The sequence below is a fragment of the Acanthochromis polyacanthus genome, chromosome 20 (genome assembly GCF_021347895.1).
Source record: "Acanthochromis polyacanthus isolate Apoly-LR-REF ecotype Palm Island chromosome 20, KAUST_Apoly_ChrSc, whole genome shotgun sequence".
NCBI classification, from domain to species: Eukaryota; Metazoa; Chordata; class Actinopteri; family Pomacentridae; genus Acanthochromis; species Acanthochromis polyacanthus.
This window is the reverse complement of record NC_067132.1, coordinates 9,011,272-9,155,450: the sequence shown is the minus strand read 5'-3', so window position 1 is coordinate 9,155,450 and position 144,179 is coordinate 9,011,272. Positions and strand designations below refer to the sequence as shown.

At 42.0% G+C, this 144,179-nt stretch overlaps 2 protein-coding genes across 9 annotated transcripts; both read left to right on the top strand.

Annotated features, from left to right (window-relative positions):
- The first annotated feature begins 41,750 nt into the window (after positions 1 to 41,750).
- On the top strand, positions 41,751 to 104,173 carry nrp1a (neuropilin 1a). 7 transcript variants are annotated; one of them, XM_051940293.1, is made up of 18 exons: positions 41,751 to 42,393; positions 43,629 to 44,064; positions 45,432 to 45,630; positions 62,224 to 62,405; positions 70,566 to 70,793; positions 74,965 to 75,120; positions 77,652 to 77,818; positions 87,053 to 87,208; positions 89,319 to 89,463; positions 93,137 to 93,468; positions 94,726 to 94,870; positions 97,017 to 97,106; positions 97,875 to 97,925; positions 99,861 to 100,004; positions 100,124 to 100,401; positions 100,540 to 100,636; positions 100,764 to 100,817; positions 100,930 to 104,173. In XM_051940293.1, the coding sequence occupies exons 2-18, from the start codon at positions 43,998 to 44,000 to the stop codon at positions 101,214 to 101,216; spliced, it is 2,778 nt and encodes a 925-aa protein (XP_051796253.1). In that variant the 5' UTR covers positions 41,751 to 42,393; positions 43,629 to 43,997; the 3' UTR covers positions 101,217 to 104,173. The 7 variants fall into 7 exon arrangements, with proteins under 7 accessions (XP_051796253.1, XP_051796252.1, XP_051796251.1 ...); XM_051940292.1 differs by having other exon boundaries at positions 99,855 to 100,004; XM_051940291.1 differs by having other exon boundaries at positions 97,017 to 97,127.
- Positions 104,174 to 111,351: 7,178 nt separating this feature from the next.
- Positions 111,352 to 143,862, top strand: itgb1a (integrin, beta 1a). 2 transcript variants are annotated; one of them, XM_051940410.1, is made up of 16 exons: positions 111,352 to 111,656; positions 129,543 to 129,609; positions 130,009 to 130,094; positions 130,232 to 130,451; positions 130,545 to 130,715; positions 131,956 to 132,194; positions 132,526 to 132,681; positions 132,776 to 132,871; positions 133,297 to 133,386; positions 133,624 to 133,764; positions 135,183 to 135,385; positions 135,926 to 136,164; positions 136,333 to 136,555; positions 138,859 to 139,094; positions 139,307 to 139,473; positions 142,000 to 142,503. In XM_051940410.1, the coding sequence occupies exons 2-16, from the start codon at positions 129,543 to 129,545 to the stop codon at positions 142,075 to 142,077; spliced, it is 2,412 nt and encodes an 803-aa protein (XP_051796370.1). In that variant the 5' UTR covers positions 111,352 to 111,656; the 3' UTR covers positions 142,078 to 142,503. The 2 variants fall into 2 exon arrangements, with proteins under 2 accessions (XP_051796370.1, XP_051796369.1); XM_051940409.1 differs by lacking the exon at positions 142,000 to 142,503 and adding an exon at positions 142,583 to 143,862 and having other exon boundaries at positions 111,353 to 111,656.
- The last annotated feature ends 317 nt before the right edge of the window (positions 143,863 to 144,179 follow it).

The following is a 144,179-nucleotide window of genomic DNA, read 5'->3' as shown; positions in this document are numbered from 1 at the left end:
ACAAACAAACCACTTGATTCATCACGCCACTGGCGTCTGTGCTTCCGAGCTCTTGAGTCTGAGTTAAAATGGAATCTTGGTAAAGTTTGGATGGTGTTTCGATCACTGAGAAAACACTCAACCAACTTGTTAATGTGGAACAGTCAGGGTGAATTACAGATTTTGCAGATGAGGAAGTTGTTAAAAGTCTGATCAGGTTTAGCTGCCTAAGATGGAGATGTTTGAAAGTTCAGATCACTTTACTTCATGTGAGGAGTGTGATAAAATATTTGATTTGCAGCTTCAGTTGAACGCCACCACAGTGTGGACAAGGTTAAAACTGTTTTTCCCACTTTCGTTCATTTTTATCCCCCGCCGGCCATAGGCACGGAGGGAGATATTGGCGTGGGCACATCCGTCCGTATGTCCGTCCGTATGTCCGTCCGTCCGTCCGTCCGTATGTACGTCCACATTTCGTTTCCAGAGCATATCTCAGAAACTACTTGAGGGATTACATTCATATTGCACCCAGGCCATCTCTATATAGTATAGATGTGCCTTTTGGGGTGCATGACGTTGACTTGATTTTCAAGGTCATAGTGAGGCACTTCAAATATTTTTTTGTTTCCGGATCATATCTCAGAAACTAATTGAGGGATTTCAGTCATATTGCACACACTAAGCCTGTTGGTAATGTAGATATGGTTTTTGGGGTGCATGACCTTGACCTGATTTTCAAGGTCATTGTGAGGCACTTCAAATATTTTTGGGTTTCCGGATCATAGCTCAGAAACTACTTGAGGGATTTCATTCATATTGCGCACACTAAGCCTGTTGGTAATGTAGATGTGCCTTTTGGGGTGTATGACCTTGACCTGACTGTTTTTTTTTTTTTATTGTAGTGAAGATGTATCATTTTGTAGGTGTATCGTCCAGTATATGTATTATTATTTCTTGCACTTAGAGGTACTATATATAAGGCGGGGGATGTTATAAGCGGAGCGTGTTTATTGGAAATGTCAGACAAAGAAAAAAAATAATGACTAAATGGACAAACTTAAGCAATCATACAGTGTAGTGAGGAAGTGGCAGGTGTTTTCCTGTGTTCACTAACAGCTGATTTATTACTCTCTTAAAAAAAAGTTCTCAAGACAAAATCTGAAGGAAACAAACACAAAGCAGAGGTTTGTGTTGTCCAAAAGCTTCATGAATCACGCTGACACAGAGCCCACCCCAACCTCCCACAGCCCCATGGGTAGTTTATTGAGCGTTCGGCTATTACACACAGTGGACACGGTGAAGGGCAGCATTTTTGCAAGTCGGCCAAGTTGTTATCTTATCAAATGTGATTTGTGTGTTTGTGTCTGGTGGAACTTATTAAAAGCTGTGAGATCTTAATTAAAAGTGAGGAGCAAAAACTGGACACAGACTGCAGGTGTTCACATGAGTAAATGCTTTTTTTTATTATTTTAAACTTTTCTTTTTTCCCATATAGATTACAGATGATGATAAAATATAGACACCAGCAACCTTGTGATATGTTTTAATAACAGCATTGCAATTATGTGGACCATTCACTAAGTATGCTGCTCTAGTGGACTGTGTCCATGCTGAAGGGGACACATGAATAATTGTGTTTATGTCATCTAGGCCTTTTTATTATAGTGGGAAAAAAATATGATAAAATGTTTAATTTCACTCTACGCCAATAATTATCGACCAATTTTAATAAAGACCAGGAGAACAAAATGGCTAATAATCAAAGTACATATGCAACAATATCAATCTTAACATAGCAATGAAAAGCTTCCAAAGACAGAAATGAATAGGAATAAATGGATGTTCTTACCTCGACACATAGTACATAAAGAAAGCAAATAAATACCAGAGATGCATAGAGGACAAACAGGGCAACATCTGAGATAAAAATTGCAACTAACTGGATTGTACGAGGTATCGCTGGACTGGGATCCTAAACTGTTAGCCCATGAGCAGGCAGCCGCGAACATTTTGCCAAGGTGGAGGTGGTGAGGAAACTGGGTTGTGGGTGTTTTTAGACCAACATCCTACCTCACTAAGACAGCTACCAGTATTCAGTATCTAGTGAGAAGAAGCCGAGGTGGCCTCTGACTGGCATGCCTAAAGCGACCTGCATGAAAGCTACAGGGGGAGAGACAGATGGTGAATATGCTCCATTATCAAAGTACGATAGACTTTTTATGAAATAAGGAGGAAGAACTCTTGTGTTTGTATGGTTTGCAGCTTATCCATCTAGTCAAAACAATAGTCCTAGTTACCTTAATCTGACATTTAAAGGTTGAAAAACTGGAAATGCCTTTATGAACCATTTTTATCGCAATAAACAAGCCTTTTTGCTGAGCATCCTTGTTCCAGCTGTTTCCTGTGTTCCTGGAGTTGTTGCAAAATAAATAAATTCTCTTGGAACTAACCTCCTTAATTCCACTCTCGTACACCAGCCTCATAGTTTTTGCACAGATCCCATCCTTCTGACAACCAAAAATGCATGAAAACAAATCTTCTGAAAAAATATTGAGTACTGATAGGCAAACTACTGTTATCTTCAATAGAGCCAGACAGTCTGCAGTCTTTAGGCTAAGCTAACAACCTCTGGCAGCACCTTCATAACTACCATCTATCTAAAGCTATCAAAACCTTTTTTTAAACCAGACTTGAATTTGTTGACTTTGTGATGGACCTTTGTTTCATTTTCTGATACCATATAGACCAACAGATAAATATGATTATTTATTTATGTACCTTTACTCAACCATTGACATTCCTCCATCACTGTATTCTTTATAATACTCTAACTCATTAATTTATATGAATGTTTCTCGTTGAAGAGTTTTTTTTGAAGATTATTCCATGATGGTGCATGATAGGAGAACACTGTTTTCCCCAGGTCTGTTAGAGTCCAGGGAACATTCAAAAGCAACCACCAATTTGCCAGGTCTGTAAAAAAAAAAAACATGTATGTCACCTAAAGTTTAGTTTACATTTATTCCAGGGGTTTGTCAGACTTCTGTATTTGCAGCCCTCCCTGCAGCAGGCTCTCTTGACTGTGAATGAATGAAATCTCACCTTGATCCCTGTCTGTGATTAATGGAGAGGATTACAGCCAATGTTCTCGGTGTATTTGTTTTAGAAGTCTGTGCTTGGTTTTGTGTGCTTCCCATTCCAAGTCATTTGCAGTGTCAGCTGACAAAGAAATATAGAACCAACTGAAAATCTCTGGCTTGTGTGACAGAAAGAAAATAGCATTTTACTACTGATTATTGCTCTGGGGTTTAGAAGTAGATTTGTATCTATGTTAAATAAATGTACTGCTCGTTCTCGTTGTGCTCACTTTGACCTGTGATGCAGAGTACAGTACATCACGCTAGAATAAGACATAGAAAGTGATGCTTTTTTTCCGTCTACCTTCAACTCTAAGATTATGTCCTCCACCTGCTTTTTGTTTTGCTTCACATTATGTCCAGAAATGCAGTGAAATACTGTCAGGCACTGACCACTGACCAGATAACCACATTAATACTCTAGACTCCCCCATATATCCTGCTGCATGGTCAGACATATTTTACATTTTTTAGGAGGTCAGCATTATTCATGTGCACAGCTGGAAATTCCACAGGAAGCTTTCATGTGAGCAGTGTAAGTATAAAGAACAAAACCATGTCAGTAAGAACACTAAATGATCATAAAGGTTTAAAAGATTTAATGATTCAAACCCAACTTAACACACTAATTGAGATCCTTACACAGTACACCAAATCACGATGCAATTACTTTTCAAATCTATTTAAAATGGAATCATTAGAAACAAAAAAAATCTACCTAGGAACACTAGAGCAACAAGAAGAAACAATTTAACACCAGTCAGTGAAAGTTGAGACAGAGGAATGGCCAGTAGAGTCAAAGAAATTATGTGACACTTTACCTTATACACTTACAATCATGCTGGCAGGATTTAAGTGAAAAGATTGCTACTTCTCCCATGAATGTACTTTAGTCTTCACTGGTTGCCTGGCAACTTCATGATAACAACAAGACTCAAGGATGTCATTGGGTCTGGCTGTGAAATAGTCCAACCTATGAGCCTATAAAAGTAAAAACTTCATCATTCAGATTCTTACTTTTTGACAAATTCAGGAGAAGCCAAAGAAACTGACTTTGGGTCATTTGGACATCACCTAGCTGTGCATTTATATTCATGAGATGGATATGAGAGCGGTATTTTCAGATCTATGAAAAGAAAAGCGTGTATTTCCCAACATGCAGATATATTCTTGGAATATTACTTTATAAAACTAGAGTTCTGCTTCATTTTAGTCAACATCAAAAAACACTAAACAATTGTCAAGACTAACAGACAAAAAGCTTGCTATGAATGTAAGCACTGTGGGTGGCCTGTTTAGGTACTTGGCAATGCAACCTGCAAAATCTACCAGTTGAATCCTGCGGACTTGGTGAGGAGAGGCTAGACATCCATCCATTCTCTATACAACGCTTTATCCTCATTAGGGCCGCGGGGGGTGCTGGAGTCTATCCCAGCTGACTCGGGCGAAGGCAGGGGACACCCTGGACAGGTCACCAGTCTGTCACAGGGCTACATACACAGACGAACAATCACACTCACATTCACACCTGTGGACAATTTAGAGTAACCAATTCACCTCAGCATATTTTTGGACTATGGGAGGAAGCCGGAGTACCCGGAGAAAACCCACGCATGCACAGGGAGAACATGCAAACTCCATGCAGAAAGATCCCAGGCCCACCCTGGAATTTGAACTGGGGATCTTCTTGCTGCAAGGCGAACGTGCTAACAACTGCACCACTGTGCAGCCCGGCTGTAAACCAGTGAGCCTCAAAAGATTTAGATGGTAGCCATAGGGAGAATGAGAGACAACAAGGGACTCCATCATCAATGGACATGGTGGCTGGTATGAGCCAGGTAGGGAACGTACATGGAACATCAATCATGTAAACATGGCATTTTACTTATGTGCTTCTATGTCGCTTTGCGTCCGATGTATTCAAGTAAGATTGCTGAATGTTCTCTTGAGCTGTTTTTCTTTATTGCTATTGATGAAATGCCTGTCACCACTGTATGGCTACTGTTTCATTATTCAGGCCTATGTGAAACCACTAGGAATGTAGATTTTTGTGTCCCAAACAGTGTTTTCTGTTCTGGCACCTCTGTGGTTAGTGTTTCCTAAAACAATGTGGATAATGTTAGGGAGCAATAGCGGTCATGGTTAACCACTGTTGACTAGTGGAAGAACATGGGATGTAAACTGCTTTGTTCGACCAGTTATCTGCCCCAACACTGACATTCCTGGCAGGTTTTGCAGGAGTTTAACAATTCCAGTGACTTCTGCCCTCTTTGTCTCCCAACACAAAGAAGGTGGACAGTGTGAACATCTAACCCTGTTTTAGTCACACAAAGGATGCTAAGAAAAATAAGAATAGTGATAGACAGTATATAGAAGACAAACATAGCTGTCAAGTCTTAATGTGAAATTAGCACAGCAGTGACTGAAACCTACATTATTTATAATGGCTGATAGGTGGCGATCCTCTGATTTTAATAAGCAACTTGACTGTATAAAAGTCTATGAGAAAATAACCCTAGTTCTTCTTTGATTTGCTACCAAAATAAACATTGTCCTAATGAATTTATGGTCTCAATCACTAATTTCAAGTCTTCCTCAGTACAGCATTGTGTTCATTTTGTAAGTTATGGTCCCATTTAGAGGAAATTAGGTCATAAAGCTATATTTTAGGGAGGGGCTACCTTATGACTGACAATCCACCACCCTATACGGATACACAGCATCCTTGAGGATACCGTTTAAGCTCATCTTACATATTACATCTTTCCCCAGTTGGGAAAGATAGTGATACCAAATTTCCAAATTTAAGGCCTCTGAATGTTAGTCCACAAGGCAGTGAGTGACTTGACAGTGACCATGTCTTTTACATACAGTCTTGTTGGTCTTTTTGGAAATCCTGGACTACTGCTGTTGTTCTGGCAGAGACAGCCCTGTCTTTCCACAGGCATACTTTGAATGTATTTCTTTCTTCTTTTGTTTTTTCAAATTACCATAAATGAGAAATTCAAAAAAAATGTTTGTGCGTAGGTCCCTGGCAGTTTGGATCAGGGGGTGTAACAGCAATCAACTAAGAGTCTGCTGAGTGTTGTGTTCTTCAAAATCAGCTAGCCTATCACTTAGAATCCCTTTCATCCCTTTGGATGACAAACAACATCTGCAGAAAACACACTCAGCAATCAGCTTTTTATAGCTTGATGTCTTAAATTGCCAATTTGGTCTTTGTTTTGCCTCCGCAGTAGATCAGCTGAGACAGGAGTCATCTTGGTTTTGCATTTTGATCATGAGCAGCAGTCAAGAACACTTGATTGAGCCTGATGAATCATGATATTATACTCGCATATTGCATGAATAAACATCAGTAGTAAACACAAAGAGGGTGGTCTCTGCTCTGGCTGGGTTTTGCCTGGTGTTGTTTTAATTCTCACCTATTAAAACGCATAATCTCCTTTACCTCTTCACAATTGCAGAGAACAATTGCAGCCTGAGAGTCGTGTATTGTATCAACAGTATGATAGTGAGTAACAAAGGCCTAATTACTACCTGCTGGATATGATGAGGAATAATTAGCTCGATCACGGAGAGCCACCGATGACAAGTTTGCAAGGAGCTCACTCGTGCCTGTTAATGGAGGGAAATGCAAGTATTACCTCTGATTTTTTTACATGAACAGTCAGTTGGATGTAATAAAAGCAAATGTTATCAGTGTAATTTGTTTATTTCTCAAGTGTTGCACCATTTGAGTCACTTGGAAGACAGTTAGATTCCCACCTAAGTTGTTAGTGGAAAGAGAAGCAAGCCAAAACAGATGCAATAATGGGAGAAAAAACAAATAGACAGCCAAATAATTACCAGAGCACATGGTAAGTCCATCTGAGAGTTGACACTGCCCCACTAACAATTCTGCTTCTTTACACAGAGTCAATACGCAACTATATACACCTCCTTAATCTGTACCTACGACCTTAGAGCTTTCAGGGCTTCACACTCTGGGTCAAACTTTAATCCATTGCAGGGTTGAGTAAAAGAAATCCCTGCTCCTCCAGACCCTCCCTGCTGCTGGGGTTAACTCCCCTCCCTGCTGATCAGTGCAACATTCCTGCTTCTGAGGATGACCAGAGGTTGTATCGAACAAAGGAACCAGACAAAAGAGGGCGACGGGGAGAGGGGGGCAGAGTGGAGTCAGGTGCATTTTAATGACTATGTCTGTCTGCATGTTTCTGTGTATTCAAACATGTACAGTCCCAGAAATACTCTGTTAACAACTCTGGTGTAGAGGTGCCGCCACTCAGGAAAAGCCTCTTCTGTCTCTGTGCAGTTTCTCTTCCCAGATTCTGTCATACTCTCACAGGCGCGTTTGACAGATGCTGTGTGGTTTTATGTCAGTGTGTGGCCAACTATTTGCTTTCCCTCTGTGCATGTGTGTGGCCACCTCTGTCTTTTCACTGTTACCCAAAACATTACAAATAGCTCCATAATTCAGCGGGAGCTTTAACTTCTTTTTTTTCTTCTCCACAGTGTAATTATATGCTAAAATGCTTGCCTCTGTTCCTAATGGGAAACAATGATTATTTCACTTGAATTTCCAAAATAAGTTATTGTAACTTATAACATGCACATTACCACAAGAAAAATAAGAGGCAGTAGTGCTTGCAGATGAAATATGTTAATAAGCTGCCAAGGCATGAGCACGACTTCTGTTTAATGGCACAACACGGCAATTTGGCCCTCCAGAGGAGAGAGAGATGAGCATCTTCATCACCACAAGTCCCCTGTCTGGGAGACGAAGGAGTCAAGCAGACAGGCAGCATTAAACTGCCAACGAGGAAGACAGAGAGCGGCTGCATGTTCCCACCTCCTATGCACATTATCCCTTCAACCAGAGGAGAGGGAATCAGTAAAGAGGGGATAATTTCCTTGAAATACCATAATAAAGAGCACATGAAAGAATGAAATAAATTGGGGAATTGTAATAAAAGCGGACAAAAAAAAAAAGCAAGACAGAAAGGATTTGCGGCATGAAGCAAAGAATAACTGAAGGATGCAGAACGTTGGCGGGAGCAGCAGGGGGTCAGCATGAAAGTGGCACATCGACTCATCGCAGGGACCCCGGTCGACAGATCCCATCCCTCTCAGCGCTGCATGTTGCATCGCACGCACGCACAAATGTTATGCTGTTTGAAACCCATCAGCAGTTTGAAACCCAGCAGCCGACACCTCAAAGACATCGCCTCGCTTCCTCTCATGTCTCTTTCAAGGGTCCAAAGCAAGAAGATGTTTCGCTCTTTCTCCTCTTCCCTTCAAACACATTACCGATACTGGAGCTATGTGAGTGGGCGTGACAGACATCCGACATCAATATCCCAACACCGTTGTGGAATGATATCACACAAGTGGGTGGGCTGATTGGGCCCCTCAAGGGTGAATCCCGACGACGGGGCACGGCAAGGTCACGATGACAGCTCCAAGCTTGATGCAAATAAAGGGGCCGACGCTTCATGGCAGAATTGCAATCAGCCAGGCAGTGTTGATTAAAACGACACGTTTGTTTTGTATAGGGGCTCCGGCAAATGAAATGGCCTCATTATACTGGGGTCTGTGTCGAGCTATCAGGGAGAGGGAGTGATAGAAAAAAGGGAAGCGAGAGACAAATTGGCTACCATTTTGTAATGAAACATCTCAGAACAGTGCGAGTGATTTGAGTGGCAGGTTGTTTGTCTATTCAAACATTCACACTGTTCTAGTGGGGTGAATGAATGGGCAGCAGTTTGCCTTTAAATATATTGTTGCAGTATTCTGGATCTAAACCAATAATGAGTCTCACTACTTACAAGTAGCATCTGTGTACCAAAGCATTGTATGAATTGTTCCTTTGTGCCATTGTTGTCCAAAACTATTAAGTTACTGAACCACACAGTTTCTTCATTAGTCTCAGTCCCACATATACTTTCCCACTGCTTGAAATATTCACTAGGCACATAGTGTGTATAAATCCACCACTGAAAATACTCTCCAGCAAATGCATTCTTTGCTAACTGATAAAGGCTTTAAAATGAAATATAGGGATCAGTCCAATATGATTTTTTTTTAAAGAAATGTTTAACTCAACAACATTTTCATTTGTGTTCTGAAAGAAATGTAATCTAATTTACAAAAAATGCATTTTCCTTCTGGCTGTGAGTAGTAGGAACGTTCCATGTTAAAGGAGCCACACAGATTGCGTATGATTATGGGAAACAGCAACAACAATTGATGAATTATGCATTTTAATGAGAGTGTTTGTCTCCCTGCACGCAAAGGTTCCACTAAAATACTTCCACCTGTCACTTTCGGTTTCCCCACGCTGTTTGGTTGGTTTTAGGTCCCAAAGCTATGTGACTGCTACATGGTTAGGTTCCCAGGCTGATGAGTCTGTCTAATATATGATTGGTTTACTCAAAAGAGTGACACTAAAGCAATAAAATAAATGGCAAAGATATGTTGATTAGAAACTTAATTGTAATGCGCCACAAATTAATTCCGTATTCCAGTAGAAAATACATTTCGATCATATTTTCCCTAAATTGAGAATGCAGTTTGGTTGTGTATGAATGCAATTTTTGAGTAAATGTAAGTTGAAGTGGTTTAATATTTTGCTCTCTGAAAGTGGACATTTAAAACTATTAAATACATTGTACTGTATGTCTGCATCTACTACTGTGATAGGAGTTTATATAATTATGTGCATTTTAATTCCTTTACAGGATTACTTCTGCAATTAAGTGGGAAATATGTCAACAAATCTGAGTATCTGCATCTTTAGTGAAGCCTGTACATTTGTCATCAGGATTCTTGTCCTTTAGTAATGTGTCTTTGCCCTGTTTTTGGCATCCTGAAAGACAAGTAGAATGCTGCATTTTGTTGTTTCAAAGTGTAAAATAGCAAATTACACAGTGGAAATAACAATATGAAAAATGTACAGATCTGGAATTACTATGCCGGTCCTTTTCTGAAAACAATAAACATTGACAACTGCCACATTAAAATACTTGTGAAGCTTTTCAAAAAAATGTAACCAACTGGTTGTGGACTCACTTATGTGTCTGTGATGACATAAAATCTGATACTGAATTGAATTGTTGGTTTTGGATTTTGCTTTCTTTTGATGGCTCCTCTTGTTAAAACTCTCTTATCTCCAAAGGCTCAGTTTTTTGCACCCCAACAACTAAAGAATTCTCTTTATAAAGAGCACATATGTTCAGTATTTCTAGCTAAAATAAAGACTAAACAAAAAAAGATTACCAGAATGTCTTTATAAATTGCCATCTGCTACATAAATTGACAACAACAAAGAAAAATTGGTGCTATCATTACGCCACCTTTTTAATGTTGGTGTTTCCTTCGTGTGTGCTTTACTTATTACACCCTACAATGGCTTTCACTTCACATTGAAGTGTGTGCCTGCCTTTTTGGCTCATGTGCACATGTCCCAGGGTGTGCCATGACAAAAACGGGTAATGTCTGTCTTTGTATTAGAGGTGGGTGATCACTTTGTCTTCTTCCTCCTCAAGACAGAAGAGGCGTACAAAATGACGATACACATCAAAGATTACAATCGCCCCGTGGATGCCTCTTCCTTCCTCCATGCTTGATTGATAAAAGATGTCACCTGTGTGTGTTTGAGTGTGTGTTTGTGTGTGAGAGAGGCAGAAAATTGAAGCCAAGACAGTAAAATGTTCGGGCAAAGCTGGCGTGACTACTTAGCAGCTATTTGCAGCATAATTATGTCGCAAATGCGTTTTATGTACTTAAAAGTTGGCATCATGGACAGATTTCCCCTTCATTTGCACTCAGGCGACCACGCACGCACACATGCACACACGCATGATAACAGCATTTGTTAGCAGGCCGGGTAGAAAGCTCCAGTGTTGACAAGAAAATGTTTCTCAAGAGGGTTTCGAAACCAGCCTTTATCACTTGTCTTTAGAATGTTGCAGGGAAATGTGAAATCTGCACAGTCTTTTCTCCCTAATAACATTTCATGTACGTGTTCTGCTACAAGGCACATGGTTGGGAAAGATGAAGGCAGTGCACCACCGCAAACCCTGGCCGCCTAATCAAAAGATTTAGCAGAGCACTGGAGTTGGATACTCACCATGTTGCACTAGGTGGAATGGGGAAATCTAATTATGTCCTGAGGGCCGAGAGGGGCTTCCATCTCACTCCCGCACTCTCACACACTTATTCCCTCACTAACATAGACACACATGAACTTTTTCTGTCTCACACAGAGAGGAGTGAACTGAGCTTTAGCTTGTTTACCACCTCCCGCTGCCCTGACAGCTCCACTCTTAACTCTTCACACAGGAGCCTGTTTGACCATCGAGACCAGGTGACAGATAAGCCGGTGGACACTCCACGTCCAGGCCTGTAACGACGCTGACCTTTGTAAACACAGATAATGGCTGACTCATTCGGCCCTGAGTCCCAGGACCTCTGTCGTTGAGGAAGGTTATCTCCAGCTGAAAGTGGAGTCTGGACCCTGCAGGCATGTGGACAGGATGGCAAGCTTGTGTGACCTTGTTAGCCTTTGTGTGCGCAGAAAACCTCAAAGCTGGCCCTGGTTAAAGGTTAACACTCGGCTTAATAAAAGGGTTTTTGTAGTTGTTGACCTTTGCGAGCATGGATCTCATCACCCATGTAAGAGTACAAGTATGTAAAGCTATACACTCTATTTCCAAGTAACACAGGGTGAAACAAAATGCTTTTTTTTTTACTGCCGCCTGGGCCTCTGACACCCTGCAAAGTTCACAGTAGTTTAGATTGTAATCAAATATAAATGCATGTATAACACAGACAATCAAGTTACACAAGAAATCACACTGTAAAACTCATTAATCAGATTCCTCTGTACTGATCTAATATCGAAGCCATTAACCCTTAGAGCCCAATGGATACACTTTCTGTCACATTCCTACTACTCATATGAATTGCTTTTAAAGGTTTTATTCCAGTTGAATAGAGTGCATCTAAATAAAACTACACAGTGTGACCATTCCAACACTTCTAGTTGCTTGCGTGTACGGCAGAGTTTTACCAAGAAAAAAATTTAGATTTCATATTAAATTTATCCATGGTTACAGTCTGCTCACCGCCGTGTGTTCATCCCGACACTCATTACTCCTGTTTGAATTACTCATAAACTCCTCACTATAGCCACCATGTCAAGATATGTTCATATATATGCACTGCAATCATATCCCAAGATAGAGCGAAACTGAAGATTTGTAATCGTGCCATATATGTGTACCGAAGTAACCATGCAATGAAGACACATCAGACCTCAGCAAACTAATTTCTTTACCCATTTTTACACTCCTGCTTCTCGGTTGAACAACTCATGCAATCCCTGTGGTTTCATAAAGAAGGCCTACTGCATATCAACGTAAATAGCAGACATTTCTTTTTTTGATGTTACTCGGTGTTTCTCTGCATGCCAAAGAGGTTTTGAAATGACAGCTAATGTACACATTTTCTCCAACACAGGACTGATTATATGTGGTTTTCTTGCAATGATTCACAAAGTTGTGGTCAAGGAGGCCACCTGTGCACAAGTGGACTAGACTCAGGGGGACCCTTGTTTGGGGGTGGGAGCGGATTTGCTACCTGTGCAAGTTAGATTACTCAGTTATTCAGAATCCCATCATCACAGTTCTGATGTTGCAAGATTTCAGACAATCTCTCCCACACATTTCTGAAAAAAAGATTTCTACTTTCAGCATTTTATGGTAAGATGTATTGTATGTAAAAACTAAATTTCACAATACAGCATATTTTTTCCCTTCATATAAAACTAATGCGAAAATAGTGTGTATTATTACATCAACAGAAGATACGTCTCAAAACTTTTGACAGGGGGTGTATGTACTGAAAAGACAGATGCAAAGACAGATATACAGATAGATAGATAGATAGATAGATAGATAGATAGATAGATAGATAGATAGATAGATAGATAGATAGACAGTAATCATCCCTCATGTTCTTTCTACTACCCATCCAATGTAAGATATGGCGGGATGATGTGGGAATGCATTTGCAAGCTTAGCTCAAGCTAATATGAGACCATGAGTGTCTTCCATAGTTGGGTCCATTTTACTACTCAATTGCCTCTTTGTGGTAGTATCTCTTTTGTGGCAGCTCAGCAAGAAACACAAGGAGGGACTTTCATACTGAAAAATCTGTCTGCGTAAATCTAAAGTGAAAAACATTGGCTTTTTCTGGGAGAATTCCAGCTGGATAAATCTGGTTTCTCTAGTTCATTACCCCAGTTACCAGACATAGCTTCTCGGGATGATGCTGAAGAAATGAGGAAGCTCACAGCAACCTGGTAGAGTGCATGTAAACCCACAGACTTATAATTGACAAATCTCAGTAGGCAGCTTTTGCACTTGTGTCTGTGACCTGCTGACATTTCAGCATGTTGCCCAACTCCTCTGACTTAGTTTGTCTGCAACGTTTCCATATTTGCTGGGCCCCACAAGCCAGCCAAGCACTCTTTCCAGAGCTCTGAGTGAAATCAAGCACTCTAGATCCTATCTATTTGATTTCTCACAGTCCTAATATAACCTCTTCCACATGAGGCCTTTTATTACCGCTCAGGGAGACAAGCTTTATTTGCAAGCTGTTTGCTGTAGCAAATTGTTACTGCACCATAGCATTTCAATTGAATAAGATATCAACTTATTGTGTCATTCACTGGGCCCAAGATGTGACTCCAATAAGCAAATAAGATATTAGAACAAGGATTTTAATAAAAAGAGCTGAAGATATGATTTTACCTGAAATATTGAACAATAGCGTTAGAAGAATAGTATTTCCAAACAATCTTAAACACTCAAAACATCCAAATACAGAGATAGAGATTTTGTTAACAGCTCACACAAAAGCACTTTCTCAAAAAAAAGCGCTGTGAAAAGGTTCAACTCGCAGAAATTGAGAAGGGTCCCACAGAAATAAATGTCTAAAAGCTACACAGGTCCACAGCACATTTTCGGGAGGTATTCTTGGAGAAAACAATCAGAGCTTTGTTGTTAGCATTTGCATTGGTGTATTTGAACCCAAACCGTTATGTTTTACTAAAACTAAACAAGTAGTTTTGGTGCCTAAACTTAACAAAGGAGAAAAAAGTGACTAATTATGTCAGAAAACAGTGGCTAAAAATGGAAGTAAACAAGTGAAGTAAAGACAAAAGAAACATTCCACACAGGACTCAAAGCTCAGTCTGTTGGATGGAAGTCCTGTGGTTCATACTGCCTCCACACTTTTAGCCTCCTTATGCAGATTTTGTTGTTCTTTTTATATGTAAAGTGACATGATGTGAAACAAGCCTGTCACATGACATTGTCCCAAGCCAAGAGAAAGACCGGGCCTAAATAATGTCTCACAATTTTGCTGTCTTTATTGGAAATTGAATGTTTTTTTGTGCTGTAGACCAACATAGCTAAATTTCTTCCATACCCATTGTAAAACTTATCTTGGCTGGTCAACTGGTTTGGACATTTGACTCCATATCAGTAAAATAAAGGTCAGAAATTTTCATTTACGCTGCTCAAAGCATCAAAATTTGGCATGAAAATTAAAATAGCTGCATATCTTTCCATGCTCAAGGCATTTTATAACACATGCATCACTCTACCAAAGAAATGCCTCCCCTTTTAAAGGCAAAGTCGTAAAAGTAAAGTCAAGTAATATAGTTAGCTTTTCTTTTGTTTGACTTACTCATTAAGATCTAAATCTTTTTGCTCTTCAAAGGCTTTTTGAGACATATTCATAGAGCACAACAGGTAGCCTTAAAGTAGCCCAGTTGTTCCGTTTCATAGCCATTTGGGGCATCATAGGAGGAGCTGGAGAAAGACATGTAACTTAGATCTGCCCTTTGGTTGTCTCTCAGTTGGATGCAACTAGAATATCTCCCTTGGGACGTGTCAAGGTGGCATCATGGTCAAAAGGCTGAAGCAACTCAGGATGCGACAACGTCTGTTTACTTCTATTGGAGTGGAATCCCAGGATAAGATCTTCACTGCATGGCTCACTAGTGCTGCTGTGGAAGCATGTTTTCTGTGATTTGGTTGAAATGACCCGTTACAGCAATCTGGTTGACGTGATCTGGGAATTGAGCTGTCGCTGAACCCTTGCAAAGAGAAGCTACAGGCCTTTAAACCACAGAGCTCATCTTTGCCAGCCTGCCTACGCTGCTGCAGAGGAAAAACTTCACCAAACTTCACCCAAATGTGTCCACACTGGTCGGTCTGTGTGCGGCTAAAATGCTTGGACAAACACAGACACTTTTCTTTATCTGCTTTTTGTCTAAATTGTTGTGAGACACCCGGCGTGACAACACACACAAGCTCACATTGAGCAAACGCAGACAAACAGACAGACTCTTTGCTATCCAGCTGACAAACATGCACACACCTGCACACGCACACACCTTATCACAGCGGTGGGACGGGGTTTTGAAGCTGTGACAAACTGTCCGGCCAGCTGAGGCTATCCATGGAGAGCTTTTCTGTTCTCCTGTTTGATGCTGTTTTAGTAATTAACTCAGACAAAAGCTCCAGCAGCTCCCTTCTGATGTAAAATCCACACACAGTCGCACAGAAAGACATACAGTGTTCCACATCTAGCCTGCTTGATAAACAGGGAGTCTGGGGACATGCAGAATGTGTCAACAGCCTGAACAGCATCATTCACAAATGGTTTGAAAATAAGTCAGTGAGAATCAGGCACAGACTGTCTGTGAGAGTACTGAAGAGTATGTGAATTTTTGATTGTATTTATGATATCAACACTAATAATTTGCCCAATATCCTTTTACAGTTCCTAAATGTGGACCACACAGCAATATGTGGACTTCCCAGCGTTGTCAATATGTTCCCTAAAAGTTTTCTTTAAGCAGCAGATGATTTGCACAGACAAATGTCACTATCAATAAATCTGATTTGATCTGTTTCTGTGTTTGTTTAATCTAAAAACATGACAAAAGACTAAATCCTCATCTCTGTGTATCAAAATTATATATTTACCCATTTTTTCCACATAAATACAGTCTCCTACTGCTAGCTTAGAATGGCTTAGATGTTACTCGGCATCATTAATTTCCTTTGAATGGGCAGATCTATGCTGTCCTTACCGTTCCCTTACCCCTGCTGCTGGAGCACACCAGCTCACCTACAGCTAAACTACTTTGCACTAAGGTAGGTTTTGAAGTTGGAGTAATTTAGCCTTAACTGTTTGAACCACAAGTCGATTCCAAAGAAGAATAAGGACATGGAAGGTCCAAACCTGCAAGTTAAGATTCATTACATATGAAGCCCTGCTAGTCTGAGTCGGTTATTAGTACACAGTGGTTTTAAGGTGAAAACGCTCAGCCATGGCACTGACTGCTTATTTCACTCATCACATGTCTTTCAGCATATAGAAAACACTATAAGGACATATTAACAAGGTATAACAAAGTTGATTCTCCCCAGAGGGGGTCTTTAAAAGCATCACTGATAAAGAGACAAATGGCAAAAAAAGAAAAATTTGAATATAAAAATATTTACAGAATGCTTTTGGGTGGGAATGAAAAATTCACACGAACCGTACCAAAACATTGTTTGATTTAATGAACATCTTGAAGATTGCAACCTTGAGTCAGCTTGGATGTGAAGTGACGGACTTGGAAAATTCCTTTTAACAATGTGATAAAGTTGCAGAACATCAACTAAAGGAAATTGTAGTGAGTTTGTCTGGTCAACTAGATGTTCCTCTTTGAAACCACAAACTCCCTGCTAATTTCTAAGGAAGTTTATATATGCATATTAGCATACAGCTAGATACTGGTCTTTTCTTTTTGAAAACAAATGGCACCAATGACAGTTTTTTTTATCTTAAATTGAACCATAACTGTAATTACCGTTGCCACCATGGAGCAGAGTTGTACTTTTCAAACTTCAAACCCATGCAGAGCACTGTATTTGTTTGAGTCTGTTTCCCCCCCTCTTGTCTCAAGGCTTTGGGGAAATAGGAGCTATGTTTTCATATTTGGAGAGAGGCTTTCCTTGGTACATAAATATATATGCCTCTCAACTGGTAATGCTGCATTTAAGGAAGGTGAACCGTGATCCTTGGTTTAACTTGTGGAATGTTTATTTTGTACGCTTGGAAATCTTACCTTCTACATTTATAGAAACTAAAATGTTTATATTCTAAGTTATTTTTTGAAAAATTAACTATCTCTTGTTCACAATAAAGATTACCTTTTGTGGGCAGCTCAACCGTGAAATCTTGTTACTGGTCTGAATGTGAGCAGCAGGAATGAGGGCAGTTAAACAAGCAATAAAAGATCCAAGTATGTGCAAGTTTCCACAAGCGTCTTATTGAATCATCCAATTTCCGAGCTTAAACCCTCAAAGCCCACCTAGCGCTCTCAGCTGAGCTTCAAGCTGCCCTCACTCACAAAACCCTCACCCACATTGAAAACCCAAATAAATTCTGAGCATTGCATTGTGCAGCTGAGCCAAGTGAAACATTCCACATGTACTGATATCAGAGGAGCTTTGGGAGAGCAGTGGGTTCGGCATCACAGACTGTGAGAGCCATTCCCAAAGCAGCATCATATCTAAGTGAGGTCATTTTGTTGAATCACCCCCAAAGTGAATTGCCTATGAGCCACCAAATAACTTTATTACCACATATATCAAGGCTTTGGTCTTTTGCTTGAATTTGTGGGAGACTTGGAAGCCATCTGTGAGCCGCCGCGCTGCTCTTCTACTCGCTTCTCATTCATTTGACCTACAGTCATTGCCAACTTTGTTTTTTTTCTCTCCCTCCTCTTTGTTTCCCTGCCTGTCTTCATTAAACTTGTCAAGTTCCTGCAGCAGCTATGCCAACCCTGTATTGTGCTCTGCTGTTCTCGTCAGCAGTACAGTTTCCTTTATTAGAACTAAAGGGTCCAGACCAAACCATGAGAAACAGCAGAGATGAAAAGAATGTAAAAGTATGCAGACCTACTTTTGGCTATAAAGTGTGTCTTCATTGACAGCATGGTACTAAACTTGAAAGTAAACTGAAAGGGTGTTTACTCCGCTGATCGGCCACAACAATAAAACCACCCTAATATTGTGTAGCTGTCACTTGTGTCACCAAAACATTTCTGATTCATCAAGGGTGTCCCGTGGCGTCTGGCACCGTGGGTACTATATTGTTCAGGGTGGGGCTTCCATGGAAAAGACTTGGAGTCTCTGCAGCTTAGAGGCTCAGTTGACAATTTGGGCCCTTTATGTTTCTCAAGATGTTCCTGAGCAGGTTTGTGGTATGTCAGGGCACAATGTCCTGCTGGGAGTTGCTACTGGCATTAAGGAGTGCTGCTGCATTGGTCAGAGGGGTACTTAGTCTGCAACAATGTTCAGGTGGGTGGTACTTGCCAGCTGAAGTGTTGAACTGTTAATGCCAACTGTCTGGTTTTATTCTTGTTGCTGATTGTGGTGAAGTCTTACATTCTTGCCTAGTTTTATGCAAAAAGAGAAGATGTAGGACTGTTCAATTTTTCTCTCAATTTTTCTTTGAAATATGAGTTTCTTCATGATGCTGACAAATGCATTTTCTGGACATCACACAGTGTCATCAGAGGCAGATAAAAGTGTCTGGTGGTTAGGGGGGAGCACAAGTATAGTGCAAGCAACAACAATAAATATGAAAAAAGGGAATACAAAGTCAATTAAACAGCTATAGAATTAGATTCTATATTTTTTATTCTAAGGCAAGAAACCACAATCCAATATTAAACTATAAGCATTTGTATTGAGCTCAGAACCAGTGGGGTATTTATATCTTACTCATAATGACCTTCAGTTGCCTGGAAACTGACTTTAATGAAGACATGTAAAGAGGCATAGAATACCTTCTATTACAAAGTATGCATCCAGCCTTCCTAAATGAAGTCTATGGACATTTTCAGAGTGAAAGAGAAGACCAGCTGGAGTGTTGGATAAACTAACATTTCTTTCACTATATGCATTGCTTTGTTTGTCTTCTGTGTTGTGATCTGTAGTTGATGTGATTTCACAGGATAAAGAACTTAAAGTCTGGTTCACTCCTATTGTGACTTATTTAATGAAAATGAACATGAAATCCAAACATACACCAATCAGGCATAAAATTGTGACCACCTGCCTAACACTGTGTTGGTCCCCCTTGTGTCATCAAAAATGCTCTGAACTAAGAGGACCTCTTAGGGTGTCCTATGGGGTCTGGCATCAGGGCATTGGCAGCGGATCCTTTGGGTACTTGGGGCTGTGCGGTGGGGCCTCTGGGAATCCAACTTGTTCCACTGCATCTTGTTGATGCTTGATCAGAATGGGGTCTAGGACGTTTGGACATCAAATCAGCATCTTGGGTGACTGTCATGTTCCTCAACATGTTTCTGCTTGTTTGATGTTTTTGTGATGGGGTGGGGTACATTTTCCTGCAGGTAGGCCAGTCATATTCAGGATTTCCATTTGCATGAGGGAGTGTGCTTGTCCTTGGACTATGTTTATTCGGGCATCGAAGTCTCCTCAGCACAGATGCGAAAATCCAAGGTTTTCTAGCAGAACATTACATAGTACCAATATGATCAATGTTATTCACTTCACCTGTCAGTGGTCATAATGTAGTGGCTGATCAGTGTGCATCACATCTTGCTAGTGCTCTAAGTAATAATCTACGTGCTCAATACAGAAAATCCCCCAAAATAATCAAAGCAATCATGTCATTGTTAACTGCTTATTAGGCTGACCAAGAAGGGTTTTCTGATGTGACACCAACGCATATTGTCAAAACACTATTGTTTTTCTGTGACTTGCATACGATTACAATTCACAACAACAAAATATACCCATTTTTGGAATCTGACAACTACATGGTTATGATTTCGGTTTAAGCAGAAAAACAATTTGATTAGATTAAGAGAAAGAAAAGTATCTATGTTCCGGTTAACTAATGGCTTTTATTGAGGACATAGGATCTTTGTTGTCATGGTCGCAATACCAACCATGTCGTTAGGGCTAGGCAACAATCCTGATAAAGCTTATAAAACAGAGTTCACTTGACATTGGAGAAAGGATATAAACAGTAGTCTTCCTAAGCTAAAGATGCTGTCCAACCTATCCATCCACCCCAACCTCATCTTTATGCTAATTTTATTGCTTCATAACACAGTTACTTTACCTCTTCCTTTGCTCATGCCATGATGAGTAAGACTTCTAGAGGGCTTTGTCTTTTGAATGTAAACATACATTATTTCGAAACCGTTGCTGAATTGATGCACTCTCATCTGCAGGTATATATATTTTTTAAAGTATGCTAAAATTTGAGAACTTAACCCAAATATCAATATCTCATTCTGAAGCTATGAAACCATTAATCTGCTACAGTATCAACCTCCACTCTTCTGAGACCATAGCTGCTCGAATTTGTCCTGTTCAACCTCCTGATATTGGGTGTTGATGCTGGATGATGAGGTGTGGTTCATAGCCGTGATCCAGTTCATTCCATGCTTGTTGGATGGGGTGGATATTAGGTCATCCCTAACTGGGAAAACTATTTAATTGTCAAGCTTGCTTTGTACACAAGAGCAGTGTTTCATTGAAACAGGAAAGGGTCTTCCCCAAATTGTTGCCACATAGTTGGAGTGAACCATTGTCTCAGTGTGTTTTCAAATCTGCTTTGTTTAGTCTGGTTGAATCAGTCTCTAGTTCACTTTTCCCCTTTGACACAATTTGTTTAGGCAGATCTGAAGACAGCCTTCACACTTTTGGGTGTGGACCAAAACAAGCACATCAAAACGCTTCAGAGGAAGCAAGGAAGGGAGTGAAACTTGGAGTGGTAGTGGTGGGAAAATAAAAAGCTATAAAATATGATCCAATGCTGTAGATGCAGTGTAGTGTTCTTTCATTAGAACTAAGAAGTCTAAACCAAGCCATGAAAAGTATACAAAAGCAAGCAGACCTGCTGTTGGCTAGAAAGCAAGGGCCTCCATTGACTGCTTCATTCTGAACTTTTCCTAAACTGGAAAGTTGTTTAATAATGTTTTACATTCTTGATAATTTTTTTGGCTTCAGGCCAGAGAACATTTGGGGAACTGACCTTTTGAATTTAGTTTTGCTTGATATTCTAAGAAAAATTCTTTATGATCCTGTCAAGAACAGTTTCTGGCTATCACAAAATGGTAGCAGAAGCAGATAACTGTGTCTGGGGGATAGAAGAGAGATCATAAGTGAAGCACCAGCAAATGCAGCTGTATTTTATTCTCTAAAATTGCAATATGATCCCAATCCATCCATCCACCCATCCAAGCGAAAAAGTTCTAAACGTTGCCTATGGTCATGAGCTCTAAGTAATGACCAAAAGAATGACAGATGACTGAAGCAACCGCTGATGAACCAACCAATGGATGGATGGATTACAATATTACATAATGCTGTAAAATGAGGTTCTCGTATTTTCATTTTGAGTCCACAGATGTCCAATTCCAGTGCAGATTTTTGACGTGCCACTGAGCTGAGGATTGATTTTATATTTATACCTTAGTTTCAGATTTTTATAATCCATACATCACAAAGCCCAGTTAGAGACTGTGCAGCTGTGGAAGTTATTGTGATTCAATATGTCAGAATCTTCACAAAGCATTTACAAATATGCTATCAGGCAAGATGTAATGTAATGTTATGTTCATGACATTAATACAGTATGTTTCTGAGATGAATGGATATGAACAAACATGAACAAACACATTCGTCCATCCAATGTGCTGTAAAATGTCTGCAGGACTGAACAGCTAAAGTAGCTACGTTATTAGTGCTGCACTGACTTACTGCCTAATTGAATTACTCTTACAAAAAGTAAGCAGTTCTGGGGAAATGAGATAGCAGTAAACACTAAGTATCACACAACATGACATAAATGAATGCAACACGAATAAAAAAAAAGGGACTCAACAACAAAAACAGGCTTATTGTTGCTGCCGATTGCTAACAGTCACTTGAAATCAATTTTAAAAAAAAAATGTGATCCCATTAGTCACAGTAGAAGGATCCGCCTACTTCTGGGCTTCACAACAAAGCAGTCAGTCACTGTGTCAGTGTCCAGCCCAGAGGAATGACAGATCAATCCATTTGGGCACATTACATCTGCTGGCACTTAACTAATGGAGCCAAACTTCCACAGTCCAGCATAGGAGTTTTGGACAACTAATCCGAAAGACAAACCAAAACAAAAAAGATTTCTTTGATAAGAAAATGACCCCTTTAATTACACAAATTAGGCATGTTATATTTACTTTCTGTTTTAAAAGTCGAATTGTAGAATTAAAATATTTTTTCCTAAAAAAGTTTCAAGACGTTCTTAGGACTGACTTCATCCATTTCCTTGAGCTCCCCAAATTGCAGAAAGATGTAGATTTTAGCAGATGGAGTTTAGTGGTCATGGAAATATTAATCATAACTGTTACATAAATTTAAAGGATTTACGATTTTTAGAAGACTGCGTAAAAAACTATATATATATACATATATATATATATATATATATATATATACATATATATATATATATATATATATATATATATATATATATATATATATATAAAATTGTAATATCCTCCATCTAATTTATAGGTTTAACAGACAGGAAACGTGTCTGATGAGCAGCAGAAGCAGCAGACAGACAGGATTTCCTGCCCTTCATAAATTCAGGCAGCCCTCCATTAGTTCATCATCGCAGACAGCCAGCCCACTGTATGTGTTGGCTTTTCAAAGCAGTGAAAGAACACTATATCAAATGCCATCAGTCCTGCTTGTCACCCCGCTGCCCATTGTGTCTTGTCAATGTGTGACATACATTATAATGCGATATCCCATCAGTTTTTCTAAAACCAAAACAAGGGCGGCCGATTCGTGCATCACTGCCATGCAGCAGCTGACATTAAATCGATACGGGGGGCATGTATTTGTGGGTTGCTCTGTGGCCACAGAGCTAATGACAAAACAAGACAAATTAAGTGTCTGCTTAGGCACACTTCCTCAGCTTGACAAGATGATGGGGGCGGTGTAATGGGAAAAGAGAGGACGAGCAGACAAGAAACCATAAAGCTGAGAAGAACACTTCATTTTATAGGCCTCATTTGAAGAGTTGTTGGATATACTTGCACACAATGTGATGTGACACTGATTGCTGCTGGCATGTCAAGGCAAGATAACCTCTGTACATATGTGTCATGCTGGGTGAATATATGTGCTTGTGTGTGCAGTTTGCCTTTAAGGCCCATTGTGAGACTGTGAAGGTGCAGAGTTTGAGAGGCACAGACCAGCACTGATAAAACAGACTGAGGCACATCACTACATCAGACGCTGGCAGTGGAACAAATGGGGTCAAAGGTCAATAACATCACAATGTCAGTCTCAGTCTGCTGCTGGTAAGACTGTCAGTCTAGCAGAAAAAAGGGAAACTGATAAACTACAGTCTGAGCTGGCACACTATTACAAAACAGCAACAGAATAGTAGCTCACAGTCTGGCATTTGATTCATATCAGTGAAGCGTAAGAGGGAGGGGGTGTGTATTGGAAAAGTCAACAGAGCCTGAAATGATTGTGTATCCAATTGCAAATTAACAGTTAACAAGAATGCAATGCGTTGGGAACAAGTGTGTTGTTTGTGTTATTGTGTTCTCACGCCAGGCCTCCGTTTTTTAAAGCGTGTGCTGAAACCTTGTGGCGATTACACCCAGCCATATGTCTAGTCTGTGAACACTGTAGCTTCACAGCCATGCGATCCATTTGGCCTTTTAAAAGCAGCCACTCTCATCAAACGCTTTATAATTAACCATAAAATATGACTGGAGGAACTGTGGTGAGCTGTCGCTTTTGTCTGCTGTCCAAAAAACGGGCCTGGCTTCCTCTAGGAGATGATTTCATGAGTCTTTATAGAAAATTAAAACAGAGAAGGGGGGCTGTCTGCAGCTCTGTGTGTCTCCATCCATCTACTGTATCTGTCGTGACAGAAATTCAAATGTTATGAAGACAGTGAAAAATGGAATTGGTGGACCACGTACTGAATTCTACAGTTTACCACCAGACTGTAGTGTTTAAAGTGTGTGTGCAATAAGTCACAGCGGCCATTCCTCTTGTTAACCTAAGAAAAGTGAAAAGACCATAGTGGAACTACTTAGTAACCACCATGGCATGTGTTGGAGCCTATACCAATAAACATGTACTTCTGCCGGCTCTGCTTCACAGTGCTGATGTTCACCAGGGACCGAGTTGGTTTTCTTTTTGATAACAGTCTTCTCTGTTTAAAAAGCCACTAAATCTGAGGCAGCAGTGGAACTGGAAGTTTCAGTATTCCCAAGTTTCTCACTGTCTACTCCTCTGTGTTTGTATTTCTGCCTCAGTTTCTGCCCCTCTCTGGGTCTGATTCCTTTTGTATATATTGGAGCTGACAAGTGATTAAAAATTGAATCGTGATTAATCACATGATTCTGTGTAGTTAATCACAATTATTCGCAAATTAATCCGAAATCACAGCTGTCTCACATTTGCTTTTATTTTGTTTTCGATGTTCCACAGCTTTGCTAAATCCATAAAATGTTCAGCGCACACTTCAGCATGATGTCTCTTCTCTCATGTAAATGTAGTTTCTACTGTTCAATATAATCAACTTTAACCACACAGCAGTGATGTAGTCAAGACAACCTTAACCAAGAAGAAGTCATGACAAGGACCAGTGAGGACCAAGACAAAGACCTTAAGGAGTTGAGACCAAGTCAAGACCAAGGCCAATGTGGGGAAAGAGCGAGTCAAGATCAGGACCAGACCAAACAAGTCCCAAACTGTCTGACATACTCACAATGAAATATGGAACATGTAAACCATTGTGGTGGAACTAGTGTTTCCAGTAAGTGTTGCACTGCTAAATTTACATACTGCTGTGTGTTTTCTCTAGGATGTTGTTTAGCAAATGAGATCTTTGTGGTTTACGTAGCAGAATTTCATTACATAGAATTAGATAGATTTCACCTCTCAGACGGCCACAGCTTCTTCTCCTGTCTCCAGCAGTCACTTTCTTGGAGTGCGCATGAAGGAAACAGGAAGGGGGGACAGCTGGTAACAGTCAAAAATTTCAGATCGGAAATTAGTCAAGTTATTTGTGCATTTGATGCAAGACGTTTTACATCCAGTCACAAAAATTATGTTAACAAATAACCTAAAACAGACAGTGCCAAGGTAACTTAGCAATACTCCTGCAGCTGTCAACAATCTCAAGCTGTTTTCGTGTTAGACCAAGACAAGGCCAAATGAAAGCGCTGTTGGTTTTGATACAAGACAGAGACTTTCCAAAACTTTATCAATCATGGCCACTCTTGAGAACTATAACACAACACCGAGGTAGCTACGATTCCCTACATATCCTCAGTAGTCACCAGTAAATGCAACCATCACTCTAAGCTCCAATTTCTTTGCTAGTTTGATACAGATGACCCAAAGATGTTTTCTATGTAGGCATAGTTCAAGGGGACACTTGGGGTTTTTGTAACCTTGCCAGCAAGTTGATTTCTCACGATATTTGTGAGTTCACAAATCTCTCCAGAAACCATCTTGCTCCGCTCCCGCCTTCACTTTTCGTACAGCACCAAGTTGGTTTGCGGCCAATCACGCAGCAGTATTCGTGTGTGGGGCGGGATAATGGGCGGGATATCCGGGTGTGACGACAACACCAACCCACTGGCTTGCGGCGCGACACAAGAAAGTTGAAAAATGTTCAACTTTTGTCACTGTCACCTGGAGCTTCAACCAATCAGCAAGGGTTTCACTCACTGACCAATGAGCTTACAGCATGTTACACAGTACAGTCCGCTCCTATACATTCATGGTCCACTCGGGTTTTCAACCATTGTTTTCAGTCCTTTTTCAACATGGAGGAGCAAATCATTTTAGCAGTGATTGACTTCCCGAGTCTTTATGTTCCTTCTCTTAATGACTATCGCTATATAAATAAAAAAAGCTGCCGCATGGGAGTTGGTTGGCGCAAGGGTAAACTTTTTTAAGCCAATGCCAATAGTAAAATTTCGGCTAAATCAAGCAATATCTTCTGGCTCATCATCGTCATGCTTTTCTGTCATGAAAATCTTTGAAAACGTAAAAAAATCCCTCCAATTTCACTGCCAATCAGAAGTGAGGGAGACAAGCGATCTGTGCTTTTGCACAGCGCGCCGTGCGTCGCCGTCGCCTGCCGCTGCCAAGTATCGCGCACCGTGTGTTGAATTTATCTCCTGTTGCGATGACTTTCGCATTCCCCCCTCAACTGTCGCTTCCCGTGTGTCGAGCCCCTTAGCCGTTTTGATGACTGTATTTGTCATCAGCATAAAACAAAACCATTCCCTTGTGGCACTATTTTACAGGGACACATCTCTGCATCCTGGGCTGAGCTCTGTCCAAGATGTTCGTGATTGGGTTTAAGAAATACAAACACTTCAGAGCTCCCCCGCTTCCCCCCACCCCCACCCCCCCACCCCACCCCAATACTAGAATTATAATGAGCTGCTGCCAGACCATTCTCTAGTACTGACACCATACTGTGTAGACAGGCCTGGCTATGGAAGAAGAAGCTTTTTGCAGATACTGTTAGTAAGCAACTTTGTGTAATTTCTACTGGACAGGATCACCCTTCACTGTCTGTTCTATTCAGCCTCGTGTCCATTCTGTCCTTCCAAAAACTACTTTTATGAAAACAGCTCACAAACATATAGCTTTGTTTTTAAATAAGGCTCATTTGTGGCCTAAAGCAGATGAGAAGTAAAGGACTTCAAAGCAAATGTAACTGAAATCAAGACTAGACAGTGCATTTCTTGGAAACTATTTTTAGCTGTGGATTATTAAAAAATTGGAGCTTCAGTGAGTATTTGGGGCAGTAGGATGGTGTGTGTGGGATTGTCAAAATAACCTACAGGGTGTGTGTACTCATGATAATGAAAGAGCATGTTCCCCAGTACAACAGTGTGGTTCATTAATGGTTTTTAATAGTTTCTGAACAATAATGGAACTTTGTGGCACAGAGGAATAAGATTCATTGTTGTTTATTGTCTTTTTTGGGGATTTGTTAACAGTGAGTATCACCACTCTTGTGTATAAAATTTTAACAGCAAGCATATTCTTCAAGACGATTTTATTTAATTAACATGCACCTTCTACATCACAGTATACACCAAATGTGATTAGTATAGTCCTCTGATTCACTTCCTCATTCTCTCTACTCTACTCCCTTGCTCTATTTCTGTGTCTGCATCCAATTACATTTTTCTTTCTCCCTGTCAACCTCCATTTCTCTCTCCCTTGCTTTCTGTCTGCATCCAACTCCAAATCTCTCTATTTCACCCTCTCTCACTCCTGCCTTCCTAGTTTTCTCTCTGTTCACAATTTCTTGTCCATCTCTCTCTCTCTCTCTCTACATCCAGCTCCATTTCTCACTCTTGATGTATATATATTTCTCACTCACTGTCCCTCTTGCTGCATCTGACTACAGATATTTCTATTCCTTTCTCTTTGTACTCCTGCCTCTATTTGTCTATTCCTGTCTCCTCTCCCTCCGAGTCTGTGTCCTGCTGCATCTCTTTCTCTCGCTGTCTGTCTCTATTTGTCTCAGTGGACAGGTTGGTTTCTCTGAGGGCTGCACTCTGACACGGTGAAATGGAGTTAGTTTGTTCCTGCAGCGACGGCGGCACTTTGCAGTCTGGATAACAACTCCAGATATTGACAGAGAAGAGGAGGAGGACTTCAGAGGTCACCAGGAGCAGGCGGGAAAAGGAGATGAAGCTCCAAACTACTGCAGACATTAGCTGTAGGTACAGTTTGAGGAATGCACAGATGTCACAACTATGCGTTCTCAGATTATAATAGGATGACTTCTAGAAGGATAATTGTGGACTGGAGCATTATTGGCACAAGTGAAATGTCACAGTAGAAACAGTAGGTTAAAGACTGTGCACTGTGATGACAGTTTGGGTAATAATTTTATCATTTGCCTTGTTTTTTCTCTCTCTTTGAAATAAGTTTGAATAGCCTGAAGGTTTCTTCACAGCCTGTCTGATCATCTGACTGATCATGTTTCATGCCCCGTTGGACTTTTTAAAAATAATGCCATGTGCTCACATTATGGCGTGGTGAATGAGTAATGGTGAAAGCTAGACTAAAGTTTTATTTACCGTGCTGTGGAAACAGTTTAGACACTAAAGACAAAGTGAGGACAATGTAAACAATAATGTCATGCATATTTTATTTTTCAGTTAACTTTAAGCAGTCAAAACTTCCTCTCCCTTCTTGAATCGGTGAAGTGGTGCTCGGTTTTTCGAAGTACTTGGCAGGTAGCGTGTTTCATGCAGCAGCACTGGAGAAGCTGCCACCATTCTTCTGTGGTTTTCAGCTGTCTCACTGTCTGCTGTGCCTTCATAATGTTGACTCAGTGATGCTGAGATCAGGACTCTGTGGGAGACACAACCCTCCGTTGCAGTTCTTTATGACTCTGGCTGAATGTTTGGGCTTGTTGTCATGCTGCAGAATGAATGTGGATCTGATCAGAGGACACTTTGGTGGTGTTGCATGTTGGGTAAGAATCTAGGCATTTTAAACCTTTGCACAGTCGCGTATACTTCTGTGTTAAGGGGTTAACAGAAACTACGTCTGAGCTGACAGCGAGAACTATAATCAGTCGTGCAGGGTTTGATTGGCCACGTTTACATGAAGTTTTTTAATTCGGAATTAACTCATTTGGAACTAAAGTTTTGTGCTTCGCGTTTACATGGAAATATTAATTCCGAATTAAGGTTTACATGGACCGCATTTTTATTCCCCTTCCATTTCGGTTTAACGCTTGGAAAGGATTCTGATTGGACAGGGAGTGGATGTGAAGTATCCCTGTTTACCGGACAAAAACAAACTCCATTTGCCGCAGCATTTCTTTTCCCCAACAACATGGAGTAACAACTAATCAGCACGCTTTTCGCTTTGCTTTTTATTTTCGTTTTTTTTTGGAACTTAATTTTTATTTTCTTTTACCAATGCAAATGCTCATACAAGGACATCTGAATAATCATCCAAGTTACATGGAAACAAACAGAAAGAGAGAATATACACATACATTCACATACTTTCACTCCTGAAATAACAGGGCATTTAAAGGGCTCCATCTCTTAATAAACAGTTCTCGTTGTACTCTCAATGAGAAGGTAATTTCTTCCATCCTATAAATTTCTTTAACTTTGTCAAGCCACATTGAATAGGTGGGTGGGTCCACTTCCAGCCACATAATAGTGATGCACTTCAAAGCAGCAGTCAGTAGTATTCGCAGAAGATATTTCCTACTGTTTCCATTAAAGTCCTTGGGCATTACACCCAAGATTGCAAGATGAAGGTCCTTAGTGAATGTCCGCTCAAAAACCTTGCCGACGGCGGTAAGAATGCTGTCCCAAAAATTTTTTAGATTTGGACATGCCCAGAATATGTGGGCATTTATTTTCGTTTTGAAACAGCAACTCGACAATGTCGTGCCAGTAAGGTCGCAGAACGTGTACGGCGCTACGTCATCGCTATGTGAGGAGCCAAGCATGTGATGAATGACCGGAATTAACTAAAGTGGAATTAACTGTATACATGAATAGAATGTATACAGGAATTAGTTTATTTGGAATTAACATCGGAATAAACCAGGTAGTTTATTCGGAATTAAGTTTATTCAGAATTAACTTTTTATTTCGGAATTAAATGTTTACAAGGAGATTTTAAAGCGGAATTAACTTTAATTCCGAATTAAAGAGGAATTACAGGTCTCATGTAAACATGCTGATTGTGTTTTAATGTCATTGGAGACTGTAGCAAGTAAGGACATGGAGAAAAAAAATATTGTTCAATTCCTTTCAGTAGCACACATCTAACAAAGCCATGTACACTGCAAACTTTCCCCTCACAGCAGCAATCACTTACTATCACAGTGAATGAAACACTGTAAATATGACAGCTGCACCACAGTAGTCTCTTATTCAGTCATAAGACATCCATCCATCCATTATCTTTACACTGCTTAATCCTCATTGGGGGTCGCAGCAGAGGGGTTGGAGTCTATCCCAGCTGACGAAGGCAGGGGACACCTGGACAGATCACCAGTATATCACAGGACTACACATAGAGAAAACAATCACATTCACACCTACAGACAATTTAGAATCACTAACTAACCTCAGCATGTTTATGGACTGTGGAAGGAAGCCAGAGTACCCAGAGAAAACCCACGCATGCACACTCCATGCAGAAAGATTCCAGGAAGGCCGAGACGCTAACCAGGCATCTTCTAGCTGCAAGGCGAAAGTGCTAACCACCAAACCACTGTGTAGCCCAGTCACAGGACAAGGCAGAATATTAAATAACTTCAGTTATGTAAGTAGATACATGGCCCATAATTTCACATTGCACAAACTGGATGAATGTTAAAGTAAGAATATAAAAATAGCTACTGTTGGGAATGTACTTAAAAGAACTCAGCACACGTATGCCACTGATACCTTCAATTGCAGTGGAACAGGTGCTCACTTGATCTAATCTGTATTTTTCATTTTGTATCAAAGTCTAGTAATGTACAACAGTCATCTAACATTGCTTTGCAATTGCAAGTGTATAAGGTGTGATCAGAAAGTTATGATTTAGTTCCTGTTGTTCATGAACACTGCATGGTCACTCACATGCAACAGCCGTGAGCGGTAACTCTGGAGAGTCAGGATTCTACATGACGTCATGCAGCCACCTTCGAGATCTGGGTAAAATGCACTTTTTTTGTCCACTTACTGGTGTTCATTTGCAATTTCACCATGGACCTGCAGGTCAAAGATCTCCCTCAACAGGACAGGGATGTTTCAACCTTTATTAAAAAGATCACCACTGGTGGCGACAGTTGTGTCTACAGCTACAATTCAAAGACCAAACAGCAGCTTTCAGTGGAAAAGCCTGAAATATCCAAGAATGAAGAAAGCTCATCAGGTCAGGAGCGCACTAAGAGTATCCTCATCATTTTCTTGACCATTTACAGGGTTTTGTACCATGAATTCAGCCCTCAGAGTCAATCTATCAGTTCTGAGTTCTACTGTAACATAGAGGGAGAACATTTGGTACAAATGACAGGATTTGTGGTGCGAGGGCTAGTCTTCTTCTTCTTCTTTTCCTTTCAGCTTTTCCCTTCAGGGGTCGCCACAGCGAATCAATTGCCTCCATCTAACCCTGTCTTCTGCATCTTCTTCTCTCACACCAACTACCTTCATGTCCTCCCTAACCACATCCATAAACCTCCTCTTTGGTCTTCCTCTAGGCCTCCTGCCTGGCAGTGGGAAACTCAGCATCCTTCTACCAATATATTCACTCTCTCTCCTCTGGACATGTCCGAACCATCTCAGTCTGGCCTCTCTGACTTTATCTCCAAAGCCTCTAACATGTGCTGTCCCTCTGATGTACTCATTCCTGATCCTATCCATCCTGGTCACTCCCAAAGAGAACCTGAGCATCTTCAGTTCTGCTACCTCCAGCTCTGCTTCTTGTCTTTTTTGGTTTGTCTATAATGTAAGCATTACTGAGGTTTTTGGCCACACAATAGTCACACAATAGTCGCTTCCTTCCCATTGTACTTGCCAGATTTTGCTAGCTGAAATGCTTCACTCTTCCCTAAAATGAAATTCAAGATGAAGGGTTGCCATTCTGACACAGTGGAGACAACAGCATCGCAGATGGTGATTGATGCGTTTATACAACTGAACGTCCAGGGAGGGTTCCAAGTGTGGCAGGAACAATGGGAGCAGTGTACTGGTGCACCAGAGGGCTACTTGGCCAAATTTCAATTAGGTAACTTTTTCACTTTTTACAGGTGTTGACTCTGAAGTTTTTGACTGCACCTTGTACATCTAGTTAACTTCACATATCTGCTTATATTTCTGTAGACACTGTACTTGTAACTAGGTTTATGCAGAAGCTTGTAGAAATATAGTAAAGAAATACCAAAGTGGACATTTTCCATCCACATAGTGAGGAAGGCTAATTCAGTCAATGTACTGTTGTAGCTGCTCTCAGGCCAGCTTTGGACCAATGTCTGCATCTGGAACCAGTCCACTGTACTGGGATTCATAATGGAGCATCGTGAGTCTGGAAACCAGGCATGTTGGATTTAGGCTATTGTGCCGAATCAATGAAAAAAAAAATGAAACTCTGAACCAAGAAGGCCGAAAAACCACAATAAGACATGATGGCCATTTTAAAGAGGAAAAAAAAAGCCTCAGCTCATAGATGAGTTTCTTTGTTAAGTGCTATTACCAGTCTATGAAGTGGATAGAACGTTATCCGTAACTGAACAATATATTCCTCTCTTTTGCTACACCTTAAAATCCCATTAAGCTGTGATGAGGAGACTGGAGAGCCTATTAGCTTTTTAGGGTGAAAGCCAGATTCATTTAGAAAATTTAATTTCAACAAGTCCTGCCCGTTCACAGCCTGAGGATGATGATATATTCTGAGCAGCAAGCGATGTAAAATGTTGTGCATCAGTTTGCTGCCAGAGGAATTTCAGTCTTATTGACGAGTTAATCCTTCACTCTGATTGCATTTTTGTGGCATTTTAATTTCGTACCTTCATGTTGGATTGAAAATAATTGTATGACTTTGACAGAAAAGTGCATTTAGGTGACTGTTTGTCCCATGGTCACATGGTTTCTGATACAAATACATTTGATGTGAAAAGTCCCCTCAGTTGTTCTGCTTCTGAGGAAAATCTTTATTTAGGAAAAATAGGGTAATTCAGCATGAACCAAAACCTAACTCCATGTGACCATCTTTGGTCATGTGGGGAAATGCAGTCTTGTGATGTGTGTGTTTGTATGCATGAGATATCATAGTGCAACCACTATTTCCCAACCAAGTTGGCCCTGAATCAAACATCAGCTTTTTTTTCTCTAATCTCAGTGGCTCAGCTTCTTTAGTCATATCCCGTCAGTCTTCAGTAAATAATCCAGGACTAAATCACCAGTCCTGTCACATGATACAGTGTTATGTCAACAGCAGCTTCATGACAACAATCAGGCCTTGTGACAATGACAAAAACAGAAAGGACACGCACAATAAGATGTTTAAATAGCCACATAAAATATATAAGGATGACAGCACAGATACTGTACAACTGCTCCATCTCCACTCACACAAGCACTGATGGAGGTTCCTCCCACCCCTCCAGCAACACACACACACACTCACTCATGTACAAAGGCAAGCGTCTCATCTTCCTCAGCAGCCCGTCTCACTGTTTCAGCTAATCTTTTCCATCACAGGCTAGGCTGCCATTGTTGGGATTTCCTCTTCTTAATTACTAGGACGCTGTGCTTTGTTCTTGCTGTGCTGCTGTTTCAGGCTCCATTTCTAACCCTGTTGTGTGTGTCTTTAACCCTCCTGTGAGGTTGGAGGGCCAGAGGGGCATCTAGGTTTACCACCTGTTGAGGCAATTACTAACTGAACAAAGCATGGACAGCAGGGAGGGGCTGGAGTTCACCTGTCAGCACTTCCAACATCTTCAAGGTAAAAGTTTTAGAATCAAAAGTCACACTACGACTGTTTCATTTCTCTATTAGCATCACAGCTGCCTTGGATTTCTACCTGATCAGACCATTACCTCTAACTGAGGGAAAATAGTTTAAAAATAGTTCTACTGACAAGTAAATTTCTTTACTCCTAACAGGTCAAAACAAACTGCATGAATACCAAGAAGAGAGTTCTTGACAAAACAGAATAATGACTGAATCAATCCGATACCTCCACCCTCTTCAGGCACAAAGAAGAGAAGCATTCTAGAGTTATAAGTGCAGTTTAATGGTGTCATGTTGCAGGATTCCTTAACTGAAGCTGTTTATGTTATGATAAAAAGCCTCTTCTAGCTACAAACAAATGACAGCTTTTTTATTAGCCATGTTCATGTGGCAGTTTTGAATATACAGTTTCAGCCTTGGTTCTGGTGCTTCTTCAGTGACACTTGAAGAATTTATAACAGTCAGAGTGATGTGTTTTTCCTTGATATGAACCTTGATGAAGACCCAGTGCCTTTGGAAGGTCTTAAAGGTTAATTACCCATGTTAGATAAAAGTCTTTTTTAATTTGTAGTCTGCTTGGATTCCACATATCCATATAAAATAATGGCACTAGATATTACACAAACATGCACACTATTGCCATTGGAGCATCATAGCTGTGTGGATGGAAACATGGTGTTGCATGCAAACATCTGCAGAAAGATCCATACAGAGTCTAGGGTTCTTGGACAGATGACAAAATTCAGACTCAGATGGACTATGGCATACTCACAAATGTGAATGTTACTTGCCGTTCAGGGGCTGCACAGTGGGGTAGTGGTTAGCACTCTCGCCTTGCAGCAAGAAGATCCCAGGGTGGGCCTGGGATCTCTCTGCATGGAGTTTGCATGTTCTCCCTGTGCATGCATGGGTTTTCTCTGGGCACTCTGGCTTCCTCCCACAGTCCAAAAATATGCTGAGGTTATTTGGTTACTCTAAATTGTCCGTAGGTGTGAGTGTGATTGTCTATCTCTGTAGCCCTGCGACAGACTGGCAACCTGTCCAGGGTGTTCCCTGCCTTCGCCCGAGTCAGCTGAGATGGGCTCCAGCACTCCCCACAACCCTAGTGTGGATAAAGCGGTGTATAGATGATGGATGGATGGATTGACTTGCCGTTCACGCCTTCCTTTTCATGTGGATGTTACCGCTTGAGCTAGTGTCAGAGAGCAAATAGATTAACTCAATTACTGTACTTAAGTACAATTTTGAGGTTCCTTTACTTTGAGTATTTCCATTTTTGGCTACTTTACACTTCCACATCGTCACACTTCAGAGGTTGATTTTGTATTTTGTGCTCTACTGCATTTATTTTACAGCTTATACAATGGATAATATAACAAGCTTTATAAAACAACACTCTGTTAAAGATCAAACCAGTGGTTTTTCTAGGTCACATCTAAGATGTCTGGGAGTTGCTCCACTAAATAGTGATTTTTCCTCTCAAAACTTCTCACAAGGTTTCATGTCAAAGAATGTTTCAGTTATTCAATATTTCACCAAACATCAAAGATTGCAGAAAAACTGAAAACAGGCTTGTGTATCAGAATATTTTTCGTCTTTCCTTTTCAGTAATCACTTTATGAGTCATTGGATTTATCTGCTTTTTACACCACTGTTCAAAAGTTTGGGGTCAAGGGATTTCTAATCATCAATTAGCCTTTCAACACCATTAGCTAACACAATGTAGCATTAGAACACAGGAGTGATGGTTGCTGGAAATGTTCCTCTGTACCCCTATGGAGATATTCCAGTAAAAATCAGCCGTTTCCAGCTAGAATAGTCATTTACCACATTAACAATGTCTACACTGGATTTATGATTAATTTAGTGTTATCTTCATTGAAAAAAAAAATGTTTTTCTTTCAAAAATAAGAACATTTCTAAGTGACCCCAAACTTTTGAACTGTAGTGTGTGTCGTAAGACTTTCCATGCTGGATTTGTAACAGAGTATTTATACATTGCTGTATTGGTACTGTTGCTTCACTGAAGGATCTTAGTACTACTGCCTTGAACTCACCACTTTCCTTGATTCTTGACTTTTTGGTCTTGAGTTGACTTGAAGGTGATTGCTGTTCCCTCATACTCCACATCTTCCTAGATCCTGCCTGTTTAGAAATCATGTTTGTATTGGACGACTGTTGTGCAACTAACTGTTTGCAGAAAATAGTGTGTCCTTGATGCAAGAGAATCATCAAGAAAGGATGTATTGTTTAGGCCGGGGGTGGTTTGGATGCACGCAGTGCATGAGATATGCAGGAGACCAAAGTTTGTTTTTCCAGTCACAGATGTGCTATGTCTTTTTTTATCCATAACAACAACCTTTCCCTAACCTTCACCACACATTAGTTGACTTGAGCAGAATACTTGTATTGACTGTTTAAAATTCTGTTACTGAATATTGTCTGAGTTTATTTAGAATTCTTCAATATCAACATTCCTGTCAGATGACAGGTTGCTCTCGCTGTAAGCTGCTATTTAATACACACAGAGTAGTAACTTCTGCTGCCAGCCTTAACAGTGCGGATAAAAGGAGTGAAATATATTTTCCTCTCAGTACATGCAAGCTTATATCTGAAGGAGACACCTTCACAGTATTGAAGCTGTGTGACTCAGGTTTCTTTGGAGAACTTGGACAGACTTAAAGTATATGCTGTATAGATCTCTATGTATAGATCCCCCTGAGAGCAGAGGGTTTCTCCGGCAGTCACCAAGGTGATTTTAGGGAGAGTAATCTCTCATAATTCAAGTCGGATGGATTCACCGGAAATCAAATCAGCTTCCCAGACTGTGAGCTGAGGAGGCAATATCCCAGTGCAATTCTTCATTGACCTACATAGCATTTCTTCCTGACAGTTCCCTCCCGCTCCACACCTCCCTCCCTCCCTCCATTGCCCTGATCTCTGGGGCTTCTCCCTGTGCGTTTGATGATGAGCAGCACAATATTCATCATCTCAGCCCCCAAAGTGGAGAAATTTTTTTTTTAAAAACAAGTGGAGAATAGAAATTAACCCACCCCAAAAAGAATTATATATATATATATATATATATATATATATATATATATATATATATATATACATATATATATATATATATATATATATATATATGTACACCAAAAATTGGAATTTGCCATGCGGTTTGCTCCTTGGCTTTCCAGAAATGTAATTAAGCATCAGAGAAAATCGCAAGTCTGTGTGTCTCCCAAAAAAATGATCACTTGATTAGGTATCTAGGATTGGGTAATTTCCATCAGTGATGATGTGAAATTGGGGTGCTGCTAGAGCAACTTGGATGTGTGTATGTGTGTGTGTGTGTGTGTGCCCTAAGTTCACACACACACGCCCACATCCATTTGCAGCTAAACACTGTCGCATGTGCAGACACTCATGCAGGCCCACATGCACACCAAGACAGACAGTAGGCTCCCTCATCATTAATTCAGGAGCCATCACTCTCACCCTCCTTCTGCCCCTGAGAAGCTCTCGATGCTTCCCGGCAACATTATGCATATTTATTCATACATCCTCCCCGCTTTACTAAATGTCACTATAAATGTTTCTACTTCTAATGAAGCCATTTCTTTATGTTCTTGCTCGATTCCCTCAACCACACCCTCCACCTCTCTTTCCTCCTCCCTGTCTTCCTCTGTGTTTCCCCCATGCCTCCGTTTGAAAGAGGAATATCCCTGAAAATGTTTCAGCTTCGTTATTCTTTCTCCATTACCATAATGTCTCTAAACTTCAGAAGCGCTTTATTCAGCCCTCTGCTAATTCCGTTCACACTTAGTTTCACCTCGACCAAACGCCTCCGAGGAGAAACGCTGCCTTTGTAGCAATTACTCCAGACCTTGATCTGACTGAGCCGGCACCCCCACCACCGCCAACCCGCCCCTCAAAAGTCAGTGGTGCAGGGATTTTTCAGGGTCTCCTCTGTTTTCCATGTCTTCACCCATAGCCTCAGAAAGTAAATATAAGAGATTCAGCTCACTTCGGCTTCTGTTTGTCTCTCTGTGCTTTGGTTTTGAATCCCCTCTCCTCTCTTTCCTTTCCCTTCTGCCTCACACAAACATGTGCATTCCACATTCCACAGAACAAAAAAATCCCACAATAACGACTCTTTGACAGAGCTCGAAGGTGTGTCATTGGTAACAGCAAGCCTGCTCAAGAGTGTGTGAAACATTCTTTTGCTAGTAATTATCAACAGCTGCCAAAATGGTGAAACTGGTACAGCAACTTCTATACTGTGAGAGCTGTATAGCCCCTATTCACCTGCACAATAACCTTTCAGCCCGTGGCTGTCTTTTACAGCGGTTGTCATGGAGGAGAACCTGGAACACTGTGTGATTAGTAGATAACAAGGTCTTTTATAAAGTTCACAGTCACCGTCTCTAATTTAACCTTGTAGTGCAGTGGAACAGGAACATGCATTTAAATATTCCTACTGGTGGAAGAAATACCGCATCTGTCATCTCCTACTAACCTAAAAGTCCAGAATATACATTGCAGAGCTGTCCCTAATGCACTCCCTGACAGTCAGAGTACTTGTTCTTTGAACAGAGGAAACACTGCCAAGATGGATATGGTGTAGGACATATCAAAGGTTGGGCCTTTAAGCGTATAAATCCAAGAGATTAAATGGTCCATATGACAGCAGCAAGCAAGATCCAGCGTTTGGCTGAGATTGGTGCAACATACGTTGGATGATATGACATCAGGACTGGCATCCTGCAACCAGTCATTTGAGGCAGTAAGGCTGAAAATATCAGGCCTGGCTGTGCAGCTGCAATCGGAAAATGGACAAACTCTCTGAATGGGTGGCCCCGCTTATTCCCCCTGAGGCTGCTAGCTGGTTTGATTTTCCTCAGCAGAAAACAGTTTTGGGTACAGATATGTACTTTCAGCCTGTAGGGGTAACTAGGGTAGGGATCAGCAATGATGGGAGCTAATATAACTTTAAGGCATTTCCAGTGGATGAGGTGGTCAATTTGTGCATTTTATGCTTGGTTTGGTTTCTTTTCACACAAAGGAAGCGAGTGAGGTCAAAATGTTCACTTTAGTCAATTGTTGAAAGTGTCTGGGGCAGGTGTGAACACAGGAGAAAAGTTTTAAAAATGTCATGTACCCAAATATGAAGTAGGCACCTGGCTATGGGAGCTTTTCAGCACAAGCTTGCAGAATACGCCTTGCAGTTTGGTCAGATTGAGGTTGGATCGGGTCCAACCACAAACGAGTATGATTGCTGTGTTCAGATCTGCCAAAACAAATTATACCACTGGGAAAACCAAACCAGTGTCCAAATCAATCAGTCTAACCAGCACAGGTTTGAAAACGCCTATAGGGGGGAGTGTTGAAGAGATGCCAAAATGTCCCACCAGATTTTACTTAAAGATCACAGCTCATAGATCATATTGATTTTCTCTTTTTTATGAAATCTCCAAATTTTTATTCACTATTTCAACATGCAGGTGAGTGACAACTCAACATAAAGTGTCATAACACAGCTTAGTATCCCTGAGAATTTCATCCATACCACAGGTTTCTGCTCCTCACAGACTATGCACAGTGTCAATGTTCAGTGTTAAGACATGAAGAGATGTAGGTATGGGGTGTGGAGGCATTTGGGGTAGCAGATGTCAGTGTTATGCAGGATACCAATAGCTTTATAAAGACCTGTAAATAAAAATGTCTACTTTATAATGTGTAATCATGATGCTTATGTGTCCTAGTTTTTAGTTGCTATTCCTTACCCCATTCCTGTTAATGATAATCACACATTTATTGTTTTAATCGTGGCTACCAATGTTATCAAGGTTACTTTATGTTTATGGATGATCAGAATGGCCTACTTGAAGGTAGAGGAGATTCCTACTCCATCATGTATGGTAATGATGTGCAATTATGATGCTCGTTTAATGGGCTGATGAGGTCGGAATCAGGTGCATAATCTCCCATGGGTGTTGAACAGGTTTGGCATCTTACTGCTCGGGCCATATTATTCACTTACCTCACCATCCAGTGTGGCCTTGTTCCCCATATGGGAGCATCACTTATTAATTTCTTTTCTTTAATTTGTTGCCTGTCACCCAGAAATAGCAGAGTGTTAAATCATGTCCCAGTTCTTAGCAGGTGAGTCCAAAGATAGACTTTTCAATCAAGAATCGGAGGTGAAATGCTCTCTCTGACTTTGTGCCAGATGCTTTGAGCCTGTACATTTCACTCTGACTCACTCACTTTGGTGAATAAAGGGCAGGCTAATGAAATCAAGTCCACTGCTCACAGGAACTATAAAATGTGTGCTTTTGTACCGAAGCTAATTATTCATCAGGGCTGTACTAAAGATTACTGTGGATATATATGAAGAAGCAAATCCTTTAAATGGTTCTTTTATTGTTCCTCTACAATCCCCCCCTCATTTTAGATACGGCACTGGCAGGCACCCTTGTGAAATGACTCTAAGCCATTGTTCCTGTGTTATCCTGAAGACACGAAAGGCTAGTTAGTGCAGCCTTTGATAGAGATGCCCGGCACCATTTTAACATTTGTGTTATCAGCAAGACAGAGAATTACTGAGGCTGGAATGGGAATAAAGCCACTCGATCCTCTGTCGCTGTTTCTGTCTAGGAATAAAAAATAATAAAGTGCAGGATTGCCAGCTTATCTTTCTCTATTGTGGCACAAAAACTTTTCAAACAGGGGACATCTCAATACTCTGTGCATAAAGCTTGTCAGCCTCCTGCATTGACTAAGTGCTGCTTGTGTTTCCCATAGGGCAACACAGCAATTTACTTTTTTTTTCCAAGAACAAGCAGATTAGAATACAAAGTACATCAGGATTATTGCTTCACTACTACTGCAAAGAAGGATGAGAGAGCAGCCTTAATGCTGTGGCATGCAAAGTCTGAATAAGATGCACACTGAATACAGTGACTGAGTGTGCAAAAACCTCGAATCAGTGCGTTTGTTTGTGAAGCCAGCTATGCAATCTCCAAAGCATTGCAGCAAGGTGAGCCTGAGAGAGCAATGGGTGGCTCCCTGAGTTGCTCACCGGCTCTGATGCCCCCTACAGGGCAGAAGAATCCTATAACCACAGAGACCTGCAGCCGGAAGCCTCCGCTTATTGCAGTCAATTGAGCTAAAACAGCAGAGAACTGAAGCAGCAGGTTTAACCCTTAAGGCCCAGTGAGAGTGCTTGGAGAAGTTGGGTCAGGAAAGTTTGAGCTGTATGAGGCTGAATCCTGTTTTAGTTTCACTTCTGCTTTCTGGAGTGTTGCACAACGAGATAAAGTATGAATGGATGTTTTGAACAGAGTCTCTCCACTGTTTATGCACTGTACAGCAACATTCTCGGAAGAAAATGTCCTCAAACTAGACAGGATTATTCATAATTAAAAGTTTGGGGACTGCTACCCAAAGAGAATTAGCTGTCCTGTTTTTTATACCACCAAACTCTTTCCCAGCTGAAGTGGGTGACAGACAGATTGTTCACACATAGCAGAGAACAGCTTCTTTGTTCACATGTAGGAACAACGCTGCACTGAGTCCCAGGAGCGTCTATATGTTCCCAAAAACCTACATAAAACCATATAGTGTCTCTGTAATATTAATATGTTATCACGATAGGGATTAACATGCATATGTTGCACTATAGTGGCCTTAATACATGTCATTGCATTTTTCTTATCTCTTGTGAAGTCACTTCAATGATTCAACAGGGCTCCTAGGGAGTCACAAATGGAATCTGATGTTTGTGTAATAACCTTATTAAAGCATTTCTTGTTGCTTATTATGAGGGGATGTAAAGCCAGAAAAGATTTTCGGTGAGTGATACGAAATAAAAATTAAATTTCATCCAAGATCACTCACATGCGCAGAGACGCCATCAGGTTAGCGCATTTCCTGTTTAATGTGACATTCTGATGCGTCCAATAAAGGCTACAGGCGGGTGGAGGGAGAGAGGCAGCTGGGTGAAATCTGCATATCGATTGCTGAGACGCACACATCAACACACGCACGAAAACAATCGCGCGCACCCGCGTACTCATCCCTCGTAAAGGGGCGTGTGGAGCTGGCAGGGACTCAAACCTTTCGCATTTGCATCAGTGGAGGAGCCGAGAGCGGTGGCGCACGGAGAAACGGACGAGTAAAAACTTATATTAGATCAAAAAAGGACTTTTATTTTCAGTCTACTCTGATCTTTCTCTCCTTGAGACATTTTGGGACTGTCGGTTCTCCCTCGGATTTCAGTTGTGAATGAGAGCCAAACACGCAGAGAGAAGCGGAGAGATCAGCGGTGAAGAGGCTCATCTGTACGCGGAGAGGAGAGAGCGTCTCCGGGCATCGGCTGTGCGTCTTTGCGCGGACTGGACTGGACTGCGCTGTGGTTCTTCCTCTGCTTATAGAGGAGGGGTTTTGGGGGGTTACCAAGTTGACTTGCTTTTGTGGAGCTCTGGAGAAGATCTGGTGCCGTCTTAACAGAATCGGAGGAAGCCTGTCGGATCGTACACTGTGCTCCACGCATGTTGGAAGTGGAGAGAGCAGGGCTGGATGCCTGCGGGTTTGCGAGTCTCCTAGACGCAGGTGAATGCAGCTGTTTTTATTTGACTTGGGTTAAAAGGGGAAAAAAGAATAAATTAATAATAATAATAGGCATTTCCCTAATGATTGCAATGATTTTACGCACAACATCACAAATCTGGCTCATATGATTCCATTGTTGTTTAGCTATCTTTTGTTATTTTTTGTTCTAAAACAAAAAAAAAAGCACAATATGCAGATTATTAAAATACTTTTTTTGCAATCACGTATTGCCTTGTGTTGTGTTTATACAGGAGTTTACAGTGCAATACACTGATTGAGGTTACTGAGAACAAGCCGGCTCCGTTCCTTTCTGCGCGGTGTGACCCACTAAGGGCAGCCTTGAGTAAACGACTCGAGGCTACTATAATTTACGCTTTAATTGATTTCCTCTAAATTTTAGAGTGCCAGTGTAATGGTGTCACCGTTGTGGGGCAGGCTTTAACAATCGGCGCATCTGGACAGCTTCTGGTTCTTAAGAGACATTCACCAGAACTAAGGAGAAAGATTACTTTCTGCCATTTAGCTCCGGAGCAAAAACTGGGCCTGTAAACAGCACTGGACTACAGATGTGCTCCCATTAGTGTGCTGTGTGTTTTGAAAGATTGGAAGAATCAAAGGGGGAGCTGCGATGATTAGATGTCAAATAAAGTGATCAGATAGAAGTGAACGAAAGCCACCCGAGGAGATACCCAACAATAATCATTGAAATCCAGAATAAAGATAGTTTAAAGTTGCCTGTTTTCATCAAGTAGAGTATTTAATAAATGGCAGTATCTCAGAGTGTTTTTAAACGTTCCTGCGGGAAGTCCTGTTGTGTCACTACATCTTCCAATAATGTCAAGCTCCTTTATGTAAAAGAAGAAAGAGGGAGGGAGGGCAGGAGAGGGTGAGTGAGTGAGTAAAAGAGAGAGAGAGGGAGGAAGAAAGAGAGAGAGTCGTGTCACTTAACGGACTGCTGGTGCTCCATGACTCAGTGCGCTTACATATAAAGACGCGGGGCTTTTCAGACATAGGTTGGCTATTTGTAATCAAGCCAATCATCAACCTCTCCAATCCCTTCTCTGAGCCTATAGAAGCAAAGCGGTCACAATTTGGGGAAGGGGTGTACCCGTGTCTTCAGAGTCTTATTTGTATCCTCGCTTTTTGACTGGCTGGGGAATGTCCAGAGCGCACGGCCGCGGCACGCATCCATAACCTGCTCACATCTCCGTCTATGTTTCTTTTGCACTCCACAGCCAAGGATTACATCCTGCCCAGGCATCAACTGAAGGAGTAAAGGACGCAAAGTGAGTGCGGAGTGGGTCATTTCTTCATATATCTTGCGCCTTGGCTTCTTTTGAGAGGATATGGCACGGTCGGCGCTGGAGAGAGGAGAGCAGCCGGCACAGGCGAGAGGAAACAGGAGCTGAATGACAGGATGCCAGCGACCTGAGCCCGCTCTCAGATCACTTCCACCTTCGTCAAAAGAGACACTTCTGCTTTATTTGTTGAGTTCAGAAGAGGGAAGAAGAATACTTGCCAAAAAGCTTTTGGAGGAGTTATATTTTTGGAGGAGTTTTTCTTTTTTGTATGCGTAATTTTATTTTTTTGTCGATAAAACAAGGATGCATTGTGGATTAGTCTTTATCCTGTTCATGGGAATCCTCTTGGTGGTCAAGGCTTTCAAAAACGGTAAGTGTGACATCTGATATTTATATAAATAAAGCTTTTATGTACCCTGTAAAGCTACTAATCCCAATATTTTTTTAAAAGATTAGCCCTCTCTGATCTCCGCTGATCTTTGTATAAACTCGCAAGGCGCTCACCTGCCCCTTAAGAAACCCCCCTAATAATATTTCTACAGAGACTTAGTGCTGCTCCGTAGTGACTTTATAAATACTTTATTATAGTCCTCTTAAACAGTGCTCTGCTGTTTTATTGTTTAACTTGTATTTTTCATTAATATTCCTGCCTGTTCATTTTACTTAAATTAATACTCTTAATACTTACAGATCAACCCATATAATACAATTAAATGTTTTAAAATATTTGTTTTATTCATACAACTACGGTTTATTGTAGGACGTGCCAGGAACAGCAAATTAGTTTTATTAAATAAATTGAAGCTCTTTTCGCAGAAGTAAAGTTTAGGTTCCGATTAGGAGCGTCTGTTTGTGATAAAGTTCAAAAAGTCGCTCCAAATACTCGACTTACACAACTTCCCATTTTCTATTCTTACAGCTTCCCTTCCGTTTCTACTTTCATTTATTTCGATTCAATAGATTTGCAAGAGTCAAATTACTAGATAGCGCGTGTTTTTATAATAAAAAAATAAATAAATGCAAATGAAAATAAAGATGAGAGGCAGTAGTAAGCTTCTGAAAAATAAATGAATGTTCACTTAATTAGGTTTTATATAGAGTTTTAAAGAAACAGGCAATAGACAAAGTGACCTCGGGCTTTTGGCAAAACCAAACTTTTCTTAAAGCTGGTACCCTGCTGTCAGACTTTGCTGTTATATGGATCACAAACTAAAAGCTGCTCCTTTCCTTCTTTTAATGTGAATCAGAAGTAGCTTCCTCTTCTGTCTGTAACAGTATGACTTCAGCTCCTGCATGTCACAGCATGAAATTAACAACTGTCTAAGTGCAATTTATGAGCTCATTATGAGTAATTGTCTGTTGCTACTCTAATTTTCTGTTTTCACTCTGCTCTGTTGTTGACTAAACCTCAAACTGCAGCTTTGTTACACAGCTAAAAATCTGTGAAAGAATCAAACACTCTTTACTGTGTAGATTTATGGGTGGAAATGTCTGATAGAAGCTCATTTCACAATAGAAATGTTCACCTTCATACTGTCTTGTTGCTGAAAATCCAATATTGTACTCTGTGTTACCTAAAGGAATTAAATGATTAGTTCAAAGTGTAAATGTTGTGTAAACTCATCAGCCTGAAGTATCCCTGAGCAAAGATTAGCTCATTTAGTCCAACTGTTCTCTCTCTGTAAGCTGCCGTGGATAAGGTCATCAGCCAAGTTTTCTTTGTCTCTGTCCCTCAAGAACTCTTGTCACTCCCCTCTGCAGATAAATGTGGAGGCAACATCAGAATCTCAACCGCCAACTACCTCACTTCGCCCGGATACCCCATGTCTTACCCCCCTTCTCAGAGATGTGTGTGGGTGATCTCGGCGCCTGGTCCTCACCAGCGGATCCTCATCAACTTCAATCCGCATTTTGATCTGGAGGACCGTGAGTGCAAGTAAGTACAGCATGAGTTAGCGACCTCCTCTATGAAGACCAGATGTGCTCTTGGCCCCGGATAACTCATTCATTCAATCTGATTTTGTCTGTGGGGTGATTTAAAGTTAGTAGAGGGAGGCAGTAAAACCTCTGTCAAAACACAAAATCTGCTTGTCCTAAGTCTATAGCAGTGATGGGAAGCTTCTCAAGGTGCCTGTTTAACCCCCAGACTTTACTTTGAGAAGCTGCGTTGAAGCTGTTCACACAAACACCTCCAGATTTCTGTTTATTTTCAACCTAAAATATATATACATGTGTCCTACTCATAACTATTGTTGCGCTCCTGCATGTGTGTGTGACACTCATTCCTCCTTCTCCCTCATGCCTATTGCACATGAAACTGCGCCATCTAGTGTCAGCCTTCTCACTGGAGCTGTGTTAATGTAATCCTGCTCTGTGAATACATAGGGCGGCAGGAATGTCTCACCCCTGCCATTTGGTTTTGGAATGTCCTTGATTTTCGTCTTTGTGGCATGAAGTCACCGGGGTATAATATTGATTTGAACTGCTGTAATTTTGCAGAAGGGGGAGAGCTATAAGGCCAAAACCTCACAAGAGGCCGTTAAATGTGGCTGCATGCTATACTGCATGAAAACAATGTCTATTTTAATAAACCATTTGCTTTCATATTCACTCTTAAAACGCAATTACTCTGAAAAAGAAGAGAGAAATTCCAAGAAACAAGTCTAAGCTTATTTAATTAGGCTTTATTAACGTCAGAGTAGGAGCCAAGTGAAATTATGTGAGACACATGGTGTTTCTTCACTTAGATTTCCCCCTGAAACTCAGTGAAAATACCCTTTTAAGGTGGATTTCTCAGTGACAGTTAGTTACTGATGCTTATTTGACTTGTAAGCCACGAGCTGCTGCATCCAGCGAAAGGCTAAGCGGCTAACCTGTTGTCTGATAGATAGTTTAAGCCGATGAAACCAGAGACAGACAGTAATGTGATGAGCCCGTGTCAGTGTTAGTGCCCTGAGGTGAGCCTTTGCCTGGGCAGACTGCCTCGCTCTGATTGCCTGTCTTTCTCTGGGTGTGTGTGTGAGTGTGTGTGTGTGGTTTTGTGCGTGTGTCGGTGCCTCTGCCCTGCTCTGTCTCAGCTGTTTGTTTACGCTGCAGGGCTCAGGAGAGTACAGGGCTTTGCTGGATCCTGTTACTGTATCCCCACTCCACCCAAAACCTGGACCCTGCGCTTCTTTTGTGCTCCTTGAATGGCCCCCGTATACGCTTGCAGGGTTTGTGTCTTTTTTTAATCCCGGATTTAAATCCCACTTTAACCCATCCTTACTGCTGCCAGAGATTTATGGCAGGCTGGATGCTGCTGTCTTTTAGAGGCTGGATGCTCCTTGACACTTCTTCTGGGTCCGATTTCAGCACCAGAGGGACTATTAAACTGTTCAAGCTGGAAACAGAGAGCGAGGAAGGGACAGGAGGAGGTGGGGGCAGCAGTAACAATGCTTGTGTTAATCAAATTAGTCAGGAATGAGTTTCCTGTGTCTAAACACATGCAGCAAGAAGAATTTAGTCCCCTGCAGGCTCAAGGAGGGCAGTTTTTTTAATTGAAAAGAGGGAGGTCTTTGAGTTTACTGATCCATCAATGTATCATTTAAAAATTAGCGCCGCTCTTTCATTTAGCAGCCACACTGAATCTGCAGATTGCGGTTCACCAGTTAATTGGCTGTTCATAAATTTGTTAGCAGAGGACGTTTCAGTAGTGGATGTGCTTGCTTGCTGTTATCGTTCGCCTCTATCCTCCATGCGTATTCATTACATGTGGAACAGACACAACCTACCAGTACTGTGGTCAGAAGGTAATAAACCACTTGTATTGAGGATACGTTAACAAACAACCCAGACAGACGGCTGTGAAACTCAAGTCAGTCTCTCATGTGGGCCACACAGATTGCACAGGAAAACAGGGTCGTCCTGACCTACAATGTTTTCCTATTTTTAACTTGGTGTACCGTTTCATTTTTAATGTTGTTAATGGAGTGGTTTTCATGGGACTTTAGTTCCACTTCACGATATGCTCCAACTTGCGCAGCTTCATGTTGGCTTTAGTCAGAAAAGACGAGCCGTGGAGGGCAATCCATTTTACTATTCCTCCTTAATTTCAAATTATGGCTCTGTGTAACATGAGGGTGGATTATTGCGGTAATCGCTGACAAGGCATGTCATGGGTAACTTAGTTAAAAGCAAAGGAATAGTAATTTCTATATCTGCAGACAGTAGTTCGGTGTGATTTGTGTAGGACCCATCAGACTTTCTGTCGCAGCTCCACTCACCAAATCAGTCCTTACATAATGGAAACTGATGAGAGCCAGAATGGCTTCCTTATCTGATGGACTGGCAGAGTGGGTGGAGGTGGAGGCGGTGGGGGTTACAATGCATGCTTCAGTGCGCTGCCTTGCAATCTAATTAGAGGGCAAATGGAACACACATGCACCACATGTTCTCCAACATGGCTCTTATCAGCAAACCAAACAAGAAGCACTCAAAGTGGCGCTCGTAAAAAGAAAAACAGTCTTTACTGAGTGGAGTCTGGCTGCGGTGGTGTTGTTGCACGTGTGCGCTACCCTTGACAGGTTTGTTTGGGGAAGTGCAGAGGCCTGTATCCTGAGAGCTGGAGGAGGAAAACACTTCATCACAGAGATAAGGGCACTAAGTGAGCCTTGCGATTCTGAATGCAGAACGTGTTTACCTTTCACGCACCGTTGTAGACTTTCACAGAGTGGAGTTTGAGGGGCCGCCCTCACTGCCTCTCACAGCTAATGAAGTTTGAGGGAGAGGCGCAGCCTGCATCAAGGCAAATATTTGAAGTCAATTTGCTCAGAAAATCGGTGGAATGAACAAGCTAAGCTCAAGTGAAAAACTGAAGTAAATAGATATGCTTCTTCTGCACTCCCTTACCATGCAGCCATTCTCCTTTTGTCTGCAATCTGATAAGGGCTGTCAGGCTTGTCTGACTGCAGTAGCTCTGCCATCTCAACAAAAAATGGAGGTTTCAGTAGATTTGAATCTAAACAAGTGACAGGCAGGTTTCACATAAGGCAGACTGAAGGGCAATTTATCTAATTTAAAAGACATACTACAGTTCTTATTGTTAAAGCAAGATTCACTGATCAGAAGTGCGATAAAGTTTCTAGTCTTGAACCTAAACCAGATCTAGAAATCTTTCATCGTGAGCTGCAGGCTGATCTCTCCCACCACCTCCTCGCTTGCTGACTCAAAGAGGAGAGGCAACTTTCGATAGATACGATGTACTCCTGACAACGTTATGAATCATTGATAGCATCGGATTTGCTGACCAGACCAAAAAAGTGTTCTTTCTCCAGCACACTGAAATCTCCTGCAGTCAGCCAGTCAAGGCTGCTCTGTTTGTTTTGGAGGAGCAGAGGAGAGGGGTTAAAAACAGGAGGCAGAGAGAGAATCTGTCTGCTTTCTCTCAGCCGTTCCTCATTTCTTTGCTTTTCTCTCTGTCTGGATGGTATTTTTGTGGACCTCACAGAAATTCCACTGTGACAATGTGTGCAGTAGATGGGTGGAGGGCTGTGGGAGGGGGAGACGTTGGGATGAGATGTATGGCAGGGTGGTACTATAGGCAGCGGAGATATTTGAGGAATGCCTTCTCAAGCAGCTCTTTGTGGGGGAGACCAAGGGGAGACTCAGCGAAGGTCTCCCGCCTCACCACGCTTCAGAAGTCTGTGAGAGCCCCCCTGCCTTCAGGTGTCTGTAACTCAAAGCTTGGAAAAGCACTCTTTTCCTCTTTTTAATTGTAGATCTTTCCTTTCTCTGTCCCTCTGCCCCTTCACTCCCCCGCTGAGCTGCCCCCGTGGAGCTGCTTGGCCTGCTGGGAAGGCAAACATTCTCCGCTGTGTACCTTCTACAATAGACATCCTGCCCTTCCTGGCATTTTGTGACCAGGCCTGGACTCCAGAGATGACTAAGAAGAGCAGGGAAGGGGGGAAGAGGGTGGTATTAACCTACACAGTATCTATAGCTGGCTCTTTCTTTGTCATGTGGAATCCCACTAACCCCACTCGTATGTGCCCCACAAAGAGTGCCACCTGTTTCGAGGAAGTGAAAAGGGAGGACAGAAGGGGCTTTAGGGAGAGGATCCGCTCGGCCACTTTTCTTAATTCTCTTGTTATGCTTCTGCCCTGATAGCATACAGCAGCTTCATGATAAAGAGCAGCGGATCTTCACAGCTGGGCAGCGAAGAGCAAGAACTCCTCCCTTGGTCTCCTTTCACCCTCCTCTGCAAGGCGACCATGAGTAAATAAGAGCTGTGTGATTGTTTATTAGCCGTTGTCATGGAGTAAAATAAATAAGCCAGGAACGCAATAAGAGACTTTTTTTTGTTAACAGGCCTGTGGCGGTGGCAGCTTTTAAAGAAGGGAAGTGCTGTGACCTCCAGGGCTGAGGAGATGGGGCTTTGGATTGACGTGGATTGTTTGAGATACTTATGGCCTGTTAGAGGACATTTATTTCTGCTGTCAGTGTGTTCTTTTCTTTCAAGTGCATGTCACAGAAGCATCCATGCTGGGGGCGTTCAAAGTGGCAACACAAAATAGGCACAGCAAAATAGAGTGCGTAGGGCGACACCGCTTCTTTTAACTACCAGGTTCGACAAAAACAGCTGAAATTGTGCACCTGGTATTTTCTGCAACGATAGACTCCCACAGTTCATAACAATGGAAATCAAATTAGACCTAAAATTACAATGAAGCGGTGCGCCTTGAAAAAAGCTTGTCAGCGGCACCTCAAAGAGCAAACCGCTTTGAATATATCTTGTTTGCACTTTGCAGCAATTATACCAAAGCTAACGAGTATTTTGACAGCATGGTAAAACTTCCCGAGACAAGCTCTCTGTGTCTTAAATTCGCCCTGTTTGCTACCTGCAAAATGTAACTGTTAATGAAGCAGGAGAGGTTTCAAAGCTACCAGCAAATGAGAGTCACCGTGCTGCTGATGAATTTCAAAAGTGTTCACCTTGTTAGTTAACCAGAGGGCAGAAAAGACCGGACAGCAGACAGAGATGTTGCATCAGAAAGCCGTTGACCTTCACTCTCATTCTTCTTTCTTCTTCACCGTCTCTTTTAAACATAGAGGGGTGACTCCTGGCTAATGAGCAGGATTAAAGTAGGTCTGTGCTCCTGTGTGCTTGCATGCATGCAGTACATGCATGTGTGTGCGAGTGACCGTGGGGTTGAGGGTCTTTTTTTTTTTTCATCTGCCGTTGAAGTGTTTCACCTTGGCCGCAGCTTGGAAGGGCAGCCTGATTGAAAAGCTTTCTAGCCGTGGCATCTGCCATCCTCCCCGCTGCTCTGTCACCACTTTGATTCATGCACAACCTGACCACAACCGGGAGGCGAGCCACTCTACCTCGCAGCGGGAGGCAGGTCCACTTCACAGCGGAGGAATCGGAAAAGGAGGAACGAGGGAGGGAGAGGAAGAGACTCTGCTCATAAATAACCCACTGAATTTCAAGTCTCTTATCTGCAGCAGCACAAAAGCATCATAGTCTCACGTGTCTGCCTGTTTTGTTTTTCATCTCGATGTGGGAGTTAGCAAGTTGTGTTTGCCAGGGACTACTGTCCCTAAGCTGTTTCTGGCACATGGCTGGTGATGCCGTTTTTCTTCTTCTTCTTTGCAGCCCCAAACCAATGCAAGCTTCCCTATATAGAAGGGTTTTGTGGAGCAGAGCTGCAGCCCACACAGCTTAGAAATGTCAGTCGTATGCTCTTTTACTTTTTATCCAAAACAGATTGTTAGAAAAGGAGCCGTATGGAGGGACTCATGATTAGAGGACAACATTTGGTAATCTCAGCTGTCTATCTGGACTCACATCTATTTACTGTAAGAAAATTCATACTCATTTTCCTTCCAGCACCGATGAAAAAGCATTAAACACTGAGGCTATAATTCAATTATGCGTTTCTGTTTCCAAAGGACAGTTGGCAATAAATACCGTCTCCCCCTTGCTCTGCTTCATATAATATAATTAGCAACAGGTTTTCCTCTCCTGCCTTTTTTCTTTCCATCAAATGCTGATTTCTCAGTTTATGAGGCGGTATGGAAAACAGCAAAAACAGCGTGAATAAATGAGTTCAAGATATAATAATTGGAGTTCAAGATATACGTGGGTGGCAGAGCAGTAGTCAGGGAAGGACTGCCTTAAAACAGTACCTCCCAATGTCTTACTTATCCCCCCGTCCCAGAGGGGAAAGGAGAGAGAAGAAGCTCTTTAGTTGAATTGATGAGAGAGTTCTGGACACTTTAATACAGCGTGTCCAGGCTTGTCAGACATGTTTCGTTCAGTGGTCTAACCTTGAATGGAGCCTATGATTTTGATTGATGTTGCTGTGGTCCTATGCAGCTTGTTTGTTGCCCTAACGCCCCGGTGCTTACAGATCCACAAGGGGTGGCAGGTGGGAGGGGGAGCTCAGCGACCACAGGGCTCTTTATTCAAACAATCAAGCAAGTCTCCAGAGGGGCTCTGGGTGAACCAAAGTTTGTTTGCAGTGGTTAAGAGGGCAGGTAGTTAGGAAGTAGGAAGCCAAGGACCATCCTGTTTCAGCCCCAGATCCCCGGGGTCATTTTCGGTCACTGTTTTTTGCGCACAGCGGGCCGTTGACTTGCTTGTGTTTCTCCACCACTTTACTCTTCGTGATTCAGCCAGGGCAGCAAGCAGACAGTGATTGATGGGGCGGTACCCCGCTGCTCTCTGATTGAGTTAGAGCCACTCACAATCGCTGGCTTTGTTTGCTCTTTGCTTGATCTCTCCTCACTAAATTGGCAACATTAGTTGTGGTCTTTTTTTTTTCATTGCAGCAACCGTTGCAATTCTTTTCTCACGGTCTTATTTGCTTTGTTAGATGGCAGTGATTGTAAAAAAAAAGGACTGTAAATTCTGCTTAACAGCAACCTTTTCTGGTATTATCTCAGTAGGGTAGTGCTGAAAGTATTATTAGTTGCCTATATCTCTGGCTCCTGCTGAGCTGTTCCAGGATGACCCCTGTCTACATGGGAATAAGTGACAAGAAGGCCCTTCCCCATCATGCATAATTACGCAATCTCCCAGAGGGCTTCACCGGCAAGCAAAAGGAAATGATACCACTGGACAGACAGCCTCCAAGTTGACAGGAAAGTTTGATTGTCCAGCCAGTAAAAGGAGGAGTCACCTTGCCCTCCAAATGCTGGCAATGGCTGGCTGGCCATCAGCACTTAAATCAGCCCTGTAATGCCAAGTATTCAGCTTCTCTGCCCAACACCACGGAAGAGATGCACGGCTTGGCATGTGGCCCTCACAGCACGGCCTATTTGGCTTTCAAAGTGCTGCATCATTGGAAAATCTTTGCATGTAGTGGAAACAATGCAGCCGTCAAAATGAAATAAAGGATGAGGTTTTAAACATTAGATATTGCATCTGAGAGCTGATCAAAGGAAATTGTCTGACTCTGGCAGCAACTGATTGCCTGGCCCTGTCCTGAAATATGTCCCTGTTGTGAAAACGCTTTATTTATCACCATCTTTTTTCTTCTCCCTGTTAAGAACTAGAAATATAGCTTGTCTTGTCTCAGGTTTATTGTGTGGTTTAAGGTCAGGTGTGATTGATTCCGTGTGTTGCATACACTGAAGAGGACAATAGTGCTCCACATCACTCCCACGGGGTCTGTTCACAGTATTCCCTGCTCTCAGCCAAGTGACTGAATGTCCAGCCAGATGACCGGGTCACGAAGCACCCAGCTCAGACTGCTCTCTGACCCCCTCCCCGACTCCTCCACAGGCTCTGGGGAGGACACAGAAGAGACAGAGGAGGGAGAACGCCAGCGGGGACGGATGGGGCGTTTAATTGAATAATTCCCAGTGCAGTTATTATTACCATTGCCCTCGAGCTGCCTCTGCAGAGCCATGTAAAAGAATCTCAAAGAAAGGCAGCATGCTTCAGGCCACTGAACCTTTAACTGGATTCCTGTTGGCACCTGTTTCCCAACCACTGCTATCAGCTATTTGCTCTATTTTCTCTTTTGTTAAAGTTCCTTCACTGTCTCTATCAACAGCTCCACTCATATGCCTTCTCTATCTCCCTCTGCAGTTTCCCTTTCACGCTCCGGCACCGCTATCCCACCCACACCACACTCTTTCTCTCTTCCTGCCCATTGTGGAGAGGCGAGAGAGTTTTGAACAGCACCCAAAGGCTTTACCTCTAGTTGACCTCGTCCTCATCTCCCCTCCTCCCTTCCATACTCTCCTCCTCTGCTCCTCTTGCCTTTTTGAATGCGGCGTGCTCCTTGCACAGCTCGTTACCCGGCGGGGAGCACCGCTACCTTCTCGCAGCATCACAAACAGATAGATGATTGCCTCTATATGCTGCTCGGTTTTCTGGGAGTGCATATTGATGCTGTTGTTGTTTTTTGCTCGTCGGCTCATAAAATGTGAAGTCACAAAGAGCGTACATGACTAGTTTTCGTCCCATTTTAAGTTCAGTGGGTCACTCGCTCAAGGTAGTACACAATTATCTGCGTGTTTCTTTATGTTTCTTCTTGTCACACGGTTCCAGTGAGCCTGACCTCAATCATGTACATCCTACACATGTACCCATAGACAGGATATCCAGTAATAGTTTGTGCCCTAACAAGCACCCTCCTTTTGTGATATACCCAAAATAAATGGGACGCTGTTAATGGCGTCAGGATTCTGTATGGATCTGCATCCTGGTCTCCTTTATTAGAAAGTTGGGCAGAGGAATAGTGAACCAAGTTACTGGAGGTACAGACAGGACTTTCTCAAAAATTCTTTTTAATAAAAATTGTATGAAAGTGTCTGTTCCCAAGAGCATTAAAATGTCATATCAACAAGACAACAAATTAATTTCCAACTGTGCCAAATGTGATAATGAAAGCTCTAAAACGGAGCACTCTGCGTAGTTTTCTTCTTCTTTTTTCCTTTTTTAAAATTTGAACCATGAGGCTTTGTGCTCTCAGGAGATGCTAGTTGGACGATGATTCAAGCAGGTGCCAGACCAAATAATGTAACAACCCCCCCACTGTCTGCGCATATTGGACCCCTGCTTAAGGGACTGTAGTGCACTGAGATATTTTACCAATTCACGCCCTGAGCTGAGGGTTATGGATTTTCCAGTCTTCATTATACAGTAGGCTGAGATCAAGTAGCCATTTGCGTCCTCCCTCCCAGCAGGGTGTGCATGTATTCATGCCGCCGACGTGTTTCATGGGGTGAGGAGGCAACGACAGCAGGGCGGGGACAGTGTGTTTAAAAAGAGACAGTATATAAGTCGACCCTGCTGTGGCACATCACCCCTTTCTCCCCGTGCCCTGTTATTTTTACCCTTGACTTCTCATTGTTGTGACGACGCCGTATCATCTGTGCCGTGCCACAGACCCCTGTGGAGGACTATCTCTTCACTCACCTCTGCCTGCCCCTCTCTCCTGTGTAATCAGAGATCCTCTCAAATGTCAAGGTGGGACAAATGGGAGCCATTCCCTTCTGTAATGGCCCCAGAAATGGACTGAAGTGCTTCTTTTCCCCTCTCCTCTCTTTGAGAAAACACATGTGGCTTTTCATCCTTTCTGTCTTTTTGGCTTGGTTTCGTTCCTTGTGTTTTTCAGAATTTCATACCAGTTTCCCACCTTTCTTTTTTTTGGATCCTTTGTAAATCGTATCACAGAGTTTCTGGTTGTGTTCTGTTAACATGTTGAACCTTTACCAGAGAGGGTGTTTAACTGATACATTGCATAATAGCCCTCTGTGAAAATGGCTATATAATAAGGCCATTACAACACTTCTGTTTTACTTCTGTGAAGTGTTTCTTCGAAAAATCACCCAAAGGGCTGGTCGCTTCATTTGCAAAAGCACACTTTCAGACTGGAAATACTCCTATCTGCACACTAAGATGAATGTGTGCTGTATTTGCTGTATGCAAAGCAGTTTTGTTTCTGAGGCTCACTTAGGAGGGAAAAAAAGTGCTAAATGTGTATTTCCATTTTGCCATGAGCAGCTCCCTAATTGATTATACTTACTCATTCTGACTGCGTTCACGATAACTAGAAGTATGATAGAAAAAGAGATGCTGAAAAATTCTTAGCCCGACTTACTCTGTATTAAAAAAAAACAGGAATTTATCACTTTTCATTTCAAAATTTTAAGAAAACTATTGAAATCTAGGTGATATCCAGAATAATAGAAACTATTTATTATTGTTTTGCTGAAGGAATAATCAACGCTTATATGTGTTTTGTCCACATTTTCTCTTGTTTTGTTTTTTATTTAAAGGATTTTTTGAGCACAGTGATAACTCTGAAAAATATGTTGAACATCATGCTTTTGAAACAAGAATCAATTTTTGGAGGCATTAGAGCCAAAAACTCTTAGAAATATAGTAGCTTTTGATTGATAGTCTCTGTAAATGCTGACACCTTCAGTTGCTTTATTGTCAAATCAGCAGTGGTGAACCACATCAGGAAAAATACCTCAGTAACAGAGAGTAAATGTGCTAAATGTTTTGCTGAAGCTACTGACATACATTCACATTAGTGTAATGATGTTATTGTGACCTACTTATCATGCTTCATGATTTTAAAAAGGGAATAAAGTCCAGGCAGGATGGGTGAAAATATGCACAGCGCTGCTTTGACCCTGTAGGCATGTAGCCGTTCATGGGAACTGAAAGCAAGTCAGCTGAACGTACTTTTGCATCCCCAGGGTTCAAAGTGCAGTAGGCCCTACATGTGAGGTGAGCCCAGGCGATTTAGACAGTCTGCTAACAGTGGGAGCTTTTGTGATCACTTTTATCCCTCCCCCGCTTGTTATTTAGCTCCACCCCACACAGCAGTGTGAGCCTGCTCTGTGCGGAGCAGAAAGGATCCCCCCCTTGGGGCAGAAATCTCCCTCTGTCAGTCCGTGCTCATATTTCTGAATAAAGGATTATTGTGCATGTTGCAGAGGGAGGGGGATGCAATAATTGAGTCTAAACAGCCAAATTCATTAATTTGATTGTTGGCGACAGCAGATCTCTCGACAGTGTAATTAGGGAAGCTAATGGATGGAGGCATGCTAAATCCATCAATGCTAATGATAATTGCAGTTTAGGAAAGCGAATATGCTTTACAAACGTGTGGCCGAGGCCGCTGCAAAATCAGAAACAGCTACGGCGACTAAAAATATGACGAAGCCGAGTGTAACCGTATGGGGGTGACACCCAAAGAGGCCCTTTAGACGGTTGCAGCTGGGCCATCTGGGCGGGCAATATCCATCTTTTCATCCATCTTTTTTATCTCCATCCATCTATGTGGAAACATGGTGGTGAGCAAAGCAATCATGCCCTTCTTCCCTCGCCGACAAGGAACCACTTCTGAAACCATCAGCTCTGATTGGTTTGAGGTTTATCCCGCTGGGTGAGTTGCCACATTCGGAGGACTTCAACTCCTGCAATAATTTCCTGCAAAGTGAAGGTACATCAGTGGAGACGGTGATCGCTGAAAAAAAACTGCTGTTTTTTTATGCTTCATGGCCGAGCTTCTATTTAAACGATTAGGTCTTTCCCTTCAATAAAAACCTTAATGCCAGCAAGTCAATTAGGGTTAATGTTTTTTAGCTGAGGACATTAAGATGTAGACCTGGTTTACTGCCCCATTTTTTTCTTATTTCCTTGTCTGTCCAGGCAAGATGACATGGGGGTCATTTCAGCTGGACTGGTGCCCAAGGAAAAAGGGGACCTGTTTTTTTAGTCCAGGTTAGTGAATGTCATATGCAATGGGGATGCAGTATGCGACTGAAAGTAAAAGACAGACACAGTTTATTTCAGCAAGGTATGTCCCCTCCAGGCTCGGAAAAAGTAACTCAGAGATCAACTTGTCTTGGGGCCCCTTGTACAAACATTAATGATGTTTTGCTGGAGCCCCAAGTGACAGTTTGTTAGACGAGACTCGTTAATACGTGGAGTGTCTGGGCCGGAGTTTCCTGACAGCTGAAAACAAGGTCCTTTTTCCTGCTAAGTCTCCCTGGGCCCCACAGTGCTGTCCCCTAGTCCGTTGTTTAGGCATTTCCACTTGTGCTACCCAGAGACATTTTGACATGTTGTAGGTGACATGTTTTCATGCAGCGGTAAGCTGTACACCGACAGTCGCAGAAAGAGAAATGCAAGAGAAAGGGTCAGGCATTTGTTCTGTACACAGCTGAACCATAGGGCAGTAGTGAAGAAAGAGCTCTTGTTCCGGGGTTTTCCGCAGCATGCTTGAGCTTATAAATGGTCTGATTAAGAAATCCAACCAATTGTCTGCGGCTTATACAGTCTGTCATAGCGTTAGTACATTGCCTCAGATTGTATTGCTTTTGTAGAACCATATCAAGCAGACATTTATAGAGGGAGGACAGATTATTTCCATGGGAAAGCTTCAGGCAATATAACTGTTATATTGTTAGGCCGGTGGTTTGTCGCCTTCTCTTTGGCTGTGTAAGGAGGGCTAATGTTCTCGTTTGACACTAGCGGATTGCTTTCTCTCTGTGCCTGAAGAAAGAAGGCAGGCTAATACATTTGAGTCGGTGAAGCGAAGGTCGTTGAGAATTACATTCGCCCCCTCCCTCACCCTCCTACCCCTCTCTTTTTTCCCTTTAATTTCCCCACTGGATTGGCAAACCGTTTTTACTATTAGCACTGTGGTGGGCAGCTCATTGTGTGTGTGTAATTGTGTGTGTGTGTGTAATTGTGCATCTGTGTGTCTGTGTGTGTTGTGGCGTGCTGGCTGGCCCACCCAGACCCAAAGCAGAGCAGACAGATAAATAGGTGCGTGGCTCAACTGGATTGTACTGTCAGGAGGAATAACAGCAACATCAACGGCGGTGATACAACATAAAAGGTCACCACACAGAGGAGGAATCGAAGTCTAACATGACGGCTCTAGGAGGACAAAGATGAGCTACCAACTGTAGCTGGTTTTTAAGTAGGCCATGTTCACGTGCTTCTTCTCTGGTGCTGATAGAGGTTGTTAAGTGTCCTCTGTCTTCCCTGAGGACAGCCCCACAAGTGACTGCCCACAGGTGTTTAGAGCACTAGATTAGAGCTACATTGAACACAGCTGGCAACAGGAGAGACTTTCGAAGGCGTCAAACTGCCCAGCCAAGCGTTTCTCATAATGTCTTCCAGATGATAAGGGCCTGGATGGATCTGTGTTAACAGAGCAGAGTGTGTGGACCTACTGGCGCAGAACCGCTGCAGTTCTGGCTGACACACTAGTCATTTAGGCACAAATAGAGACATTCTGGAGAAGGAGGTCTCTTCTTTCTATCTTTCACAGCGAGGACCCCCAGGGTGTCTTCTCGCTTCCATCTGCATTCTCTCTCCCGCTGCGCCGCCTTGACGAGGGCCATCCGAGCTGATGATGTGCCAGGATACAAATGAAATAAACAGCTTTTCTGGAGGTGCAAAGAATTGAAATAGAAGCAAAAATAAGCAAGTTTTTTTCTTTCCTCTTGTTTGAATGGTGAAAAACATGAGTTGTCTTGCTTCTATTCCTGTGCACACACACCACTACTTGCAATACTGTACACAGTATTGGCAATGCTTTTCACTGCCACACATTTGTTTGCACATGTATTGGGGCGTACAGACCACGCACACACACACAAACACTTGCTCAGCTCCTTCAGCTGTACTGCAGCTCACTCTTCCCTCCTTCTTCATCTCAGTGATGCATCTCAGCATCAATTTTTTAGACGTCTGGCAGCGCTCAGCTTTTGGGAGTTGTGGGACGGTGGGGGTGGAGGTGTGTGAGGAGAGAAGGAGGGTGAGGCAGAGACAGAGGCTCTGGGGTGAATTATAGGCCTGCTGATAGTACAGAGCAGGGCCACGGAAAGATAGATGCCCTCAGTTGAGATGATGGGAACCGAAAGATGGAGAGGAGAGGAGAGGAGAGGAGAGGAGAGGAGAGGAGAGGAGAGGAGAGGAGAGGAGAGGAGAGGAGAGGAGAGGAGAGGAGAGGAGAGGAGAGGAGAGGAGAAACTTCAACAAAAATTTTAAATGATATTAAGAAAACGCCTACACCAGTATGTTTACCGTCCTTTCAGTAACTAAAACAACCTCAGGACTTTTGAAAGTATTTGCTCTGGTGACTCAACTAGACTATATAACATCATTATAACAGAAATCCGGATGCCGGGGGAGCTCTTTAAACTAACTAATGAGGAACTCCCTGGCTGTTTCACCACAACGCAGCGGAGGATAACACAGTAAACACCATGTGAAACTAGTCTTTTTTACTGAGCTTCTGCTGATAAATCAGCTAAAACATGGTGGTATTTGTGTAAGCTGATGTTGCTACAGCTGGTGGTCTGATGAGGGAAGAGGAAGAAAACCTGGTCTGAAATCACAGCACAGTTATGAGCAAAATGAGAAGAAGCCAAAAACCCTGGTAGAGACTAGAAAAGAAACAGAAAAGAATGAGCTCCCAACAGATTTCAGAGCACATTAAGACGTCAAGTGGAAGAAAAGCAAATCTTTCCAGTCAGTTTTTGATGAGAGTTGTAATGCAGTTATAATCCCTGTATAAAAGTGACCCTGAATAGAGGTTTCAGAATTGTAGGACTGGCTATCAGAGACTGCTGGCAGTCCCTGGTTTTAAGACAGACAGCTGCTTTCTTGCTATCAAACCTTTAACCTAAGACACTAAAAAATTACATGAGAGACGAAAAGGAAGAAGAGCTGCTTGATGCAGCTTGACAGCTTCATATCACCTCAGATCACCCCACATGAGCAGAAATACAAGTGAAGTCATCCATCCGCCACACTTCTGTGCCATTTCTTTCCAGCTCTGCCTTTAGTTACATTCTTTCCCTCTCACTAGCTGACTCTCTCTACTTGCCTTATTATTTTGCATATTGAAACCCGGTGGACACCGTTCTGCACCTCTACCAAATCAACCCCAGTAATTCAGTTTCTCTTTTACAAATACATTTTTTAAAACTCTTGAGGCAGATGAAGGAAATCATTAACTAGAAAAAGGTGGCAAAGGGTGCATGTTGATACATGTCAAGTCCCACCTGAGGGATTTATTCCACCCTAGCCTTCATTCAAAGTGTAAATCGCCTTTTTGTGCAAAACCCTATGCATTAAGTGAGTTCAGGATCGCTAAGGAGGTCTGATGTTTTGACAGTAATTTGGGAATCAAGGAAAATTATGAAAGTAGGCCCCTTTGCCCACAGGGCACATATTTTCTGAGGACACAGAAAGAACATGTGTGTGATTGAATGTGACCACACACCTGCTGAACATACACGCATTAAAATTCATCTCTGTATGTAGTGTGTGTGAATTGCGTTTTTTTTGTTTGTTCCGGTTTCTGATGAAGACGGACGAGCAGTGCCACAGGCCGTCAGAGTTTGGGCAGGAATCTACTCGATAAGTGGCCTGCAGAGCTGAAAATAACACGGGAATTCACGTTATGGGCAATTAGGAACAGTAGAAACCTGAACCAAAATCTGCTTTTGGAGCAGCACTCGCCCCGTCATTCACAGTCAAAACACAGCACGGAAAAGTCATCTCTACCCATCATTCAAACTCATACACGCACACACATGCAGGCACTGGAGTGAAAACCACAACTCAAATGCATTAAATGTACACTTTTAACAAGTGCCTGAAAGCGCACACGCTCACACTGATAACCAGGGGCTGTTTAGACCACCCTCGTTGGCCAGGCGCTCTGATTTCTCCTCTACCAGCTTAAGTTTCGCTTGCCAGATTCCGTGTGTGTGTGTGCGTGTATGTGTGTGTGTCACGGCTCTTGTTCCCAGTCCTATTTCAAAGCTGTTTTCCTTCTCTGCTCCTAAACTCTGCGCCGACTCAATTAAGCTGCTGCTCCTTTCAATAGCCGTGGGTCTGAAATTCCATTTGAATGTGATGTTTGAGAGTGTGTGTGTGTGTTTTTAATAGCTTTAACACCTGCCCTTTCTATACACCAACCTAAGCCAAAGGCCAAAATATAATTACGTTCTAGTCCCTTATTCTCTTATAGAACAGGCACACACACACACACACACTGAGGGCGTTATCCTGTGGTTAAACAGGAGAGAGACAACTGTTCGGCTGAAGTTCAGTAGTTAAAGCAGTTACATAAACCTGACCTCAGTGCTGCTGGGAGCACAAAACCTCTGCAGAGCGTGTGTGTGTGTGTGTGTGTGTGTGTGTGTGTGTGTGTGTGTGTGTGTGTGTGTGTGTGTGTGTGTGTGTGTGTGTCAGGTCGATATAATGAAAGCATAGCCTGCCCACCTGTTCTCTGAGTTTTAACCTGAGACCTCATTAGTACACAGTGTTTTATTTCCACTACATTACCTGCACAATATGCTGTGTTGCTCTGTGTTTGTGGCCCTCTGAGAATGTGTCTGTACTGTTTGTCTTGTTACATGCGCAGTATAGTCTGAGTAGCAGTAATATTCTAATCGCCAACTTATTTAGAAAGAAAATGAACACCAGAGTTCAGAAGGAAATGATTTATACTTCACTGTGGGACTGACACTGGCTCTCTTATTTGTTCAGGTACGACTACGTGGAGGTGAGAGATGGTGTGGATGAGAGCGGTCAGCTGGTGGGGAAGTACTGTGGGAAGATCGCCCCCTCTCCGGTCGTCTCCTCCGGAAACCAGCTCTTCATCAAGTTCGTGTCTGACTATGAGACCCACGGAGCAGGTTTCTCCATCCGATATGAGATCTTCAAGACAGGTGGGTGAACAATTACAGTTGTCAATTAACTTAATTCCAGTTATTTAAAACAAGGCAGACACTGAAACCATTCATGATAGACCCTAAACCAGAGCTGTGTTCCATATTATGCTTTTAAAACGGAAATCTTGAACATTTTTTGTTATTGATATAGTTTGTATGAACTCTAGTAATAATTCTACATTACTTGTTAAGAACATTTTTGTCTTTTGTGACAAAACAGCTCCAAAGGTCATAGTATTCTGCCAAGGCTGTTCATTCTCCCACATGGCATTGTCAGAAATGCACATTTTTTTCTTTTTTTTTCAGAAATGCAGAATTTGTGTTAGTGATGATCAGAAATCAGGGCAACATAGAATGCGACCATTTAATATAGATGTACCCACATACAAAATGACTTTGCACTGAGCACAGGTGTGTGATATGCATGTGTACATTATGTATGGATATGTACGAATCACGTGACCTAAATATGTAGCAGGCGGCGTTAATCGATGGGACTCAGAAACACCCCCACAATTTAATCAGTTGTTCCTTGTATCATTTCCAGTGGATAAGTCCTGATAAGTCCGCTGCATCATGTGACCATCAGCAGGCTGACGTAGTGTTCACTTGTTGTCATAGTTACAGTGGCACCGTGCCGCTGTCTTGCAATGACACAGAAATCTTTAACAAATCTGTGGATCCAGAGCTATAAATTGCATCACTGTCAAAATCTAATCAGTTGGTCTTTGCGTCATTTCTGACCTTTCCTGAAAATTTCATCCAAATCCGTTCATCTGTTTTTCAGTAATGCAAACGGACAGACAGACAAACAGACGGACAAACAGACGCCGATGGTTATATAACTCCACCGCATTCCTTGGCGGAGTCACAAGAAAAGTGACTGACAAAACTTACAACAGAGTCAACTTAGTAGCTGTTCTGGAGCGTTCCAGCTGTTATGGAATTTACAGCATTTCCATTTATTACCTTAAAACTTCAGTGTTTTCAAAAACACTTCAATTCAGTGAAAACTAAGCAAACTGCTGCTGTGTTATTTGATTTGTGTCCTCAAGAATTTTAATTCTGTAACATTTCAATTTTTTTCATGATTTTTCGTTCAATATAAAACAAGCTGTGTATTTTACAAACTAGTTACTGTGAAGACATTGACTCTTCACCGACATCTGCTCAGTTTTTGCTCTGCTACATGTGCTGCAGAGTGAGCTCAGAGTATTTGATTATTATGTGAACCAAAGCATCTTTTTCTTTATGTCCTATTAAAAAAATGAATCAGATAACATATACGCCAACACTGATAGACCAGCTGACCAATATATTAGCTCTAACGTAAATTGTCCTCTTCCTGTTCAGAGCAATCCTGCAGGTTTCCCACAATATGAAAGTGAATATCACAAGACAGTCCTTGTGTTATGATCTAATTTGTTAACTTGACTAATATTCACTTAAAAAGGATTCATGTGACCTCTTGTTGCAGTTGCTGACGTCTTGATTTTAGCTTAGTAACACTGGTACGAATGCTTCATTTATCTGTAGTCAGATCTATCAAACACACAGAGTCCGATACGTTTTGAAAACTGGAGGAATATTTCTGATAATGAAGCAAGAAAGAGCCTCTCCATCTAATTTCATGGTTTGTTTGTGATTCAGTCAAGGCATCAGAGCATCAAATTATGCAACTGCAATATGGCAGGCAATATGCTTCATTCAAAACCAATGAATCATACTCCCATATGTTCCATAATTGTAGCAGTTTTTATCTGGTGTGAATTATTATACAATAAGCAGGGGCATAATTCGCTAAGCACTGATTTAACAAATGTTGTTCAAGTGTTGGTTTTATTGTCAGATGGCAATCCACAGCTCAAGTATGAAGCAGCCATTATAACTGCCGACAAGCTGATTGTGGAGAAAGTGAATTCAATCCACTTAATAGGGTTCAGGCTCAGGAGGTGCCTTCGGTGCTGCAGCGGTGTGCAATCAGTGTGAGGTTCCTTCCTCAATGTTCCACCTAAAAATAGGACCTCTGTGTAATTATAGCTGGGAATCAGGTATGTTCCACCACAACATCTCAGGATGTCTATCTTATCAGAACACAGCATAACAAGTAGGAGAATTTCCTGTTGGTTTACTGCCTTCCTTTGTTTGGACTGGAGGAAGGAGGAGGAGGACAGCATATCTGGAGGATGACTAGTCGGCAGACAGGTGCTACAGACTCCACTTTCATTAATTAACCTTAGCAGCAGTCTATGGGACAGCCCCCCCCATGACCTCGGAGACATGATGAATAGCCCGGCAAGGTCCCTCCTTCCTTTTAATCTGGGCTAGTGTGTGTTTGTGCTTGTGTTTGTGCGTGTCACCATCACGACAGGGCAGCTGGTGGAGTGTGGGTCCATTTACGAGATCAAAGCGACACTCCACCCCGACATACGCAAACCCGTCCGCACATACTGCCTCATTCCCCTTGATAGGCCGGTTAAATCTACATTCTTTCCATGATTAGCTTGGTATTTCCCAGTCTCATCTATTAGCCAGGACTGATTATAAATGAGGCGTGTTAGGGCCCCTTTGGCAGTCGGGGAGGAACTGCTGAACATGCTCATAGGCCTCTGAGATATGAGGAAATACAGATCTAACTAGAAACATGGCTGTAAGCGTGGACAGAGACAAAGTCAGGGCTACAGAGTTTTAGTGAGATGGCAATCTCTGCTGTTTTGCTGATTGAATCCAAAGAGAAATCAGGACTCTGAGGGGGAAAAGTGGCCAGGGACCAGAACTTTTTTTCATCTGAATGCTTTACCCAGTGCTGTGGCCCTGCGGTGAAGATCACCGTGGGTGTGCCATTGCTTCCTTAGTGGATCCAGACCATCGTTATGCTTTGAATTCGCTTTGTGTTTTGACTACTGCGGCGCCAGCTCCCGCCAAGAACAGGGCTCTGAGATCAATTAACAGCTCTGTTTGTTAGAGCGAGGGAGAGAACCAAGCAGAAAGAGAGATACAAAGCTAGCTGATTAGCACAGCTTATCAACAAGCAGGGTATTAGCTGGGAAAACATTGTGTTGGCTAACACATGTAACGTTAATGATGATACACAGATGCTCTGATAACGGATGGAGGAACGGGAGGGTCGTGCTTGTGCATGTCAATGAAGGGAAATGCAAAGAATGCAGGCTGTTTATCACTGTGATTATAGGCCTGGATCACTGAAGTCAACCTCGGGGACTGGTACCGCCTTTCATCCCGGGTTCAACACAAGCAGAGGTCACATGGCAGATAAATATACTCCCAAAACAAACATACCTAAGCACATATTCCCTTTTGGGACCACAAGCCAACTTATACAAGTGTTTATATGTACAGGTTTACCCACTTAGGCTGTAAACTATGTAAACACACTTTCACACACACTTGAAAATGCTGGCATCCGTAGCCCTGGCTTTTATCAGTGGTAGCCTGCAAAGTGTCTAATTGGAAGAGAACAGGTTGTTTTGCGGCTCTCTGTGGCTGCTTCCACATCAGTCTCTACCGCTCTGCACTCCTCAATCCCATCCAACCATCTTAATTAGCATGGGCTATTTATTTTATGGCCTGCAAATTGGCAGCCTCGCTCCGCTGGCTGAAGTCTGGCAAGAGACAGGAGGAGCGAGATGGTGGGGAAGAAAGAGATAGAGAGGAGAAGTCAGAGAGGGAGAAATATTTGAGCTGAAGGGAGCAGATTAGCAAGCTGGTAGTGTTTGACTCTACAGAGGCCTTCCAGACAAAAATAAAATAGCGAATAAAAAAGGCAAACTGTGACCTTGACTTGGAAAAACAACCACCAGCGTGAATAAAAATCAGAAATGTCAATCCTGAATCGTTGAGTAAACTGAGTTGACGTCGCGTTGCCCTCCATCAAAATTTCGCCGCTCTTACAGACAACGGAAAGCTGTGTTTATCCCGTCATCTGACAGACTCTGACTTAAAATCCTCAAATGATTCTGGAAAGAGCCATCCTCTTAAGTATACGCATGCACGCACATGCACAGCATATGTTTTCTTTTAGCAGCTCTGCAGTTTGCTTAGAGCCACATCAAGGCTGGCCGAGGGCCCATTGAAGTGGGCGAGGAGGCAGAGATAGTGCCGCCGGTAGCCCCCCTCCCTCCCATTCATACGCACACATACTAACACACACACGCGCACACATACAAGCTCATTGCTGTCTCGGTTACTCAGCAGAATGACTAAGCCTGCTGGAGGGAGGCCTACCATGTTACGCTGTAAACATCTTTTCATGCAGAGCCTCTGTTTATCAAGTCAACGTGATGCGGGCGCTTTGACTCTCAGGACACCTGTGAAAACACCGTAAAGGTGCGTGTGTTCGTGCTGGGTAGGGCCTAACAGGGGGCACATTGTGGACGGCACGCCCTGATGGCAAAGGTCACATCTGGCATGGAGACGCAGTGTCATCGCACGCACGCTCAGCCCTCATGGAAACTTGAGACAACAAATCTCTTTAAGGGGAGCCAGAGGGAGACTGCTAACCCCCCTCCTGTCCCCCGTCCCATCCGCGCTGTGTCATCCCCCTTTAAATGGGGAGGCGGGGTGACGTCATGGTCGGCATGCTAAATGGCATGTCAGTAGCGTGGCGCCTCAGGATGTGTGTGTGTGTATAGCTAAATGTAAGCCTGCCTTCCCATCTGTTTTCAACACTCCACAGGCTCCAGGTTAATGTTTGGTTTAGTGTTGAAAGAGTTAATTTTCCACCGGCGATTAACCCTTCTGTCGGTGTGGCATAAGGACAAAATGGAGGGGAGGAGGTGGTGGTGGTGGTAGAGGGGGCAGTGATGGAGGTGGAAGCGGGCGAACTGGGCTAATGATCAGCCACAGAGCAACATAAACAGTGGTGATTTACCTCTCCATCCAAGAACAACACCTTCAGCTCCTATGGCTCCAGCCACTAATAACCCTGACTTGGGGGGAGAGAGTGATGATTAGATGGGGAAAAATAGAAAGATTATGCGCAAGAGAGAGAGAGAGAGAGAGAGAGATTTAGAAATGGCGATAGGTTTTCACATTTATAACACCCGTTCCCTGGCGCGATGTTGTTCCAATGATTAACGCCTAGCCTCTGGTCCGCTTTCAGCACTTTGAACAACAGCTTAATAGAGACACGGAGGACAAGTCATCAGGGGGAGACTAACAGCTGAAAGGCACCCTGCTCCCGTAATGCTGAAACCATATTTATTTAAGATTTATTATAAATCTCAAACACTTGCAAAGATTGAAATCAAATATCCATTAAATATCATTTCGCCGGCTGCAACTTGTCCTGTTAAACAAATTCCAATCACTTACAAAGCGAGTCGTCAGTGACATTTGTTTACTCCCCCATCCAGAGGAGAAGGACTCAGTATAAACGGGAGTAAAAGAAGCCACTACAGCCAGCAGTAAACACTGGAGTGCCTGGTTGGAGGCTGACGGTAAACGTTCAAGGTTACTTCTCTTTCCTGCCGTAAATTCGTCAGTTTAAAAGCAGCGGTTGGACTGCTGGGTGGACTGTGGTCAGACTGTCTGTTTTATCTCAGATGAAATGGAACAGTGTCTGTGTGTGTTTCCTGTGGGTCAAACCTTTCATATTTACAAAACCCTTTTTGTTTTCTGTTTCAACACTTTCTCCCATCGAGGCGATGAATCCGCCAGGACAGACACCAACAACTGCGGCGATAAAACAATAGGGGGAGAGATAGAGAGTGAGGAAAGGGCAGGGAGTTAGCATTTGGCTGACAGCTGGATATATTTGTCTCCTGAAGCTCCTTGTCAACACAGATGCATGCACACACGCTGTATGTACGGACGCTGCCACAGAAAAGCACGACTGCTATCAATGAATGCCTCTCACACAGACATCAGTACAAAGCGTCCCGGGTGTAGTGAGGGGACGAAAGCCCTCCCATGTGGAGGCACTAGATAAAAGAGATCTGTTGGATGATTATCTCGCCGGTGGGAGCGACCAGAGTGCTCGGTCTTTCTCGCCACTCTATTTTTTTGTTGTATGCAGCCAGGCACACAGCAGCTGACAATAGGAACAATTTGTCCTTGGCTCGGCCTCAGTCATGACCATTTAGAAAGAACACAGGAACAAGGAGACTTAATGGTGATGGTGAGGCAGGTAGAGTAAACTGTACACTAGTGTGTTTTCGTTGGAAGTGAAAGACAAGTGACTGACATGAAGACAAAAAAAACAACAAAAACAGACAGACTGACATATTTGAGTGAAGGTATAAAGTAGAACAGAGTAAATAGAGTCAGATTTTCTTACTGTGTTACGCAATTAAGTGAGTACTTGAGTGTATGGAAGAAAATTTAAAGACAAACACATAATATAAAAAGAACAAATAAAAACCACAAATAGCAGAAAATATTAACTAAGTTAAAAGGGGGGCATTACAAGCAGTGACAGCTATGATGACAAAAAGCAAAAGTGCCAGTCTAGTGCTTGGATTTCGACAGGTTTTCAGAGTGAACCATTTCCAACCACCAAATCTGTTCTGGTCAACTGCTGAGCTGAGATAAGGGTCATGGTAGAGGCTGATGAAATGGATGGAGAGTGGAATTCTGAGCCAATATCCACAGGAAATTCAACACACTGACCTGAATTGCACTTTGGATGCTGCAGCTGTCTAGAGCACTCAGGCACCACAGCCACCTTTTTTCAAAGAAGTGGCTTGCATCTGTAGATTTTTTTCCTCCACCAAAAAAAAAAAAAACTGTCTGACATTTCTCCCAAAGTGCAGAACTGCAGCATCCAGCAACCCTCTCATCCTGGGAAACACTCTCTCTCTATCTCTGTCTCTCTCTCTCCTCTGACAAAATCTCTCCATTTTCCGGAGGTAAATACGAGGGGAAGCTGTGAAATTAATGGCGCCTACTGTTCTCAAAAACCACACTTTAGCTGCCGCACTAAATGTCAACTCTGTTTCGAGGCAAATCGCCGCTCACCATGGCTTTCAACTTGGGGAGAAAGGAAATCCACATGGCTCTTGGTCCCTTCGCTCAGTCCGCTGGTGGACAGGCTCAAGTGGGCCTGATGGTCTTCAATTAGGGGCCCAGCAAGATGCCTGAGTGACGATAGAAAAAAGCAGTTTGCCACATTCGTTTAAGTGATCTAGCTTATCTAGCGATAACTCCCTGCAATTTTGGTTTCGATTGGCCCCATCTGCACCCATCATGCCAGCTGCCAGCCTAGCATGAAAATGATGTTATCCTGGGTACATTTCTGCCACTAATGGCTGCAAATAATTGCCCTGAATGACAGTAGTTCTCTTTTTTCCTGATAGTATGTTTGTGTGAAGCCCACTCTGGACCGGTGCTTGTGGCTGCATAGTGAATACGTCTTACTGTCTTTCTCTCTGTCGTGCTCTTTAAAGTTTTCCGGCAGCTGCTAACATCATTTTTTATCTCATGTCAATCATTCTCAAATCTTAATCTCGTGCTCTTGATGCTGTGTGAAGTAGCTAACTTGGGAAATGTGTTAATGCTCCTCATCAGCTGAAAGGCAGCTCCTCGGGGAGCTGTGCATAAATATTTTGACTTTCCCCTGTGTAAAACTGTGTGTTTAAGTGTGCCTGTAAGTGCTGATGTATGCGCAGTCATTGCCCTCGCCTTCCATCACTGATGCTGTAATTTCGGCTGAGCACCTCTCATATGTTTCCCAGACATGTCCTGATGAGGACGTGTGTGAGAGGTTTTTGCAGCGCGAATCAAGCTGTTTATTCATCGCTCCCCGATTCTGGTGATTGAAGCCTTTCACTAATGTTTACTATTCTCGGTCCAGATGTCTCAGGAGTCTCATATGTAACACACACACAGTGATGGAGTGTGATGTTTGTTCCCATAAGGGGGAAAAAGCAACATAGAGGAGAGCTGAGGGATCCAGATGTAGCTTCTATTGAAGACAAGAACTATCAAGGTGGTCTCTCAGCTGCAGGCCGTAAATTGTCCTCCTGTCAATGGAGCAGCTGGGTAGCAGAGGATCTCAATACCCAGCACATAAAGAAACCCAAAACAGATCACTTAAGCAGCGGCCATTCAAATGAGATATCTCCACCCTTTCTTTTGTTCCCTTTGCATCTCATCTTCTCACTTCCATCTCGTTTCCTCTTTTTGTTCTTCCTGCAGGACCCGAGTGCTCCAGGAACTTCACCTCAAACAGCGGTGTCATAAAGTCACCCGGGTTCCCAGAGAAATATCCAAACAACCTGGACTGCACTTTCATGATCTTTGCCCCGAAGATGTCTGAAATCATTTTGGAGTTTGAGAGTTTTGAACTGGAGCCTGACACGACGCCTCCCACTGGTGTGTTCTGTCGCTATGACCGGCTGGAGATCTGGGACGGCTTCCCTGGAGGTGAGCAGAAAGCAAACATTGCAACTTAAGATTGACCTGTGTGTTCTCTCTTTTACATGTGATGTAAAGTGAAAATATGCAACACATAGTAAAGACCTCCTGAGATGAAAAGCTTCTTACCTTGTTAACATGTCCATATGGTGTTTTTTTATATGCTAGAAGACATGTTAACAAAACAGACAGTCAGTACAGTGACCGAGCATTTCCATCTTGAAAGTGTAACCTACCAATGACCGTCTCAAAAACACAGAGTCAGACTTTCAGAGTTTCAGACCTAACAAACCCTAAAGAACTTATCCTGTCAACTTGCAAGGTCAGGCTCAAACACGTATGGGTAAATTAATTCAAATTTGCAACTTGTTGTTGTGTAGACCAGAGTAGTTTTACAGAGTTTAAGCAGAGTTGTATAGCAGAGAGGTATGCTCAACCTCCTGAGATGTATGGAGAAAGAGGTCAATTTGCATAATTATAGATCTGTGAATACTAAAGGAAACAAAGGTGTACACTTGCATTTAAGCCATTTCAAAGCATCATGGGATGTTTTCACCGACAAAAAACCTTTGAATATGCAAATTTGATGAACAGAGATGAGGTTTAAGGAGTTTAATCAATGCCAGGAGAGGAACTTTAACAACCTTTCTCCTGCTAATGAAAAGTTCATTAACAATAAAGTGGGCCATTCTTTATTGAGTACACTCATGGGTTTCTCCTGCTACCTAATGTAATATTAGTAGTAATATTTGATGTTAAACTGAAATTAGCAAATTTAAAGTCATTGATTTAACTTCAAAAACTGAAATCCATGTTGCAAAGTTACATATTAGAAGTTTTTACCAAAAAAAAAAATCAAGTTCTGTCCTAAAATTGCACATATGTAACTCTACACTGTTTTCTTTTACTAGATTGTGTGGATCTATAAAGTTCCTGCCTCTCTCTCATCTCCCTTCCTCTGTAACTGTCAGAACTACTTTAAACCAAACAATGTCAAATTATTAATAACCAAAGGTACAGAAAGTCCCATCCTGCAAGTTAACAGCGCTGATTCTTTAGGTTTGTTGCATATGAAACAGCAGAAGTCTGAATCTGTATTTTTGAGACTGTCATCTGTAAACTGCAGTTTTTTGGTGGAACTACTCAACCTTGGCTTTGACTGAAAAAAACATTATATGAACATGTTAACAAGGTAAAAAGTTGAAGAGAGAGCTGTGTTCCTGCTAATTCTGAGTTAATCTGCACTTTGTGACTCTTTTTTTTTTACTTGTATACTTGTGTTACTTTCAGTTATACATTTTTCTGGTTTTATCACTAATCTTATTTAGCCACTCTAATATAATCATTAACTACTTTTCTCTGCTAGAATTAGTACTGTGTGTTTTTTTTTTCATTTCAGAAAAGACTAAAAGAATATTGCTGTTATTAAAAGATAATTGTTAAAAAGACTAGCAGTGTAGAACACAAAAGACTGACTGTTTCAAAACCAGCACAACAAAGATGGGAAAATGCGTAATATCTCACTGCTTAAAGATCTGTTATCCTGGCATGGGAAAAGGAGAAGGTGGGTAGGGGGAGTGGTGGGTTTCAACTTCACTTCTCACTGCTTCTTCCAGAGGAAATGAGCAGTTTTACACAATATGATGACATTATCCGGGCCAGTGGGCTAACTGCCTTAACCAGACTTGGCAGGGGTTTCTAACACTCATCATGAGTGTAATGCTTCATCATCACTCAATGCCAAACATTTCCTGATCAGAAGAGCCTCCCACCCTTCACTTCCCAGTCCCAGGCTGCATTGCGTGGGACAATTGGTTGGTGCCCATACATTTGGGAGTTCAAGGTCTAATCTCGGCTGCGGTATTTAAGTTGGTGCTTCTCCGTGCCCTGACGCATAAAGAACACATTCCGGTCTTGCAGGAAATTTCTATAAAAGGAATTTCCTCTCTAAGTTTCTCGTGTTTCCCACTCAAGAGAAAAACTTGCTCATTACACTTGAACTGAACCAGTTTCTCCCAATAGAAGCCAGCATCTCCTGGTTCCAGGGTTTGGCGAAGGTGTAAATTCAGACAGAGATTCAAATATTGCCTTAGAATGGCGTCCTCAAAATCCATCCATCTAAAAAATCAGCAGGTGAGCGACAGAGTGAGAGAGGGTGAGCAGTGTTCAAAGCAATGCTTCCATAGCCTGAGATGAGGCTTTGAACTCAGTGAGCAAAATCATCTCTTGAAGTTTTCAGTTTTTCTCCTGGCTATTCCAACACGGGGTGCAGACAAGATGAAAGCGTTTCTCACCCATCAGCGGCTGACAATTGAAAGAATTTTATCTGGTAGCGTTCAAACTGGTGCGCATCGGTATTCTCTGCTGTTGCGTTCCAGGTGATAAGGTTGAAGTGTAAATCACAGCGCCTTTTCAAGTGAGTTTACTTAAAGTTCAGTTTTCTCTGAGCTCAACTCTCTGAAGATGTTAACTTTTCTGAGTTGACCTTTGATTCCACAAAGTATTTTTGTCGCTAATTTGTATGCTTTCCCCTTGAGGTGAAACATGTTTAATTTTCAAGATTTGTGTTGATTAAGGAGACTCGCAAAGACTTGGAGAGCTGAGAATATGTCACATTATTATCACCTTTTAATTCTTCTTTTTTTTTCTTATAAAAGACCTCAGGTGTTTCAAAAGCACAGATTTCCTGTGTTATTTCCAACTTATTAGGATTCAGAGATATGTCAGTTCACTCAGCTGGAAGTGTGGCACAAAAGAAGCAGAATGAGATGCGCAACACTTTCTTTTGTCTAACACTGAGCCTGTTCAGGGCAGAAACTGGACGCTGCCACTTTGGACTCATGTGGCATCAAACCGTTCAAGTGTTGTTGTGTGTGACAGACGGTCCAGTGTAAAAATAAGCCACAGGAAGAAAATAGTGTGTCGTCTCTTGCCAGGCGGTTCCTGTGGTGCCTGCTGGATCGATAGTGCATTAGCACAGAAGGCTGGAGGCATGCTAGCCGGTGGGGTGTGCAGAGGTGGGAGATGTCCAGGCAAATGCTGGCCTCCGTAAAGCAGCGGGGGAGTCGCACCTCCCAGTACCCCTCACCTCTTAGAGTACACCTCACTGGACAAGCGCTGTAGAAGAAGAACCTCCACTCTTTTGCCTGTCTTCCCCGTGGAACAAGGAGGCAGGAGTTCATAGCGCAGTTCTTTAAAATTTCATAGCGCTGGGGAGTCATGCAGATAATGCAAGAGATGGCATTTTTTTGTTCACCTCTGGACTTAGTAAGTTTAAAAGCACACATAGATTCATACAGCAGGCACCTGGTTTATGAAGATTAATCTGAGCCGTCACACCGCTGCCCCATAAGTCCCTGTGGCCTGGCCTTTGCCTTTCATGTAGGAGCTGCACTGGAAGTGGCATGTTTTGGATGACAGGAGGCCGCAGGGAGGCAGGACTGTCACTCGCCGCTGATCACAGCATTACTAATGACAGATAAGCTGCAGCTCCCCACACACCAACAGGAACACACACTCACGAATGTGCATGGATCATAGCACACATCAGAGACGTAGGGCAAGGTCATTGTGCTCCCTTGCTCTCCTGCACCCTCCCTCGTTACCCCATCGCTCTTTCCCCACGCCTCTCTGTCTCCCCCTAACGTCCCTCCTCCCTCCACCTTATTCCCATTTCCCCATTTGACTCAGTCTGCTCAGTGGAACGTGTCCCTCTTGTTCTTTTATTGCTTTCTGTCTTTTAATGCTCCCCTTTTGTCTGTGCCCAGTCTTTACTTGTTTGGTCTCCTTCACAAGACCCACTGGGCCGTGCCTGTGTCCGCTTCAAGCCTAAGAAAATGAGTGTGGATACAGAAAGTTTGAGGTATTTACAGTCAGCAAATAGACAGAGACAGTGACCTGCCCCACACTACAGGTCCCTCTTCCGCTTTGTGTCGACCAGACGAACAGGCATGGAATGTTGGGAGTCTTTTCTCACACATCTTTATGGGGTCGAAGGGGAAAATGAAATGCAGCCGGTGCCATACCTCACTGACACACTAGTTTTCACACCTCCACAGGGAGGGAGTTGGTAGTTAAACCCATGTGTGACACGGCTGTGGCAAACAAACAAATATTGAATTAACCCAAGTCTAACCAGAGGAACAATATTTGTGTTTTTTCTCTCCTTTCTCATCACCAGTGGGCCCATATATCGGGAGGTACTGTGGACAGAACACCCCAGGCCGAATCATCTCCTACACGGGCATCCTGGCACTGACAATCAACACGGACAGCGCCATCGCAAAAGAAGGCTTTTCTGCCAACTTCACTGTCATCGAAAGGACTGTTCCAGAGGGTGAGCCGTCATTAAAATGCTAAAAATTAAACAGATGGGGATTTTAGGGAGGAAGAATTACAGGTAGCCAAAGAACCTCGGTACAAAAGTGTTCTAAATAAGGTGGAAATCAACAATCTGGAGAGATTTGTTCAGTGAAAGACCACTGTAAAAGAATTAAAGGCCATGAAAGTAACCACCAGAGGAGTATTAGTAAGAGTAAAAGGCAGATCCTGTCTGCTCCTGAAGCTACACATGGTCCTATTAAGACAAATTCCCACTTGTTAAACAGAGCTTAGGAGTTATTAAATAAACACCTCCTGCTTCTTCACTTGGGAAATGTGTAACAGGGTACAAGTCTACCTCCCGTGGTTTACAAGACCTAAGTTTACACACGGTGGGCCCTGAGAGGTTCCAAAAACCTGCCTCCCCACCAGTAACCACCCTGGACACACACTTACACACACCCCCAGGGCTTTTACATGCTCCGTGGTTGTCACGGGGCTCGACCCCCCTGACCCCATTTTGCAAAACGCTCCATCTAAACATTTCATTAAAGAAGACGAGCTCTGGTTGAAGTCATAAATCTGTCCAGCGGCTAGACCACCCCATACACACACACACACACACGCAGTCTTTGAATAGAGATGGATGACATTCAGCCAAATCTACTAATCATCTCCAAAAAGGATTTTGTCTTGCCCAAAGGGAAGACAGACACTGTGTACACACACATGTACACACGCAACAAACGAAACCACCCCGCCTCGCAGTAATGAGCACAGCGATGAGTGCTGATGTCATTTCTCCTTAGATTCCTCCGAGTTACTTGAGTCGTTTTAATCACACATCTAAGATCAGATTACATAAATCAACTTTTCACGTTTGCCATTAAGAGGCATGGTGAAATATCTGACCTGTGATCAGTAAATACCCTCATTTAGAAGTGAATTTCTTGGTCTTACATCACCAACTGAGATGCATCGAAGATTTTTTTTTTAAATCTCCAAACTTTGTCTTTGCTTTTCCAGGCTTGTACCACTTAAATCATTCATAATCCCCTTATGCATAATACACAGCGGATTTTCTCGCTTCTACATGGCAAGGGGAAAGGGAAGGGTACACTCTGGCTGAAAGCTACTGATGAGAGGTGATAAGGTGCTGAAAAGACGCCTTGTCTTTTGTTCTTTGCCAGTTTCTTTTGCTCCCTTTCCCTCAGTCCACCCTCACTATTTTCTCTGCTATCAACCCTGCTTTGTTCAGTAACCCACATGATCAGATAGCATGCTTAGCAGCGAATAAACGCCTCTTTTGTTGATCATGGTCACTAATCTAGATAATGTGGGTCTGAGTACAAAAGTTTGACAAGAACAGGCAGTCTCCTCAAAGAGAGCCGAGAATGAGAGTGGAGAGGTGCCAGACAGTTTTCTCAGCCTCACGCAGAGACTCCGACGTACTTGTGTGTGCGAGCACACGCATATGCGACTGCACGTTGACACTGTAAAGCACAAACACACACTCTGACCCAGTGACTGAGGTGTGTTAGCAGTGTGGCAGATGGGGAGACCATCTGTGTTAGCTCTTAGGCAGCAGCCACATAGCAGTTCCACACTGCTCCACGTCCTGAGCCCTCTGTGTGTGTGAACGTACACATAAGCACATGACTGCATTTTTGGGCAAAGGGTTTCATATTTTTGGCAGTGGTAACCTTGCTCGTAAAGAAGCACACTTACCAACTTCACCGAAAAATAGTAATAAGAAGAACTGTTTACATGAATGTGTGAAAGTGTGCCTTTGCATACCTTCATGTTGTGGTGACGTTGTACAGCCCCTGCGTGGATCAAAAGGTCATTTTCTTCATTCCAACGGTTGCTCCACAGCGGTGTCAGCATGTCTGACCTATGTGGGTTAGAGAGGCCGACCCCAAACTGACCCAGCAGAGTCTTTAGCCGCGGAGCCCCGGATGCCTCAAAACGGCTGCCCCATGTCAACACAAACAAGGGAAGCCACCTCCTGCCATTGATGGTTTGGCCCCGAGTGTGATATATAGGCCCTAAATACAGATCCTAAAGACACCTAAACTCCCCCAAGAGACCAAGGAGAGGAAAATAGTTACTGTGTGCAAAAAAGATAAACAGCCCACAGGGAGGTGAGGGAAATGGATCCAGTCAGTGGAAAAAAGAACTGGAGTGAAAGTCACTCTAATGCCTGATACGAGCGTAAACTTAGCCCACGCTGAATGTTTTATGAAGACATTTTTACGTCTTAATGTGGAAGACTTCCATCCTGCTTCCATTAGAAACTAGGGAGAGAGAGAGAAACAGAAAGGATTTACTGAGGCATTGCTGATGTGCTGTTCTTTTCCGGCCAGCAGCGCTGAGTGCCTGTCGTGTGGTGGCCTCCTCCTCAGAGATGAACTCTGATTCTGGGGGACACTGAAAGCACATGCTGGGTACATTGTGCCTGCTCTGAATTCAACTAAATATCTTTTACTTTTTCCCTTTTCATCCTCCTCCTGTCTGTCTTCTTTCCCCTTCTTCCTCCCTGTTCAGACTTTGACTGTAGCGACCCTTTGGGAATGGAATCAGGAGAGATAACATCAGACCAAATCATGGCTTCATCCCAGTACAACCCCAGCTGGTCCCCAGAGCGCTCCAGACTCAACTACTATGAAAATGCATGGACGCCGGCAGAGGACTCAAACAAGGAGTGGATACAGGTACGTTTTTCATGTCATCCAGAGCAAATTATTTATATACCACAGATAATTGCTACCTGAAAGAGTAGAGGTAAATAATGTCTGAAAAGTCAAACACGGCAGTGCAGAAGAATTCCCCAACTGTCTGCAGTATGTTTTTGGAGGTGAGTCACCGTCTGAGGGTGTATGTAGTATTAGAAGTGACTCCTGCCTGCTTGAACACAGTAGGTGTGTTCTGTGTTTGTCCTTCAGTCTCTGGAGGTGCAGTTTCTCTATAACACCCAACAATTTCGATGATGAATGTCAGCCGTCCTGATGGACCTCCGGGTGGTGGAGTCCACACCTCACCAAAATTGCCTGTGTCCACTCTCTCTGTCACTGTCTACCTATCTGTCTCTGTCTCTCTCTCCTTCTGTCTTCCTGTCTACCTGATAACTTTCCTTTTCCTTGATAACAGAGACTGCCTCCAGGGATGCTGGGATTTAGTCCAGGCATCCTGCCTAGCTTCACACACACACACACACACACACACACACACACACACACACACACACACACACACACACACACACACACACACACACACACACAAACAGGCTCTGTCATATATTTCTGTCTGTCGGCTTATCTGCACAAAGCGATCATCACCCACCAAGGGAACTTTATGTGGGAAGATTAAGGATTTAGTTCCTCCATCCCTAGATGGGGATAAGTCACATATCCCAAGTCCACTCACAGCACAAACCCCACAGTGACACACCTGCCACAGCACTACCTAGATGCTTTTGGAACATGTTTGATTTATTAACCGAAAGCCTCCAGGCCTTGTAAATGCCCAGACTGTTTTTCTTTTTCTACTCTTTTTCTACAGTCTTTGCTTCATTGCTGAAAAGTTTGGCCCCAGCATATTCCTCAGGGGATGAATAATAGAGCTGACCCAAAGCCAAATATTTGCTTGGGGAGGGCCATAAGCAAGCTTTTCCTTTATTATTGCAATGAAAATATTGTCCCGGGGGCCCCTGTTGCTCCTTCAGACTAATTTAATCAGTATGTGACTGAGTGTGTGTGCAGGTTTATGTGTGTTCTCCCATGCTTGTGTGTGTCCATGTGTTTGTTCTTGGCTTTGTGGGTGAGTAGGAGGGTCTGGCAGGGTCCATATTGTCCTGCAGAGGACCCCAGCATGTGCCTGAGTGGATCAGGAAGAATCGTGGCCTGCCTTAACGCTTCCTCCAGCAGTTCCACAGTCTGTTGTATGAAAATATTTGTCTCCTGCAAAGGACAATCCATTGTTCATAGTCTGATGTGTGGGTTAAGTGTAACGGCATTGATGTGAAGCCTGCCCTGCCCCGCTTTGCCTTTTTGTCAGCGGAAATTACAAGTGATCACAATGATTTGTTGCCACTCTAGAGTCTCTCTGTTATATTATTGATCATATTGAGGATTTGATTCGGCAGTAAAAATCTGGATTTGAAAGGGGATGTGCTCTAATGGGTGTGCTGATTTCCCAATACTAATCAGATGAAAACACTGAATGAGACTCTTCTAATTTCTAATTTCAAATGCAGTAAATGAGCCAAGTCTGTGGTTGCCACGTAATTTATGTTTTCTAAGGAGTGCGATGCACTTGTGCCGAGCACTCTGAGCAGAAGTCCAATTATCACAAGTGGTATTAAAAGAGCAGAATTCTTCATTCCTCTTTCATTAAGCCTGTCCATGGTGTTGCAACAAGCTCAGGCCCCCTCGCGGCACGTACAAATCATCTCAGTGTGCAGTCAGATGCATAGTAATCAATTCATTATTTATTTCATTTATCATTCCCTGACTGCAGTTTGAGGCAGACAGTTTTATTATTCATGACAGGCGGCCTTTGATTCCTGGGCATTTTCCTTCGCTCTGCTTTCCTTCTTCTTTACCGAACATAATCCAGATTTGTCATCCATTTTAATGCTGCCTCATTCTGATGCATGAAGGGAAGGAGGGCAAGATGCTCGAGTCTGTGCGCTCTTCACCGGGTAATTAGATTGGTGTGGTGTGGTTCAGCGTTGAGTGTTGGGTTAGCCAGGTCATTAATCAGCCTTTTGGTCTACACAGAGATGGACAGATGTCCTTTGAGGGGGTTTGCGGCTGGAGGAGGGAGTAAAGAAAGAGGCGATAATCCCTCAAAACAGGCCTTCATTTCATTTTTTCTTTGCTCCTTTCAGATCTATTCCTATTCACTCCACTCTTTCTCCGTCCTCCCTCCTCTCCAGGTTTACAGATCTACATCAAGGTAGAGGGAGATTTGTGAATATTATCTGCCAGTGTGAGCCATGTCTTTCTCTGAAGCTTAACAGTATGAACAACGGCAGGTTGCAGCAAAAATTAATGAGTGTAAACCAGCAGACTACCCAGTCAATGGGCTGCTCCTTGCTTTATGAACTCACACAACAGTGGCGAGGAAATGCCTGCATCTGTGCAACACATTTGTCTCGTAGGGGAAGGTGTAGCATGTTTATGGAGCAGTGTCACGGAAATTGTTAAGAATTTCATATAGTGTGTCTTTGTCAAATAGGAAGGATCTGATGGCCACCAGGAGCCACTACAACATCCAAATGACACAATAAAAGACTGACTGCATCTATGTCAGGCAGCTGCCATTGATTGCACGTACACACAGCATGAATAATTTACACAGTCTTGGAAAGAACCCAACTGTCAATACCTGAAAGCCTCTCTGTTGAGCATCTCATAATGGCAATATACAGTACATGTCATCCCATAGAGCTGGTTGGAGTTTGTCATCCTCATGAGTTTGAGCTTGCTCTCCATATCTATAATTTAGCTGCATCAGCTCTTGACGTTATCCTCAGTCTTCTTGCCAGGATGCATTATCCATGACTGCTTCATCAGTATTTATGTATTTATTAGCCTTTATGTGTCTCTGATCACCTAAATTGTTTAATCATAACAGGAGATAATGAGTCTCTTAACTCTTGTTTTGTGAGAAATGCTTTAATCTCACCTTTCTGACAGATGAAAGCACTGTCCTTGAGGAGCGTATCTGTGTTTGTTGCCACAGTATGCATCTTTATCTCCAATATATGATAGTAATTTCGAGGTAAAGTCAACCATTTACAGAGTAACTTGACGTGGGAGGTTTAAACATGAGGGCACGACCTGTGTTGGCTCTATGTCTTGCAAATCTGTAAGAGAGACAGTTCTGTGAGTCCTGGCTGGATCACAGGTTGAGCTCCACCACTTGACCAACCAAACAACCACTAATTGCACTCTTCCTTGATGAAACTACAGTTCTGGCCACCATGTCAGATGCTAAACCGGCACGTTCTTCCATATCCTGTTTTCCTTCTCATCCAAATGTGCTTTCAATTACCTCAGGTCAATGATTTCCCAAAAATGCCCCCTTCGTTGCTTTCGTCTCTCTCTCTCTCTTCGCTTCTGTCCCGGTTCCAGGGCTTACCACCGCGCCGGGTGATGAGTAATTAGAATATGGACTAGTAATTAACAGCAGCTTCTCAGTTGATGAAGTCTAGCGAGAGCATAGGAGCGTAGGCTGGCATGCGGCTGCCGGTGAGATCATCATCATGCCGTACAAATGGAAACAATGGATGCTGTCTGAGCCTCGCTGCTTCTGGGCCTCACTCTCAATTGGAAAATCAATGAGAGGATAGAGACCCACACTCGTTTCAAGTAGCCCAAAAGTGGGACTAGAAATCGAAACATGAGGGATGGCATGATGTAATGAAATGAAACAGCGCGGCATAAGTACCGAGATACAAAAACTCAGCTCAGCCGTAATCAGTGTCATTTTCAGTGTCTGCCTTACAGAGCAGAGAAATGCCTGAAAGCCCTGCAGTCAGTCGTCATCACTAAACGATCATGTGCAGCTGTATATCCTGGGATAGGATCATCAGGCGGATTCCAGACGTGACATACCTTCAGGTCGCCTTCCTTTCCGTCCCTATCAGCGTGTCTTGGTTTCATAATCATTACTCAGAGCGTTAGTCATGTGTGTGGGGCACGGATGGGAATGACCCTGGAGTGAGATTCTTAAAGATGATTCACAAACTTTAAAACCAGACTTCCTCTAACAGCTGAGACCGAAACCTTTAATCAACAGCAGTACACATGTGGCTGAGCACAACACCACAAATCACACAACCTTTGATTTTATTCTCGCTGTTGTCTTACCTATACATCCCTCTTTGTCAGGAAAACAGATGATCGGTGCATGGGAAGACATGCATAATTTAATGCCACCAAAGAGGTGTTGAGGTGCTAAAAATAAACTGTAATTCCTGTCAGGTGAATATTGTGATAAATGGAAGGTCGTAAGTGGAGCCCACAGGTCCTGGAGCATTTGAGTAATACAATTTTCATGAAAAGAGAATTAATTACACTTTCAGGTAATGGAGCTATTCCTAAAAGCTTCCGCTACCAACACCAAAGTAACTGTGGGTGAAATTAGGAAGCAAATTGCTGAAAGCTGCTTTATATACAACATCTGGGGATAGAAGCGCATCTCTTTAGCTGCATGTCAAAGTAGGTGTGTGTTTGTCAGTTCACAAAAATGTCAGCTTTCTGTCATTACCATACAAAGAAAAGCCTTGTCAGAATTTGAATGCATGCAAAAAACAAAAAAAAGCAGGTGACTTAAGGCTTTGCATCTACTTTATGACTTCTGACGATACCATCCTTTGAGATCCATAAAGCATTTCCAGAGATTGTTTCCTGGACCAGAGCCTCTGTCTATGTCTACCAGCTGCTCTTTGACTTTGGAACAAAGAGGAGTTCTCCCTTCCTTCTCACCCTCGGCATTTCTCTTGTTGTTGTTTTTGGTGGGGGAAAACGAATAAACTCATTCCCCAGAGGCCTCGGTTATTCAGTCAGCAGCCCACACACACACACACACAGCTATTTTTCCCCTTCTGTTGGGAAAGCAGAGAAATGGATTTCAAACAAAAGTCTCTGGTTGTTCTTCTCACAGAGTACAGATTGCTGCATGCAACTTCTTGGCAACTCAATTATAAGCCAATCAAGCAGCCAGAGATAGCGCTTTTGAGCCTCTACTGTTTCTTGAACTATTTCCCTTCCCCGGCCATATAAACTGCATGTCTGCTTGCTGCAACATCACAACACTGACGAGACTTTAGCCTCAATTACATATCATGTGGCCTTGCTGCACATCTGAGTCATAGAGCACAAAGACAATACTCTGAGTAATGATTTTGAAACTAAACTAACTTGCACAAACACACATAAACACATAAATACACTGTCTATTATTTACAATCAGTTATTCCTAAAGTCTCCCATACATGCCATCTATATATATATATATATATATATATATATATGTGTGTGTGTGTGTGTGTGTGTGTGTCTATATATATATGTGTGTGTGTGTATATATATATATATATATATATATATATATATATACACCCCCATTGAGCCCCCCCAAGTGGATTTCAGTATGTCGATCTATCTGCACGCACACCGGGCTTTAACTGGCTGATGTTACAAGCCTGAGCATGACTAATTCTTTTTCTGCCTTTCTGGTTTCATTAGTTTGTGAAACCACTGGAGCCTTGCACACTGGCTGTTGTGAGGCAAGGGGCTTTAAGTCATCAGTTTGCCGCACAACAGGAAGGTAGAAAACACCCAAAACACACACTCTCACACACACACACACACACACACACATACACAACTAGTCAAGCATATTTTGGACTATACTGGAGCAGGAAAAAACTCCTGGGAGACAAGGACACATTGAAGTCTTGCCCACATATCAGCCTGCCACTGCTTTATGGAAAGATTCTGAGAAGCCTGGGTGATTTCTTACCCAGCCTGGCATGTTTATGGCTCAGGTTGTGTGTCCCTCCAGATATGAGTTACTGTGCACCAGCATGCCCAGAATGTATAGTGTCATTTGTCTATAGGTGGGCCTGAGTCCAAACACTCTCATAGGAGAAACCACAATATGGTCAATGTAGAGGAATTACCTGCTTCGATCTGTTAGAACAGCAGAGTCTCAAAATGTAGCGTAGCTCCATAGATGCAGGCATAATTCACACCTTTCCACAGAATGATTACATCACCCATTAGGTATGAATCAGCCTTTCAGGTCTAGATGACAAATAGTTTATCATCTGTGAGTGATATATTTACTCAGGATACACTGTGGACTCCTTGTGATTTCTAAATACTGGTTATTGGTTTATGTATATAGGTCAGCAAGTGCTGTCTTTGGCTTTGGGCTAAAAGGAGTCCCACTAGTAATCATTATCTGAGCCTGTTTGTTTTCACTGTGGTCTCTGTGGTGTGGGATGGACTGTGCTTTACATCCAAGCGTCCTGGCAGCCCGTCTTCTTTCCCTGACCCATGTAACCTCAGTCTGTTAGCGCAGCCTCGGCCTCGTTCTTCTGCCTCTAACAAGCAGCCATTAATAAATCATGCTTCGCTCATTACCCAGGCCCTGTTATCAGCCCTTGTCTGTGAAATTGATCTTGTCTGTGCACTTCTTCACTAGAGACCCCATGCTTCTGTCCTTCACATCTTGCAAGGCATCACTGTCAGTGGCTTGTTTGACCTCCCAACCTTCCCACCTTGACTTTTCTCTCCTTTTCCGTCATCTCTTTCCTCTCTCTCCTTCCTCCCGCTGTCTTTCATCATGTCTCCTCCTCAAATCCTGTGACAACTAACCCTGATGCCTTTTTCAAACTCAAGCTGCCTAGAATTTGAAATTCTGTGCCAAAAACTTTCCCAAAAAATCACAGTGACTTGATTTTCTTCAGCATCACTGTGGTTTGTGGAACTTTGAAACTAGTGAACCACAAGGTGATGGAAGCATATAACAATGGGAAGCTAAACCACACCCATCAACTGGCAGAGAGCCCCTTCAATAAAAAGTTACAAAATAAACTTGGACCAGAATATTGATTAAGGTCATATATCAGTCCAACTCTCTTCAAATCCGCCATATTTCAGCATGCTCATGTCCTCATATTGTTCAGTCTGAGCACCCATGAGTGTTCCCAATTAGCCCCGCCACTCATTTCATTCCCAGAGGCTCTTCTTCTCCATTACACCTAATGAGATCCTTTCAGAGAAAACATCCCAAGGCCAAGTCTTCCTATTAGACCATTTTTAGTTAAGCCTTTACAGTAAGCCACTTTGCCAGTGGGCCAGACTGGAAATAAACCAGACTGGCCATTTGAATGAAGATGTTAAAGACCTGCCTGGTCTAATATATTGAACGCCAGTGCAGACCTCGCTGCCATCCGCTATGCTTTCCCCATCCAGCACTGGCATATACAGCCATTTACCCAGCAGAGAGGAAGTCAGCTCTTGCGTTATTAAATGGGAACAGTCTAAAGCTGACAGGATTTGATTTTGTTTCTATTTGTGGACCCAAAAGAAATGTGGGACTTACTGTAAAAGCCCTTTGAGCCTGTAGACAGGAACAAAAGTATTCTGTCTCTGTATGTGACTGTCTTTTTTGTCAGTCTCCATCCATCCAAATCCTTTGAGTGGCCAAGGGAGAGTGAGAGAATATCATGGTGGAACCTCATTTATTGCTCCCATCTGTTTATGTCTTTTTGCTTCTGGAAGTGAACTTGAGGAGCAGGAATGACCAGCGTGGCATGCAGATGTTCTTTTCCTGCTCTGAATCATTAAGTGTGGTACGGTGCCGTATATAAGGTTGGCAGCCAAACCTAGCCGACTGTCTGGTTTTAACATGCCGGAGCTCTGTTAAGATTTTTGCAGGCAGATAACCCTGGCTTTGATTTTCTGAAATATGTGCACACTACTGTGTCTGCCTGCTCTCTCTCACATAAAGGATTTAACTGCTGTCGCTCTTTCTTACACACCCTTGCACATGCACATACCGATGATCTCCTCTGAGTCGATTCAGTAATCTACTCAAGACTCTGGTCGCCATGCATCAGAGCCCGAGCCCATCTCACGTCAACATCAAAGGCCTCGTCTCTCATCATGATCTTGGAAACCTGTTCCACCAACGCCCCGACTTCCCTGCATCACTCCATCACGTTTTAGCAGCGTCTGCACGCAACACCATTACTCCTCATTAATGTCAGCTCAGCCTGTCAAAGATGGTGTTAACGCTTGTTAAAATTAAGCATGCTGCTTATACACTGAGGGGTTGGAATTCTTTGAAAGTTTTTCAGGTTCGCACCGCACCCACTCTTTGCTCCTGTTATGGATGAAGGGATGGTTCGTGGGGTTAAGTAGCCTCCGCAGTGGTCAAAGGGAGCCCATTTGTTATTTCTGGTGGCTGAAAAATTGCGTGCGAGTCCCAGAACTAGAAACAGCTGACATCTCCAGACCTGCACAGTCCCGGTGAAGTTAGACAGCAGCGTTAGCATGATCAAAAGCCAGTTTGAAGGCTATTTCGGGTCACAGGAACAGAAGCCAGGGTGACATATAGAGGGACTTTGCGTGTGTTCTTTCTTTCCTGGCAGTGATGATGGTGTTTGTGAACAGGCGTGATGGTTGGCAGACAGACACTGTGCTCTTTTTCCAGGTCTGATGCGAACCAGCCACTCGCTCTGCCCAGCATCATCTCCAAATACAGCACAAATACATTTTTTGAAAATATATACATGAGCATGACTTGCACCCAGACGCTCACACATGTGCCTCTCTGACCCCGTCGTGAAAATATAATAGCCCCGCAGTAATGTACTGCAGTTCATGATTACTTTATAAAGCCCTGCATATTTTAAAGGCACAGTATTTGATATTCAATCTGTATCTCTCTTTCCTCCTGGCCGATTCTGATAATGTGATTGCAGACCCCGTTCTATTCAACATTCACTTTTATCCAATAAGCTCTTGTCTCCCATCTCAGGAAATTAAGTTGTCATCTAGTGTCTCTTTCATTAATGTGAATATCATTTCATTGCTGTTTATTAAATTCCAGGTAGCCGTTGATGAGCTTGTGGCCAGAGGTGATCCTGATGCTAGAGCTGTATTTTTTACTCTCCAGATTGTCTCTGTATTATTAATGCAGGCTGTGTGCATTGAAAATATTTTCTACAGAAGTTATTTATGCACTTGAATACACAAAGAGCGTTACATTTGGCTCTGTGTAGCTCAGCTTATCAGTATTCTCCTTAAAACTGAAGGGAAAGAGGCTTGCAGCAGCCACTGCAGAATTTTCTCTGTAAAGTGCAAAGTCATTTAGAGCAGCGGTTTCTCAGTTGTCTCTCCTCTCTTTGCCCTCTTCAGGTGGACCTTGGGTTCTTGCGGTTTGTCTCAGCCATTGGTACCCAGGGTGCCATTTCCCAGGAGACCCGGAGGGTTTACTTTGTCAAGTCCTACAAGGTGGATGTCAGCTCAAATGGAGAAGACTGGATCACTTTGAAAGAAGGCTCCAAACAGAAGGTATTTCTCAACATTTATGTGATAAAACTTTCATTTCAGCCAGGGATGGTGTAGTAGCTTCACTTCTAAGCTCTACGTTAAAAAGTGAAATTAACTGTGAAGCCCTAGTAACCTTTCTGGATATGTTTGCAGCCACAAGCTCTACATGCAACTATTTGCAAGAAGCTAAGTGATAACAGTAGTGTTGTGAATTTTTGCATCTCCCTGACCAGAGACTGGGTCATAAAAACTGCTCCTGCACATTTACTGCACTTGGAATATCCCAGTTCAGTAAAGGAGCCAGCTGAGTTGAATTGTGGTCTGCTCCAAATTTCCTTTGAGCTTAACAAAAGGGGAACTACACGACTACATGTACTTTAGTCTCTGTCTCCCAGCATGCAATTATACCCTTTGATGATATGGTAATATGCCCAACATCAGTGTAAGTAGATGGTGAAAAACTGTGGTGCTAATACAGCACTGAAGCAACCACAGGGAGGATTCTTGTAGGAATGTTGCCTCTGTTTTATGTCAGGCACCCATCAATTTGTCAAAAAAGGACAAGGGATGACAAAAGACTTGACAAACAAGAGTTAAAGGGGGTGGATGCAACTAGGAAAGGCTGTCAAATTTGAGCAGCTGGGAGAGGTGGGCCCAGAAGAGAGGGACAAGTAAAGGAACGAAGGGAGGGATGGCATGCTTGACCGGAGCGTGACAGGCTGTAACCATTGATCGCTGATCAGCCTGTCAAACAGACCAGGTTTTGTCCATCTGGAGGCAAACACAGCCTGCACTGTGGGTGTCCGGAAGGTCAGGGAAGTGTGTGTGTGTGTGTGACAGTCCACATGTTAGCATGACATGTAAATACTACGAGACATTTTTGAGTGAAGCAGTGAGAAAAGAAAAAAGTTCCCAACAGCAACAGAGCATCCAAACAAGCGTGCTTGTGCTACTGTGTACATATGCCCCAAGGCTTGATTCTTTTATGGTCTCTCCAAAGTACACAGTCCCCTCTGTAAAGTGGCAGCTTAAAGGTGCCGTGGTAAGCCTGGCCTGTGTTTTTCCGGACTCTAAAGTGCTTTTGTGCGGAGGGGCACCATTTGCTGCATGCTGAGCCTGCAGTTTGGCATCTTAGCGCAGCCCTGGAAAAAGCCACTTTACAGTTAGCGAGTGGAGAGGAGACTCGGCGTGACATTTAACAGAGTGGATGACTTTGTTCCAGGGTCCCTTAGTGATGTAGTTGACAGGTATTACTGAAGGACTGAGTGTCGAAAGGGTAGGCTGGCTCTATAGACTAGTGGGTACACCCTTGTGGTGTTTTAGTTCATCCTAGATTAGCAGAATGTCTATCTTTCTATCTTTCCATCCTGGTTCTCTCAGTTGGATTTCTCTCTGCCCCATAGCTCCTCAGTCAGGCAGGTCAGGAGGTTGTATGGTCACCGTTGTGATTCAATTACCCAGAATGAACTGTGATGGGCTGTAGGGAGTCATTCAGACGGGTGGCCGGCCCCTCGTATGGTGCTAGTAAACTGTCAACTGACCCTGGGGGAGACCAGTGACATCTCTGACCTTTCAACAAGACACTGCAGTAAAACCTACACAAGATCTGGAAGCAGCGGACAGAGAAAGGGCATCTTGAGCCAATCTGGTCTTTTAAGTGTTACACATCCCGCCTCAGGTTTCATAGTCACAGGAGACTGCCAGATTTGGCTGCAACATGTGGTGCAAGAGGAGGAGCAGGGGCAATTCCAGAAGTAACAGAGTAACTGTTTATATGTGCGCAAAACTTTCACACCATACTATGTATTTGTCTTGTATTAAAAACAGTTATTGAACCACAAGAAAAGATCGCCCTTTTGTATGTTTCAGTAGATTGTCAATGCTACTTCTTGTGTCAATATCTTGACTGAGTACAGACAAAGGTCGATCTCTCAGCTCCATTTCTTTTGTTTTTTTATTTCAGATTCACATGAAACATCTTAAACATTTGTTAGTTGAAAAACAATGTGAATCTTTCCTTGAATTGTCTGTTTCTGTATCTAATGCAGCCAAAACCTCAGAGAAATTCTGACTCTGCATCTCAACTCAACATATTCTGTCAATAATTTACTTTCTCCTGCTTCTTTCACAGGTTTTCCAAGGCAACACCAACCCAACAGACGTTGCTAAGACGATGCTGCCTAAGCCCACGCTGACGCGCTTCGTCCGGATCCGTCCCGTTACCTGGGAAACAGGCATCGCACTGCGCTTCGAGGTGTATGGCTGTAAGATATCAGGTTGGTTACTGCTGAGATCCCTGCTGATCCACATACATATACAAGCGCATTGCAGCACTGTCTTTGCTCACAGCTACCGCTGAAAACTGACTACTCTGTATAATAGAGGTTATGCTCTAACTGTATATGTAACACTTTCAAATGCAGTAGCCAGCTGATGCCACCAACTCTGTATGACTTCCGCACGTGTCCGTGTTGTTTTCACTTTCTTCTTGTTGCAACACAGTTTATTTCCCATCCAGGCCCCAGCTGGCTAAACACCTCAATTCTGCCAGGTGTGAGATGAAGCTCTCTTTCTGCAAGAGTCCCCCTCAAAGGCTAAGAGAAGCTGCTGCATAATAGAAAAGTGGCACATGAATTAGGATTACATATTTATGTTTCCCCATGTTTAGTTGTACGTCATTTAATATAAATGGAGCCAACAGCTGGCAGGCAGAGGGAGCTGGAGCTGGGTGGGCTCTGCACGGCCCCATCCCTTATGCTGAGCTCTTCTCAGCCTCCTCTTTAGTCTGCAGTCTGTCTTTTACTTATGAAGCTTTGATTTTGGCAACACTCTTCTTATCTTTGCCTTTTTGTTGATGTTATTTTAATATGTGGTGTGTGCAACTCCCTTTTGCATGGTTTTAACACATCTGTCTGGATCTCTGTGGGATTATGAGCATGTGTATTGAATTCTAATTAGTGCTTCCCAGTGTGTTTTGTTCTTCTGTACTTAGATATGGAATATATCTTTCAAGGACAGACAAAAAGCAAAAAGTAACTGCTTTTTGTCAGTGTTGTTAGTTCAGACATTAAGGATTGGATTAAAGTTGGGGTCAGGATTGGTTGTGGCCCACTAAATGCCCTCATATGTGAAAAGCACTTTGTGTTTTTGTGGAGCAGTTATACGTTACATATGCGTGGCTGTTCATGTAATAGCAGAGGGCACTGTGGGTACAGCAGGGTTACAGCTGGGGCGTATGTTTGGGGCACACGACCAGACCGCTGCACAGAGCATAAACACATCACAGAATCGAAGTCACCACAGGGCCTCCGTAATGACGTCAGGACCCCTGGGTGCTCCGAAGACGCTGCCAGCTTCACTGCATGCTAGCTGCACTGTCAGAGAGACTGAGGGAAACTCTGAGGCTCTTGAGGGCTGTATAAACCCAGTGACTCACTCACTTCTACATTGAGTTATGGATCCCTGATACCAGAACTTTAATGAGAAGAAAAGTATGGAGAGCTTTCTAAGTGCATCTCCACATTTCCGGAAAAGTGCTGCCATAGCAGCGGCCGACCACTGCACTAAATGTGATGGAAACTAGGGGTGTGGAGCTTTATGAAACTATTCAAATGTGCATTTCCATCTTCCCACCCCCACCAAGTCAGGTATGTCGAGGAGTTAAGCCCCAGAATGTTGCAAGATGTTTCCTTAATTATCATGGTCGCAAGCCCCTCCTGATACAAACAGCTACTCATTAATAAGAAGATCCACCGCCCTGCTGTTTGTAAATACGCCATGGTACATAAATATCACTGATGAACCACTGATGCTCCACCCAAACCCTGAACTCAGCCCACAAAGCCATGTATATTCCTCTCCATGCCTGCACTCCACAAACATACACACAAATTTTTGTTCCTGTGGGTGTGTCACTGTGTGCATGCCATCTCGGCAGCTTCTGTGATCGCAGCTGAAGACGATTAACAGCTCCAGATGACCCGGGGAGTTTACTCGAGAGTCTAAACTCAGATCAGTGTCACAAACGCACACAGACACACACTCCTAATCACACACATGTACCTTTCTCCATAGCATCCCACTTCAAAGGCGTCCAGTGTGCAGGGTTTTACCTTTGCTCTGCCACGGGCTCGCTCTTCTGATCAATCCCAAATAGATCTTGGCCAAAGACGAAAGAAAACAAATCAGTCAAGAGGCTTCCACCCTGACAGCATTTGTTACTTGAGCTCCACTTTGGACTTTTCTAGAATGCAGGACCACAGATTTGTCTCACGGGTTGGCATCGGAGCTGCTTTAGATAACCAGAGAGAGAAAGACGTGTCTGAATGAGGCCTTGTTCTCCAAGTTTTCACTCGCTTTTCCCAGATGCAGCTATGCTATTGAGTCCTGCAGTGGTACAGTGCACACTTTGTCTCATACAGACACAGAAGAAGTAATAATGCCTGGATTTATCCCTCCGTGGGAGCCAGATAGTAAATATGTTATTGCTTATCACAGGTCTCTGAGTCAGTGTCCCGGGATTAAGTGTTGGGAAAAGTTCGGACACGGCAGACGGGAAGGTTTAAGCCTAATACAAGTATCAGACTTAGAGTGTCAGTTGCAACATCGGGAAACTTTTGTAAACTCCTGCATGTTCTATGAGCTTCACAGAGATGCGTTTCAGAAGTGCATAAGACTAACAATAGGATTTAGATGTAAGACTTAAGTTGCACCATGAACCACTAACCGTAGTCCTCATGGGACACAAAGACTGTGAAGAAGTTTCACAGACCTCAGTACTGTAAAATGTGACATGAATATTAACAAATAATGCTGTATGCCTTGCTATAGTAGATTCTTGTCTTTTGTTTTAATCCAGAAGCAAATCCCAGCAGGGTAGACAATTCAACTATGACAAAGGATTGAATACCTACCTACCAAGCAGTATGGCAATGTACAGCGATGTGATACATGAGTGCAAATGTAATGTCCAAAATAAATTCATTTGTATTTTGGTTAGTAGAAATGTTTTAGCAGGTTGTTTAATTGCATCTGTTTTTGATGACAGTGCCGGTAGAGATTTACAGTAAATAACGTTTCACTAGATAAGGGCACAACAACAAAAACTTTGCAAGCCTGAGATTTTGTTTGCTACTGTTCAAAGGCAAAAACATGTGTAAAGCTTTAAGAATCTGATTCATGCATGCAAATGCATCCAAGCTGTAGCAACAAGTTGTTACTCAATTCAACTTTTAATACAAAGGGTTGCCACCAAGAAGAAGAAATGCGGAAAAATTAGAAGACAGCCATTTCCCTTTGTCAACAAATTGGAAATACACCCAAAGATGCTAAAACTTACAAACTTATGATAGAATAAGATCAGAGAAGTTGAATAAAAGGAGGAGAAGTAAGTTTGAAATGTGGACAGGAAACAACGAGATGTTCAAAGATGTGGTCCCACAGATGTTGACAGCTGTGGAGCAGAAGGTAGATGAGTGCAGCAGCAGATAAAACACAAAGAGAATGTGTTTTTGTGTGTGCGTATATGTGAGTCTATAGAGGGAGGGGTAGGGAGATGAAAAGAAAACGCACTCCCAGAATGCAGGAGGTGGAAGCACCAACAGAGAGAAGGGTTTTAATTGGCTGCCTGGAGACAACCGCTTCAGGCAGAAGAATTAGTATGCATGAGATCAGCAGACAGAGAGAAACAGAGAAAGAGAATGGAGGGAGAGATCACAGTAACATCACAAAGAGTTTGGGGAATAGTCCTCCTGACTCTGACTTTGACTAGTCCTGTTGCCCCTATATGAACCTCAAACTCACCAAACTGGAGTTGTGGCATGGTAAATGATGTTGAACATCAAGCCTTTAGATATAGATCAAGACTTGTTTTTCTGTCCACCATCTCTGCAGGTTTTCTTTAATTTGTATCAAAAAGCCAACACCTTTGCCTTCCCTTTTGTCTTTTAGAGTACCCATGCTCGGGCATGCTGGGTATGGTATCAGGCTTGATCACTGACAACCAGATCACTGCGTCCTCCCATACGGACAGGAGCTGGGTACCAGAGAATGCTCGTCTGCTGACCAGCAGGACAGGCTGGACCCTGCTGCCCCAGCCACAGCCCTTCACTAATGAATGGCTGCAGGTGGATTTAGGTGAGGAGAAGCTGCTGAAGGGGTTGATCATCCAGGGAGGGAAGCACCGTGAGAACAAGGTCTTCATGAAGAAATTTCGCCTCGGCTATAGCAACAACGGCTCTGACTGGAGGATGGTGTTAGACACGAATGGGAACAAGCCAAAGGTGAGGGTTTGTTGAACACGTACTACAATACCCTTCAGCAATGCTAAAGAATGTCCGAAACCACTGTGATGTTTGTTCAGTTCTAGTAACAAATTAGAAGCAGAACCCTAACCAAGGAACTCTTGATCTTTTCTTTCTGTGTGGCCACAGTTTGTTCTGGGGGATAGGCTAGAATGGATGGAAAAGGATTTGAATTCATGCTTCTAAAAATGTTTCTCAGATACATCAGAACATCGATTCTGATTATGACGCATTTAGTCAGTTGTCACTAGAGCATTGCGCCTGGTAGTTGTGAGTCATTCAACAGTCATAGCGAGTCAATTTCAGCAGTGCTTTGAATCACATTAGGATAAGCATCTCAAGTCTCTCAGAGTTCTTTCCCCAGTTCTCTCTTCCTGCTTTGTATTCTGCACGACACACGCCGTTCAACCCTTTCAATGGATAGCGAAACCTCTCCAGAGAGAAAGGAGGGGTGAAGGGAGTCAGCGGAAAACAGGGGAGGAAAGAACGAGCAACGTAGAGAAGTGACCAAAGATTTATCTGCCTGCCCAGAAGACACACACCAACACATTGCTCAATGAATGCACACACTTACACACAAATAATACATATAAACTCTTGTACGCAATCACACACACCTCCAAGAAGAGCTGCAACAGCCCGTCCCCAATTACAAGTGTCCCTGACAGGGCATAAATCTGATCTAGATGGGCTGATGGTTGATTTATGAAGGGAGTGAGGAGGATCCATATCCCGCCTGTCCTAGTTAGCTGCCTTTCTGCTCTTGTCTAAGAGGTTCCCAGCATCTAAGGCTCACCAAGCTCCTTCACGTGATCATACCCATTAATCAACTTCCATCAATCCTCTATCTCCTTCTTTTCTTGCCTTTCTCACACCTCCCATTCTCCTCTTTTCCTCAATTATTCCTCCCCTTGTGGAACATCTAAGGCAGAACTGAAAGTTGCTTTTGACAGAGGTGTGTGTCATGCTGTTGTTGCCGTTGGCCCCCTGCGTCACTCACCTAAGCTGTGCTTTAGATGTCAGCAAGATGAGAGTGATCTGGTCATCTTCTTTTCTTTCCCATCATCTTTCTACCTACCCAGCTCTCTCCACCCCTCCATATCATTTCTGGTTTTTGGTAGGCAGGAATAAGTCTGCCTCAGGGTTTATGCGGTCGGAGAGCCGTATCATTCAAATGCCCAGCAGTGACATTATCAGCAATATGACACTTTATGCCTCCTCTCTTTTCCCTGCCAGATATTTGAAGGTAACAGCAATTACGACACTCCTGAACTGAGGACAGTGGAGCCCCTGCTGACCCGTTTCATCAGAATTTACCCAGAGAGGGCCACTCCTGCTGGGATGGGCCTGCGACTTGAACTCCTGGGCTGCGAGATTGAAGGTAAAGTTTAAGAGATGGAACTTCCAATAAAATGTATTGCATTGTTTGTGCTCTGTAACAACAATATTTCTGTCTGTGTTTGGTGTCATTAATGCCACTGCTGTTGATTTCTATGGCAGTGATTTTGTGGTGGCAAAGTTAGAGCAACCTTCTTTCCAAGGTGTTGACATTTTCAGCTGTAGTTATGCTTTTAAACCTAGTCATGACATTTTACTCATGTTGTTGACGTGAAAATCGTCTCCAGTTACGCTTGCATTTTTAGTAAGAATAGTAATCGTCTACCCATGATGATGACCTTAGTAGACACACCCGGATCTCAGTACCTTCATTCTCAGACTGATTGTACATGTGTTCACATAATAAAGTCTTGACGTTCACACAGGTGAGCAATCTATCATCCCAGCTAATGACATGGCTGTAAGTAGCTTGCACGTCATGTCTTTGCCACAGTCCTGGTTATTTAAAGATGTGCGTGAGGGCTCCCTGTGTTGAGCCCACAGCTGTCCAGCTCCTGCTCTTTATCCCTACAAGGGACAGTTGTCTTGTCTCCATGTAACATCAAAGCTGCCCCCATAGCTAGCCACTTCTGGAGGGGATCAAATGAAAGCCCACCTGGCCCACTAGGATTATTGCATCCTGGCCCCATCACACTCCTCAATACCCCTGCATGTCTTTCTTCTTTCAAAGGACATTCACTTTGCTATCTTTAAAATTACCCCTATTTTTTCCTGCTCTTTATCTGCCTCTCTCCAAGCTGATGTAGCACAGAAACAGCTCAGCAATATACTGTGGTGCATGCTAGCCCTAAGTGGATTTACATATTGGATTTCAGGGAGGCCCATTCTCTTGTAAGCCTCATGGACTCCCACCGGGAGCTTTAGTCAGATGATAATGCTTGTTTTCGGTGTTAATGCCAAACACACACATACTCGCACAGACGTATGCACACAGCGCAACCGCAATCACCTTGCCAAACATGTGGTTACAGGCAAGTATACACAATCATGCATGTACACAGGTGCTTGTACAAGTGTGTGTGTCCATGTGGCAAGCCATAGCAGGAGGGCTAAATCCTTGATTCTGTGAGAGGCTCCCCTGACGCAGCGCTGACCCCATCCCTGACCTTCCCCACCCTGAATCTGACAGGAGCTGATCTGCCTCATATTTCATCTAGCAGAGGGAGAGAGTGCAGGCATTGGCTCACACACACTCACAATCTCACACACACACACTCAGATACTGTACACATTTTTCAGGCCTATCTGTCTATGCCTGTCTTTCTCCCCCTTGCTGCTCGTTCTTTTTCCTCCGTCTGCACTGGGGAAGCCCGTTCATTACTCAGTCAGCGTAAACACACACAAAAGCACACACACCGCAAAACGGTTGTGCAGCAGTGGAGCGTGGAGTGGATCTTGGGCCTTGCCCACATCCAAGTGAAGCAGGGCCGTAATGATAGGCCACAGTAGCAGCCAGGGGCCCTGCCTATAGCCAATCCCAAGTTCTGTTTCTGCATCTTTGAATTTAAGCCACCCAAGCCCAGAGCACCATGCTTTAGCTTCTGCTCTATTTATACACCCACACCTCCACAGCTTGATAAAAGGAGGGATGCTAATATCTCAAGCCTATATTAAGGCTCAGAATGTAACTGTGGACGAACCATGCTGAGATTACAGACACATCTCTCAGTGTTTGTTTTTCTGTATTCTGTTTAAAGCAGGCTGAAAATCCACATTCTGAACATGCTTTTAGTGTTTGTTTGTTGATCTACCGGTTTCTGATAACATCTAGGTTTTTTTTTTTTATTTTGTCTGCAAGCATTATTGTAAGTTGCCTTGGATTAAAGTGTTTTCCAAGTGAAAGATTTCCTCTCAGACTCAGTGTGTTGGCTGAAGAAATATCATGATCAGATAGTGAGTGGACCAAATGGGAATGTAATCCTATACATAATCAAAATTCTCTGTGCTGTCTCTGCAAAATAAACGAAAATATGGATGATTTCCATGGTTTGCTCTTCTAAATGTTGCCCAAATCAGAAAGCTTTAAAGCCAAAACGTCTCTCGTCCAACCCCTATCCCAGTGCATATTTCATGCTTAACTTAAAATCTAATCCATGTTGTCTGCTGTCTCTTCTTCTCCATCTTTCTAGCTCCTACACTCCCGCCCACCACAGTAGTCCCGAGCACTACCCCGTCAGACGAGTGTGACGACGACCAGGCGAGCTGCCACAGCGGCACAGGTGATGACTACGACGTGACAGGTGCTAACATCGCCTTCATGAGACTGCAACCAACTCTCCCCTCCCCTTGTTGCCCTTCCTCCTGCTATGGCTCACACTCAATCTGCTCCCCTCGATTCACCACCTCTTCCCCACCTTCAGCATTCTGTGCCACAGTTTGATTCCGATACCGCAGCTAATCTGCGATCTATCATGCACACTCGCATGCATGCACGCACCCACACGTGTGCTGGCATCCACACAGCTACAATTCCCTGCACCTGTCGCTCCCACCTCTCTGTTCAGTCTGCGTCTTCTTATCTCCACCTGTGGAAACTCACTGGAGGGGGGGTTATTGCACTTGCACCAGAGATCGATCCACACACACCTGCTCCTCAACCTACCAGCAGCAAGCTCTGCCTCACTCTATCATTTCATCTATCACCTGCTTTGTCCTCCCGCTCCTATTTCCCCACTTACGCCTCTTGGCCTCATTTCCTACTAACCCAGTAACTCTCTGCGCCTGCACCGCTGCCTGCGCTCCCCATTAACCAGCAGTCTCCAATGATGAGCATGGCACAGTTGCAGTCACGTGTTTTGAAATTATTACATCACATTAGATATATCAAGAGACAGCATTTATTAGAATGAAGCGAAAGACAAAGCATGTGTTTATTAAGTGAAATTAGACAGCATGGATACATTAAGTGCATGAGCAGAGTTTTTTAGGAAAGGAGCCTAACTATATGCAGACTATTCTAACTATGCAAATGTTCTATGTTGTGACAGGTGGTACTGTGATGCCGGAGACCACTACTGCTGAAGTGGATACCATCCCAGGTGTGCAAAAAAATAATATATTTTCATTCCAATCAAGAGTCAAGCATCTTATGTACAACTGAATATGAAGATTATGCACCAGACTGATGACATATAGAGTAAATATTTATCTGCTCAAGGTTTGTTTGGACTTTATTTCTATAGATTTATCGAGAAGTGTACCTTAGCTAACGATTGCCAGCTCAAGGCGGACTCCCTCCTCTGATGTGTTTCTGTTATTAAAGCAGATGATATGGCCCTGAGAGGCTGCCACTGACAGGGTGAGGGAGGTTGTGTGATGCAAGGATAGCTGATGATTAGCACTGGTGCTCTGCTGCTGCCTTCTCAGCATAATCACTAATCACTGGGCCAACACTGACACACACTAAACACACACACTCTGCAACACAAAACCGGAAAGCACAATGCAAATGACCAGAGGAAATTGGGCGTACTTTGGGGCCACATGCACGGACAAAACACACATAGCAGGGTCTCCTATAGCAGGCTGATGAGGCAGCAGCCAGCTGAGAGGCTGTGCCCCAGTCTGACCTTGGCTAATGGGCCATGGGCTCCACCCAGCCCCCTTCGCTCAATCAGCTGGCTGTGGTCTGTCTGCAGTCTGCTGGGGCACCGGCAACGATAATAGATGAGAGCTGAAGTGCAGATGTGTGTATGCATATATGCATAAGTGTGTGTATGGATGCATCCATGTGTCTGTGGGTCAACACTTACCTCTCTGACTTTACAATTCAAGAATCTCAAATCATGCATGCTAATAAGCTCTGTGTGTGTAGCTCTGTGGGTGTAAATGTGCACGCACACTAATCTCAAAAGACATAGCTCAAGTTGGCATTTGGTAAGAAAAAGCTCTTTTCCTTTTATGAAATGACCAAATGAGTCATGTGGCTGCTCATCTTATCCAGAGCTTGTTGGTAGCTTTGGTCAAAGCCTCCCTGTAATGGAACAAAAAAAAGGAAAAGCCAAAGCCTTTTTAATTGGGAATGGGATTTATATGCAAAAAAGGGGGGCTTGGAAGCTGAAATGTGGTTCCACGTGGGAATTCCATCCTTTGTGTTTAATGGGTAAATAGAGTCTGCAGAAGCTTGTTAAAATCTTCCCATTATTAAAGGGAATATTGGCTGGTATATTCTGTCATTTGGAGAGTCGTATCTCGAAAGACATCTCATGCTGGAGTATAAAGCCATGGCTAACATCCCAAATATCTCACTCCCTTGTGTTCCTTGGAAGTCTTTCTTCATGTAATTTGAAAAACACTAAAGCCCGAGCTCCCACACATACTCTGGCCACTATTGAGGCTTCTTCGGCGCAGCATGTGTCCATGGGGGATTGCATTGTTGGAGTGGGGCCCCGGCACTGTTACCATAGCTGTCTTCAAATCTCAAGTCCCTGCTCTCATTAAAATCCTTAGCTCTCAGCGGGTTGCTATGAATGTTTCTTCCTGAACTGGACACCGTGTCCAGACTGTGTCTTCCTGCCCCTGTCGTTGTGCCGTGCGTAGTCTCAGTGTCTCCTTCTGTCCGTTCTTTACATACCCTGTTACATTCATTAAAAGACATCATTAAACACAGGCAAGATATAAGGTCTGCATGAGGTCTGCACTGTCAGTTCACTCTCTTTTTCATGTCAGAGCTATAATTTGTCTTCTATCCCAGTCTGTTTCTGGCTCCCGAGTTAGCAGCTACAACCTCCCCAACATGTGGGTCTCTAAGCTCACGTCCCATGATTCTTTGCTGCCCTCTAGTGCTTGCAGCTGATCAGAGTAATTTGAAGAAGCCCCAAAGAATAGCCTGTAGTCATATCATGACAGGCCCTGCGGTCATTGTTCGGGGAAAGCCCAGAGCTACTGGCAATTTCTGTTTTATTAATAAGGAGGATGATTGGTTTGATCTCCTGTGACACAAGATCTTGACATTTTCTTCAACACACTTGCAGCTTTCCTGTGGTTTGCCTGTGACTTTGGCTGGGCCAATGATCCCTCCTTCTGCAGCTGGACATCAGAGGACACTGGCTCTAGGTGGCAGATCCAGTCCAGTGGCACCCCTACTCTCAATACCGGACCCAACATGGACCACACAGGTGAGACTCTATATCTATATCTATAATGCAAAAAAAAATTACAACCTCCACTTTATGCTAAAAGTCTGATTCCTTTCAGAAATTTTGTCTGTCACTGATGCAAGTTAATTAATCCACAGGTGGATCAGGGAATTTCATCTACACCTTAGCGACGGGTCCACAAGAGACTGAGGTGGCTCGGCTCGTCAGTCCTGTAGTCAGCTCCCCAGACTCTGACCTGTGCGTGTCCTTTTGGTACCACATGTTCGGGTCGCACATTGGCACACTACATATCAAACAGCGCAAACAGACGGTGGACGGCCCTGCAGACATCCTGCTGTGGACCGTCAGTGGTCACCAAGGCAACCGCTGGAGGGAAGGTCGTGTCCTTGTTCCACGCACCAACAAACCTTATCAGGTAAGTCAAAATTCTCATGAATTTTAGAAGAAAAAACGAACCACTATTCAGTCTGTACCTTAGTTTGGGCATTTGCTCTTTCCATTGTGTCACTCAAGAAAAGGGAGCTGAAAAGTCACTCTGTGCTTTTTTTTGAAGGTGGTGATCGAAGGTATGGTGGAAAGAAAGAGCTGGGGAGACATTGCTGTGGATGACATTAAGGTTCTAAATGGACTCAGCATGCCAGACTGTAAAGGTGAGGCTTTTAGTGCTCATAGCTCCAATGCCTGCATTCAATTCCTGATGTGAAATAGGACTATACAGGCCTGACTGCAGTTTATTTTCCCTCTGGCATTGAATTTAATTAGAATTTCTGTTTAAAGATCCTGACGTGCCCACCGAGCCGATGCTACCGGAGGATAGCTTCAATGAAATCCGTGAGTCATTTCACGTGGACAGTGTTTTCACACCATCCCTTTTCATTTGTAAACTCTTCTCAGTTTATATTAGACCTCCCTTCTCATTCTCCTCCTCTGTTTCTCTCTCCAGTTGAGGAAATCACAGAATATCCAGACTTTGTAGAAACCAACCAGATCAGTGGAGCGGGCAACATGCTGAAGACGCTCGACCCCATCCTCATCACTATCATTGCCATGTCCGCCCTGGGCGTCTTCCTGGGTGCTATCTGCGGTGTGGTCTTGTACTGCGCCTGCTCACACGGAGGCATGTCGGACAGGAACTTATCAGCTCTGGAGAACTATAACTTTGAGTTAGTGGACGGTGTCAAACTAAAGAAAGACAAACTCAATGTACAGAGCTCATACTCAGAGGCGTGAGCTGGGACAGAGTGCATTCATGTGACTGTATGACGGGCAGAGCTCGCACAAGACTGTCTCTAGACATAACCTCTCGTCTATCTGCGGGTAGACGGGCTCAAAAGGACTGCCAACACCCTCAACTCACTGGATGAGGGCCAGGTTCAGGAACCAATGGGAGGTTTGGACTGATCCATGCTTTTCTCAGGAGCTGCAGTATAAAGAACCCACCAGTAGGGGACACTGTGTACAAATAAAATACAGAAAAAAAAATATGTACAGATGATTTAGATGCTATTTTAATTTTCTATTTGATTTTCATTCATTTTTACAATCGGATGCTGGTGTTGAGACCAATTTATTAATAATGTTTAAAGTATTTATCGTTTTCTGGGAAAGAAATGTTTTTTTTATTATCAGTTCATGAAAGCTGTTGTTTCTTTTCGAGTTTTTGAAAGAGACGTATCAAAATCCTAAATGAACCATATCCGGTAAAGCTGTAGAGGTGCCCCATAGCGAGGCTTACAGATGTGCCCATAACCCATCACCCTGAAACATGTCCCCTTTTCCCCTTTGAGCCCTTTCCCTCTAAAGAGAAGGTCCCATTCATGGCAATGTATGGTTCTGACAGTGCCTTTAGTACATTTTGGTTGGACTCCTCTGTTACATGGGTGTTTTTTACTGTACTTGGCTTAAGTTATGAAGACAGGAAACAGGGGCACATTACCTTCTAAATACCTGCAAAACAGGAGAAACGTTTATCACTGCGCTTTGTTTTGTTTTTGTTTTTTGTTTGTTTTCTGTCCAAAAACCACACACTGTAAATAAGTTTTAATATATTTTATTGCCCTTTTTAAAGAAAGTAAAAAGGAAAAAAGCTGCAGTATCCCTTTTTTCATGGGTTTGTGTGTGTGTAAATACAATCTTCTGACTGTTTCGTGGAAGGTGCAGTGTTCATTTTAGATTACGTTGCTCAGGCAAGCAAGGTTTGTGTGATGTTAAAGCGATTTTCAATGTGCATTCAAGCCATCTGTCATCGAAACACCCGCTTCATGAAAAACCACCGAAGGACAAATGACTCAAATGGTAACACACAAAAAGAAACTGAAATGTGGAACTCTTCGAGCTCTTTTCTACTGATCTCTCATAACTTCACCACATTTCTGCTGTTAGTTTGACTGGTCACTATAATATTTTCAGATTTATTCAAACATGCCGATGGCAGAGAAGGTGGTAAAATATATTAGATATGTACCAGCATACCAAAAACATGACAGCAGTTATCATTGCTTTGCTTTAGTCCTAGCTCATCACCTCCAAACGTCACTGTGGATTGATCACTGAAGAAGTGCTATCTGGACAATGCAGCTTGAATGCACTTTGTTTCTGATTCCCTCATGAATAAACTCTGTTTAAAAGAGGGTTTAACACACTAACTGAAGAATGGTGCTATCCGTAATTTAGCCAGACACATGTCTCTCATGAAAAGTTTGTATTGTCCACATGCTGTAGTGTAGCTTCAGGCCTTTTGGGCCGCAAAGAGTTTTACGTGTTTCACGTGTAGCAGCCATAATGTTGTGATGTCAGAGTTGATGTCAGTCGGATGGGACACTGGTACAGCGTGGGGATCGAGTGGCATCACCTGAATCAGGTCATCTGGCCTCCCTTCGTGGCTTTACCAAAGGATGGTCACCCCTCTCTTGTTCACGGGGGTTCTCACCAACACAATGCATACTAACAAACCACAGTTCATCGATGGTCTCCACTCACAAAAGAACTGACTACTTGCTTTGCCCTGTCAGAGAACCCCAAGAGAAAATCAAGAGGGGGAACGGCAGGACACTCGCAGAGACGAGCAATGTGTGTCTGTTTTTCTATCTCTTTTTAAGCTTAAAAGAAGTGCAAATGTCACCATGACGTGAACTCATCGAATCTCTATTAAGACTCTTGTTTGCAGATGGATGGATGGGACAATCTCACCATTACAAAGGGGAAGAATTCTGAGCGAACTAAGTGTCGGATTGACATTATCAGGACACAAGGGCCAATGGGTCCTGGAACTCTGTGGTTTTTGTACACCACAATCAATCAAAACTTATTCCTGGGAAGGGTGACGTCTTTTTACATCCGTGTGCTTTGTATGTCGTGCCGTGGTGAACACATTCTCAGCTTGTTCATTTGATTCGACGGCCCACTCTCCTCAGCCTAGACACCGTCCCGTCCTCGCTTTCAGCTATAGAGAGCTGTAGCTGCAGCAGCTAGAGAAAAAGGATACTGTAGCGTGGACTCAAAAGAAACAATGTTGCACTGACAAATATATTTAAGAGGTTTATGTGTTTATAGCGTTCATTTGCAAAAAAAACCAGAAGAAAGTCAAAAACACAAAAAACACGTGTTCATTTTCTTTCATCTTTTTTATATATATATATAGTTTCAGATTATGTGATATAATTCTGAAATGTAAAAATATTGAGATGTTTTCATTATTGAAAAAGGCATAATAGAGTTTTCAACAGTAATGTCCCTCCCCCTACATTTACATGGCATACTAACGCTTCGTTTTGTACTGTCATTCAAATTTTGTGCAGATTCCTTTTCTTCTTCTTCTTTTTTTTTTTTTACAAGAACAAGAAAATAAGACTTTTATTTTCAATACTGCTTCTGTAATTTGCTGTTGTAGGAAAAAAAAATGAATAAACAGCAAAGGCCTTAAAAAGAAAAGGGAATATCTGTGTTGTGATCCAGAATTTGAAAGGTTCTTTGTTTTCTTGTTTCAGTCGAGATCTACGTCACAGCCCTGCTGTAAAGGGTCAACCAGCAGCCTCACAAGCAGCTTTTTGAAACAGCATCTGTTTTTTGCATCAAAGTTAATGTGAAAGCACCATTACAGCAAGACAGTGATGTAAACAAGAACATTTTGTCTCTGTCTCATAGCCATCGCTTTCCAAAGATACAATAAAAAGGTGTCTTTATATGAAGGAGGTTGATCTTTTATTCGGGTATTTATCAGTTTAGCTGCAATGGAGTTGTTTTGGTATATCTGATACTACATAAAAAGCTACTGATTAGCCCATTTAGTTTGACACAAAGTAATAAATGGTGAAATATTTGACCAGAGCAGATGGAAACAACTGGAGTGACGTCTCTAATGTGAGAATCTCCACCTTATTGGAGTGGTAAACTGTGGTGAAAATGATGGCATGGAGCGAAGGGCGGCTACCGACCACTAATGAGAAGCTGATGTGAGCTGCATTCAGTCACTCAGCTGGTGCTTCATGTTTTATGTTGGTCTGTCATTAGCTGAAATTAAACGGAGTCTCTATTTTGTCTGATTTTTTTTCTTCAGTAAGTTCAAATCCTAAACTGCTTGTGTGGTATTTTGGCGCAGCTCTGGCAGCAAATGACTCAGAACACAACACGCTAATGTGAATTTGTTTATTAATAGTTTCATTTACATTCAAGTTCAGGATGCAAGTCAAAAGCACAAAATATTAGCTATTATTTGCGATGAGCAATCTTCAAACAGTAACACGTCTTTAATAAATAGCTGTGATTCTAAGACCCCATCATCATAAACAAGCAAATTAGACTCTGCTATATCCTTCACACACAATTAACTACAAGAGATTTGTAACCAAGCAACACATCTAGATCCTTTATTCCTTCTCCTAAAACTGCTTCAACTAATAATCTCATAAAGCAGCACTTAGCATTAATTAATTAATCAGTCAAGCAAGCAAGAGACAGAGTGTCATCAGTCATTTATTTGTGCAGCACGCTGAATGAAGAATGAGAGCTTAATGGGATGTATAGAACACTTGCAAAGCGGATGGATGTCATACATTCCCATTTAGTGGCACCACTTTGACATTTTAAAGCCATATATTTTACAAAAAATGAAAAAAAAACTAAAATCAACATTTCGACAGATGTTACTTATTCTGGGGAAACATGTGTGACACCACATGATAGATTTTTAATTGTTAACAATTTTATAAGGTGTATTTTCATGCTGCACATTAACCCTAGAAATATATTTCACCATGCTGAATGTATCTTTCAGTAACTTGCTTTCCTGGTTCCCATTGTGAGCTGTATAGCGTTCAGTTCATAAGTCAAATATGTTGTATTTCATGTGTTCTGAGCCTCCTCTCTGCTCTGTATAAACACAGCCTACAGTTTACCTGAAATGTGACTGTTGGTCACAGCAGAGTCAAGAATGTTTTTCAGTTGTGCTGAGAACAGAAGTTTTGGTTCTTTACTAAATCTGGTTCAAATGGTTGACTTTGGGTGAATTATGTTTCCTGTACTGATGTGTTCAAGGACTGTTCGAAAGCTAAAAAAATCAATGATTCATTCTGTTTTTACAATTTCTGGCTCTGATGAATGTTGTAATTTTACCAGCTTTAAAAGAAAACATGCCTACTGAAGCTGGGTTCTAATTTGGGGACAATTAATAAAGTTAGTTAAGTTGATCCTGCTGGTTTATACTAATGCTGATTAGAGTCTTACATAGGAGCAACTTTGGGGCTGGTAGACTGTAAAAAGATAAACACCATAAGGATTATTTTCTTGTTATTTTTATTTATGTTTTCTATACTAACATTAAAAAATAATCTGTACTTTATTCATTTCTAATAATCAGTCAACTGTGAATGTCTGATGAGCAGATTTTGGTCCAGATGTTTGCAGGTCATGAGCTACATGATGAACTAAGAACTAAACATTCATTGTCACAGTGCAGGAGAACGAGCCACATGGATTTTCCACAACCAGGAAACTGAGAACTTGTGACCAGCTCATAACTAATCTGTAGAGCACCAGAGAGCAATTTATTAGCCTTGATTGAGTCAATATGTACAGCTTATAAACAACTTATGAACTTTTTAGAACGTGGGGTTCATTCTGCAGACATAAAGATGTGTCATCATCCTCATTAAACAGCCACAGAGCCTCTGACCACTGAAACTGTGCTGCTGAGGACTGAAAACTTGGACTTGTAGTTTTCTGCTTTTCCACTAGGTGGCTCTGTGGAGCAACAGAATATTTATTTAGCAAACCACTTAATAAACTGCAGTTAAAATATGAAAACAGATTACAAAAAATAAATAAATAAATAAATAAATAAATACAAATAAAGAAAGTGGCTCTTCATAATTAGCTTAATGTATTTCACACATACAAACATGGTTTGTTAAATGAAATAAATGGAATCCTGCCACAGTAGATCCTATTTGTGCAAATGGTTCATTCTATATCATTCACAAAAATAAAATCAGTTTTAAAGGCATATGGGTCATTCCAAAATTGGAGGACATTTGGGCTTCAAATTTTAAAAAAACAAACAAAAAAAACACTTCTCTTTTACAGTTTACTGCTACATAGTCATCAACAATAGGCGATAAACCATCAAAGGCTTGATTGTCTCAGCTTACACATCTATGGTACCATTTATATTCCATATTTTATGTGTTGTTTGCTAACCCTGCAATCACAGTAACTGGGTTGATAGTCCATGCTAATGTTAGCTTTTTCTCAGCAGCAGAAGTTGATATTTAGCTAGCTGTTACTGCTACCAAGAGGACAAACTGACTGATGGAAAACAGTAAATTTTCAACTTTCAATAAAGACTGAAAATGTTATGAAAATATGAAAAATAGAAGAGAGGACATAGCTTTGCTCTACCCATTCTTTTGGAACACTGTTTGATGATGTTAATTGCAGCGTATCATGTGATTAATTGTTTTCTTCTTCTAAAAGATCATGCTAACAGGGTTGCTGTGGGACACACATTCCATGCATAATAATTATTATTTAAAATATCATGTTGATTAAATAATTTTCCCACATTTACAAGAGACGTCATTGAAAAAATGATCCCTAAAAGGAGGTTTAGGTTTCATTTTAAATGTTTTTATTTGAGATGCAATTTGGTCATTTGGAGGGTGAGACAAGAGAAAAATGGCATTTTAGGGGAAATTCCAGATTTATTTGGTATTTAAAAAATATTTTCGAACATTCTTTTGTTCTTGTTTTGTATTTTGTACATGGATTATTTGAAATTTGGCTGGATGGGATGTAAAATCTCCTCCAATTCTGGAATGTCCCATACATTAAACCTGAAATAATTCCCTGTCAGTGAATTATCAGTAGGCTAAGTATTGCCAGTCTTAAAATCCTCACAAAAACCTGCACAGGAATTTCTACGGTAGACTTTTTGACATGTCACAGAGGCTAAAACGCAGACATAAACAGTGAAAGCAGCTCTGGATGAGCTCTGTTAGCTGCTGCCTGTCACACTGTTGTGGTTTCGTCTGACACTTTAAATAGAACAGAACCAATATTAATTTTATTAGCAGCACCTGTGCATATAAAATATAAACGTCCCCTGTAATTAAAGGTCTATTATTATTGTGTCATGGCAGCTGTTTGCACTTAAAGTGACATTATTGGCAGGGTCTCACATAAAACTTAAAAAAAACTGTAAACAAGCTGTTAATGCTTATTTTAATGTCCCTTTTTCCATGCAATGATCAAAACTCACCACAAGGAGGCTCCAGAAGTCAGGGAAGCACTGACAAGCACACACAATAGCAAATAACACAATATTTATGTAACACAATTAGCTGTCATGATTTACTTAAACTATTTATAATAGATATTACTATATTAGGGATAAAATAGTGATCTATTGAGCATAAGAGAGCCATTAAAATATGCATTTTATATCAATATTTCCAAGATTTGTGTTGTTTTCTGACAATGTTTGGTGTATATATTCATTTCAATGTTATTTTCTCTTTAGGGTTGTACAGCATGGTGTGTTTCTTTCTCTACGTTTCACCTCTGTCAGCGTTTACAGTAAGATTAGATCAGATGGTGAACTCTCAGCCTGCCAGACTACATTTGGGTTCCATCTGTGTGAGCTGCGTTCTATATCTGCTCTGACAGGATGTGTCAATTTTTTGGCCGCGCAGTCTTCATCTTCTTCACATCTGCTTCAAACCTGCCCTATTTTTTTTCTCCATTCTTGCTCAGTCTGTGACATGACTCGTGCAGTTACAGCAAAGTCTCCTCTCCTAGTTCTCGATCCCTATCAGTAATGTTGGTGCTTGCTACTGCATGTCCTGAGTTCTCTGGAAGATCATGAGCCCTCCCACAGAGACATCAACTCCACCATTATACTTTACTCTAAACCAAAAAAAAGATTATTTTAAGCTATGCCACTAATCCCAGAGTGACTAAGTGTGTGACAAATAAAATGGAGCAAGCGCAGAGATTCCGTGCAGTTCCAGCAGATTAATCGGTTCAGTCATCTCCAGAGGTCTGCTGAGCACTGGGAGATAAAGCGCTGCATTCCTCTGTAAACACTCTCCAGAGACTAAACAGGATTCGAGGATCTTCCGGACCTAATAGTTTGTTTTCTCTCACATTTTTCCACTACATCCCCAGCACCGAGGCAGAAATAACTTTCCACTAAGCTTAAAGCAAATAAATAACTGACTAGGTTGATTATTTTCACTGAAACTGATCCAGAAACTGTACAGTTGACATGTTTTATGGGGCTTCTGTTGCTTTGGAAAACTTAATAAGCAGCTTCTGCCTTTCTTCTACATTTTTGTTTGTGTGTTGGGATGTTTATACAGTTAAGTCGAGGCACTATGGGCAAAATCACAGTTTTGAAAGGATTTTTTTCATGGATTTTTGGATGGTTTGCTTTTAACATGTCGTCTTTCACATGAGTGAGGAGAAACATCCAAAATACAAATATTTTTCTAAACTCGCATCTTCAGATTTCAGTCAAAATACATATTTTAAAAGGTATTATTCTCCAAATAAGTTTTTTGTCCTACTCTGATCATGTAATCTTCACTTCAGTAGTACTTCCACCCAGAAAAGCTTCCACTTTTATCGCTGATCATATTGTTAAGGCTTTACAGAGGGGTTAGTTCATATGTTGTATCACTCACAGCCTGATTAACAGAACATTTTATTACTAAAGAAAAACTTTGACTCTAATACGTCAACAAATCAAGAAAAACATTTTGAAGCTTAATTATCCAAGGGCAGTTTCAGATATATGATGACTCCTTTACATATTCAAAAAAAAACTTGTAATACAAAAACAAAAATAAAAATAAATCATTGTTTTATCTTAAGTAGTCAACTGGGGAAGTTTCATAGTGACAAATTTGATCCTATTCACCTGTGGTATCTCCAATAATACCTATTTGAAATCCTACTGTAAAAAGTTTCCAAATGGCTTCATGGCTATATGGTTAACAAACCCCAACTTTTTTTTTTTTATCAATTATATCTGGAAAAAAAAACTATTCAATACACCTAAAGAGAATAAGTGTGAAAATGAGCAGAGAAAAAACGACTTACTTCCAATTACAAGATATATTAAATACTGCATTTTCATTTCTCACTAGTCACTTGTCACATAGAAATTATATTTATACTGAGAGTTCTTCTGGATTTTACATATTAAACCGTGATATATCAGAACATCATGAGGGAAGAAAACACAACCAGTGGTGTTCAAGTAGTATAAAAATAGAAATGTTTCAAAACAGTTTGCTTCGTGGCTAAATTAGATGCTTACATACACAGAAATGTGCATTCATTTTACTGCCCAGTCAGAGAGGCGTGCTTTTGCAGTAACCCTGTTGCTGTCTTTGTAGCGTGCTGATGACAGTAACGGTAATGTCTGTGATGACGGTGATGATGATCATGGTGATGATGATGGTGATGATGATGACGGTGATAAAAGATGTGCACTTTATTAAAGTTACAGATTGATGTAACATTACACAGACTTGATGGCAGCATCTGTATAAATAGTCAATTATGTGAGTGGGGGTGTCCTCTACGGTGACGTAAGCGCAAGTCAAGTTAACAAAAAATTAGAAGAAGTAAGACAGGAAAACAATCACACCTGTTTTCAAATTAAAAGTAGATTTTTTTCTTTGAGACTCTCAAGCAAGCAAACTGTTCCAGTGGGTCAGGGAGATGGTTTCTTTGTGATGGCAGCTCCAAAGCTTTGGAATGGCCCTCATCTTTCAATCAAATGTTCCTTCTCCATGTCCAGGAAAACCAAAGCACATACATGTTGTCACGGCTGCACAGTGCCATAGTGGTTAGCACTTTCGTCTTGCAGCAAGAAGATCCCCAGTTCAGATCCCAGGGTGGGCCTGGGATCTTTCTGCATGGAGTTTGCATGTTCTCCCTGTGCATGTGTGGGTTTTCTCCGGGTGCTCCGGCTTCCTCCCACAGTCCAAAAAATATGCTAATTCATTACTCTAAATTGCCTGTAGGTGTGAATGTGAGAGTAATTGTTTGTCTGTATGTGTAGCCCTGTGACAGACTGGCGACCTGTCCAGGGTGTCCCCTGCCTTCACCTGAGTTAGCTGGGATAGGCTCCAGCCCCCCCACGACCCCAGTGAGGACAAAGCGGTGTGTAGAGGATGGATGGATGGATACATGTTGTCACGGCTTCTGGTTGCTTTAAGTGATTCTAATATTTTAGCATTCTATTGTCATTTAATTTCAGAATCCTATCTTACACCTGTTTGTGTTTTTGTTTGTTTGTTTGTACTGAACTTTATTCCTGTTTTCTGTTATATATTTTTGTTGTTGCCTGTCTTACAACAAAAACAGAACTTTGGTGATGTCAGATTGTTTTTTAAATGTGCTATATAAACAAACTTTGATTCAACAAATTCTACTTCAATTACGACAACGCGTGGGTTGTTTGTGCCTATTTGTATGAAGGAAACCTTGTGCCATGGCTGTGAAGTACGAGTGGTAAAATCAGGATTATAGCCCCAAAATACACAATAAATTATAAAAACAGCATGCTCTTACTTTATTTAAAATTAAGTTACAGTAGGTGTTGTAGAAGGCAAGAAAGACAGAAAATGTCTCTTTAGGTACTCCTTTAAGTAGAGGCTTTGTGTAAGTATTGAAATCTATGATAACTATTAGTAAACTACACATTATTAAATTACTTAAGTACAATATTTAAATTCTACAACTGTAAATGTACTGCAATAGAATGCATGTTGGTGAGGCTTTAATTTATCCTTTAAACATGGATTTTATTTTGAAGGCTCCTACTGTGCTGTGCTACAGTGTCTCCACTTACCTCATCTGGTCTCCGCAGAGCAGCGGATCTCTGCGGCTCTGATTCCTCTGACCACACCGAGGGAAAGAGGTCGGCTCCGGCTCTGCTCGGATACTGTGTCCTCCTCCAGATATCGAACTGTTCTCACATTTGGTTTCGTTCACACGCACCAGAGACCTTTTCTCTGTGAAAGGAAGTTGAGGGGAATGAGCAGCAGGAGAAACCTGCCGTGACTTTTGGGAGGAGAGAGTGGCCCCGGTGCCAGCAGGGCAGATAGTTGGAGCGGCTCAGCAGAGGACAGCTAGCTTAGTGCTGCTGGAGGAACAGCCGAGGTAAGCAAGCTAACTACTCACTGCTGCTTATATGTTGGTTTTATCCTAAACTACATAAGTTTCACGGTGTTATTGCTACAATTTAACTCGAGTTTTTTCATGTATACTGTACTGAGACTGGTGTGTGCCGCCTACTCGTGTGTTCTGTTACATGAAAGCATTTTCTGCATATTAAAATGTATTTCAATTTATATGTCGTCTCAAAAGTCACATTAATCACTGATGTGTTGTTTAGATGGAGATGGAAGTTTCAAGCTTAAAATGGGGCGTATTTAAATGTTGTGTAGGTTCTGTTGTGAAGTGATTTTTAAATATATGGTGATAGAGACATACAGTTTAGTGTAGGAATATAGTATATTCTTATATTGTACATTTTCATGTAATATTATATAGAATAGAACTGTATAGTACTTCATAATGTAATGTAGTATTCTACTTTGTAGTACAGTGTAGTATAGTGAAGTAATATTTATATTGTTGTATTGTACATTAAAGTGTTGTAGGATTGTGTTGTATTGTACATTATAGTGTAATATTGTACAGTACTTCATAGTGTAGTGTAGTATAGTACTTTGTAGTGTAATATAGTACAGCACATTATGGTATAATATTGTGGTCTTTAGTATAATATTCTGACATATTATATTATAGTACAGTGCATTATAGTATCATATAGCATGGTATATAGTACAATGATGTTTACTATAGTATTGTATAGCACAGTGCAATATAGTATAGAATGGTACAGTGGAGTTTTATATAGTATAGTATAGTATAGTAAAATGTAGTATAGAACACTAAATGGAGTTTTGTATAATATAGTGTCATATAGCATTGTACAGTGAAGCTTTTTTCAGTCTAATATAATGTATTATTGTATCGTATTGTACAGTATAGTATAATATAGTACATTTTAGTTTAATATTGTGTGTTCTGTGTGTGAGTGTGCTGTAGGGTCAGTATCAAACCACTCTGGATATTGTGATCCTCAGTTCATCCTTTCATCACTGCTGGAGCAGAGCAACAGGCTGTGGCTGTACCCCTCTTTAATGCGATGGTCACAGGAAAGACCCTCAACAAGTGATCTCACATGATTTATGCTATTACTCAGGGGTCACTTCACATTAGACCGCTCAGGGGAAGAGTCACGTTATCAGTTTAGAGCTGATGAAAGCATGAGTCACAAGAGAAAAGCTTCTGTAGCAAACAGAAAACACAGCTATGGATGTGTTGTGTGTGATTTCAGGCTGACGACTGGATTCATAAAACAGATATCAGGTTACATTTGGTAGCTCTCTGGCAGAACTTGAAGAGTTTGCTTCCTGTTATTGCCCATGCAGGGCATGATCGACAGCCGGCACAGCTTCCATTGATTGGATGAAGCAGCGATCCTGTTACCCTCTCTACATCTGCAGGATGATGGAGGCCTTATAAATACAGCTGACCGCGCTGACTCCACGGTGCAGATTCAGAGCCGAGCAGCTCAGTTTAATCAAGGAAATGGAGGCAGGAAGAGAGGCAAGGACAAAGCGACCGAGAGGATGTTGAAAGGAGATATGGAAGGCGATGGGGGCGGAGGAAGAACAGTAGGGGGAGAAAGGCTAATTGGGAAGCAGGGTAAATGTAGGACAGTGGGGGAGTTAAAGGACGGTAGTGGAGCCAGTAGCCACCAGCTGAATGGATGTGACCCCAGGTCCCCGGGGAGCAGCTGCTGCCACAGGGGCCCGGCTCCCTCCTGATTTACGATGCCACTTACTCCACACATACAGCAGTGAGCCACACCCAGGCCTTTCTTCTGGACAAGTGACGTTCCTCATGAATGTGTGTGTTTGTTTCTTTGTCGGTGAGTGACGTACACCTTATGTGCGAACCTGTGGCCTTGAGACGGAAGTGATGAATGTGCACTCTGTGGTTTGTGTGTGTGTGTGTGGTTTTCTGTCCCTTTAGGGCAGAGGTGATGAATGTGTACAATTGCACTTTGTGACACATCCTTTATGCTGTAGGGGAAGAGCTCAGACTCAAAATGGTACAGATAATCGCCTTTTACAGCCGTTTACCTCCCCTACGTGCACACACGCTCTCACCCTACCCCGAGTTTGAAGGCAGGCCTACAAGTGATGATCCCCGAAGAGCAGTTATCTATGATTTGTTAGGCAGTGACCTAATTTCCTGACCAGCAGGCACGAACTTCAGTCCCTCTTGCATCTTGACGGTTTCTCAAAACACATGGTGATTTGAAGTCCAGCTGAAACAAGGCAGCAATTTTGTATTTTCTCTGCAAAATGATAACTTCCCTTGGTGCCTTTGTCCTTTATCATTCCTCTGGATATCATTTTTGGCACAGATTTGTCTATTTTTGCTGCTAAATTGTGGAGTGGGCCTTCCGCTTGGTTTTGGTTTGTGACCCCAAGAGCAGCGTTCAACCAGATCCTTTGCTTTTGCTCTTCCCTGGCTGCTCCTCTGGGCTTTTTGTGGGGGTGCCTCCTGTTTCTATAAACAGCCTCCGAAACACCAGTTAGGAATGGCGTGGTTAAAGCTGACCTCTGTTTGCCAGGGTCTGCTGAGAAAATGAAGCCAGACATGTCAGTAGTAAATAGTAGCAGACTTGTGCAGAGTGTGAGCTCTGCCATGCTGTGTTTATTATTGTGACAGTGAAAGTTTAACCGTGACACTCTGTGAGTTGGAAAAGAAAAGCTTATGTGCCTTTCATTCACAGCAGTGCTCAGTTCAAGGATATGAGAGGGTTTGTGTTATCACTGAACGCTGGATTCTTTTTACAATAACAGGGCAGCAATCAAATAAATAGACATTGTACTGGAGCGGAAAATCGGGGCGGTGTGTCATCCCTGAATACTTTGTACCAGCTGCTTGATAAGAGAGTGTAGGGAGGTGACAGGAAAAGGGTGGAGAGACATGGGTATGGCATGCAGCAAGGATCCCAAGCTGAACTTGAACTTGATTTTGCACTTACATGGTCAGTGTCTTAAACCCGTCTGCCCACAAGGCACGAGGAGATTTATGGTCTTGTTTGCTTTTCATTTGATCCGAGAATATCTGAATTTATATCAGAATTGTCTGCCTTGTCCAGACTTTTTCCTTTAGGCAGAGACTTTGTTTGCTATTATTTAGAGCATTTGAGAACTTTAACTTTGATGAAAAACCTCTGAGTTTTGGTACATGAATGAAGTTTCTTTGTCAAAAAATGAGTGTGTTTTTTTTTTTTACACGTTTTCTATTCGGAGCTTGGAATAGCTTCGCAATAGTGTCAAGCAATTTCTATGATAGTTTTTAAGCCCTACTGTAATCAAAAAACTTTACCTTGATATTTTCAACATGTAATTTTTGATGTAAAGTGTTGATGATGTGGTGTGAATCTTGTGAGTGTAACTATTGCTAACGGCAGATTGTCTTCTCAAGTAGTTCATTATTCATTGGGGCTATAAAATACCCCTTCCAAGTAAACTCTTCAGATGACTTTTTTTCGTCCCAAGACAGTGTCAAAGACCAAAAAGTTACATGATGCTGTCTCACAGTACAAAGACAACCAGCAAATACTCACTACTGAGAAGCTGAAGCTATGACACTGACTGAAATCAGTCAGGGTATTTAGGTGATTATTTTTTTGAGGACATATTTCATTTTGCCTTTGATATTTAAATAGTGCACTGTGATTTCTATTGTATCCAGACTGTCAAGTAAATTGTCAACTCTTGTCAACATTTATGAAATTGCTCTTGTTCAATCTTTGACATCAGAATTTGTCATTTACCAAGCATTGATCACTACCAATGTTTCTGCCTTTCGCTCTATAAAACATAAAACCAGTACAATATGAACTCTGTGCTCCTGGTTTGTGAATGTGGGCTGTTAGAAGGTGAAGTCTCAGGGGCATTACGTGAGTCACCAGCCAGCTTCCAGTTCAGAGACACAATCACATTTTAGCATTGTAGCTTCATACGTAACGGCTTCTTTAAGGTTACTCATTAGTGTTGGGAAATTCTTTTTTTCTTCCAGTCAGATTCAGCCAATGCAATCATAGGCATTAAATAGTAGACAACATCTGAGTAAACTTTAAGGTGGAAAAGCTTGAACACTACACAGATACTCCCACAGTGCAAACATCTCAGAAAATAAATGTAATACCTACATTTTTTCTTGTGAAGTTGCTAAAGAACCACTGTACAAGGCAAGTGGTTTAAGTTTGTTTCTCTACGTTTTTACAGGTTCTCACACCATCAGCTATAGAAAAATATTTGTAAAATTCTCTGCAACAGTGTTTGAGGAAGGAAAATGATACCACGCTTCAATAAAATGTAAGATAAACTATGTTTATAATGTACTCATTTATATTCAGTACCAGCTGTGCTGTTCAAGGGCATCAAGCTTCAAAGCTGTAGAGCAGGAAAAGTACAAGCCCTTTACCAAAAAATTGTTGTTGTGATGGAGCCGTACAGCAGAGCGCAAACTTGTCTAAGAACGTCATGTTCAGTGAGTTGCCCCTAAAAAAATGCTCTGAGAATTAAACATGACAGATATTTCTTTACTGTTCCCTTGAGGAAATACATGTAACTGTGGAGTGCTTACTGTTTGAGCTCTGTCTCTCTCTTGGCAGCGGAAATGGAGGCCCTCCAGTTAAAGTGTGAAGTCTGGGGCCTAATGAAAGACATCTGAGTGTCATTAATGTACCCATGTTCGAGCATTAGGGCTTCTGCAGAAAGACGATGGAGGTGTGCACAGCTGGCCTATTGCAAAGTTAAAATCAGATTAAGAACAAACCTGACATATCTACCAGCCTGGGAAGTGTTGCCGCAGTTTTCTCACAGTCTCTGTGACATGTTAGCTTCTGTTGGACAGCTTGTGTATTGTAGTTTGCTCTCTGTGTTCCTGTTTTCACATGAATGTGTGTTATGTGGCTTGTCTTCTCTGACTTCTCCCTCAGTACCGACATGAAGGCTGCATTTGGGGTTTTGAGTGAAATGTCTCAACAGCTATTAGATGAATGTCATGAAACTTTGTGCAGACAATCGCCTCTGCCTTGAGACAGATTTTAACCTTTGTATTTCAGTTTTGAAAAGTTGTATAGAGGACCTTAACCCACATGAGTCCTGATCATAACAACCAAACATTCATTCATGTTTCAGGACTTTGTCCCTTTAAATGCTAGTTTGCTAAAGTAGCATCATGGTTATTTTTTCTGAAAAACAAAAAAACAACAACAATAAAACAAACACAAAATATTAATGATTTCCTATGTAATAAGTGGAAAGTGGATTTTTTTAGTATCACTTTCTGTCAACTATTAGTGATTAGCAACAATGATTCTGTGTAATGTCAGAGTTTTAAAAAATCTTACTGAGGACTGTAATACTTTCGTGATCCCTTAACTTTTCATTTAACCCCACCATATTTTCAAGCAATACCCGATGTTGGATGTTGACACATACATGTCCTCCTGTCAATTTGTCAGGTACATTCTTGGCTAATTACATCTTCCCTTTGACTTTGTAGGCTGTTGTGCTGTCTATAGAATTCAATCAGTCTCATTTTACGTTGAATTTAAATGCGATCTGAACCCGTGGACTTGACCTGTTTTCAGCAGATCCAGTTTGTCCCCCAGTAGCAGCCTTTCTGTTGGAACTATTAGCTCTGCAGGAATACTGTTTATTCTCGTCTCCATCCCAACAGACTATTCATTAATCACTTCACAGCTGCACATATTAGTCAGAGACTGCAGACGGCTGCCATGTATCTGAATGATTCCTCTCACTCGTTTAGCAGCGCAGGTGCTGCGCTAATTTTTGTAAATTGTCCCAGTGAGCTATGATCAGTGTCTGCCATTTGTTAATTTCCAGTTAAGGCCCTTTGGCTGTGTCGCTTGCATTGTTTGAGGCAGTTTCCGGGCTTGTTTAGCTTTTCCCAGAGCTTAGATTACAGCGATGGCCTGGTTTACGTTCAGATCAGACACGCTTTATTCACAAAGACAATATGCTGCCGTTTTGGCAGCTCACAACTTTTTCAACTCTTTGTGTCACAGCAGTGTAGTCCCATCTCTCTTTTCTCTCTGCCATTCTTTAGGTTCTTTTTCCCACTGAGCACCAAATATGTCATCTTCATGGCTTCAAGGGGGAGATTTGGCTAATTTCCAGGCTTCTTGAAGCAGGCTTCCTGTGTGATCAAGTTGAGCTTCCTGTGTTTCAGCAAAGGAAGGGAAGACTCAGCAAAGACTGGGAGTTTGGGAAGGCTTACAGTACAACAGCTCCCGGCTCCACAGACTGAGCCCTGGGCTCACATTGTCACAGCCAGGGTACCCCCCTAGATTCCCAACATCGGCCTCCAGTTTTGCCTAGGGGTTGGTGATGAGAACTCGATGCTCCTGCCTTCTCTAGATCTACTTTTATAGGATCATTATAATCTTTAAAACAGATGGCCTACTAAACATGTCTGGTTTTACAGATGCTTGGGCAGAGCTAACCTTCCGTCAGGATACTGTCCCGTACTTAGACAGCTACAGCATTTGACCAAAAGTGACATGCAATGTAGCAATTTCACCACATACATAAACTAGACTAACTGTAAACTGTTTATGTCTCAGTGGGATTGAAGTAGTTTTGTGAACCAGTTTTGATTTTGTGACTCGTGATTTAGTCTCTCTTTTGGAGTGATTGCAGAGGACAGGTGGAGAGGACAAGTTAGAAATAACTTGTTAACACTGCAAAGTTATTTTCAACCCAGAGATGAAGCTATGAATAGTGATATGTACTTGGCCTTCTTCCAAGGGTTGTGGTTTTGCCTCAATTGTTTCTACTGAGCTGCTGTGGGTGGACAAGATGTTATGAGATGTGATCCCTGTTCGATGAGAATGTATTTTGGTTGCAGAGAAGAAGCCATCTCCGCTTAAGTGTTATAGATTTTGTGAGTGGAAAAGTTCAAAAGTCCTTCAGAGACAGTATCCCCCCCAGAAGTGTATCTTTAGCCTCTGTCATACACAAGGGGAATGTTGGCAGGCTTCAAGACAACATATGTGGCTAAGTGTTTTGTGTGAAAAGCAGAGCAGAAACCAGCAACAGGCTCTCTGCTGAAATACTGATAAAACTGGAATTTAAACTGTGGCTACTGCCCTCATTATTCTGTTAAACCCTCACATGTGCATAATTATGGGTCTCTAAGGAAATCATTTTGGAAAATACTTTGAAACGCCTGAAACACTTTGAATGCTATCCATCCTGGATAAGAAAACATGGAGACTACTTACACACGTGGACAAAATTGTTGGTACCCCTCAGTTAAAGAAGGAAAAACCCACAATTCTCACTGGAATCACTTGAAAGTCACAAAAGTAACAATAAATAAAAATTTATTGAAAATTAAATAATCAAAATCAGCCATCACTTTTGAATTGTTGATTAACATAATTATTTAAAAAAACAAGCTAATGAAATAGGGCTGGACAAAAATGATGGTACCCATAACTTAATATTTTGTTGCACAACCTTTTGAGGCAATCACTGCAATTAAACGATTTCTGTATTTGTCAATGAGCGTTCTGCAGCTGTCAACAGGTATTTTGGCCCACTCCTCATGAGCAAACAGCTCCAGTTGTCTCAGGTTTGATGGGTGTCTTCTCCAAATGGCATGTTTCAGCTCCTTCCACATATGTTCAATGGGATTCAGATCTGGGCTCATAGAAGGCCACTTTAGAATAGTCCAACGCTTTTCTCTCAGCCATTCTTGGGTGTTTTTGGCTGTGTGTTTTGGATCGTTGTCCTGTTGGAAGACCCATGACCTGCGACTGAGACCAAGCTTTCTGACACTAGGCAGCACATTTCTCTCCAGAATGCCTTGATAGTCTTCAGATTTCATTGTACCTTGCACACTTTCAAGACACCCTGTGTCAGATGCAGCAAAGCAGCCCCAAAACATTACTGAGCCTCCTCCATGTTTCACCGTAGGGACAGTGTTCTTTTCTTCGTATGCTTGGTTTTTGAGTCTATGAACATAGAGTTGATGTGCCTTACCAAAAAGCTCCAGTTTGGTCTCATCTGTCCAAAGGACATTCTCCCAGAAGCTTTGTGGCTTGTCAACATGCATTTTTGCAAATTCCAGTCTGGCTTTTTTATGAGTTTTTTTCAGCAGTGGTGTCCTCCTTGGTCGTCTCCCATGAAGTCCACTTTGGCTCAAACAACAACGAATGGTGCGATCTGACACTGATGTACCTTGGCCTTGGAGTTCACCTTTAATTTCTTTGGAGGTTGCTCTGGGCTCTTTGGATACAATTCGAACGATCCGTCTCTTCAATTTGTCATCAATTTTCCTCTTGCGGCCACGTCCAGGGAGGTTGGCTACTGTCCCGTGGGTCTTGAACTTCTGAATAATATGAGCCACTGTTGTCACAGGAACTTCAAGCTGTTTAGAGATGGTCTTATAGCCTTTACCTTTAAGATGTTTGTCTATCATTTTTTTTCGGATGTCCTGGGACAATTCTCTCCTTCGCTTTCTGTTGTCCATGTTCAGTGTGGTACACACCTTTTCACCAAACAGCAGGGTGACTACTTGTCTCCCTTTAAATAGGCAGACTGACTGATTATGAGTTTGGAAACACCTGTGATGTCAATTAAATGACACACCTGAGTTAATCATGTCACTCTGGTCAAATAGTTTTCAATCTTTTATAGAGGTACCATCATTTTTGTCCAGGCCTGTTTCATTAGTTTGTTTTTTTAAATAATTATGTTAATCAACAATTCAAAAGTAATGGCTGTTTTTGATTATTTAATTTTCAATAAATTTTTATTTATTGTTACTTTTGTGAGTTTCAAGTGATTTCAGTGAGAATTGTGGGTTTTTCCTTCTTTAACTGAGGGGTACCAACAATTTTGTCCACGTGTGTATATTATGATACAACTTAGTTTGAACATTTAACACTTCAGTAGCAATGATATGTCACAGTTTTAACCAGTGGCACAAAAAGCAGTAAAACATTTGGACTATACTTAAAATGAACAGATTGATATGTTCATTGGTTTTCAAGCCACAGTTTATGTTTCTGGTTAAGTGTAGAAAACGCATAAAAATGCATAAAATAATATCTTTCTGTCTGTTACTTTCAGCAAAGAAAATAATGTGTCATTGACTGTAATTCTTACTGCAACAGTTAAAGCACTCAAATGTCGCATTAGAAAGGACACAGAGCTGTTTACTCTCAGGTATAAAGTGAAACAGAAACAATATCAATAGGCATCGGAAGGTATAACAATTCGAGAAGTTTCTCACCAAACTAAATGTCACATTTGAAGTGATTTAGAACAGATACACTCCTACAAAACACACTGCTGAATTCAGAGGATGTGTCACTTCACTGTTAAACATTGGTCATGCTGGCAATTCCAATTGAATCACAATAGTCAGTGGACCAGTATTTTTCTTTTTTCGTCTGCAAGACTGCAAAGGTTCACTAGACTCTGCATGATAAGAATTTTGTCATTTCCCCAAGTCTGGAAAAGCTCATGTGGAACAATCTGCAGACAGCCGCATGCAGCCAAAGATTTTTGTCCGTGCAGACAGTCCAGACAGCCACTACAAGAGCTGTAGCTCAGCAGTAGCACACATGTGCTTAATACTTAAGCGCCTGCATAAGTATGAGAATGCATCCTTCAAGCAGGCTAGAAACCAGTATAACAACTGCAGATCTGTGGTCTTGACACCTGTCGCTGAGCACATTAACAAGGTACTATAAACCAGACATAAGTACATTTACGCTGTTGACTGATAGTGAACTACCTTCACAGTGCTGATGCTTGTGAGTGACAGAGCTGGAAAGAGCAGAAGCTTTTGTAACTTATTACCTGTGCTGTACAGTTTTTATGTAACCCTCAACAGTCACCTACTTGAATATTATTGTACAAATATCTTTTGTATTTCTGCACATTCTCTACCAAATTTTACGTTGTTTGGAGTCCCAAAAAGCCTCAGTAGTTTCTTGCCTTTTCTGTCATCTTAAGGGTCGCAAATTCATGTCTTGAATAAACTGCGTACATTCAGTGTTCCCTCAGCAACTAACATAATTAACTAGTGCTAATTGCTAATTGATAGTTCGGGAACTTTTGCAGCTCAGACGGTTACTCTGATTGACCGTAGTCTACTAAAGTAGTTCAGCAGCAGTTGTGGCAACTAGTCCTGGAAGTAGTCATTATGTCATATTCAGATATGACTAGGGTTTTGATTTGTTTTAATTTGTCTCAAACAACAGTGTTGTTTTGGACCATTGAACATACTGTGCTGTCGCTTCAGTGAGAAAGTTGACCATCAAAAAAAGCCCTGAAGTTTCTACCGGCCCTCGCTGTTAGCCTGTCATTCAGGGTGTGTATGAGAACACGCTACATGCATGGGGTTGTATGTCCCCCGTGATTTTTCTCTAGCTGATGCTATAAGCACAGTTGTACCATGTTACCCATGTTAGCAGCATTACCTGTTGCTGTTATGACTTCTATAGCTGTATGGATGCCAAGATGTAGTGCTTCAAAAACTGCACATCCTTGTGCAGTGCAGTGTATCATTCAGTCTGTGACATTTCAGCCACCTCGATAACGTTACATTTTATATTTTACCTGTGATAGAATGGATAGCTTTATAGCTACTGTTACAACTCATCAGACATTTTCTCTTATTGTGAAAACAGAAATAGATACTGATGTCACGTACATGTATTTTCTTTAGACTAAAAATAAGGGATGCAGACTAAGTCCGATGTGACGAAAACCCACTTGGCATTCCTTATCCTTGCTCACTCGCTCACTTGTTCCAGTCTTGCTGTTCAATTTTCACAGTTTTTTTTCCATTTCTCAAAGCTTCTTCTATTGAAGAATAGTATAAAAACTAGAGGACTTACGTAATGTGGAAACTATGTTGACATTTCTAGTCATTTGTGCCTTCATCTCTATCATTTAGGGTATTTCTTTCTTTATGTCTCGTGGAAAATTCATATTGGAAACTAATATCAATGTCTTAGGAGCAATGAAGCACCAAAAGATTAAAGACATCAGCATGTGTCTCATTAGTATTATTTATCACACAGAGGCTCTTCTAGCAAAGAGGGTACGGTTAGTGGGAACACTTTAAGGATCAGACTCTCGGTCATGGTCTCAGAGGGCAGCCTGATTCATTGCTTTTGTCTGCGGCGAGAGGGTCCTCCGGATGGCGGTGGGAAGTGGTGGTGGGGGTGGACAGAGACACAGACGGACACTGTTTGGTATTCTCCTTCAGTTCTGTCGGGCGGCTTGTACGTCTCAGAGCTCTGACATGTTTCCCACTCTGCGTTGTTTGAAGGGTATGTGGAGTCAAAGGGGCCACTGGTTTGGCTCTGCTCATGATAGAGGGAGTGAAGTGAGCAATTGTGTGGGCGAAATGAGGGTGGGAGAGAGAGAGTGAGGGAGAGATGAAGAAAATAAGGAAGAGAAAGAGGGAGGATGGGAGTATAGGATGCCAGAGACATGGCACAGACAACAGTAGACAGAGTGAACACATCTAGGAATGTTTTAATGAAATATTCCCTAGACACAGAAACTTTCACACTCTATAAAGTTAAGATACTTAAGCCACACAGAGCTGTTTATATTCACTTAGTTGCCTTCTCCAAGTAATCTAATAAATATTCCATTTACAATAAAATGCTTATCAGCCAGATATTCTGTAATGTGTAAATGGAGGAGGAAAGATTAGAAGAGACTGAAGGACGAACTCAGCAGAGGCAAGGAAAGTCAGTGAGATCCTTTCCTTTGGGCTTGAGGCTGCCCCTTTTCCCTCTGAGCTGTGCACCGCCCTTTCCTGTTTTTCCTTCTTTTCCATTCCTCCTTTTCATAGAGTTGAGAAGAACAGGCATTCTGAGTGAGGGAAGGACCGGGCCTTATGCTACAAAGAGCACTGTGACTCTGAGCTGCCACCAGTTCTTTACTGCTGCACTGCAGGCTTTAGTGTGTCTAGCCGCTTCTCTCCCTGACTCTGCTGGTCGTTATTCATGGCACTGCTTGCTGAAGTAAGTACTTCTAAGAACTTGCAAATGCAGCTCAAGTCAAAGGAAAGTAAATCCAGTCTTTCACTGCTCAGGTCTGTTTTGCTCAATAAAACAGGGTGTTCGACACCACAGATTTTCACACAGAAACCTCCAAACCACGTTTGGGTGGACACCTTGGGAGCCCAAGTTAAATTCACTTGTGTTTAATAATATTATGACTTAGAGCGTTGCACAGATGCACTTTCATATGGTCTGTACTTACCTGCAGGTAGCTAATTTGAGCTTTCAGCTGTCTGCAGATTTCAGACTGATGTCAAAAAACGCAAACAGCAGGAGCAGATAAATTGGTGGGGAGAATCGTTGCATGGACTCATGAATTAATTTTAGATTTTTTTTCCCGCCATGGTTAAACAGTGAAATAATAACAACAAAGTGGGGATGGTGGTTGTGTGACCGAGCATGTTACAAATCCAGTATCCCTGCATCATGGGTGTCACAGCTCGCATTTCTCCAAAGTGCAGTAACAGTATTACAGGTTACTATCCTGGTCAGGCAGCACTGAGTCTCTCAGGAATGCCTGAGAAGCTCAGCCCGCTTTAGTCACGCATCACAATGTCTGCCATGCATCACCTTGTCCTGCCAACTGATAGACCTTTGGAAAACCCATAAAAACACTGAGCTTTGGTCACAGTTGAGGTGTGTGACAAGTGAATAGACACAGAGAGTAAAATGTGCATGTATGTGTTTAAAGGAGGAGCAACAAGAAGCTAGATCAACTGTTTTGTAATAGAATAACCAGGGTTGGTTTGTCTTGCTGTACTCAGGAAACTGTCAGGCAATTATTTCCCCTCCTATATGACCGACGAGGTGGGCCGCCTAGCTGGTATAGGCCACCGCCTCATTACAGTTTTGCCGACATTGCCGCCTCACTGGTCCGCGCCACAAAAACAAAAAAAAAAGTAATGCTAAATATTAGAAAGCATTGACACATAAGTCCGGTATATTTGCCGCTGAAATCAACAAGCCAGAATGGCAGCCTTTTCTCGCTGTGGCTGAAGACAGCAAGGCACTTCCCCATTGGTCGGTAACACTCAGTTCTCGTATGACATCCCGCGAGATCATGTTTCAAATGTCGGTCGTTCCGATTGGCGAATGTTCCTAGCGTCAACATGAAAATTTTATTTAATTTAGTTTTTGGAAATGGCTACAAATACAACAAAATGTGCTCCAAATTGTGCCAGAATGCCCCATTTTGCATCTTGATTTTCAAAATTTCGGCCCTTGCCTACACCCCACCACCTCACAGCCATCTCAACCCAGGGGAAACACTGCTATTCTTATGTTTTCTATCTACAAATCCATTAGAGCGTTGTGGTTTTTATGCAAACATCTCGGTAATGGTTCCCCTCCCTCCCTCCCTTCCGCACATTACCAGTTTAGATTCATATCTGTGTTGCATCAAAAACATCCAAGCTGTTTGTAAAAGTGTACTTATTGGAGAATGCACTTCTCAAGCCTTATAACTCAAAGAGACTATTATTTACAGTGATGTTACTCAGTGATGCAAGGCTATGTGTTATGCGTATTATTTTACTTGTTCTGAAATGATGTGTGTGGTCACAGAGCATTGTGGTTCCTGGAACTCAGTGCTCCCATAGAGGAGTGCAGTGTAAGGCCGTTGTCAGGGAGTTCTGGAAATATTGTTATTCCCAGCTAAGCATGTATGTCCACAACAAAACATGCATCAAACTTCCTTGTAAGTCAGAGCAAGTTGTCAAGAGTGCATTGTGGAGCCAGGAAGTTCAATTGTCGGATATCTGCACAGTTGTTGTTCCTGCAGATGCAATTATGAGATCACATCTGCAAAATACAGTAAACAATATCTGATAGAAAAAATCATTAGGTCCCACATCATAAACGATGACAAATTGAAGATATATTTATTGAGTGTGTGAACTGTGTCTGAACAATTTGGGGAAAATATGTAGTTATGATTTTTCAGACAGCTATGTCGATTACAATTTGCAAAACCATCGACGAGACAGAAGTGCAGCTATTTCAATTTGCTAATTTTATTATTTCAAATCGCAATTTCAATTTGAGACTGAATAATTGTTCAGGACTAGTGAGAAGGTTCCTGTGTGACCTTGGAAATAACACAAAAGTTAAATCAAGCTGTACTATCTAGGTTTTTCGAGAGCTGTAAACCATATATCACACCCAGTATCCATGTTGTTTGTGTTCTTTTAAAAAAAAAAAGTTTTCTACTTTTTATATTTTTCTTAACTTTATCATAGTGACCATATTAACCAAAACCACCTTCCCATGTTGACAAGTTTTATTTACGACTTCTGAACTCTGATCCTTCGAGGGGCACTTAAAGGCAGCATAACATCCTGCTCTTAGTCCTTTCTCAGGCTACTCTCTGACTTGAGCTCTATATTTTATTTTCGTTTTTACGAAGCATTCCTCTGTGCAGCTGCTAAGCTTCATGGGATTGAAGACAACATGGTTATTTTTCTAACTTGACACCTCACTGGAATTTTATTGCTGTAGTTTGCATTTGAATGATCCCCTGGAACTGCAAGCCAGAGCTGAAGACGGAACCTCAGCAAGAATGAAAAGAAAATATCTGAGTGTGTGGTTTTGTTAGAAGAGGAATGTGAACTTAAATTCCTTCAGTTTAAGCTTGGTTTCCACTGAAATCAGTTGTTTGTTGTGCGTATCGACTGTACTTAAACTTTAAAAATAATGTAACAATCGTTAACAATATTCAAAACTGTTTCATCTCTATTTTAACATGCAGTTCTTTAATTTTCAGGTCTGCACGTAAAAATGTTGTGATTTCTTCATTCTTTTAAAAGTCTAGTTTCAGTAAGGCAGTGGTGATGGGGTGAGAGTGGCAGAACCGGGTTAGATATGGTTTTTATCTTGCATGGAAACACACACTACCCATGTACAGCTAGATCTAATCTGGGGGGCCGCAGACAGGCCGTCTGCCCCTCTGTGTCTATATAAACGGACTCACACAGGCTCTCAGGAATGCATCAGTCAACAGCATGCACACTGAACGTCAGAGCTTCCTTTAGCACAGTACAAGGGAATGCAGTCTTTTAATGTAGCCTCTATGAATAGCCAGCAACAGTCAGTGTGCTGCAGGTTTTGTCACTTTATCGCTGTCTGCCTGACTCTAATTTGAACCTCATGCTTCAATATTCAGTGTGGCAGACGTTAGCTTCTGTGGGGATTCTCTTAGAAATGACTCCCCATGAGTTTGTGATTTATGGTCAGGAGGGATATCAGTTAAACATTCCACATGTTAATTAGATTCAGCACATACTGACCCCTTGCTGGCCGGTGCACCTTAATAAAATATCAGGACATTGATGTGGTGTCTCTCTGTAGAAGCCTTCCCAGCTGTAGCTTACTAGAACTGCCAATAAAAGGTGGTGAGAATCCCAAAAGCATGTCAGTGCTAACTAAATCTTCTGAGGCAGCAGCGGAAATTTGGAATTTACAGTGACAGGCAGGCTTCACTGAAAGTCTTTTGTTCAGAGCATAAATGTAACCTCAGCTCTGTGCTCATGACCATTTATTCTTAATATCTCTGTAACCTCAAACTCAGGCAAGTTCTCAGACATTTTTAGCCATGCTAGCAATGTGACTTAAGAGGTGATCATTGATTGACTACACCTCTGCAATGAGATGGATTTCAGTGGCATTTTGGGCAAACATTCATGATTCCCTGGCAGTGTATCTCAATAACTTCCATAACCTCCTGCTTGCTCCCATAGCACCACCATGAACATGAGAGCGTTTGGTTTCTATCAAGCAGCATTAAGTTTTTTTAACCCTCTGAAACAGATTTTTTTTTATATTGCAGTCTTGATCAGAGAAAGAAATTGAGAAACATGCCAGAATTATTCTATATTCAACCTCTCGAATGTTCTTGAAATAATCGTGTGACTTTCAGTTTAAACCTAAGTTTAAACTTGAGATGTTACATCAAAATCACTTTACCTTAAACTAGACATGTTCTAGTTTAAATGATAGCAAAAAAAAAAAAAAACATTTACAGAAACTGGATCGTGTGATAAAATATTATGCATTCCTCAGCACAACAGTGAAGCCATTACTGACAAAATGGAGGGACTTTTTTTTCTGAACTGGACTGAATTGCTGGCTGTGCTTGCAGAGTAGATTGAAAACAAGGACGGAAACAAGTTCAAAATGTTAACCGTGAAATACCTACAGCATGTGGAGTCACTGCTTTATTTCCAGTATTGGTAAAACCTGTGGGCACTTGAAGAACTTCTTTAATTTCAGGTATTTTTCAATTTTGTAAAACGAATTATTTTGCTTTTTTACATGTCATGACATTATAACTGTGAGAATAAAGAATTAGCCCACCATGAGCGAAAATGTGACCAGAACAAAAATTGCTCACAGGCAACTTAAAGGGGAACTTCGGTTTTTTTCAACCTGGGGTCTGTTTTCATATGTAATTTCATACATGTCAGTGATGGAGAAATGAATTTTCGACATAGCTCCAGTATTTAGCCAGGCAGGCAGCTTAGCAGCTCGGCTAGCAAAAAGTATGGGGCAATCCCCCCCGTGTCAAAGTCCATCCTAACGTGCTTTTTGCCCCACACTGACCGGCTCAGATAGTCTCAATGAGTGTCCCACAACATACTAGAGATGAGAAGTGAACGAAAACCTCCACATTACCTGGCGATCGCTCTTTGTTGTGGTCTGTATCCAAAGCTCAGGACGCTAGAAAGCAAATCTCATTCCGAAATTGCGCGAGCTCTCGCGACATTTTTACATGACTATGACCACTTTGGTCCAACCTTAAATATTTATGCAATTACTGGATATATGCCATAAAATTTGGTGGAGATTCATGATCCCAACAGGATGAATTGTAATAACTTTGCTGATCTCTTAATTTTCCATCCAACGCCATCATCAGGTGAAAATTTCACTGCGTCCAATGAATGTCCGGTGCACGTGAAAATGGTACCACCCATTTGTGTTTAGCGCCAGTCAGCAAATGTAGCCATGCTGATCTGTTGTGTGAATATAAAATGCATAAAACGTCAACATGTTAGCATCTTCTTTGTGAGCATGCTGCCAGGCTGTAGCTTTCCATGACTGCATCCTCACAGAGCCCCTACCACGGTTGTAGACTCTTCACAAATCAGGCTTTTAGTGCAGAGAGATGCTTTCCAGCTTTCCTTTATCATTAGTAAGTCATGAGCATCACATAAAGAGTCGGCCAAGATGCATTGATATGGCCGATCAAAGGGCCTGCAGCCAGACAAAGGATCAATATACACGACAGAAGAGGGGTGGACTCCAGGGAACAGATGCTATTTACAGTAAAAAGGATTGTCAGAGAAAAGAGACTTGCAGTCCAAGCTAGGGGCAGATTCATGTGAGGCTATGTGTGTGTGTGTGTGTGTGTGTGTGTGTGTGTGTGTGTGTGTGTGTGTGTGTGTGTGTGTGTGTGTGTGTGTGTGTGTGTGTGTGTGTGTACATGTTTGTGTGTGAAAGTGGTCTATATTGAATTAGCAGCCTGTTACCCTGCGACTGACTGAGAATAGCCAAGCCCCCGTCGCTGGATAATTTATTACCTCCAATTATAACCAGGGCATTTACAGATTTAATCTGCCATCTCTCAATGACTCCTTCTCACTCCTCTGGACCCTTTTGTCCTGAGAAATTATAAATTACAGCATTCAATCTACCAAACACACCAGCTATTATTTCCAATAAAGACTGAATCACAAATTGCACATTGCTTTTCAAAACCACCGTGGTGCTATTTATTTGGAGACCATGATACCCAAAATATCTTTTCTTGTGTGTGTTTTCAGATGGACCTGAAGCTGATCTTGATGTCGATATTGTTAGGAGTGTTTTGTTACTGCAATGCTCAGAAAGGTACGATTTCTCTGTTTCATCTCATATTGTTGAACACGACTGACTTACACACTGTATTGCTCTAACAAGCGTCTTTTGCTACATGATGTCATTTCATTGATGTCAGCTTGCATAGTAAACATGCTGTTTATATTGATGAGTCCCTCCTTGGAAAGAGAGGATGGCTTCTTTCAGTTAATGATGTCACTAATCAGAGCAACCGGAGTACGACCTCAGCATCACAGAGCAGAGAAGATAATGGAAAAGATGGAATATTCTGTGTGCAACGACCATTGAGCCACGCAGTGTTCTCGATGAACTGATGTGTAAACACAGAGGGCTTAACTGGGATGCTTACTTTGCAGGGGCTGTGCTGTACCACTGCTCGCTCTGACTCTTTTCTCTTTGTTTTCCATCTAGAGGGGAACGAGTGCACCGATGCCAATGCGAGATACTGTGGGAAATGCATCCAGGCTGGAGCCAAATGCGGCTGGTGTAAAGACCCAGTATGTGAACTGAAGTTGTCAGCTCTATTCGCTGCTGAGTGGCGCACTTTGATGCCATTATTATTTGTATATCCAACAGCTTTCACACTGAGTAACTTTCTGATAAATAGATTTTGTCCTTGTGCTGCTGCTTGTAGAACTTCCTGAAACAGGGCGAGACGGTGTCAAGCCGTTGTGATGAGGTTCAGTCTCTGGAAAAAAGGGGCTGTGTCGAGGCAATGATTGAGAATCCAAAAGGAGACAAAAAAGTCGAGCAGGACAAGGCCGTGACAAATCGCAAAAAGGGAGCAGAGAAACTGAAGCCAGAGGAAATCACTCAGATACAACCCCAGAAACTAAGTCTTACCCTTCGATCTGGTGAGAATGCTTTTTATTAATGCTGCTTTGTTTTGATTAAAACATTTCAACTGTGACACTTACTGTTATTTTTATTGTGGTACCTTTATGTAGGTCAGCCACAGTCTTTTGATTTGAAGTTCAAACGAGCAGAGGATTATCCCATCGACCTGTACTACCTGATGGATCTGTCCTACTCCATGAAGGATGATCTGGAGAACGTCAAAAATCTGGGAACCAGTCTGATGCTGGAGATGTCAAAGATCACCTCTGACTTCAGGATAGGTGAGAGATAAGTGATCTTGCATAGTCAGACAGGATGGTGTGGCTGCACTTCATTATCGCTTGAATAAATGCTGTGGTTTGTTTTTATTTTTATACATTAATCACAGTTGTGTTGTGTGCAGCTCAGCTAAGAATGTACCCTTAAAATAGAGTTGTTTTGGTGGATCTTTAGCATGCAAGGAATATTGTCATTTAAGTGGCTAACTTCCAACAAACTAGCAGCTTTACTACATGGTCTTTATCCTCTGTAAAATTAGAATTTTTGGAGTATTAGTTTTCTACCTGGATGCTGATGTTGTTCTTCAATGTTGTGATTTTGTAAACAGTAACACATAGATAGCAGAAGTCCTGGAGAATGCGCCGAGAGCTGCACAGCCAGTGGTAGACTTACACCGTCAGTCTGTATCCAGTGAGTCAGAGCACTTGAATGCCACATTTTGGAGGCATTCAAGTGGTGCTTCCATGCCTTAGGGAGAAACTTTGGCATGTGGATAGGAGGAGGAACTGCCAAATGTTCAGCCTGCCCTACCAACTGGGATATTGGCTCAGAATGGCCTTAACAAAACTTTTTTTTTAATTACAGCAACTGTAAAAGGCACATATTTTTACCCCCAAACTTTTAAAGAACAGTAAAAACCATAGTCTTGGAGCTATTTTGTGATTATTTCTAGTCTAGTATGTTAGGTTTTCAAAATGTGGGGAGAATTGACATGTAGAGACATGCATAAAGATACAGCGTGAGGTGAAGCATGTAAGCGAAAACAGACTTCAGAGTGTTTAAAGCAACACCATGGCAATCTTGTACTTCCTCCAAAGCCACCGAAATTATTGCATGAGTTGTTCCAAAACGTAGAATGTGATTAACTTTTAAATAGACGTAAGACAAACAATAATAATACTAGTGATAAAAAACACATTAATGTTAAATTTTTTTGATCTATTTTTGACATTTGTGCGTCCCATCAGCATTGTTTATCAAGGTGTGTGAGGTGAGGGAAGGGCGGTTCCCTCGAGAAGTTTGTATTTCCAGGTGTTCTGCTGTGAGTGTTTAGTGCCACCCAAGTTTGAATGACCTTGTTCCGACCTGCACAAACAAACCAAAGGACTGAACAGTTAAAAGTTCATTGTCCTCCTTTGAATTAATTAGATTTCAACTTACCCGCAGACTGAAGTGGCCAGTTTCAGGCATTTTGCTACCAAGCTTGCTTGTTGACTTTCCCTGTCCAACTTTCTTCCAAAGGATTTGGTTCCTTTGTGGAGAAGACCGTCATGCCGTACATCAGCACCACTCCGGCTAAGCTGCTGAACCCCTGCACAGGCGACCAGAACTGCACCAGTCCCTTCAGCTACAAGAACGTACTAAAACTGACCAGCGATGGAAAGAAGTTCAACACCCTTGTGGGCCAGCAGCACATCTCTGGAAACCTGGACTCTCCCGAGGGGGGCTTTGATGCCATCATGCAAGTGGCTGTGTGTGGGGTAAGTAAAAAGAAAGAAAACTTTACCGTTCAGTGATCCTGTGAGATTGTCACGCTCAGGTTCACAATTTAAGGCAATTTTCCCACCATTACGGCACTTGCTTGGAGGGATAGAGTGCTAATAAAAGTGTTTATGTGGTGATGTGTGAAAAGGAATTTTATGAGTCCTCGCTGTTTATGAGGAGATTTTAGGATACCATGTTAATCAGAAGTTCATGTGTGACTTTCTAAGCTGCTCAGGTACCCGCTTCTTTAGTAGAGTGCTGATATAAAGCTGATAGCAAACTATTCTTTACCAACAAGTTATTTATTCCCTTATCATCATTTATCAGGACCACATCGGCTGGAGGAACGTGACTCGTCTGCTGGTGTTCTCCACTGATGCTGGCTTTCACTTTGCTGGAGATGGCAAACTGGGCGGCATTGTACTGCCTAATGATGGAAAATGTCACTTGGAGAACAATGTTTACACAATGAGCCATTATTATGTAAGTTGTTAAATCCTGCTCTGACTGTTTTTAAAGTTGCTTGTGTTGACTGTGTTTAGGTTATTTTTTAATTTGAATTTGTCTTCTTTTTAAGGATTATCCCTCCATTGCCCACCTGGTTCAAAAGCTGAGTGACAACAATATTCAGACCATCTTTGCAGTCACAGAGGAGTTCCAGCCTGTTTACCAAGTTAGTTCTCCTTTCTTTAATTCTCTGTTGGACTCTTCTTTTCTCTCTCTGATGCTCTTTTAATTCATTTTTCATCTTACTCTGAGACCGTCCTCTTCCTCATTCTTTCTTTGTGCATACGTGTGTTTGGAAGATGTCCAGTGCACCCAGCTGGGTTCAGGCATCTGCTGCAAGTTAAAGATAGCTTCCCCTTGAAGTTCTGATTATTTCCTTCAGCTACTAATCTGTTGCTTTTCAGACCAGTTTCACCCAGCTCTTTCTTAGTCCGACCAACTTTGGTCATATTTGTGTTTTTGCATTGCAGCTGAACCAACAGTGTGGAAACGTTCATAGAAAAGTATTCTTGATCTTGTGTTGCTTCCAGAGAGCTTAAGTCTGGCAGAGTTTGGAGAAATCTTTGTTCTGAACTTTTCTTCTCTTCACAGGAGCTGAAAAATCTGATACCAAAGTCTGCAGTGGGCACTCTGTCTGCCAACTCAAGCAATGTAATCAACCTTATTATAGATGCTTACAATGTAAGTACAATGTTGAGATTAATACTCTTTGATTCCGTTATCATTAACTATACAAACCACATTAAAGCGTTCAATATTCTGACTGATGAAATGTCCAAGGCTTTTTCCAAACACATATTCTGAGTTAATAGTCAGCTAAGCCTTTGTGTATTGTGCACTGTCAAAACAAAGCTACCAGATGACATTCCAATGCAGGAAATAGCAACATTCATATTCTTGTCTCTTGGTTTTTGGCAGTCTCTCTCATCTGAGGTTATTCTGGAGAACAGCAAGCTTCCAGAAGGAGTGACCATAGCGTACACATCCCGCTGTAAGAACGGAGTGGTTAGTGAGGGTGAAAATGGACGGAAGTGCTCCAATATCTCCATTGGAGATGAGGTGAGGGTTATAGAGTAGCTTTGGTTGTTGTTGTACTTTGCCATTTGATGATTGAGTCAGCCAGTTGCCAAAGCACACATCACTGTAGACAAAGCAGTATCACATTAAATGCATCTACTATACGTTTACATGAGTATTTGTTGTGGACGATGAACATCTCAATAATGGACAACAGGAGTCATAGTATCCTTGGCATCATCAGCACAGACATGTTTTTATTTTAGATCATTTTTAGTTTATGAACTAATGCTTAAAGAGTTTGTTTTTGTGTTTAATTCCTGAATTTTATCTTTTTTCATTAATAATTTTACGAACAAGTTTTAAAAAGCTGAAATTATGCTGTCCAGATCCCTTGTTTTTAACTACATTTGTCTTTCCTTATAATTGTGACTTTAACTACAGACAGTATTTGTGCAGTGTGTAATTCAGTAGAAAACTCATTGCCACTGTGCCATAATAGATTTTATATGGGCATTTTTTAAGCAATTTGCAGAGCAGTAAAATTACACTGAAGGTAAATTTGTGACTGACTGATGTTCAGTACGATACCAAACTTTGACCCAAAACTAGCTAAGATGATGCATGGAATTCCGTTTCGTAAAAAGCGCAGAACCCTCATTCTGCTAATTGTTAGTAAGTTAGTATGCACGGTGTAAAATTCCTGCCACACCGATATGTCAATCTAGACATTGCCAAATAGCCTGTAAAAACTATGTCAGTGCAAGACTTAACAAGCAGGACTTATCATCCACAGGAGATCAGCATGAATCTCTGTGCACCTCTGTTCTGAAGAATATGTAGGCGTTGATGATGACAGAATGGTGTATTTTCCCATCCAAAGTCATCAGTCTCCTATTCATATCAGGCTTAAATGAATACATTCAATCAGTGGGCAGAGTGGCCGTCTTGTAACTGGAAGGTTGCCGGTTCGATCCTCGGCCCGTCGTGCTCATGTCGAGGTGTCCCTGAGCAAGACACCGAACCCCTAATTGCTCCTGATGGGTCGTGGTTAGCACCTTGCATGGCAGCTTCCGCCATCAGTGTGTGAATGTGTGTGTGAATGGGTAAATATGACATATCATCATGTAAAGCGCTTTGGATAAAAGCGCTATATAAATACAACCATTTACCATTTAAATCCTGACCAAAGGTTGTCCCATCTATTCAACCACCACAAACCTGCAGCTACAGAACAAACTGCAGATCCTCACTGTTAACAAAAGCCGCTACTTGTCCTGATCTGCCTGTAAGCTCTCAGTGATTGTGTTTTCTCTGCCAGGGGTGTGTGATGGCATCATGTGGAAACTCATTTCTTCATTTCGCTTCACAAATATCACTTTGGAGATTTTCACGGATATACAACAAACTCTGCATTTTCCTCTCTGAGTCAGCTTTCTTTTTCATTTCTTCATTCCCAGGTCACATTCAGCATTAGTGTGACATCTAAGGGCTGTCCAAAACAAGGCAAGCCTGAGACCATTAAGATAAAGCCTCTGGGATTCACAGAGGAAGTGGAGATTACCCTCAACTTCATCTGTGAGTGCGAATGCCACAAAGACGCTGTCAAGAATAGTCCCCGCTGCCACAATGGTAATGGGACATACGAGTGTGGAGCCTGCAAGTAAGTCCATTTCTTCAGACTAACTTTTTTACTGCTAACAGCAGTGCGGCCAGATGAAAAAGGACTTGCTGAATGTCTGCTTGTCTATAGACACCTCAATTTACCAATGTTCGCTAAATGCCCCGCATTGCAGACTGTGGCAGTTGCTGCTTGGTAGCTGTGGCGCTCAGATAGCTGTGTGACCAAAAGTGACTTTGAAAAGAGTAAATCTAGGGTATTCTAAAGTCAAATTTGTCTAATACATGACCAATACATAACACTTTTAGTTTACAACATAATTCCGTATGTATTCTTTTGCAATTTCGTATAAAATAATGAAATAAAAACCATTGAATGAGAAGGTGCATCCCAGCTTTTGACTGGTAGTGTAGGTCCGCTCCGCATTTCACGAGAAGACTCTCAAGAAAAAAAATTGGTTGCTGTCTGGAGCCCTGAACATGCATCTGATGTCAAATAATGTCTTTAAAGTGTCATAATTAGTGGATTTCTTTTTAGTTTTAGGAAATACTTCAATGTCACAAACCTTTCCCTCTGTGTCAGGTGTAATGACGGCCGTGTGGGCAGACAGTGTGAATGCAGCAGCAACGACGTGGCTACAGAGGACATGGACCGGACCTGCCGTAAGGACAACGGCACTGACATCTGCAGTAACAACGGAGAATGTGTGTGCGGCACATGTGAGTGCAAGAAGAGAGAAAACCCTGAGGAGAGGTATAGCGGCCAGTATTGTGAATGTGACAACTTCAACTGTGACCGCTCTGGAAACAAACTCTGTGGAGGTGAGTGAGAATATCTGTCTCTTAGTTCAGCTTTTCAACTCTTAGGCTTCACTCAGTGTCAGACAAATTGCTTCATACAAGACGTTCAGTTGACATAAAATGAAAGCTCATTACGGTCTAAATTCTCTGTCTGTCTCTTTTTTTCTTTCTTTCTGTTTTCTTTTTTAGGGCATGGACGCTGTGAATGCAGAGTGTGTGTCTGTGACCCTATGTGGACTGGGAGTGCCTGCGACTGTTCCCTGGACAACAGCACATGTATGGCCAGCAACAAGCAGATGTGTAATGGCAGAGGAAAGTGTGAATGTGGCACTTGCAAGTGTGATGATCCCAAATTTCAAGGTCCTACATGTGAAACCTGCCCTACCTGTCCAGGAGTCTGTGCAGAACACAAGTAAGTCTAAAACTGGGAACTTGCATCAGCACGTTCTGCTTCTGGTACATTTTCACATGATTTCAGGTTTTGTAAGTCTTTTTTTATCAGAATGTTCACATTCTGGGTTGCTGTAATTGTAATTGTAAGCAAGATTTTAGTTTGCCAGCAAGAAAGAAATTACAAATGGGGCAGAAAATCCAAAGGGTCAAACTTCGGCTGAAGTAAATCCTAAACTTTAACAGGCTGAATTAGCCTGTTCAGGTATTTATCTTTCGAAGGTACAGTGCAAAAGTCCTTCTTTGTCTTTCCCTGAATGGTGCTTGTTTCCTGAGCCACACCAGAGGAATATTTCCTGATAGCATACAATTTCAGATATAAACCTGTGAATATCAGGTCATTCACTTGATTTTAAATCGAATTGAATTTATTTATTTAGCACATTTTAAAGCAACCAAAGTAGACCCAAATGCTGCACGTCTACACCAGATTACCACAAAAAATAAATACAAAAAGCATGATAGGACAGGGAAGAAAAAATAATGTAAGATCAGATTTCTAAAATAGACGTAAAATACTAAAATAATACCATTAAGAGACAATCCTAGAAAGACTTCTGAAATGCATCCAGGTGCCAACATGTGTGGCTTTATATGTATGCAAAAGAACCTTAAAATCTATCCATCTGTATATCCATTTTCTTCCACTTATCCAGATCAAGTGGCAGTGGCAGCAAGCAAACCAGAAAGTCATTTCAGACATCCATCAGTTTCAAACAAAGGAGGTCAAAATAAAGTGATAAAAGTCCAGACAGAGGCAGATCTCAGGACTACCCACAGTATTTGAAAGAATGGGTTCACATCAAATAACAAATATGCGTTTTCATTTTTGCATTAAAAAATATAGTTGTATACAAAGTTTGGGTTATATTGGTCCATATTTATGTGTGTGTGACATTTTTAGCTCAGAATCTGAAACATGTTATGAAATTGACTGTAAGTTACAATCTTGTCATACATTTAATTCAATTAATCGTTTATTTCATTCACCAAAAACAAATACAACATAAATACATATGCAACAAAAAAATATTTGAATGAAAGGGTAGCAGAAGGAAGTTCAAACCTTATAAAATCTGCCCCTTAACTTTTAAAATCTGCCGCCTAACTTCCTATATCACTATGTCCTGTATGTAGCCTAGCCACGCTAGACAACCCACGGCAACGAATTTAATTCTCTGCCAGGGTGGGTCTAGTTACCCTCCATAAGGCTCGAGGTTGGATTCTCCTAAAACTGGCCGGACGAATCACCATGAAGTGTAGAGTCAGAAGGTGGGCGTAACTAAGTGACGACAGAGGCGTGACGATTCTGACAGAAACAACCGGCGCACAATAAACAGTTATCTTTCGACTCGGCTTTGGCCACAGCCCTTAAAGATTTGAAGCTAAAATTCAACTTGAAAGATAAACAAAGGACGGCACTGAAGTGTTTCATTGAGAAGAAAGACGTATTTGGACTTATGCCGACGGGATATGGCAAATCCTTAATATACCAGTTGGCTCCGCTGGTTGGGAAGCTAATGGGACTTAGCCACAATCCGCCGGTGCTCTCGGAACTACGTCAGCCTATTCGTTGCGCTGATTGGTTGTATACCTACCCAATTGCTGCAGAGGGATTTGATAGACAACCTTTTAGCCCGCCTCCCTCCCTGTCGAGCGGTCCTAGACCCTTGTGCCGTCAGAAACATGGGTCTAGCGCGGCTAGGCTATCCTGTATGCAGTGTAAGTAAATGTCCATATATTAGCTTTGGCATTAAAGAGCTCCAGAACTTTAGAAAATATGTTTCTAGGACTCCAGAAAAGATGGGTTATTATTCTTTCGTATGAAAATATTCCAGTAATAGCTGTCTCTACATCCATAGAGACACTGTGAACAGGAACGACTAATAGTTAATTTAGCAAGTTTTTAATGCTTCTTATTTTAAAAAGTAAACAAACTTACAGCAAAAAAAAAAAAAAAAGGGGGACAAAGTTGTAGCCCCCATCGACTAACTTACTCTGTAATTATCTACAGTGACAGCCTTTCAAAGGCCCAGGTGGAAAGTGATTAAAAAAAAAGACATGTTCATTACATGTAGAACACAGTTTCATTCACCTTTAGTGTCATTAAGTAGAATGTTTAGAGGCGCGTAACCAAAAAATCTGGGCAGACAAAGCTATAATTCCCTGCTTTGTTACACCCAACAAGACATGACTGAGAATTTGCTTTCTGGTCACAGCAAGTCTCTCTGTTTGTCACTAACAACAGCACTCTGTTCCCCCTAGAGAGTGCGTTCAGTGCCGGGCGTTTGGCACTGGTGAGAAGAAGGACAAATGCAAGGAGGAATGCGACGACTTCACCTTGATCAAAGTGAGGGACAGGGACAAGCTGCCCCAGCCCAATGACGCATCGTACCCTGTGATGCACTGCAAGGAGAGGGACGCCAATGACTGCTGGTTCTATTACACTTTCGCTGTCAACAACGACACGAAAAAGGAGGTCCATGTGGTCGAAAAACTGGGTAAGCAGAAATCAGGGCCAGCATGAACCAGAGTGTGGAATATTTCTGTTAGAGATCAAGTTAATTATAGGGGCTGTGGTGGTTGGGTTTCAAAAATAGGCCTTTTGTTTATTCACATACAGCTGTGTGATGGTATGTTTTCCTATAGTCTTGTTATTTTTGCACCGTTATTTCAAGCTGCCTAAACACTGCTGCGCCCTGCTGCGTTTCAGACTGCCCCAGCGGTCCTGACATCGTCCCCATCGTGGCGGGCGTCGTCGCCGGCATCGTCCTGATTGGCTTAGCCCTGCTGCTCATCTGGAAGCTGCTGATGATCATCCATGACAGAAGAGAGTTCGCCAAGTTTGAGAAGGAGAAGATGAACGCCAAATGGGATACGGTGAGTGCCTGGGAGTGTAACCAGCTCTGTGAAAGATGAGGAGAATAAATGTTTTTGATGTTTAAAGGAGGTTTAGTTGAGCAATTTAAATGTGGAAAACAGGTGTTGTTTGGCTGCTCTGCAAAGCCAGAAACTGCCAAAGAATTAAATTGCAAAGGTCATCTGTTGTTTTAGCAGCAGACGAGATTTGCAGGCCTGTTGATATCATTATAAGGTGTCTCGCTCACATTCTCCACAGTCTCACAGCTGCAAAGAGAGATTGAATTTGTTGCTTTTGAGCAGCACTCAAAATACAACGGAAAATGTTGGAGACTTCGTGGACTTTTTTGGGAAAGCTATGCACTCTGAGCATAGCTGGGCTTTTTCCGGGGAGTGGCCAGAGCTTCTCTCCTCCCTGTTTCCTCCTGTATAGCATCATCAGCCAACATCAATATGACAGAATGCTGGGGTTCAGCATTAGCTCATGAACAGTAATATCCCTCCCTCTAGTGGTAAGAGTTTGTCATACCTACAGTGAGGGCAGATTTGATTGTGCATATGTCCTTCATCAGCAGTGAGCCCACACTCTATGGTGGGGTCTTTCTTATTACCACGGGCAGGACAGCCTCGGGCTCCAAATCCCTTTAATTTTGAGAAATGATTGACTGTTGATGCAACTCTGATACCTACACAGTTTCCTGACTAGATAAACGCCCCTTCTCCTCTTTTAAGTTTGAAACCACCGCTTTCTGATCTACAGCCTGAGCAGAGCATTGGTTTTAAGATAAATCACAGTTTTGGGATCATACAATCTGGGAAAGCTGACCCATGTCAAATTAAAGGCAGCGATGTGGCGATGCAGGGCAGAAATACATGTTAAGCCTAGTTTAAAATGTCTGCAGCAGCATGACACAGTCATATTGAACTTCTTTTGCTAAGAGGCCACTTTTGAAAAATTATAGTTGGTTAATAACTAAGTGTGATATTTAGGAGAAAAAAAACACTACAAAGCCCATAATTCATCTTTCTTTGAAATGATCCATCCATTATCTATACACCGCTTAATCCTCATTAGGGTCATGGGGGGCTGGAGTTTATCCCAGCTGACTTAGATAGATAGATACTTTATTAATCTCCAAAGAGAAATTCACTTAAGGTGAAGGCAGGAGACACCCTGAGCAGGTCACCAGTCTGTCACACAGAGACAAACAATCACACTCACATTCACACCTGTGGAAAACTAAGAATTATCAATTCACCTCAGCATGTTTTTGGACTATGGTAGAAAGCCAGACTGGAGATCTGGAGGAAACTCACACAGGGAGAACATGCAAACTCCATGCAGAAAGATTCCAGTCCAGGATGCAAACTGGGGATCTTCTAGCTGCAAGGCGATGGTGCTAACTCACTGAGCCTCTTAATTATTGTCCCCCGCCGTGCGAACGCGCGAAGAGGGGGACCTAGTACTCGCCTCCGTCTGTCCGTACATACATCCCGCATCCTTGTCTGTGCGATATCTCATGAAGGAATTGTCGGAGCTTCTTCAAACTTGATGTCAGCATGTATTAGGATGATCCCCTGACACCAGTCAATTTGGGTGACCTTTGCATAATTTTCAAGTTCACACTGAGCGTTTGTTGACTTTGACTTTCAAATCCTTGTCTGCGGCAGGGGACATAGACACGTTAGTGGCAAACACTTGTTTATTTTTATTTTAAGTTAGTCATCGCCTCCAAGAGACATTATTGGTCATTTAATATATAAATACATAAAAATCCCAGTGTGAATCAGTTTATATTTATTGCGAATCAGAAAATAATCATCACTCATCCCCATCCTGATTCAGCCTGTGGGCCGTAAGTTGAGCACCACATGTGTAGGACCCCCGTGAATAGATCAGAGTAGGACAAAGGGCTCATTAGACAAAAAGCTGGATCCTTTGTTTGCAGTGAGTGTATTAGCATTTCTTGGTGTACACCTATGGGGATCAGTCAGATTTACTTCATCACATCTTTTGCTATTTTTTTTGTTAAGCATCTGTACGTCTGTTGAATTTATTTAATGCTTTTCTTTCACAATACAGATTTTCCTAGGCTACAGCAAAGCAACATCAGATTGAATGTAGCTACTGAAAGTGTGGACAGCAGAATACTTCTGCCTTGCTTAATGATTTTCTTGTTTTTTGACTTGTAAATACCTGGATTTGAGAACTGGGTTTTTAAATCTTAATGGGAGAGGTGACAGCAGAGAAACAATAAGAGAGAGATGGCACATAACAAAGGTTAATAACAAAAACACCCCAGAGATAACGACGATTGCAAGTGGTGAGTTGAGTCAAGGTGCTCTGGTAGGTAGGAGAGGGGGATCACAGCATGTCTGCACCCAAAGGTTCCAGTTTTGATCTTCAGTTTCTCACATTGCCTTCCTGTCATCACTCTCGCTGGACTTAAATCATGCTTTATCTCTTTATTCCGCCGTTTTGCTCTTTTTTCTGTGCTGTTACTTTTGTTTCTCAGTTGAACTCTTGTCCTCATTCTCCACCTGTAGCAAGAAAACCCCATATACAAGAGTCCAATCAATCAGTTCCAGAACCCAAACTATGGACGTAAAGCAACTGTCCTTTAAGTTTGTATTTCTTTTCCTTTCCACTTGATTTTCCTGCATGGGCTGTTTATGTGTGTCCTGACTTCACTCAGTTCCTACTTTTGCCTTTATTTCACCTGTCCTGTTAAAACTGTTGAGCAAACGTAAGTAAACAAACCTCATAGCAACCGGAAAAGTGCTTATATAGTTTGACTGCATGAGCGTGCTGTGACAAGCAATACAGCTGAAAATCACAAAACCTACGTAGAACTGCAGGATATTAAGTGTTCCCTTGTAGGTATTTCTTCTGTGTAAATATGAGGTTTTATTTTTACCTCCTAAAGTTTGGTTTGATGGCACAAAAGCATGGCTGTGTGCAAAGTGTGATCCAAATAAATGAATACAGTAAGCGAGGATGTTCTCCTGATGGTAACAGTGTTTTTTGTGCGTGACTTGGTGAATATGTCCAAATAAAGTAACAAAAATGTTTAGTAGGTTTTGACTGACTTTTAGAATAATGACTATATCGTCCTTTTTCACTTTTCAGGGTGAAAATCCGATCTACAAAAGTGCTGTCACAACTGTGATCAATCCCAAATATGAGGGCAAATGATGACTTCACGGTTTTCTTTGAACTCCTCTATCAAGTACCTGACAGCTGCAGTATTTAGGGTTTGGGGCCTGGCAGGAGCATTTGGTGAAATTTGTGCATTTTTTTTTATGTCGCTTTACCATTATAATGTATCATTTGGCCACTGCATCTGTATTTTTACTAACACTTTTGATTTATATGCATTTGTTGTATTTTATATGTACAGTATACAGTATGTGTATATACTTTTAAGTGGCTTATTTGCAGAAGTTGATGAAATGATGGTGTTTTTCCTGCCGCTGGACTGGTATGGGCAGAAGATTTAGCTTTTTTTAACAACACATTGTGGACTCTATGGTTATCCAACACATGTACAAGAACTCTTCAGCTTCTGTCACGCTCACTCAGACACTTTTGTCTCTGTTCTCCTCGTCTCTCCTTTGTGCACTGACCTTTTTGTGAGCTTCTGTGTGTTCCAGACAGGACCTGGGTTTAAGATGTAAATTCTCAGCCATAGCAGCACATTATGTCCGTGTGTGTGTATATATAGAAAACAACTGCAACAGGAAGTTTTGAATATTCTTGAGCATTCAGCTTAGATTGGACAGTTATGTTAAAACACAGTAGATCATGCAGTGGTTGTAAATGTAGTTTTGAACTGCATCTTAGAAACATCCAGTGTTTAAGATTGTATTTGACTCTTATTGAGTATTGTTGCCTATCTTGACGAAGCAGATATACAAGATGAACATAAATACCAACTATCATTATTTGTATTGTTGACATATTGTCATAAAAGGGATTGTATACCACTTGTTAAAATTATTAAATCGTGGCAATCATGAACAGTCAAATTTGTATAGTCATGGTACAATATACAGCTAAGTAATGAAATATTGTTCTGTTTGCTAACTGCAGTAACTTTATTGCTCATTCTCAGGTCCTTTGCTGTGTTCTTGTCAAGTACACCAAAAATATGTTTTCTGTCAGCTTGTTCAGTGAACTCCTCTGTGAGTCAGTGGTGTTAGTTTTAATGTTTTGTTGACCGTAAGACTGAAACAAGAGTATTTGCTGAGATGTCACATGAATCACCTCTGAAATGTTTTCACACCCAAATGCCTCTGAAGCACCACACTCAAGCCTTTACAGTATTGTTTTCCAAGTGCCTTTTATTTCAATACCATGATCTCTCCCAATGCTGTTTCTGAGTTATTTATTAAAGTACAAAAACTGTGTCTTTGTCTGGTTTTGTCTGGTTCATATATTATTTTGAGATAAACCCACTGTACTGCAAAACTATTTGTACCCATTTTTCTGACTATTTTTAAATTAGGTCACCATTATTTATATAGCACAAAACTGATTCAATAAAATGTTAAGGTTTAGAATTTATAATATCATTCAATATGCAAATTATTAAATACACAAATGTTCAGGTATGGATTCCAAAGGAGTAGTGGCAAGAACAAACTGACTGGCTTCATAAAGAGGTTCATTTAACTAAAGAAAATTTTAGAACACTTGATCACTGATTTGTTCAGTGCTATAAATC

Coding starts and splice junctions, on each gene's coding strand:
- nrp1a (XM_051940290.1), top strand. CDS start 43,998: ATGCATTGTGGATTAGTCTTTATCCTGTTCATGGGAATCCTCTTGGTG. Junction 62,406..70,565: donor ATATGAGATCTTCAAGACAG/GTGGGTGAACAA, acceptor TTCTTCCTGCAG/GACCCGAGTGCTCCAGGAAC. Junction 93,469..94,725: donor CGAATGGGAACAAGCCAAAG/GTGAGGGTTTGT, acceptor TTTCCCTGCCAG/ATATTTGAAGGTAACAGCAA.
- itgb1a (XM_051940410.1), top strand. CDS start 129,543: ATGGACCTGAAGCTGATCTTGATGTCGATATTGTTAGGAGTGTTTTGT. Junction 130,716..131,955: donor CACCTCTGACTTCAGGATAG/GTGAGAGATAAG, acceptor TTTCTTCCAAAG/GATTTGGTTCCTTTGTGGAG. Junction 136,556..138,858: donor GGAGTCTGTGCAGAACACAA/GTAAGTCTAAAA, acceptor TGTTCCCCCTAG/AGAGTGCGTTCAGTGCCGGG.